The sequence below is a fragment of the Lissotriton vulgaris genome, chromosome 1_2, assembly GCF_964263255.1.
Source record: "Lissotriton vulgaris chromosome 1_2, aLisVul1.2, whole genome shotgun sequence".
Taxonomy (NCBI): domain Eukaryota; kingdom Metazoa; phylum Chordata; class Amphibia; order Caudata; family Salamandridae; genus Lissotriton; species Lissotriton vulgaris.
In genome coordinates this window covers 346,466,508-346,585,609 of record NC_141686.1, presented here as the reverse complement: position 1 = coordinate 346,585,609, position 119,102 = coordinate 346,466,508, and the positions used below count along the sequence as shown (strand labels likewise).

Sequence of the window (119,102 nt, the reverse complement as noted above, 5' to 3'; positions counted from 1 at the left end):
CATTCACTGCACAGACAGGCCAACTTCTAGAAGTGGCACATCCACACTAGACACAATAACGCCGCACACATCATCGCGCAGCATTTAATCACATGAGTCAGCACATACCAAACTCGCACTTGCACTCCCCACGCATCAGGAACTAACATGTACACATACATTCCCCATGCATTCCTATGGGAGGGCAGGCCAACCTCACTACATCCACGCACTTTACCCTGGGACACAGTGGGAAAGTGCGCCACAGCCAGAAATCACTAACGCCAAGTCACATTCATAAGCAAAAAGTTTAGGGGTGAACCTGCCAGAAGGGCCAAGTCCAAAAACCTGTCTCCTCTCATCCTGCCACTTCTATTTGAAGTCGGTGACAAACCGGACATCCTCCCCCAATGCACTGACGGCATTAGCCAACGGCTGCCATAGCACTGCCTTCTGTCTTCTCCTTACGCTCAACATACCGGCACTTGACGAGGGTACGAAGAAGCAAGGCAGCCAGGTCAAGAATGTGTTTGAAGAAGCAGAGCCTTGGGTGTGTGCCGCTTTTATGTGGCTTGCAGTGCGTGGGTTGCGGGTGGCATTGATTATCTGCAGGGTATGTAATGACACTTTCTCACCCTCAAGGGCAGACCTTCCGTCCGAGTGCGGAGGTGCTACCCGAGTGTGAAACCCCTACAGGCGTAAAGATTCTACTCGTAAGTACCTTTGTAAATGACGGAAAGTAGGAAAGTTGGACTTTTGGTCTAAGTAGGACTTTTGGTCTAAGTTGGACTTTTGGTCTAAGTTGGACTTTTGGTCTAAGTTGGACTTTTGGTCTCAATTGGACTTTTGGTCTAAGTTGGACTTTTGGTCTAAGCTGGACTTTTGGTCTAAGCTGGACTTTTGGTCTAAGTTAGACTTTTGGTCTAAGTTGAACTTTTAGTCTAAGTTGGACTTTTGGTCTAAGTTAGACTTTTGGTCTAAGTTGGACTTTTGATCTAAGTTGGACTTTTGATCTAAGTTAGACTTTTGGTCTAAGTTGAACTTTTAGTCTAAGTTGGACTTTTGGTCTAAGTTAGACTTTTGGTCTAAATTGGACTTTTGGTCTAAGTTGAACTTTTAGTCTAAGTTGGACTTTTGATGTAAGTTGGACTTTTGATCTAAGTTAGACTTTTGGTCTAAGTTGGACTTTTGGTATAAGTTAGACTTTTGGTCTAAGTTGGACTTTTGGTCTAAGTTAGACTTTTGGTCTAAGTGGGACTTTTGGTCTAAGTTGGACTTTTGGTCTAAGTTAGACTTTTGGTCTAAGTTAGACTTTTGGTCTAAGTTGGACTTTTGGTCTAAATTAGACTTTTGGTCTAAGTTGGACTTTTGGTCTAAGTTGGAATTTTGGTCTAAGTTGGACTTTTGGTCTAAGTTAGACTTTTGGTCTAAGTTGGACTTTTGGTCTAAGCTGGACTTTTGGTCTAAGTTGGACTTTTGGTCTAAGTTAGACTTTTGGTCTAAGTTGGACTTTTGGTCTAAGTTGGACTTTTGGTCTAACTTTACCTTTGTAGATCGGACCCCGAGAGTGACCACCCCGAAGGAGTCCACAGAGGAGACACGCTGGCTTTCAAAAACACACAGGAAGAGAAATGCGACACTAATCAAAAAATCCTCCAGACGGGAACCAGAATAGTTACTTCCGGGTCGCTCCAACAGAAAGTCGCAGACCTCGCACGCGAAAGCCTCTGCAGGATTGCGGCCACCAGGATATTACCTCAAGAGCGCTGGTTTCTGGGGTTGGATGCCGCAGACAAAAACGCCTCCGCATGCCGGTTCTGTACACTTACTGGGAAGACACTTCTCCGCGGGTGCAGCAACCAATGTCCTACCTCTCGGAGGCGGTATTCTTTCTTAAACCTTTATTTTTCAGTTTTATATCATACAAACCTACAGCAGTTATTAGTCTATAAAACGTGTCACATGGCAGGAATATTTCGGGGGGAAGTACATCAAGAGCCAATCATCCAGTCCACGGTTTCTGAGAGCCCAATCAGAAGACAGTCGCCCGCACAGCGGCACTCCATACGAGCCACGCCCCTAACTGGAGCCCCTCCCCCGGCCGCCTATGGACCATCATTGCCATCTTCCGCCATGCTCTCACTATCAGAAGAGGCCACAGCGGCCTCGGGGTCCAGGAGTGTATCACAGAGGCCCCTCCAGACTGCGAGGTCCCAAACCACCTGTCGTCTCGCCTGCTAAGCTTCATGTAAAATTCTCTTCTCCCTCGTTCTCCTTTTCCATCCATCCATCCATCCATCCATCAACCACCATCCATCCACCATCCATCAACCACCCATCCATTCACCCACCATCCATCGATCCATGTATCCATCCATCCACCATCCATCCATGTATCCATCCCTCATCCATCCATACATTCATCCATCCATTCATCCATCCATCTATCCACCCATCCATCCATCCACATATCCATCCATCCATCCATCTACCCATCCATTCATCCATCCATCCATCCACCCATCCATCCATCCATTTCTCCATCCATTTCTCCATCCATCCATCCATCCATCCATCCATCCATCCATCCATCCATCCATCCATCCACCTATCCATCCACCCATCCATCACTCTCTCATTCTCTCTCCTCTCTTGTATCGCTTTCTCTCTCCCTCTCTCCTCCCGCACTGCCTCTGCCTCTCCCTCTCCCTCCTCGATCTTTTGCTCTTTTTATCCATCCGTTCTCATTCACTCGCCTTCACTCCTCCCTCTCTACTTCTCCATCTTTCCTCTATCTCTCCTCTTTCTTTCCGTCGATCCATTCATCCACCCATCCACCCATCGATCCATCCATCCATCCATCCACCCATCCATCCATCCATCCATCCATATATCCACTCATCCATCCACCCATCCATCCGTACTTCCGTCCACCCATCAATCCATCCATCCACCCATCCATCCATCCGTCCGTCCATCCATCCATCCATCTGTCTGTCCATCCATCCGTCTGTCTGTCCGTCCATCCATCCATCCACACACCCATCCATCCACCCATCCATCCATCCATCCGCCATCCATCCGACCATCCGTCTGTCTGTCTGTCTGTCCGTTCATCCATCCACCCACCCATCCATTCATCCACCCGTCGACCCACCCATCCATTCATTCATCCATCCATCTATCCTCTCTCTCACCTACTCTATCAAAGGAGAAGGAGTAGCAGAGGGGCCCCTCCCTCCTACCGAAGCAGAGGGGCCCCTCCCTCATACAGAAGCAGGGGCCCCTCCCTAAAGGAGAAGCAGAGGTGCCCCTCCCTCACACATACGCAGAGGGCCCCTCCCTAAAGGAGAAGCAGAGGGCCCCTCCCTCATACAGAAGCAGAGGGGCCCCTCCCTCACACATACGCAGAGGGCCCCTCCCTAAAGGAGAAGCAGAGGGCCCCTCCCTAAAGGAGAAGCAGAGGGCCCCCTTCCTCATACAGAAGCAGAGGGGCCCCTGAGGTTCCGTGACGGTTCCGTGACGACTTGAACCCGTGTTTTCAAGTTTGTCGGAAATACATAAAATTAGTATCAGCGAACCGCAAATGATCTATTTAGTATATCCTAATGTTTTCGCTACGCTACGAGCAAGAGCACTCCTTCCACTGACACATTTCTGATATACACACGGCATCCATCTTAGATCGTGGCCGCCATATTGTGGTTCCTTGCCCTCACATATGCAATAGCCTCTGATCATTTCATTTACTCCACTTTGATTAAGGACACGTAGCCTTAGCCGGAGATTCACCTCTTACATGACACGTGCACCTTAAACCAGATCACGCTGAAGTTGCATGACTCGACAAAGGCTGCCTCCTCTGCCCGAGGCCAGCCCACCTGAACTGGTTTTCCTGTCCATTGTACCTGATCATGATTAGGCGGCCGAAGCCGGTAGCCTTGCCCATTTACAACCTACAAACATCTCTTATCCCGCTTTTCTATCTTCTGCACCTGGCTCTGCTCCTTTCCTTCTGGGCCTTTATTAGGGGGAGGTAACGAACTTTACGATGAGGCGGTCCGGGTCCTGAATGCAATATTGACAGGGGATTGTGATGAACTAGTGGGAACCCCTCTTCGTGATGTTTGGTATCAGATATTATCGACAATTCTTGTGTAACGCCAAATATTTATTGTTTAGAGACACAAAGGTTTGGGAATGTACCGACATGTGAAATATTTGCCTAGAGCACAATTTTTAGTATATAAGGAGCAACCCACTTTGTACAAATCGAACAGGCTCCTAGTTTCTGCCCGTGTGTAGATTCTGTGACTTCTGTGTCCCTGCAGTAATAAACCTTTGGTCTTTGACGCCACCATCGAGAAGCCCGTGTTTCTGTTCATTTGTGCACCAAGGCAGGTGGAACTCCGGGGTCTTTGGGTGTTGTACCCTGACACCTCTGGACGGAACCAAAAAGTCCAGAACTCCAATTGGCGCCCAACGTGGGGCGACGTCATTCGGTACCGGTCCAAAAGCCTGAAGAGTTCGAGAAGCTTCGTGTGAAGATTCCTGAGGGAGGCGCCCCACTTCATCGATCCCGGCATATCGCAAAAGTGGCCCTGAAGTTCTCTTCCACGAGGGTTCCCGTTCAGGACGGCTGCAGTGGGCCGTTGCCTTGACCGTCGCCCTGTCTTGGACCCGAAGTGGTGCAGTCCTTAGTACAGCGAAACGTGACGGGTTTCTCCTTGGTGACGTCTTCAGTGCCTCAGTTAAGTATTTAGTGATAGCTAGCTGGTTACTTTTGTGAGGATTGTTAAAAATCCTTGATCGGTTCTTGGTTTAGTTTGGTTTTGTTAGATTATCATTGGTTGTTCTAGTTACGATAATCTATTTGGTTCAGTTTTGGGTATCGATACATCAGTTCGTTTTGGTAGGCCTAAGTTCTTGGTTCGAGTGCACATATTTGTTCCGTGTTTTGTTTGTTTTGTGTTCCAGACTGAAAATGGTAAGTCGGAAAATGTTGTCTTGTTTTAGTTGCAACAGTGACTCGCGATTGGAGGACTCTTGTCTGGTTCCTCCGATTGGGACTCCCCTATATGATTTATATTGTAAGTATGGTGTGGGTCCTATAACTTATAATGAAATATGGGTCCGTTATTGTAAGAAGGATGGTGTCCTTAGTTGGCCACTACATGGTAGTTTTGAACCCGAGATTCTCGACAATTTAGAAGCGAAATTGTTTAGGAAGAAAGCCCGGCCGGCAATGTTTGACTCTTTTCGTTATTGGCGGAAAGAATCTAAACAGAGAGAAATGAAAAGGTTGAAGAAAGAACAGAAAGAACTAGAAGAGTTAACTCTAGAGCAAGCGACTAAACAGTTGCAGGCTAACGAGTGTGAAAAGGCCATAGATGTAGCCATTAGAGAGCATAACTTAGCGATTGACAAGTGCTATCCTGCCTTGCCATCGAAAATGGCTAAGATACTGGAGGATTCCGAAAACGATCCTCTGCTGTCTTATCTATTACGTTCACCTCCACCGTACGCACAAGGTGCTGCGGCCCAACTTATACCGGATGTTCAATTGCCGGTTGCTGGACAACCTGGTGTTCTTGTCCCTCAGAATCAAGTTCCTATACTTCCTGTGGTGAATGTAAATGTTCCTACAGCTCCTCCTCTTCCTACACTGCCCGCTCTTATACCTACCTCTGTACCTACTGCTCCAGAAGCTATTTTCCTCGATACTCCTACTGTTTCGTCATCTATTCCTACCTCTACTGCATTCTCTATGTCTGCGAGTGTACTAACTCCACTTTCTGTTCGTCGAAGAATTACTGATTCTGTTACTAATATGCTGTCTCCTATATATAAAACCTTAATTAAGACTCCTACTCCTGACTCTGTACAGAGACGGAGTCAGCTTCCTAGTACTGAGGAACGGGGAGTTTTAGACTCCACGGCTCTCAGATGGATTTCGAAGGGTAGAAGATATAGTACGAGAGATGTGTTAGACACATTTATGCAATGGGGAGAGCCAACACAGCGATACGTCTTTGACGAGATGTGCTCGTTGTTGCGTGAGGAAATAGAAGAAGACGATGTCGAATCAGATTTGGAAGATTTAATTAGGGTTCAAAAGGAGTTTGCTGCTGGAATGATAGTGGGCGATAATATAAAGGAAGCGATGGAACTCATTTTGAGTTTTAGGAATGATCCATCTCTTCGTTCTCCGAGAGATTTAGAGAAAGGTAAAATGAAGCCAAGTCGCCAATATCCTATGAGGGAAGTTCCTCCAATCTGGCGCGAAGCAGTGCCACGTGATGATAATGCTGGTATTGCAGGTGCTCCAGCACAGTTCCAAAGAGTATGGATACATTCCATGGAAGCGAGCAGAAGTGTTAGCAGTGAAACAGGCCTTGCCAGATCCACGTAAGAATCCAGCCGGATATTACAAGGAATTGACACAGACAGTTGAGGCTTGTATAATGAACTTAGCCGACATTGATATGTTGTTTGGTAATGTAGTTCCACAACCAGTGTGGGCTAAAATTCGTAGAGAGGATCATCAGGCTGCTTTAGGTGGTGATTGGGCAGCTATCAATGCAGCAGATGCTCAACAAATAGGTGGTGCGAAACCCGAACCCCTAATTGCTAATCTTCCTGGTAGAATAATAGATTTAATGAAGACTTTGATGCCTGCATTACGTGTTAATTGGGATAAATTATCCGCATGCAAGCAGAAGAAAGACGAAAGTGTCTCCGACTTCTTCACGAGGTTCGAAGAGACTTTTGTAGACCATAGTGGTCAGGATATGAGCACTGAAGGAGGACAGAGATTGTTTGTCGATAAATTTGTGCATAATTTGTTACCTGAATTATGCAATAAATTAAAAGATTCAGAGAGTGCGTGGGCTGTTTCCACAACTGCGCAAATACTTGCGACTGCACAGTACTATGAAAATAGGGATAAAGAGGAAAAGGAAAAATCAGAGAAGAAAACGAAAGATTTAAAAACTAAAGTTCTTTTACAGCAGGCGTATCCGCCTCGCACGAATCAGACTAATATGCAACAGAATTCGTATCAAAAGACAGATTATAATTCGACCAGGCCTCAATACCAGTGGAATCAGTGTGCGTACTGTAAGAAAGAGGGTCACTATAAAAATGATTGTCAGATTTTAGCGCAAAATAATGCGGCAGCAGCTCAGAGAGGTCGTGGTGGTTTTGTACAGAATTCTAGAGGACGAGGACGAGGTGCTATGCCTCCACAAACTAATGATCGTCCTTCTAATCACTTTGATCAGCGAAATGTACAGTCAGCTCAACAGAATAGATCTCAGCAATATCTTGTTGAGGATTATTGTGAAGTTGAAGAGGGATTTCAACAAAATGGGTACTAGGACAGCCATGGACAGAGAGAGGGAGTAGTATCAGTTCCAGTGGATCAGAGTGGGCCTTATGTCGCAGTAGCAACATCAGGTGTAGTCGAACCGTTTCTGTTGGATACTGGTGCCGCAAAAAGTTCTATCATGCATGCGAAACTCCCTGGCGCACCTTTGTCTGGCTCAACAAATGTTTCCGTAGGTTTTTCAGGCGCCCCTGTGTACAACCCGATATCTGGTCCTTTGTCTATTTCTGTTGGACCGTGTCATTTGAAAGCACCCTTAATTTTGACGACAGGTTGTAATGAAAATCTGCTTGGTTTAGATTTGTTAAAGCGACTATATGCGACATTGTACTGTTCTCCGGAAGGAGTACAGCTTACTTTGGGTAAAAGACTCACCTCTCCGATGTACTTGTCAATGGACGCACTCCCGCCGGAGCTACGTTCACTCCCTGATTCTCTTTGGGCGACTGGTCCCAATGATGTAGGTCTCCTAGAAATTCCACCGTATGTAGTGACTTTGAAAGCGAATGTGAAATTTCCAAGAATTCCCCAGTATAAAATATCGAGTGAAGGTGAGCGTGCACTTTTATTGATTGTGCAAGATTTGATTAAGAAAGGTGTGGTTGAAGAAACGCGAGGAAATGTTTGTAATAGTCCTGTATTGCCGATTTTGAAACGAACAGATCCTACAAAGCCTCCAGTCTATAGGTTTGTCATAGACCTTAGAGAAGTTAATAAGATTGTAATTCCGCAGTTTCCTGTAGTGCCAGACATTACTGCTTTGTTAACATTGATTCCTGCTACAGCTACATGGTTCTCAGTCATCGACTTGAAGAATGCCTTTTTCAGCATTCCGATAGCCGAGGAAAGCAGAGATATTTTTGGCTTCTGTTTAGGAGGTCGAAGCTTCAGATTTAAACGCGCTCCACAAGGCTACTGTGAAAGTCCATCCATTTACAGTCAAGCTTTAAAAAGTCAGTTGGATTCTTTTGTCCTTCCTCCAGGTTCTGCCCTAGTACAGTACGTAGACGATCTTTTGGTGGCTGCCGATGACAAGGAAACTTGCAAAGCGGCTACGATTTCACTATTGCATCATTTGTCTAATTTGAATCATAAGGTGTCACCTTCCAAAATGCAATATTGCTGCCAAGAAGTAACCTACCTAGGTCACCTCTTGTCAAAGGAGGGAAGGAAGTTGACCCCAGAAAGAGTAAAAGCAATTACGCAGATGAGTGTTCCACGCACACAGAAGGAAGTACGTGCCTTTCTAGGTATTACCTCTTACTGTAGGCAATGGATCCCAAATTTTTCACTTTTAGCGAAGCCATTGGTAGCTTTGACTGGGAAAAATGTTCCGAGTCCGGTGCCATGGTCTGATGAATGTCAAGAGAGTTTTACTGAATTACGAAAAGCATTGTGTTCAGCTCCTGTATTGGGTACACCTGATTACAGCAAGCCATTCACGCTCTACGTTCACGAAAGAGAAGGTTGCGCGTTGAGTGTCTTGACACAGAAGTTTGGTGATAAACAACGCCCTTGTGCGTATTTCTCATCAACATTAGATCCGGTAGCTAGAGCATTGCCTAGTTGTTTGAGGGCTACAGCGGCAGCTGCAGCTTCCATTCGACAATCTGCTGGTTTGGTGATGAACAATATGCTAGTGGTCATGGTTCCTCATGCAGTGGACACACTCATGAACCGAACAAAGACACAACACCTTACTAGTGCGAGATTATCTGGTTACGAGCTGACATTATTAGCAAGTCATATTCAGATCAAAAGATGCAATGTATTGAACCCAGCAACATTGTTGCCGACTGATCAAGAGTCGAGTGATTCGGAGCCACATGACTGTTATTTCAAAACGGAGGAAGAGACAAAAGGTCGTATCGACTTGAGGGATACTCCCCTATCCGATCCGGATGGTACGCTGTATGTGGACGGGTCATGTTTTAAATTGGAGAATGGTGATGTGACTGCTGCCTATGCGGTAACGACTTTGACGACGATTGTGGAGACTGCAAGAGTGAGTCAGAATTCTGCCCAAGCTGCAGAGTTAATAGCTCTTACGAGAGCGTGTGTTTTAGCTGAGGGAAAGAGAGTGAATGTGTTTACAGATAGTCAGTACGCATTTGGCGTGGCCCATAGTTTTGGCCGGTTGTGGAGAGAAAGGGGTTTCATTACGTCCCATGGGACTAAGATTCAACATGGTCAGCTAGTTAACGACTTGTTGGAATCTCTAACCTTGCCGACTGAAGTTGCGATTGTGAAGTGCAGTGCTCATAAAGCAATCACGGATGATGTTGGTCGGGGAAATGCCTTTGCTGATGAAACCGCTAAACAGACAGCTAGAGACATGATGAGTAGAATGTATGTTGCTACGTCTGCAAGATGGATTGCTGAGTCTGGGATGTGTGAAGACACAATGGAAAGTGTGAAAGAGATTCAGAAAGAAGCGACTGAGGAAGAGAAACGCGTATGGAGAGAAAGTACGGGCAAGTTGGACTCGAATGGATGTTGGATCGATTTGACAGAACAGCAGCGTTGGATGTTGCCTGATGCATATGTGCTTGCAGTAGTGACGATGGCGCATGGAGTGGCGCACATAAGTTCTAAAGGAATCTGTAAGATGTTGGCTCCGGTCTGGAAGAATGAGGGAATCAGTAAGTGTGCAGAGAGAGTGGTGAAAAATTGTATGGTGTGCTTGATGCATAATCCTGGCAAGGGAACTCCAACTCCAGCTGGTCATTTTGCTCCTCCTTCCTGCCCCTTTGAAGTAATACAGTTAGACTTCATTCACATGGAACGCTGCAACAATTTAAAGTACGTCCTGGTGGTAGTTTGTGCTTTTTCCAGGTGGATAGAAGCATACCCACTAAAGGACAACACTGCCCTATCAACTGCCAAAATTCTTCTCAAAGAATATTTCCCTAGGTTTGGAATGCCACGGATTGTATGGTCAGATAACGGAAGTGAGTTTATAGGGAAAGTTATGCAGAGTGTGTGTGCTGGTCTAGGATTGAAACAAAAATTTCATAGTGCGAACCATCCCCAGTCAGCTGGTCTAGTGGAGGGTTATAATGGCACCCTCAAGCTTAAGATAGCCAAGATACAAGCATCCACAGGTTTGGCTTGGCCAGACGCACTTCCTTTGGCCTTGTTATCAACGAGAGCAACAGTGCATTCTAGAATAGGGCTTTCTCCATATGAGATTGTATTTGGCCGCCCGGCAAATGTCTGGGGTGTGCCAAGGCCTAAACAATTCTGCTCCATTGAATATCCTATGTTGATAGACTACCTTTATGACTTGACTGCTAAATTAAGTCTTATTCATCAACAGGTCTTTGATGCTTTGCCAAAACCTCCGGAGAGTCCAGGGCATCAGCTGAAACCCGGCGACCACGTGGTGGTCCGGAACTTCGCGAGGACAAAGAATCTTCAGCCTCGCTACATCGGCCCCTTCCAAATCCTGCTGGCGACGAGGACAGCTGTACGTGTTGCTGGTCGCAAGCACTGGATCCACGCTTCTCACGTAAAGCGTGTTCCACTGCCGCTGCCCTACGACGACTGGGTGAAGAAGGGAATTGGTGCCTCCGAATCTGAATTAACTCCAAAATTTGTCCCTTTCAGCGATGCCAATTTGATTTCTGACACTTTGAAACTTGACTCTCCTCCTGAAAAGACTGTTTTGAACATTGAACATTTGTCTCCAGCATCAGAAGAAACTTTGCCATCTGCGAGCGTAAACTCTGCAACAGCTGCTAATGATACACTATTTTCCGATCAGACGATACCTGCGAAACAGAAATACAATTTGAGAAAACGCAAAAAGGACTAATAAAGCAGGCAACTGCATACTGTGATTTTGATATATTTATATATATTTTGAACTTTTGCCTTCAGCCAGGAAGTTTGCTATTGTTTATTGTTTTTAAAATTGCCTTGCCGTCTGGGTAGCCGTAGGGTCGTGGCTGTGTGCCTAGTTTGAATTTGCAGGGGTCTGACACAAGGTCGATCTTTCTGTTAGTACTGGGAACTCCCAGGGCTGACAGAGGCATTTTCATCTACGTACACATCATCAGTGGTCGCGAGCGGATTGTAGAAGATGGAACTTCCTGCGCGGCAACGAAAGAATGTGATTTATGTTCGCAGAAACAAACTTAATAGAATTTTTCACAGCAAATGTTTCTTGATGCAGTGTGCCATTACATTTTTGATTGTTTTAGCAACATTGGTGGGTGGAATTGTCTTTAGCATAAATTTGATTTTTGTGCCAGTATCTACAGTACCTCCCCTTGATCCAGCTATTTCTACTGTTTCTTCTATACACTCTTTTCACTCGTTTCCTGAACATGAGCAAGCTCGACGCTCAGAATTCATTAATAACACTTTTGTACAGCTCTTGCACCAACACCAACTGGTAGTTAACACTACAGACTGCTGGGTGTGTGGCTTGATACCTCACACTATGGATAAAGGTATTCCATATTTGGTTTTGCCTTTCAGCTATAATGGATCATTTCAGGCCTTCCAAACCATCTTTGCTTATGCCCTTGAGACCTATCCTCCACGTCCACCACGCTCCACTAAATATAACTCTGCCAACAAAGCTTTAGTCCAGGGAATTATTGACATGATCAAGGACGTCAATAATACTCCATCATACCCTAGAGACGAATTACGAGTATATTTAAGTTGGAATACTTCAGAGTATCGCCTTAGTTTAGGAGAAAGCAAGCGTAAAAGCTCAACTCCAATATCCAATCGAGCTGCTGTGTCTTTATTTCTAATAATGCTCCAACAGTTTACGAGGCGATCTCTAAGTTGCACAAGATTTCGGACTCCATTCATGTAGACAAGGGAAACTGGTCCTTCATGGAGTGGTTTTGGACTCTGATCTCAGCGTGGGGATGGAAGGTTCTAATGGTCATTGGTGTCATCTTAGTATTCCTATTCTCATGTTGTCTGATTATCCAGTGTGGTCCTGCTCGGTGTAGTCTTTGTGCTACGACTTGTCTCAGAAAACCACCTGCGTTTGGAGAAAAGACACGAGAAAGGATGATGATACAACAGCATGTCACTGACCTGATGAGCATAGAACTAGATTCAGACATAGATTGAGTAATTGCCTATGTAAGGGCAAAAGGAGGGTCTGAGGTTCCGTGACGGTTCCGTGACGACTTGAACCCGTGTTTTCAAGTTTGTCGGAAATACATAAAATTAGTATCAGCGAACCGCAAATGATCTATTTAGTATATCCTAATGTTTTCGCTACGCTACGAGCAAGAGCACTCCTTCCACTGACACATTTCTGATATACACACGGCATCCATCTTAGATCGTGGCCGCCATATTGTGGTTCCTTGCCCTCACATATGCAATAGCCTCTGATCATTTCATTTACTCCACTTTGATTAAGGACACGTAGCCTTAGCCGGAGATTCACCTCTTACATGACACGTGCACCTTAAACCAGATCACGCTGAAGTTGCATGACTCGACAAAGGCTGCCTCCTCTGCCCGAGGCCAGCCCACCTGAACTGGTTTTCCTGTCCATTGTACCTGATCATGATTAGGCGGCCGAAGCCGGTAGCCTTGCCCATTTACAACCTACAAACATCTCTTATCCCGCTTTTCTATCTTCTGCACCTGGCTCTGCTCCTTTCCTTCTGGGCCTTTATTAGGGGGAGGTAACGAACTTTACGATGAGGCGGTCCGGGTCCTGAATGCAATATTGACAGGGGATTGTGATGAACTAGTGGGAACCCCTCTTCGTGATGTTTGGTATCAGATATTATCGACAATTCTTGTGTAACGCCAAATATTTATTGTTTAGAGACACAAAGGTTTGGGAATGTACCGACATGTGAAATATTTGCCTAGAGCACAATTTTTAGTATATAAGGAGCAACCCACTTTGTACAAATCGAACAGGCTCCTAGTTTCTGCCCGTGTGTAGATTCTGTGACTTCTGTGTCCCTGCAGTAATAAACCTTTGGTCTTTGACGCCACCATCGAGAAGCCCGTGTTTCTGTTCATTTGTGCACCAAGGCAGGTGGAACTCCGGGGTCTTTGGGTGTTGTACCCTGACACCTCTGGACGGAACCAAAAAGTCCAGAACTCCACCCCTCCCTCATACAGAAGCAGAGGGGCCCCTCCCACATAGAGACGCAGAGGGGCCCCTCCCTTATACAGAAGCAAAGGGGCCCCTTCTCATACAGAAGCAGGGGCCCCTCCCACATAGAGATGCAGAGGGGCCCCTCTCTCATACAGAAGCAGAGGGCCCCTCCCTAAAGGAGAAGCAGAGGGCCCCCTTCCTCATACAGAAGCAGAGGGGCCCCTCCCTCATACAGAAGCAGAGGGGCCCCTCCCACATACAGAAGCAGAGGGGCCCCTCCCTCATACAGAAGCAGAGGGGCCCCTCCTAACCTTCTACAGGGCCCCCCAAGGAGAGGCAGCAGCTGTCCCCCCTGGGGGTGTTTTATTCTGTATTTATTTGAGGAGGTTTATAAAGCGTGAACGAGGTCGGGGGAGTCGAGGCGCCTCGGATTAAACATTTATTATCACAAGTTATTCACAAGAAGAGATACACACAGTTTGACACCCCTCCCCCCCAGAGGGGCAGACATTAGTGGGGTGCAGTGGGTGCAGTGTCACCCGCACATGACACAGCAGAGATCTGCCCCCTCCTGGAGAGGGCACTCCCGGGTCAGAGGTCACTTTTTTGGAGATGGATCATTAATTGAAGCGGATCAGGGCCCTGGGCTGAATCACGACATTTGTCATTCCATCACTTTGAGTGACAGCTGTCAAGTGTGTACCGCCTCGTATCTGGAGTGAGCTTTAAATTTAGGGTTTGAACAATGCTGAGGAGACCCTGGGATTGGGATTAAAGCGCCTCGAGCCGCAGCTGCATCCGGGGCTCTGGGCAGGTCCAGGGGAGCAGTGTCTCTCTTCGGGGCCTGTGCATAGCGCCCCGAGGCTCAGGGCGGAGTCAGAGGCGCTGGGTGGGGAGGAATGAACTCTGGGCTCCTCTGTCCTTAAAGAGAATCCTTCACCGAGAGGCCTGTCCAGAGGAGGTGAGGAGGAGAGACCTGTCCAGGGGTCAGAGGAGGTGAGGCCTGTCCAGGGGGTGCAAAGGAGGTGAGGCCTGTCCAGGGGTGCAGAGGAGGTGAGGCCTGTCCAGGGGAGGTGAGGAGGAGCGGCCTGTCCAGAGGAGGAGAGGAGGAGAGGCCTGTCCAGAGGAGGAGAGGCCTCTCCAGGGGTGCAGAGGAGGTGAGGCCTGTCCAGGGGTGCAGAGGAGGTGAGGCCTGTCCAGGGGTGCAGAGGAGGTGAGGCCTGTCAAGGGTGCAGAGGAAGTGAGGCCGTCCAGAGGAGGAGAGGCCTGTCCAGAGGAGGTGAGGAGGAGAGGCCTGTCCAGGGGTGCAGAGGAGGTGAGGCCTGTCCAGGGGGCAGAGGAGGAGAGGCCTGTCCAGAGGAGGGGCAGAGGCGGTGAGGCCTGTCCAGGGGGGCAGAGGAGGAGAGGCCTGTCCAGGGTTGCAGAGGAGGTGAGGCCTGTCCAGGGGAGGAGCAGAGGAGGTGAGGCCTGTCCAGGGGGCAGAGGAGGAGAGGCCTGTCCAGGGGTGCAAAGGACGTGAGGCTTGTCCAGGGGTGGAGAGGAGGTGAGGCCTGTCCAGGGGTGCAGAGGAGGTCAGGCCTGTCCAGGGGTCAGAGGAGGTGAGGCCAGTCCAGGGGGGCAGAGGAGGAGAGGCCTATCCAGGGGAGTGCAAAGGAGGTGAGGCCTGTCCACAGGTGCAGAGGAGGTGAGGCCTGTCCACAGGTGCAGAGGAGGAGAGGCCTGTCCATGCGTTCAGGGGAGGAGAGGCCTATCCAGGGGTGCAGAGGAGGTGAGGCCTTTTCTGGGGTGCAGAGAAGGAGAGGCCTGTCCAGGAATGCAAAGGAGGAGAGGCCTGTCCAGGGGAGCAGTATCTCTCTTCGGTGCCTGTGCATAGTGCCCCGAGGTTCAGGGCTGAGTTAGAGGCGCTGGATGGGGTGGAATGAACTCTGGGCTCCACTGTCCTTAATGAGAATCCTTCACCGACAGCTCTTGTGAGAAGCATTGCAAGGCCTGTCCAGGGGTGCAGAGGAGGTGAGGCCTGTCCAGGGGTGCAGAGGAGGAAAGGCCTGTGCAGGGGGCAGAGGAGGTGAGGATTGTCCAGGGGTGCATAGGAGGTGAGGCCTTTCCAGGGGTACAGAGGATGAGAGGCCTGTCCAGGGGTGCAGAAGCCTGTCCAGGGGTGCTGAGGAGGTGAGGCCTGTCCAGGAGTGTAGAGAAGGTGAGGCCTGTCCAGGAGTGTAGAGAAGGTGAGGCCTGTCCAGGGGTGCAGAGAAGGTGAGGCCTGTCCAGGGATGCAGAGCCGACGAGGCCTGTCCAAAGGAGGAGAGGCCTGTCCAGGGGTCAGAGGAGGTGAGGCCTGTTAAGGGGTCAGACAAGGTGAGGCCTGTCCAGGGGTGCAGAGGAGGTGAGGCCTGTCCAGGGGTGCAGAGGAGGTGAGGCCTGTCCAGGGGTCAGAGGAGGTGAGGCCTGTCCAGGGGTGCAGAGGAGGTGAGGCCTGTCCAGGGGTGCAGAGGAGGGGAGGCCTCTCCAGGGGTGCAGAGAAAGTGAGGCCTGTCCAGGGGTGCAGAGGAGGTGAGGCCTGTCCAGGGGTCAGAGGAGGTGAGGCCTGTCCAGGGGTGCAGAGGAGGTGAGGCCTGTCCAGGGGTGCATAGGTGGTGAGGCCTGTCCTGTAGAGGTAATCATCTGAAAAGAAGAGTACAGTGCTGGATGCATGTAGATAATCTTTGTAGATTATTTCTCTGGCGGGGAGCGCGCGTGTCATGTCGTGAGTAGCTTTGAACCTGGTAAGGATGAGTGATGTGTGGTGGGCTTGGAGTCTGCAGAGACCTCTTTCTTGATGTCGTGAGTAGCTTTGAACCTGGTAAGGATGAGTGATGTGTGGTGGGCTTGGAGTCTGCAGAGACCTCTTTCTTGATGTCGTGAGTAGCTTTGAACCTGGTAAGGATGAGTGATGTGTGGTGGGCTTGGAGTCTGCAGAGACCTCTTTCTTGATGTCGTGAGTAGCTTTGAACCTGGTAAGGATGAGTGATGTGTGGTGGGCTTGGAGTCTGCAGAGACCTCTTTCTTGATGTCGTGAGTAGCTTTGAACCTGGTAAGGATGAGTGATGTGTGGTCGGCTTGGAGTCTGCAGAGACCTCTTTCTTGATGTCGTGAGTAGCTTTGAACCTGGTAAGGATGAGTGATGTGTGGTGGGCTTGGAGTCTGCAGAGACCTCTTTCTTGATGTCGTGAGTAGCTTTGAACCTGGTAAGGATGAGTGATGTGTGGTCGGCTTGGAGTCTGCAGAGACCTCTTTCTTGATGTCGTGAGTAGCTTTGAACCTGGTAAGGATGAGTGATGTGTGGTGGGCTTGGAGTCTGCAGAGACCTCTTTCTTGATGTCGTGAGTAGCTTTGAACCTGGTAAGGATGAGTGATGTGTGGTGGGCTTGGAGTCTGCAGAGACCTCTTTCTTGATGTCGCGAGTAGCTTTGAACCTGGTAAGGATGAGTGATGTGTGGGCGGCTTGGAGTCTGCAGAGACCTCTTTCTTGATGTCGCGAGTAGCTTTGAACCTGGTAAGGGTGAGTGCTGTGTGGTCGGCTTGGAGTCTGCAGAGACCTCTTTCTTGATGTCGCGAGTAGCTTTGAGCCTGGTAAGGATGAGTGATGTGTGGTGGGCTCGGAGTCTGCAGAGACCTCTTTCTTGATGTCGTGAGTAGCTTTGAGCCTGGTAAGGATGAGTGATGTGTGGTGGGCTCGGAGTCTGCAGAGACCTCTTTCTTAATGTCGTGAGTAGCTTTGAACCTGGTAAGGATGAGTGATGTGTGGTCCGCTTGGAGTCTGCAGAGACCTCTTTCTTGATGTCGTGAGTAGCTTTGAACCTGGTAAGGGTGAGTGATGTGTGGTCGGCTTGGAGTCTGCAGAGACCTCTTTCTTGATGTCGCGAGTAGCTTTGAACCTGGTAAGGATGAGTGATGTGTGGTGGGCTCGGAGTCTGCAGAGACCTCTTTCTTGATGTCGTGAGTAGCTTTGAACCTGGTAAGGATGAGTGATGTGTGGTGGGCTCCTAGTCTGCAGAGACCTCTTTCTTGATGTCGTGAGTAGCTTTGAACCTGGTAAGGATGAGTGATGTGTGGGCGGCTTGGAGTCTGCCGAGACCTCTTTCTTGATGTCGCGAGTAGCTTTGAACCTGGTAAGGGTGAGTGCTGTGTGGTCGGCTTGGAGTCTGCAGAGACCTCTTTCTTGATGTCGCGAGTAGCTTTGAGCCTGGTAAGGATGAGTGATGTGTGGTGGGCTCGGAGTCTGCAGAGACCTCTTTCTTGATGTCGTGAGTAGCTTTGAGCCTGGTAAGGATGAGTGATGTGTGGTGGGCTCGGAGTCTGCAGAGACCTCTTTCTTGATGTCGTGAGTAGCTTTGAACCTGGTAAGGATGAGTGATGTGTGGTCGGCTTGGAGTCTGCAGAGACCTCTTTCTTGATGTCGTGAGTAGCTTTGAACCTGGTAAGGGTGAGTGATGTGTGGTCGGCTTGGAGTCTGCAGAGACCTCTTTCTTGATGTCGTGAGTAGCTTTGAACCTGGTAAGGATGAGTGATGTGTGGTCGGCTTGGAGTCTGCAGAGACCTCTTTCTTGATGTCGTGAGTAGCTTTGAACCTGGTAAGGGTGAGTGATGTGTGGGCGGCTTGGAGTCTGCAGAGACCTCTTTCTTGATGTCGTGAGTAGCTTTGAACCTGGTAAGGGTGAGTGATGTGTGGTGGGCTCGGAGTCTGCAGAGACCTCTTTCTTGATGTCGTGAGTAGCTTTGAACCTGGTAAGGGTGAGTGATGTGTGGTGGGCTCGGAGTCTGCAGAGACCTCTTTCTTGATGTCGCGAGTAGCTTTGAACCTTGTAAGGGTGAGTGATGTGTGGTGGGGGGCTTGGAGTCTGCAGAGACCTCTTTCTTGATGTCGCGAGTAGCTTTGAACCTGGTAAGAATGAGTGATGTGTGGGCGGCTTGGAGTCTACAGAGACCTCTTTCTTGATGTCGCGAGTAGCTTTGAACCTGGTACGGGTGAGTGATGTGTGGTGGGCTCGGAGTCTGCAGAGACCTCTTTCTTAATGTCGTGAGTAGCTTTGAACCTGGTAAGGATGAGTGATGTGTGGTCGGCTTGGAGTCTGCAGAGACCTCTTTCTTGATGTCGTGAGTAGCTTTGAACCTGGTAAGGGTGAGTGATGTGTGGTCGGCTTGGAGTCTGCAGAGACCTCTTTCTTGATGTCGTGAGTAGCTTTGAACCTGGTAAGGATGAGTGATGTGTGGTCGGCTTGGAGTCTGCAGAGACCTCTTTCTTGATGTCGTGAGTAGCTTTGAACCTGGTAAGGGTGAGTGATGTGTGGTCGGCTTGGAGTCTGCAGAGACCTCTTTCTTGATGTCGTGAGTAGCTTTGAACCTGGTAAGGGTGAGTGATGTGTGGTGGGCTCGGAGTCTGCAGAGACCTCTTTCTTAATGTCGTGAGTAGCTTTGAGCCTGGTAAGGATGAGTGATGTGTGGTGGGCTCGGAGTCTGCAGAGACCTCTTTCTTGATGTCGCGAGTAGCTTTGAGCCTGGTAAGGATGAGTGATGTGTGGTGGGCTCGGAGTCTGCAGAGACCACTTTCTTAATGTCGTGAGTAGCTTTGAACCTGGTAAGGATGAGTGATGTGTGGTGGGCTCGGAGTCTGCAGAGACCTCTTTCTTGATGTCGCGAGTAGCTTTGAACCTGGTAAGGATGAGTGATGTGTGGTGGGCTTGGAGTCTGCAGAGACCTCTTTCTTGATGTCGTGAGTAGCTTTGAACCTGGTAAGGATGAGTGATGTGTGGTGGGCTCGGAGTCTGCAGAGACCTCTTTCTTGATGTCGCGAGTAGCTTTGAACCTGGTAAGGATGAGTGATGTGTGGTGGGCTTGGAGTCTGCAGAGACCTCTTTCTTGATGTCGCGAGTAGCTTTGAACCTGGTAAGGATGAGTGATGTGTGGTGGGCTTGGAGTCTGCAGAGACCTCTTTCTTGATGTCGCGAGTAGCTTTGAACCTGGTAAGGATGAGTGATGTGTGGGCGGCTTGGAGTCTGCAGAGACCTCTTTCTTGATGTCGTGAGTAGCTTTGAACCTGGTAAGGGTGAGTGATGTGTGGTCGGCTTGGAGTCTGCAGAGACCTCTTTCTTGATGTCGTGAGTAGCTTTGAACCTGGTAAGGATGAGTGATGTGTGGTCGGCTTGGAGTCTGCAGAGACCTCTTTCTTGATGTCGTGAGTAGCTTTGAACCTGGTAAGGGTGAGTGATGTGTGGGCGGCTTGGAGTCTGCAGAGACCTCTTTCTTGATGTCGTGAGTAGCTTTGAACCTGGTAAGGGTGAGTGATGTGTGGTGGGCTCGGAGTCTGCAGAGACCTCTTTCTTGATGTCGTGAGTAGCTTTGAACCTGGTAAGGGTGAGTGATGTGTGGTGGGCTCGGAGTCTGCAGAGACCTCTTTCTTAATGTCGCGAGTAGCTTTGAACCTGGTAAGGATGAGTGATGTGTGGTCGGCTTGGAGTCTGCAGAGACCTCTTTCTTGATGTCGCGAGTAGCTTTGAACCTGGTAAGGGTGAGTGATGTGTGGTCGGCTTGGAGTCTGCAGAGACCTCTTTCTTGATGTCGTGAGTAGCTTTGAACCTGGTAAGGATGAGTGATGTGTGGTCGGCTTGGAGTCTGCAGAGACCTCTTTCTTGATGTCGTGAGTAGCTTTGAACCTGGTAAGGGTGAGTGATGTGTGGTCGGCTTGGAGTCTGCAGAGACCTCTTTCTTGATGTCGTGAGTAGCTTTGAACCTGGTAAGGGTGAGTGATGTGTGGTGGGCTCGGAGTCTGCAGAGACCTCTTTCTTAATGTCGTGAGTAGCTTTGAGCCTGGTAAGGATGAGTGATGTGTGGTGGGCTCGGAGTCTGCAGAGACCTCTTTCTTGATGTCGCGAGTAGCTTTGAGCCTGGTAAGGATGAGTGATGTGTGGTGGGCTCGGAGTCTGCAGAGACCTCTTTCTTAATGTCGTGAGTAGCTTTGAACCTGGTAAGGATGAGTGATGTGTGGTGGGCTCGGAGTCTGCAGAGACCTCTTTCTTGATGTCGCGAGTAGCTTTGAACCTGGTAAGGATGAGTGATGTGTGGTGGGCTTGGAGTCTGCAGAGACCTCTTTCTTGATGTCGTGAGTAGCTTTGAACCTGGTAAGGATGAGTGATGTGTGGTGGGCTCGGAGTCTGCAGAGACCTCTTTCTTGATGTCGCGAGTAGCTTTGAACCTGGTAAGGATGAGTGATGTGTGGTGGGCTTGGAGTCTGCAGAGACCTCTTTCTTGATGTCGCGAGTAGCTTTGAACCTGGTAAGGATGAGTGATGTGTGGTGGGCTTGGAGTCTGCAGAGACCTCTTTCTTGATGTCGCGAGTAGCTTTGAACCTGGTAAGGATGAGTGATGTGTGGGCGGCTTGGAGTCTGCAGAGACCTCTTTCTTGATGTCGCGAGTAGCTTTGAACCTGGTAAGGGTGAGTGCTGTGTGGTCGGCTTGGAGTCTGCAGAGACCTCTTTCTTGATGTCGCGAGTAGCTTTGAGCCTGGTAAGGATGAGTGATGTGTGGTGGGCTCGGAGTCTGCAGAGACCTCTTTCTTGATGTCGTGAGTAGCTTTGAGCCTGGTAAGGATGAGTGATGTGTGGTGGGCTCGGAGTCTGCAGAGACCTCTTTCTTAATGTCGTGAGTAGCTTTGAACCTGGTAAGGATGAGTGATGTGTGGTCCGCTTGGAGTCTGCAGAGACCTCTTTCTTAATGTCGTGAGTAGCTTTGAACCTGGTAAGGGTGAGTGATGTGTGGTCGGCTTGGAGTCTGCAGAGACCTCTTTCTTGATGTCGTGAGTAGCTTTGAACCTGGTAAGGATGAGTGATGTGTGGTGGGCTTGGAGTCTGCAGAGACCTCTTTCTTGATGTCGTGAGTAGCTTTGAACCTGGTAAGGATGAGTGATGTGTGGTGGGCTTGGAGTCTGCAGAGACCTCTTTCTTGATGTCGCGAGTAGCTTTGAACCTGGTAAGGATGAGTGATGTGTGGGCGGCTTGGAGTCTGCAGAGACCTCTTTCTTGATGTCGCGAGTAGCTTTGAACCTGGTAAGGGTGAGTGCTGTGTGGTCGGCTTGGAGTCTGCAGAGACCTCTTTCTTGATGTCGCGAGTAGCTTTGAGCCTGGTAAGGATGAGTGATGTGTGGTGGGCTCGGAGTCTGCAGAGACCTCTTTCTTGATGTCGTGAGTAGCTTTGAGCCTGGTAAGGATGAGTGATGTGTGGTGGGCTCGGAGTCTGCAGAGACCTCTTTCTTAATGTCGTGAGTAGCTTTGAACCTGGTAAGGATGAGTGATGTGTGGTCCGTTTGGAGTCTGCAGAGACCTCTTTCTTGATGTCGTGAGTAGCTTTGGACCTGGTAAGGGTGAGTGATGTGTGGTCGGCTTGGAGTCTGCAGAGACCTCTTTCTTGATGTCGTGAGTAGCTTTGAACCTGGTAAGGGTGAGTGCTGTGTGGTCGGCTTGGAGTCTGCAGAGACCTCTTTCTTGATGTCGCGAGTAGCTTTGAGCCTGGTAAGGATGAGTGATGTGTGGTGGGCTCGGAGTCTGCAGAGACCTCTTTCTTGATGTCGTGAGTAGCTTTGAGCCTGGTAAGGATGAGTGATGTGTGGTGGGCTCGGAGTCTGCAGAGACCTCTTTCTTAATGTCGTGAGTAGCTTTGAACCTGGTAAGGATGAGTGATGTGTGGTCCGCTTGGAGTCTGCAGAGACCTCTTTCTTGATGTCGTGAGTAGCTTTGAACCTGGTAAGGGTGAGTGATGTGTGGTCGGCTTGGAGTCTGCAGAGACCTCTTTCTTGATGTCGTGAGTAGCTTTGAACCTGGTAAGGATGAGTGATGTGTGGTCGGCTTGGAGTCTGCAGAGACCTCTTTCTTGATGTCGTGAGTAGCTTTGAACCTGGTAAGGGTGAGTGATGTGTGGGCGGCTTGGAGTCTGCAGAGACCTCTTTCTTGATGTCGTGAGTAGCTTTGAACCTGGTAAGGGTGAGTGATGTGTGGTGGGCTCGGAGTCTGCAGAGACCTCTTTCTTGATGTCGTGAGTAGCTTTGAACCTGGTAAGGGTGAGTGATGTGTGGTGGGCTCGGAGTCTGCAGAGACCTCTTTCTTGATGTCGCGTGTAGCTTTGAACCTTGTAAGGGTGAGTGATGTGTGGTGGGCTTGGAGTCTGCAGAGACCTCTTTCTTGATGTCGCGAGTAGCTTTGAACCTGGTAAGGATGAGTGATGTGTGGGCGGCTTGGAGTCTACAGAGACCTCTTTCTTGATGTCGCGAGTAGCTTTGAACCTGGTACGGGTGAGTGATGTGTGGTGGGCTCGGAGTCTGCAGAGACCTCTTTCTTAATGTCGTGAGTAGCTTTGAACCTGGTAAGGATGAGTGATGTGTGGTCGGCTTGGAGTCTGCAGAGACCTCTTTCTTGATGTCGTGAGTAGCTTTGAACCTGGTAAGGGTGAGTGATGTGTGGTCGGCTTGGAGTCTGCAGAGACCTCTTTCTTGATGTCGTGAGTAGCTTTGAACCTGGTAAGGATGAGTGATGTGTGGTCGGCTTGGAGTCTGCAGAGACCTCTTTCTTGATGTCGTGAGTAGCTTTGAACCTGGTAAGGGTGAGTGATGTGTGGTGGGCTCGGAGTCTGCAGAGACCTCTTTCTTAATGTCGTGAGTAGCTTTGAGCCTGGTAAGGATGAGTGATGTGTGGTGGGCTCGGAGTCTGCAGAGACCTCTTTCTTGATGTCGCGAGTAGCTTTGAGCCTGGTAAGGATGAGTGATGTGTGGTGGGCTCGGAGTCTGCAGAGACCTCTTTCTTGATGTCGTGAGTAGCTTTGAACCTGGTAAGGATGAGTGATGTGTGGTGGGCTCGGAGTCTGCAGAGACCTCTTTCTTGATGTCGTGAGTAGCTTTGAACCTGGTAAGGATGAGTGATGTGTGGTGGGCTCGGAGTCTGCAGAGACCTCTTTCTTGATGTCGCGAGTAGCTTTGAACCTGGTAAGGATGAGTGATGTGTGGTGGGCTTGGAGTCTGCAGAGACCTCTTTCTTGATGTTGCGAGTAGCTTTGAACCTGGTAAGGATGAGTGATGTGTGGTGGGCTTGGAGTCTGCAGAGACCTCTTTCTTGATGTCGCGAGTAGCTTTGAACCTGGTAAGGATGAGTGATGTGTGGTCGGCTTGGAGTCTGCAGAGACCTCTTTCTTGATGTCGCGAGTAGCTTTGAACCTGGTAAGGGTGAGTGCTGTGTGGACGGCTTGGACTCTGCAGAGACCTCTTTCTTGATGTCGCGAGTAGCTTTGAACCTGGTAAGGGTGAGTGATGTGTGGTGGGCTCGGAGTCTGCAGAGACCTCTTTCTTGATGTCGTGAGTAGCTTTGAGCCTGGTAATGATGAGTGATGTGTGGTGGGCTCGGAGTCTGCAGAGACCTCTTTCTTGATGTCGCGAGTAGCTTTGAACCTGGTAAGGGTGAGTGATGTGTGGGCGGCTTGGAGTCTGCAGAGATCTCTTTCTTGATGTCGCGAGTAGCTTTGAACCTGGTAAGGATGAGTGATGTGTGGTGGGCTTGGAGTCTGCAGAGACCTCTTTCTTGATATCGCGAGTAGCTTTGAACCTGGTAAGGGTGAGTGATGTGTGGTGGGCTCGGAGTCTGCAGAGACCTCTTTCTTGATGTCGCGAGTAGCTTTGAACCTGGTAAGGGTGAGTGATGTGTGGGCGGCTTGGAGTCTGCAGAGACCTCTTTCTTGATGTTGTGAGTAGCTTTGAGCCTGGTAATGATGAGTGATGTGTGGTGGGCTCGGAGTCTGCAGAGACCTCTTTCTTGATGTCGCGAGTAGCTTTGAACCTGGTAAGGATGAGTGATGTGTGGGCGGCTTGGAGTCTGCAGAGACCTCTTTCTTGATGTCGTGAGTAGCTTTGAGCCTGGTAAGGGTGAGTGATGTGTGGTCGGCTCGGAGTCTGCAGAGACCTCTTTCTTGATGTCGTGAGTAGCCTTGAACCTGGTAAGGATGAGTGATGTGTGGTGGGCTCGGAGTCTGCAGAGACCTCTTTCTTGATGTCGTGAGTAGCTTTGAACCTGGTAAGGATGAGTGATGTGTGGTGGGCTCGGAGTCTGCAGAGACCTCTTTCTTGATGTCGTGAGTAGCTTTGAACCTGGTAAGGATGAGTGATGTGTGGTGGGCTCGGAGTCTGCAGAGACCTCTTTCTTGATGTCGCGAGTAGCTTTGAACCTTGTAAGGGTGAGTGATGTGTGGTCGGGTTGGAGTCTGCAGAGACCTCTTTCTTGATGTCGCGAGTAGCTTTGAACCTGGTAAGGGTGAGTGCTGTGTGGTGGGCTCGGAGTCTTCAGAGACCTCTTTCTTGATGTCGCGAGTAGCTTTGAACCTTGTAAGGGTGAGTGATGTGTGGTCGGGTTGGAGTCTGCAGAGACCTCTTTCTTGATGTCGCGAGTAGCTTTGAGCCTGGTAAGGTGAGTGATGTGTGGTCGGCTTGGAGTCTGCAGAGACCTCTTTCTTGATGTCGTGAGTAGCTTTGAACCTGGTAAGGGTGAGTGATGTGTGGTCGGCTTGGAGTCTGCAGAGACCTCTTTCTTGATGTCGTGAGTAGCTTTGAACCTGGTAAGGGTGAGTGATGTGTGGTCGGCTTGGAGTCTGCAGAGACCTCTTTCTTGATGTCGTGAGTAGCTTTGAACCTGGTAAGGGTGAGTGATGTGTGGTGGGCTCGGAGTCTGCAGAGACTTCTTTCTTAATGTCGTGAGTAGCTTTGAGCCTGGTAAGGATGAGTGATGTGTGGTGGGCTCGGAGTCTGCAGAGACCTCTTTCTTGATGTCGCGAGTAGCTTTGAGCCTGGTAAGGATGAGTGATGTGTGGTGGGCTCGGAGTCTGCAGAGACCTCTTTCTTAATGTCGTGAGTAGCTTTGAACCTGGTAAGGATGAGTGATGTGTGGTGGGCTCGGAGTCTGCAGAGACCTCTTTCTTGATGTCGTGAGTAGCTTTGAACCTGGTAAGGATGAGTGATGTGTGGTGGGCTCGGAGTCTGCAGAGACCTCTTCCTTGATGTCGCGAGTAGCTTTGAACCTGGTAAGGATGAGTGATGTGTGGTGGGCTTGGAGTCTGCAGAGACCTCTTTCTTGATGTTGCGAGTAGCTTTGAACCTGGTAAGGATGAGTGATGTGTGGTGGGCTTGGAGTCTGCAGAGACCTCTTTCTTGATGTCGCGAGTAGCTTTGAACCTGGTAAGGATGAGTGATGTGTGGTCGGCTTGGAGTCTGCAGAGACCTCTTTCTTGATGTCGCGAGTAGCTTTGAACCTGGTAAGGGTGAGTGCTGTGTGGGCGGCTTGGACTCTGCAGAGACCTCTTTCTTGATGTCGCGAGTAGCTTTGAACCTGGTAAGGGTGAGTTATGTGTGGTGGGCTCGGAGTCTGCAGAGACCTCTTTCTTGATGTCGTGAGTAGCTTTGAGCCTGGTAATGATGAGTGATGTGTGGTGGGCTCGGAGTCTGCAGAGACCTCTTTCTTGATGTCGCGAGTAGCTTTGAACCTGGTAAGGATGAGTGATGTGTGGGCGGCTTGGAGTCTGCAGAGACCTCTTTCTTGATGTCGTGAGTAGCTTTGAACCTGGTAAGGATGAGTGATGTGTGGTCGGCTTGGAGTCTGCAGAGACCTCTTTCTTGATGTCGCGAGTAGCTTTGAACCTGGTAAGGATGAGTGATGTGTGGTGGGCTTGGAGTCTGCAGAGACCTCTTTCTTGATATCGCGAGTAGCTTTGAACCTGGTAAGGGTGAGTGATGTGTGGTGGGCTCGGAGTCTGCAGAGACCTCTTTCTTGATGTCGCGAGTAGCTTTGAACCTGGTAAGGGTGAGTGATGTGTGGGCGGCTTGGAGTCTGCAGAGACCTCTTTCTTGATGTCGTGAGTAGCTTTGAGCCTGGTAATGATGAGTGATGTGTGGTGGGCTCGGAGTCTGCAGAGACCTCTTTCTTGATGTCGCGAGTAGCTTTGAACCTGGTAAGTATGAGTGATGTGTGGGCGGCTTGGAGTCTGCAGAGACCTCTTTCTTGATGTCGTGAGTAGCTTTGAGCCTGGTAAGGGTGAGTGATGTGTGGTCGGCTCGGAGTCTGCAGAGACCTCTTTCTTGATGTTGTGAGTAGCTTTGAACCTGGTAAGGATGAGTGATGTGTGGTGGGCTCGGAGTCTGCAGAGACCTCTTTCTTGATGTCGTGAGTAGCTTTGAACCTGGTAAGGATGAGTGATGTGTGGTGGGCTCGGAGTCTGCAGAGACCTCTTTCTTGATGTCGTGAGTAGCTTTGAACCTGGTAAGGGTGAGTGCTGTGTGGTCGGCTTAGAGTCTGCAGAGACCTCTTTCTTGATGTCGTGAGTAGCTTTGAACCTGGTAAGGGTGAGTGATGTGTGGTCGGCTTGGAGTCTGCAGAGACCTCTTTCTTAATGTCGTGAGTAGCTTTGAACCTGGTAAGGATGAGTGATGTGTGGTCGGCTTGGAGTCTGCAGAGACCTCTTTCTTGATGTCGTGAGTAGCTTTGAACCTGGTAAGGGTGAGTGATGTGTGGTCGGCTTGGAGTCTGCAGAGACCTCTTTCTTGATGTCGTGAGTAGCTTTGAACCTGGTAAGGATGAGTGATGTGTGGTGGGCTTGGAGTCTGCAGAGACCTCTTTCTTGATGTCGTGAGTAGCTTTGAACCTGGTAAGGGTGAGTGCTGTGTGGGCGGCTTGGACTCTGCAGAGACCTCTTTCTTGATGTCGCGAGTAGCTTTGAACCTGGTAAGGATGAGTGATGTGTGGTGGGCTTGGATTCTGCAGAGACCTCTTTCTTGATGTCGTGAGTAGCTTTGAACCTGGTAAGGATGAGTGATGTGTGGGCGGCTTGGAGTCTGCAGAGACCTCTTTCTTAATGTCGTGAGTAGCTTTGAACCTGGTCAGGGTGAGTGATGTGTGGTGGGCTCGGAGTCTGCAGAGACCTCTTTCTTGATGTCGCGAGTAGCTTTGAACCTGGTAAGGATGAGTGATGTGTGGGCGGCTTGGAGTCTGCAGAGACCTCTTTCTTGATGTCGCGAGTAGCTTTGAACCTGGTAAGGGTGAGTGCTGTGTGGTCGGCTTGGAGTCTGCAGAGACCTCTTTCTTGATGTCGCGAGTAGCTTTGAGCCTGGTAAGGATGAGTGATGTGTGGTGGGCTCGGAGTCTGCAGAGACCTCTTTCTTGATGTCGTGAGTTGTCATGAGTAGCTTTGAACCTGGTAAGGATGAGTGATGTGTGGTCCGCTTGGAGTCTGCAGAGACCTCTTTCTTGATGTCGTGAGTAGCTTTGAACCTGGTAAGGGTGAGTGATGTGTGGTCGGCTTGGAGTCTGCAGAGACCTCTTTCTTGATGTCGTGAGTAGCTTTGAACCTGGTAAGGATGAGTGATGTGTGGTCGGCTTGGAGTCTGCAGAGACCTCTTTCTTGATGTCGTGAGTAGCTTTGAACCTGGTAAGGGTGAGTGATGTGTGGGCGGCTTGGAGTCTGCAGAGACCTCTTTCTTGATGTCGTGAGTAGCTTTGAACCTGGTAAGGGTGAGTGATGTGTGGTGGGCTCGGAGTCTGCAGAGACCTCTTTCTTGATGTCGTGAGTAGCTTTGAACCTGGTAAGGGTGAGTGATGTGTGGTGGGCTCGGAGTCTGCAGAGACCTATTTCTTGATGTCGCGAGTAGCTTTGAACCTTGTAAGGGTGAGTGATGTGTGGTGGGCTTGGAGTCTGCAGAGACCTCTTTCGTGATGTCGCGAGTAGCTTTGAACCTGGTAAGGATGAGTGATGTGTGGGCGGCTTGGAGTCTACAGAGACCTCTTTCTTGATGTCGTGAGTAGCTTTGAACCTGGTAAGGGTGAGTGATGTGTGGTCGGCTTGGAGTCTGCAGAGACCTCTTTCTTGATGTCGTGAGTAGCTTTGAACCTAGTAAGGATGAGTGATGTGTGGTCGGCTTGGAGTCTGCAGAGACCTCTTTCTTGATGTCGTGAGTAGCTTTGAACCTGGTAAGGGTGAGTGATGTGTGGTCGGCTTGGAGTCTGCAGAGACCTCTTTCTTGATGTCGTGAGTAGCTTTGAACCTGGTAAGGGTGAGTGATGTGTGGTCGGCTTGGAGTCTGCAGAGACCTCTTTCTTGATGTCGTGAGTAGCTTTGAACCTGGTAAGGGTGAGTGATGTGTGGTGGGCTCGGAGTCTGCAGAGACCTCTTTCTTAATGTCGTGAGTAGCTTTGAGCCTGGTAAGGATGAGTGATGTGTGGTGGGCTCGGAGTCTGCAGAGACCTCTTTCTTGATGTCGCGAGTAGCTTTGAGCCTGGTAAGGATGAGTGATGTGTGGTGGGCTCGGAGTCTGCAGAGACCTCTTTCTTAATGTCGTGAGTAGCTTTGAACCTGGTAAGGATGAGTGATGTGTGGTGGGCTCGGAGTCTGCAGAGACCTCTTTCTTGATGTCGTGAGTAGCTTTGAACCTGGTAAGGATGAGTGATGTGTGGTGGGCTCGGAGTCTGCAGAGACCTCTTTCTTGATGTCGCGAGTAGCTTTGAACCTGGTAAGGATGAGTGATGTGTGGTGGGCTTGGAGTCTGCAGAGACCTCTTTCTTGATGTCGCGAGTAGCTTTGAACCTGGTAAGGATGAGTGATGTGTGGTCGGCTTGGAGTCTGCAGAGACCTCTTTCTTGATGTCGCGAGTAGCTTTGAACCTGGTAAGGGTGAGTGCTGTGTGGGCGGCTTGGACTCTGCAGAGACCTCTTTCTTGATGTCGCGAGTAGCTTTGAACCTGGTAAGGGTGAGTGATGTGTGGTGGGCTTGGAGTCTGCAGAGACCTCTTTCTTGATGTCGTGAGTAGCTTTGAGCCTGGTAATGATGAGTGATGTGTGGTGGGCTCGGAGTCTGCAGAGACCTCTTTCTTGATGTCGCGAGTAGCTTTGAACCTGGTAAGGATGAGTGATGTGTGGGCGGCTTGGAGTCTGCAGAGACCTCTTTCTTGATGTCGTGAGTAGCTTTGAACCTGGTAAGGATGAGTGATGTGTGGTCGGCTTGGAGTCTGCAGAGACCTCTTTCTTGATGTCGCGAGTAGCTTTGAACCTGGTAAGGATGAGTGATGTGTGGTGGGCTTGGAGTCTGCAGAGACCTCTTTCTTGATATCGCGAGTAGCTTTGAACCTTTTAAGGGTGAGTGATGTGTGGTGGGCTCGGAGTCTGCAGAGACCTCTTTCTTGATGTCGCGAGTAGCTTTGAACCTGGTAAGGGTGAGTGATGTGTGGGCGGCTTGGAGTCTGCAGAGACCTCTTTCTTGATGTCGTGAGTAGCTTTGAGCCTGGTAATGATGAGTGATGTGTGGTGGGCTCGGAGTCTGCAGAGACCTCTTTCTTGATGTCGCGAGTAGCTTTGAACCTGGTAAGGATGAGTGATGTGTGGGCGGCTTGGAGTCTGCAGAGACCTCTTTCTTGATGTCGTGAGTAGCTTTGAGCCTGGTAAGGGTGAGTGATGTGTGGTCGGCTCGGAGTCTGCAGAGACCTCTTTCTTGATGTCGTGAGTAGCCTTGAACCTGGTAAGGATGAGTGATGTGTGGTGGGCTCGGAGTCTGCAGAGACCTCTTTCTTGATGTCGTGAGTAGCTTTGAACCTGGTAAGGATGAGTGATGTGTGGTGGGCTCGGAGTCTGCAGAGACCTCTTTCTTGATGTCGTGAGTAGCTTTGAACCTGGTAAGGGTGAGTGCTGTGTGGTGGGCTCGGAGTCTGCAGAGACCTCTTTCTTGATGTCGCGAGTAGCTTTGAACCTGGTAAGGATGAGTGATGTGTGGTGGGCTCGGAGTCTGCAGAGACCTCTTTCTTGATGTCGAGAGTAGCTTTGAACCTGGTAAGGGTGAGTGATGTGTGGGCGGCATGGAGTCTGCAGAGACCTCTTTCTTGATGTCGTGAGTAGCTTTGAACCTGGTAAGGATGAGTGATGTGTGGTGGGCTCGGAGTCTGCAGAGACCTCTTTCTTAATGTCGTGAGTAGCTTTGAACCTGGTAAGGATGAGTGATGTGTGGTGGGCTTGGAGTCTGCAGAGACCTCTTTCTTGATGTCGCGAGTAGCTTTGAACCTGGTAAGGGTGAGTGATGTGTGGTGGGCTTGGAGTCTGCAGAGACCTCTTTCTTGATGTCGCGAGTAGCTTTGAACCTGGTAAGGATGAGTGATGTGTGGTGGGCTCGGAGTCTGCAGAGACCTCTTTCTTGATGTCGTGAGTAGCTTTGAACCTGGTAAGGATGAGTGATGTGTGGTGGGCTCGGAGTCTGCAGAGACCTCTTTCTTGATGTCGCGAGTAGCTTTGAACCTTGTAAGGGTGAGTGATGTGTGGTCGGGTTGGAGTCTGCAGAGACCTCTTTCTTGATGTCGCGAGTAGCTTTGAACCTGGTAAGGGTGAGTGCTGTGTGGTGGGCTCGGAGTCTGCAGAGACCTCTTTCTTGATGTCGCGAGTAGCTTTGAACCTTGTAAGGGTGAGTGATGTGTGGTCGGGTTGGAGTCTGCAGAGACCTCTTTCTTGATGTCGCGAGTAGCTTTGAACCTTGTAAGGGTGATTGATGTGTGGTCGGGTTGGAGTCTGCAGAGACCTCTTTCTTGATGTCGTGAGTAGCTTTGAACCTGGTAAGGGTGAGTGATGTGTGGGCGGCTTGGAGTCTGCATAGACCTCTTTCTTGATGTCGCGAGTAGCTTTGAACCTGGTAAGGGTGAGTGATGTGTGGTGGGCTTGGAGTCTGCAGAGACCTCTTTCTTGATGTCGCGAGTAGCTTTGAACCTGGTAAGGATGAGTGATGTGTGGTGGGCTTGGAGTCTGCAGAGACCTCTTTCTTGATGTCGCGAGTAGCTTTGAACCTGGTAAGGATGAGTGATGTGTGGTGGGCTCGGAGTCTGCAGAGACCTCTTTCTTGATGTCGTGAGTAGCTTTGAACCTGGTAAGGATGAGTGATGTGTGGTGGGCTCGGAGTCTGCAGAGACCTCTTTCTTGATGTCGCGAGTAGCTTTGAACCTTGTAAGGGTGAGTGATGTGTGGTCGGGTTGGAGTCTGCAGAGACCTCTTTCTTGATGTCGCGAGTAGCTTTGAACCTGGTAAGGGTGAGTGCTGTGTGGTGGGCTCGGAGTCTGCAGAGACCTCTTTCTTGATGTCGCGAGTAGCTTTGAACCTTGTAAGGGTGAGTGATGTGTGGTCGGGTTGGAGTCTGCAGAGACCTCTTTCTTGATGTCGCGAGTAGCTTTGAACCTTGTAAGGGTGAGTGATGTGTGGTCGGGTTGGAGTCTGCAGAGACCTCTTTCTTGATGTCGTGAGTAGCTTTGAACCTGGTAAGGGTGAGTGATGTGTGGGCGGCTTGGAGTCTGCATAGACCTCTTTCTTGATGTCGCGAGTAGCTTTGAACCTGGTAAGGGTGAGTGATGTGTGGTGGGCTTGGAGTCTGCAGAGACCTCTTTCTTGATGTCGCGAGTAGCTTTGAACCTGGTAAGGATGAGTGATGTGTGGTGGGCTTTGAGTCTGCAGAGACCTCTTTCTTGATGTCGCGAGTAGCTTTGAGCCTGGTAAGGATGAGTGATGTGTGGTGGGCTTGGAGTCTGCAGAGACCTCTTTCTTGATGTCACGAGTAGCTTTGAACCTGGTAAGGATGAGTGATGTGTGGTGGGCTTGGAGTCTGCAGAGACCTCTTTCTTGATGTCGTGAGTAGCTTTGAACCTGGTAAGGGTGAGTGATGTGTGGTGGGCTCGGAGTCTGCAGAGACCTCTTTCTTGATGTCGCGAGTAGCTTTGAACCTGGTAAGGATGAGTGAGGTGTGGTCGGCTTGGAGTCTGCAGAGACCTCTTTCTTGATGTCGCGAGTAGCTTTGAGCCTGGTAAGGATGAGTGATGTGTGGTGCGCTTGGAGTCTGCAGAGACCTCTTTCTTGATGTCGTGAGTAGCTTTGAACCTGGTAAGGGTGAGTGATGTGTGGTGGGCTCGGAGTCTGCAGAGACCTCTTTCTTGATGTCGTGAGTAGCTTTGAACCTGGTAAGGATGAGTGATGTGTGGTGGGCTCGGAGTCTGCAGAGACCTCTTTCTTGATGTCGCGAGTAGCTTTGAACCTTGTAAGGGTGAGTGATGTGTGGTCGGGTTGGAGTCTGCAGAGACCTCTTTCTTGATGTCGCGAGTAGCTTTGAACCTGGTAAGGATGAGTGATGTGTGGTGGGCTTGGAGTCTGCAGAGACCTCTTTCTTGATGTCGCGAGTAGCTTTGAACCTGGTAAGGATGAGTGATGTGTGGTGGGCTTGGAGTCTGCAGAGACCTCTTTCTTGATATCGCGAGTAGCTTTGAACCTGGTAAGGGTGAGTGATGTGTGGTGGGCTCGGAGTCTGCAGAGACCTCTTTCTTAATGTCGTGAGTAGCTTTGAACCTGGTAAGGATGAGTGATGTGTGGTGGGCTCGGAGTCTGCAGAGACCTCTTTCTTGATGTCGTGAGTAGCTTTGAACCTGGTAAGGGTGAGTGCTGTGTGGTCGGCTTGGAGTCTGCAGAGACCTCTTTCTTGATGTCGTGAGTAGCTTTGAACCTGGTAAGGATGAGTGATGTGTGGTGGGCTCGGAGTCTGCAGAGACCTCTTTCTTAATGTCGTGAGTAGCTTTGAACCTGGTAAGGATGAGTGATGTGTGGTCCGTTTGGAGTCTGCAGAGACCTCTTTCTTGATGTCGTGAGTAGCTTTGGACCTGGTAAGGGTGAGTGCTGTGTGGTGGGCTCGGAGTCTTCAGAGACCTCATTCTTGATGTCGCGAGTAGCTTTGAACCTTGTAAGGGTGAGTGATGTGTGGTCGGGTTGGAGTCTGCAGAGACCTCTTTCTTGATGTCGCGAGTAGCTTTGAACCTTGTAAGGGTGAGTGATGTGTGGTCGGGTTGGAGTCTGCAGAGACCTCTTTCTTGATGTCGTGAGTAGCTTTGAACCTGGTAAGGTTGAGTAATGTGTGGGCGGCTTGGAGTCTGCAGAGACCTCTTTCTTGATGTCGCGAGTAGCTTTGAACCTGGTAAGGGTGAGTGATGTGTGGTGGGCTTGGAGTCTGCAGAGACCTCTTTCTTGATGTCGCGAGTAGCTTTGAACCTGGTAAGGATGAGTGATGTGTGGTGGGCTTGGAGTCTGCAGAGACCTCTTTCTTGATGTCGCGAGTAGCTTTGAGCCTGGTAAGGATGAGTGATGTGTGGTGGGCTTGGAGTCTGCAGAGACCTCTTTCTTGATGTCGCGAGTAGCTTTGAACCTGGTAAGGATGAGTGATGTGTGGTGGGCTTGGAGTCTGCAGAGACCTCTTTCTTGATGTCGTGAGTAGCTTTGAACCTGGTAAGGGTGAGTGATGTGTGGTGGGCTCGGAGTCTGCAGAGACCTCTTTCTTGATGTCGCGAGTAGCTTTGAACCTGGTAAGGATGAGTGATGTGTGGTCGGCTCGGAGTCTGCAGAGACCTCTTTCTTGATGTCGCGAGTAGCTTTGAGCCTGGTAAGGATGAGTGATGTGTGGTGGGCTTGGAGTCTGCAGAGACCTCTTTCTTGATGTCGCGAGTAGCTTTGAACCTGGTAAGGATGAGTGATGGGTGGTGGGCTTGGAGTCTGCAGAGACCTCTTTCTTGATGTCGTGAGTAGCTTTGAACCTGGTAAGGGTGAGTGATGTGTGGTGGGCTTGGAGTCTGCAGAGACCTCTTTCTTGATGTCGCGAGTAGCTTTGAACCTGGTAAGGATGAGTGATGTGTGGTGGGCTTGGAGTCTGCAGAGACCTCTTTCTTGATGTCGCGAGTAGCTTTGAGCCTGGTAAGGATGAGTGATGTGTGGTGGGCTTGGAGTCTGCAGAGACCTCTTTCTTGATGTCGCGAGTAGCTTTGAACCTGGTAAGGGTGAGTGATGTGTGGTGGGCTTGGAGTCTGCAGAGACCTCTTTCTTGATGTCGTGAGTAGCTTTGAACCTGGTAAGGGTGAGTGATGTGTGGTGGGCTCGGAGTCTGCAGAGACCTCTTTCTTGATGTCGCGAGTAGCTTTGAACCTGGTAAGGATGAGTGATGTGTGGTCGGCTCGGAGTCTGCAGAGACCTCTTTCTTGATGTCGCGAGTAGCTTTGAGCCTGGTAAGGATGAGTGATGTGTGGTGGGCTTGGAGTCTGCAGAGACCTCTTTCTTGATGTCGCGAGTAGCTTTGAACCTGGTAAGGATGAGTGATGTGTGGTGGGCTTGGAGTCTGCAGAGACCTCTTTCTTGATGTCGTGAGTAGCTTTGAACCTGGTAAGGGTGAGTGATGTGTGGTGGGCTCGGAGTCTGCAGAGACCTCTTTCTTGATGTCGCGAGTAGCTTTGAACCTGGTAAGGATGAGTGATGTGTGGTGGGCTTGGAGTCTGCAGAGACCTCTTTCTTGATGTCGTGAGTAGCTTTGAACCTGGTAAGGGTGAGTGATGTGTGGTGGGCTCGGAGTCTGCAGAGACCTCTTTCTTGATGTCGCGAGTAGCTTTGAACCTGGTAAGGGTGAGTGATGTGTGGTGGGCTCGGAGTCTGCAGAGACCTCTTTCTTGATGTCGCGAGTAGCTTTGAGCCTGGTAAGGATGAGTGATGTGTGGTGGGCTCGGAGTCTGCAGAGACCTCTTTCTTAATGTCGCGAGTAGCTTTGAACCTGGTAAGGATGAGTGATGTGTGGTGGGCTTGGAGTCTGCAGAGACCTCTTTCTTGATGTCGCGAGTAGCTTTGAACCTGGTAAGGATGAGTGATGTGTGGTGGGCTCGGAGTCTGCAGAGACCTCTTTCTTAATGTCGCGAGTAGCTTTGAACCTGGTAAGGATGAGTGATGTGTGGTGGGCTCGGAGTCTGCAGAGACCTCTTTCTTGATGTCGCGAATAGCTTTGAACCTGGTAAGGGTGAGTGATGTGTGGGCGGCTTGGAGTCTGCAGAGACCTCTTTCTTGTCGCGAGTAGCTTTGAACCTGGTAAGGATGAGTGATGTGTGGTGGGCTTGGAGTCTGCAGAGACCTCTTTCTTGATGTCGTGAGTAGCTTTGAGCCTGGTAAGGGTGAGTGATTTGTGGTGGGCTTGGAGTCTGCAGAGACCTCTTTCTTGATGTCGCGAGTAGCTTTGAACCTGGTAAGGATGAGTGCTGTGTGGGCGGCTTGAAATCTGCAGAGACCTCTTTCTTGATGTCGCGAGTAGCTTTGAACCTTGTAAGGATGAGTGATGTGTGGTCGGCTTGGAGTCTGCAGAGACCTCTTTCTTGATGTCGCGAGTAGCTTTGAACCTGGTAAGGGTGAGTGCTGTGTGGTGGGCTTGGAGTCTGCAGAGACCTCTTTCTTGATGTCGCGAGTAGCTTTGAACCTTGTAAGGGTGAGTGATGTGTGGTCGGGTTGGACTCTGCAGAGACCTCTTTCTTGATGTCTGTGGGACGCGATGCACGAGTAACGACCATCATTCTCACACTGAGAAGAGGTGTGGCGCAGCGGCCAGGGAGACTGACTCAGGACCACGGGGTTCACAGTTCGATCCCCGGTGGCAGGTTAGTTCAGCACCATGTGACTCTGGGCAATAGCTCGCCTAATCTTCCCGACAGCTCCCAGCGCCGGGACACCTCTCCGGAGGTAGCTGTGCGATTTACCAATGCTGGTTTTTGTTTTCACTGGTGCTCCGCGCTCACGCTGCTTCAACCCATGACACTGACCTCAGGGTAGCGCACTGGCCGAGCGCCTCCCAGTTTAGGTTTAGTTAAGGACACCCTGACAGTTGAATTGAAATGAGGAAGTTTTAGAGAAAGAAAATAATAAAATGACAAATTGTGCTTAGGATTTATTGTGGTGGTCATTGTTCACTGGACCCCTTCCCCCCCCCAGTGCACTTTGATTTATTTCAGTAATTCGAGTTTGATATCTTCTAAATAACATGCCCCCAAAATATTCTAAAAATGAACTTTTTCTGAGAAAGAGCAATTTTTCACCTTAATCTAATTTCCCTTTAGGGAGAGTTGAATGTGTGAACTTGATGGTGTCTCCACCAGAGGGGTTTGGGTTTATGGAGAGCCCTTCTGGCAGAAGAGCTCCTGCTAGACTGACGAATGCAAAGAGTGCGCTCTGTTGTAAAACAAGCAAAGTGCAATGCCATTCTCTTGTTTTTAGGGATAGAGTCACAAGTAATTCATTATTTTATGGGTGTGTTTTGTAAAGCGACATTTTGTCGAGCTGTGTTTTTATGAACAGTTATTGGCTGTTGTAGTTGTTGCCTCAACATGAATCTTGTCGGTAATGTGTGCTCGCTGCTGGGATTGGAGCAGCGGACTCCAATATTCCTTTCAGTTGTAACTTTGCTTTCCTTTCTCTTTCCTGGTAAGGCAGACAAAGCTGTATTTGTGTTGGTCATTGATGATACGTCTCGCCTTTTGTGTTTGTTTATTTTGTCTTGATTCTCATTGTGAATCGGTGCGCATGTAAACAATCTCTAAATACTACTTGTGACGGAGAGACTTTGCCTCCGGCTGGTACACCAGCCCACACAATGTTACTGAATCCGGGGTTACATACGTTACATACGTTTGTGGCTCGAAAATGGAATAAGATCATTACTGACTATAAGTAGATGCACTTTCCTGGCATGGTACGTTTACTGTAGGAAAGATTGCAGGGATTCTGCTGAGTCGAGGAACTATGCTTGGGACCATAGAACCTTAGTAGACAGGGACTGAGTCATCCTAGCACCTTAGCACCCATGAGCGTTGGACCGACTCGCTAACATGCTTCACTTGCCCTCCTGCTCACAGAGGACCATGTGATTAGACACTCCAGAACACAACACTCCCGACTCTCAGCAATCGTGGTGACAGGACACACCCTTTCGCTCTCACACATGTACTTGTCCACAGTAAATTCTGACAGAGACACAAGACAAGTTTAAAATGTTTTTTTTTTAATTAAAAACTGAATTTTTTAGTTTACTCAACATATACAAGAGCACCCTCTTGGCATCACTACAGCGTGTGTAAACAGATCAACGATCTCATTATCGGCACTTAGGACTGTAGGCAGCATCCAGGGAGGAATGGACTAATGGGGAAGAAACACATTAGCAGCCAAATAATACATCGAGAGGAAGCAGCCAAGCCCGGCACATCTATAGGTGGTGAATATCTCTAGTGGTCACCCCCTCTCTCACCATCAGATCCCGACCCAACTGGTGTATTCATCCCGCCACCCGCACTGTCAGACTCGCCGTGGGAGGAAAGCTCCCCTCGGCTAGCCCTAAGGCACACATGACTCGCCAGGCGAGTAAGTTGTCCTGCAGTTTCTCGTTCTCCGAGTGAGTTGCATGTGAGTTTCCTCAGCCAGGGACCACTCTCAGACATCCCTTAGCCAAATAGGCACCTCCGGAGCCCTCTGCCCCATCCAAGCGATCGCCACCCTGCGCATGGCGAGCACCAACATTAATTGTAAGCCAAACCTGTTCGGGCAGTTCCTCGCCCAGTGGCCGAGTAAGATAGCATCAAGGCACAACATGCCATAAACCATTCACTACATACAAACCATGTTATCCACACACATACACCTGTCCATGTTTCTTGTTTATGGCCGGTTTTATGATGAGGAGCTGCCCGATTTTATTGGGGTTTCATCGATATCTGATGGTAGTTCCGGGCCGGGCTGGGTCATCTATCAAAAACTGGGCATCTAAAATGTGGGTTTGCCATCATGTTTTTGCTTTTTCATTATTGTGGAAATATGTATATGACCGTATTGTAAACTGAAGAATTCTTGCCTGCAGCTGTTATTTTTGTATAAAAGGAGAAGGCTGGCTCTGTAAAAACGAACAGTCTCCTGAGAATCTACATCCCGTGCTGTTGTACTTCTAGGACGCTTGTTACTTGGTTGCAGCCAATAAAACTCAATCTTTGACTTCACCTAGAAGACTCTTTGTTTCTGTGGTCCGGAACAGGGAGAACTCAAGAGGTCTTTGGGTGTTTTCCCCTGGCACCACCGGGTTCCTAAAAACCCGGCACCTCACTATTAGTAGGCATGGTGAGGACCATCTGCAAAGAAAGCAGAGCCGGCGGCTCATTCGGGAAAGAGGGGTAGTGTGCTCTACTAGCGTGTCGCAGCCTATGAATCGCAAATCTAAATAATAGCCACTGATTTGTGATGTGCCTCAGATCTTCTTGTTCTACAAAAGCACTGTGTGAGTAGATATCTCTCATGGGTGTGATGCCTGCCTCCCTAAGCACCCTCAGAGACGGTGCCTCGTGCGTAACGGACAGGCACTCGTGGTGCTCCAGCCTCATGTCCGGTGCGTACAACGGCAGCTTCTGTGCCAGTCTCCCTATTCTCTGCCACGCCAAAACCGTGGTATCAACAGTGTTTATTTCTGATCTGGGGGTGCCCCGCGAGACATGAGTGATCACACTGTGGAGGGGGACAGGAGCCGCGTCGCCCTCCTCCACCCCAACACGCGGAGTGAAAGCATGCGGTCTGTACCAGAAATAGAGATACTGCGCCTGCGCACAGAGATAATAGACATAGAAGTCCAGCGCCGCAAATCCACCCCTCTCATATTCCATGGTGAGAGTTGCCCACCGCACGTGCGCTGTCTTTCCCACCCAGACCAGTCTAATTAAGTGGCCCCGAAGCGTTTTAAAAAATTTCATATTGAGCACAATTGGAACATTTGCAAACAAATACAGAAATCTAGGTAGCACCACCATCTTGATCAGTGCGATACGGTCTGCAAGTGACAACGGTAATAAAATCCAAGACTCAACCATGGTTTCCAGTTTCGTGCATGCCCCTCCATAATTCTCTCGGATCACCACTGCAGGGCCGCGTTGCACCCAGACACCCAGATACTTAACTGGGTCCGTCGACCACTGCAGTGGGTACTCCAGATCAGGCTGAGTCGTGCCCACCGTGAGCGGTATCACGAAGGACTTCTCCCAGTTAATGTGTAGGCCTGAGATAAGCCCGAAACGGACATACTCCCTCAGTAACTGCGCAAGGTATCTGGACGGCTCTCGTACAAACAGAACCATATCGTCTGCATACAGAGAGATTGACACCGGTCGGTGCTTGAAGCCCAGTGCCGTCACCCTGTGACACTGTCGAATAACACAAGCCAGCGGCTCGAGGAGAATCGCAAACAATAAAGGCGAAAGAGGGCACCCCTGCCGAGTCCCTCTTTCGATACGTAGAGCATCAGACGCCAGGCTGCCCACCCGCACTCTTGCCGCCGGTGCCGTGTACAGCACCTTTACCCACTGGAGAAACATTGTAGGGAATCCCATGCGCCGTAGCACCCGTTGCATATAATGCCATTCCACTGAATCGAACGCTTTGGAGGCGTCCAGCAACACCTCCGCTGCCTCTAAATCAGGGTCCAAGACATGGAACATCGAGAACAGCGTGCGGAGGTTATGAGAGGTGGACCTCTCAGGCACGAAACCCGACTGGTCAGGCAGCACCAACCCCTGAAGCAGCGGCTGCAACTTGGTGGCAAGGATCTTCGCCAGGATCTTGGCGTTGATATGAATTCATGACAGCGGGCGATAGGACTCACAATGGTCTGCCGGCTTGTCTTTCTTCAGTAAAGTGACAATTAGCGCTTCCCGTAGGGACGGAGGGAGCTGTCCCGAGTCATACGCTTCCGCATAAACCTCCAAGAGGTGCGGTGCAATCAGGTCAGCATACCGTTTGTAGAACTCGACTGTCAGCCCGTCGGGGCCCGGCGCCTTACCATTGGGAAGTGCAGCTATTGCCATTTTTATGTCCTGCTCGTCTATGGGGAGACATAGATACTGACGCTGTGCGTCTGACAGCCAGGCGCATGCTATTCCGTCCAGAAAGGCATCAAAGTCCTACGCACGGAAACACTCAGTAATAGCCTCTGGGGTGTAGTGCTCCCCGCCTTCGTCATCAACTATCCTATCTACCCTCTGCTGTGCAGACCGCGTCTGTATCTTGAATGCAAGCGTGCGACTCGGCCTGCCTGCCTCTCCATATCGCCTGGCCGTGTGCCTACGGCCGAGATATTTAACCTCAGTCTCCGCGAAGGAGTCGTATTCCCCCAACAGCTCACGTATCCGGGCCTGCGCGGTCGCCTCGGGCTGCCTCTCATTATCACACTCTAGGCGTCTCAGTTCATTCTCAATGCGATGTAGCTGTGTCCGTATATCGCGCAGTATTCCAGCAGCCGTCCCTATGCACACCACTCTGATGGTGACCTTGAAGGCCTCCCATAGTGTCCCTGCCTGTTCCACTGTACCTTTATTTAGTGCGAAGTACTGGACTATCGCCTTGTGTATGGCTTTCTCATATACAGGGTCCAGAAGCGCCTCCGACCTAAACCGCCACGTGAAAGGACGGCACACACCCCTCGGGTCCCTCAAAGTCAATTTCACCGGGTTGTGATCAGATAGCGTACGCGCCAGAACCTCCACACCTTCAGCCCAGTCCATCAACTTGAGATTAATCAGCCAGTAATCAAGCCTCGACCAACTGCCATGCATGGGTGTTGCATGTGTGCCTTCCCTTTTTTGTGGGTTCCGCTGTCGCCATACATCTCTCATTCCGAACTCTTCCATAGCCCTCAACACTCGCCCAGCAACTCTCGGAGTACGATTCGTCTCAGGATTCGACTTGTCAAACTCAACATTCAGATATGTGTTCAGGTCTCCACCCCAGATGACCGGGCAGCCGGCCATTCCCTCAGTCACTCACAAATACGATCAACACACAACGGGTCATCAACTACAGGTCCATACATGGTTACAATCGTGACCAGCTGGCCCGCAGTTTCCCACACACCATCGCGCATCTACCGTCCTCATCTGTGTAAGTGTGAAGGGCTTGAAAATCCACGCCTTTCTTGACCAGGATCAGCACACCTCTTGCATAAGAAGAAAACAACGCTGCCAGACTAAAACAGGCCCATCTGCCCAGAGCCCCGCATGGCATGCGCGGCGCCAAGTGCGTCTCCTGCAGCAATGCAAGGTGGGCGCAATGTCTATCGAGGTACGCCAACGTTTGTCTCACTTTTTTGGGGGAATTGAGGCCACGTACATTCCATGTCAGCATTACACAGCTATCTGCCATCGCACCTTAGAGTACCCTCTACCAGCAGCCTATGGCCCAGAACCCAGGGGGACAGTATACACATAGCAAGAGCATGGCACTGGCCCAGCACCAGCGACACCGCCTGACACGCAAACCTGACTGCACAAAAAAGCAAATACACAATAAAACATACAAAAACCACAAAAACCCCGTCCAGACCCCACCCACCTCCCACTCCAACCTCCCAAACAGGCCGAGAACAAGACCCACCCCCCCACACATAATGCTCCAAATATCAGGGTGATACCCTCCTGGGGAAGAGGTACAGCCGCGCATACACGCACCGAAGTGCGGCCGCCAGAACTTTATCAGCTTTTCCCCCGCCAGGCATCAAACATGAACCAAGTGACCAATATTTCTCAGCTCCCCCCGCCACCCCCATAAGGACAACCCACGCAAGCAGAAGCCCCACCACAACACCCCCACATGTATACCCAGCACAGCTCAGTCTCAACAACACCAATGCTGACAGTCTAGGGGCGGCATGAGCACGAGTAGGCACCCAACCAGTGATCCGCCGCATGCAAGAGCCAGTCCGCATCGTCCAGTCCCGATGCCACTTGTTCATCATCAACTCGCCTCCGATTCTGCTTTACCTTGCAAATGTGTTTTGTAAACTTCAGAGCCGACTTCGAGTCCGTAAAGAAATGGGACTGTTCCTCTTGCGTGATCTTCAGCTTCGCCGGATATAACATCGCGTAGGGCACCGCCGCCTCCCTCAGCAGCTTTTTTACCGGCACGAACTCCCTCCGAGCCGCTGCCGGCGTGTAGTCCGGAAAGAAGGACAGAGTATCTCCCTTGTACACCACTGGCTCCTTCGCCCTCGCCTCTCTGAGGATAGCGTCTCTGTCTGCATAATTCAATAAGCGAGCGATGATCGGGCGCGGCGGCGCTCCAGGCTTGGGCCTAGGGCCCAAGGATCTGTGCGCCCTCTCCACTATCATGACACTGGAGAGAGCAGGCCCAAAGAGCTCACGAAGCATGCCATCAATAAAGGGCTCCATTTTCGAGATTGGTGTTGTCTCCGATAGGCCAAGTATGCGGACATTGTTTCGCCGAGACCTGGAATCCAAGTCCTCATTCTTTGCACTTATGACTTCGAGTATCTTCTCCATTTGTAGGATTTGCGTGCGCGCCTCCGCGTTTGAGTCGTGTCCATCCGACACCCTGTTCTCTAGAACATCCAGACGGTGTTCGTGTTTGTCTACTTTCTTTTTAACAATATCCAAGTCCGTTGCCAAGGCTTCAATTTTGCTGTCAAGGGATTTCATCCTGGCGCGCATTTCCAAGAGTATTGTCCTGTTGTCATCCTCTGCATCATCCTGGTGGCTCGAGGATCCATGCGCGTCACTCTGATCAGCCGTACCGTCGGCATTGCGCGTCGACCTCTTATTCTCGAAGGTCTGCTTCGCTTGCTTGGGCTCCGACTTCCCCATCACAGCACGCCAGTCAGGCCCAGTCTTTATAGTGCACCTATTGACCAGTCAGTGTAGCCCAGTCGGGGTTCCGCCACAACTCAGCAGACCAGCAGACACTCCTGCCAGCAGGGCACCGCAGCAGGCCTAGCGACAAGCAGCACAGCGCAACAGCGCACTGGACATCCAAGAGCCGGCCACGCTCCTCTCAGTTCCACCTCAGCCCACCGGCAGCAGCGTCGTCGATCGCCTTCAGCAGCGCAGCGCCGGTCCTCCTCACCCGGCCCCCAGAGCTAGTACTCGCCAGCAACCACTAGTCAAAGGCCACCCCCAGGCACTTCAGGGTCCCCCCGCGTGCCTCCGCAGTCCCCCGGCCGATCCGACCGGAGGTTAGACAAAATGGCCGACAGGGAGCACCCCTCTGGCCCAAGAGCTGCCTCCCATACAGGCTGCCGCAGCGCGAGGCACCACTCCAGCCCGAGACTCCGAGGACCCGCCGCGCAAGGCCCGCAGGGAACCGCCGCATCCGAGGGGTGCACCGCCCCGCCAGCCCCACACCACACACCCCCGGAGACCAGGCCTTCCGCAGCACCCCACTCACCTCGCCAGTCCACGTGCAGGCTCGACCTCGTGTCCCAGTACAGCCACTTCTGGGTCCGGGGGGCCAGGCAGCACCCCCCCTGTGTGCTATGGACATCAGGCGAGCCCAAATCAGCATTTCCAAAGCCGTGGCTCTCGGTAGACACGGTGCGCCGCCCACCGGGGCACTTTCCAGACGTTCCGCCTGCGTCCTCCGCCTGGCCGCAGCTTTTCTTTACCTCGGCAGCTGCCGCACCGCGTCCGCCAGACAGGGCGCTACAATCGCCGGGCCGCCCCTCACAGGTCACGCTCAGACCAGGGTCGCGCCGCTAGCCCAGGAGTCCGCCGCCTTTTTCTGACCGCCAGCACGGGCCACTGCCTCGTTGAGATCGGGGGTGATGTGCAGGGTCTTAGCGCCCAGCAATTCGCCAAAACACGCCAGGGTCCTCCCAGGGGGCACAGAAGGAGATTTCACTTGTGCCCGGCGTCGTTAAAGGATGTTATTTTTCCAGTGTAGGATTCCGGCGTGCGGAGCTCCCTTACATGGCAGCCATTCCGCTCCGCGCCGTAGCCACGCCCCTGAGTGGAGGAAAAACATGTATACACCTTCTGAGTCTGGTTTCTCAGGCCCCAAACATCAAGACGTCCTATATTCCCCATGACCTCCCTGAGTTTCGCTGTCATTCATAGTTTTGTGCCAGCTCGAGGCGGGAACCTCTCATGGTTGGGATCCAGAACACAGTTAAAGTCATCAAGCCAAAGCACCGGTGCTTTCAGGTCTTGGATCAAAACCTCTTGGAGGGTCTGAAAAAAGACTGGGTCATCCATGTTTGGTGCATACAAATTCAGTGTAGTGATATCCCTGCCATCCAGCTTCACTCTGAGGAGCAGGTATCTCCGGTGGATGTCCGCTTTCAAGTATTGGACAGCAAACGGGACTCCAGCTGTCACCCATATTAGGACCCCCTAGCATATGTAGAAAACGAAGAGTGGTACACCTGACCCCGCCACTGTTTCCCCAATTTTTGGGCCCCATCGTCAGTGAGGTGAGTTTCCTGGAGGCACGCAATTGATACCTTGTGCCTGCGAAGGGAGGACAATACCCTATACCTCTTGGTGCATGTACCCAGCCCCCTCACGTTTCAGCTCAGAAACGTATACCCCATGTCAGGTGACATGTCCGAACATGCCATATACCTCTACCCACATAGCCACCCCGATCCCGTGCCCGAAGTGTAATACATACGATGCCTGCAACAAACACCCCCAACAACCCCTCCCAAAACATCAACCTCCCCCCCTCCCACGAACAATTTACTGGCAACAACAAAACATGCAGAAATGCCCTTCCCATGCTTGTGCCAGGACGTGCACAGCCACCCCATACGCCCAACCCGGCTAAACCACCCAACAAGTGGAGAAGAGAACTTCCCTCTCCCAAACCAGCTGCAGACACAATCCAGCTGCCTCAACGCAGTATGTAGGGGCTCGAACCATCAGAGGATGTACATGTGCAACTCTCAGAACCCCCATACCCCTAGTATCAGCGCCCATCCTAGTCCAATCACCCCCAACATACTCTCACTATCTTGAATGGCTCCAGGCAGGCCAACCGAAGCCCTCGGGGCATTGCAATCTAGGACACAGCAGTAAACGCCCTTCATGGCAGAACTGAAGTGGTAGCAACTGAGCTACTGACAGTTTCAGGGACCGTATCAGTGGTGGGCTGAAGAGTGGCAGCGGTGGGCTGAAGAGTTTCCTGGACCAGTTCTTCATCCAGAGGAGGTGCCACAGATAGCGCGGGAAGGCCGTCGGCCCCCGACGACTCCAGGCGGAGGGCCCCATCGTCTCCCACCATGATTCGCTGTCTCTACTCCTGGATAGCGTCCGCTGCTGAATTTCTGCGCTTGTTACCGCGCCTCCTAGATGGCCGTGTCCCCATGCACTTCGGGCTCCCCCCGTTTGCCTGGCGGGAGGGCATCCCCCCTAATCTCTAGCCACTCCCACACCTCCTCTGGGGCGTCAAAGAAGTGTGCTTTTCCCTGGGATATGACTTTAAGCTTTGCAGGGTAGTTACATGTTGTTGGACTTAGCCCTTCTGGCAGGTGCACCCCAGAAGTTTCTGCTTGTTATATGTAACATGGGGATGGTGATTCCCACTCTGTGTATGTGTGGTGAGAGAGACCTGCCCTTCCATAGGAATGCATGGGGAATGTATGTGTCCCTGGTAGTTCCCGATGCGTAGGGTGTGCAGGGTCAAGTCTGGTATGTGTGAACTCGTGAGATTGAATGCTGCGCAACGGTATATGCGGTATGATTGTGTCTAGTGTAGAAGCGCCACTTTTAGAAGTTGGCATATTTGTGTAATCTGTGTCTGGCGTGTGATTGGCTGAGGCTGGCTGGTGAGCCTGGTTCAAAGAGTCTGTCTGGGAGGGTCTGCCCCGGTGGTGAATGGAGTGTTTAGCATGCTGATGTGAGGGGAGGAGTGAGCCTGGGCCTGCTTGTGGATTGACTGTCTGGTTTGAGGGTCCTGAATGAGGCTGGGTTTTCCCCACACAATGCTGGCTCCACCCCCTGGGGTGCGTCTGATGTCCCTAGCCTGGCCAGTGAAAAGAATCCCCCATAACCGGTTCTAGCTGGTTCTCCCCCTGCCTGCCCCTTTAGACAAAGGAGGTTGTGTATAAAAAGGGTGCTGTGACACTCTGAAAATGTTCTTGTTCCCAACTTGAATCTACCAGGGGCGTGCTGCTGCTTGGGCTCAGGGGAAGGCTTGCCTCCCTGGGCCCTCCCCTGCTCCTGGACCTCTGATGGACTTTCCTTCCTAGGAGCGGCTGTGCTCCACCTCCTATCCTGGACTCTACCAAGACTCTGCTGTTTGTTTTGATATCCTAGCGCCTGGAAGCGCTTTATCTTCTACCTAGCGCTTGGGAAGCGCTTTATTTCCCCCCTCGCCGCTGTTTGCCGATCGTACCATCCCCGGCATGTGCCTACTCTGCCCAGGGACTCTGCTCTGTTCTCTCCCCCCCCATCGAGTGCCCACCTCGACTTATGGACCCCTTCTTTTACCGAACCGGTGCGACCCGGCATTGCTGAGATTATCCCCCGTCACCGCCGCCAGCCCGAGCTTCCCCGATCCCCGAGAAGCCTGTCCACCACATCACGAGCCGCGCCGCGCTGGGATTGGTCCCTGCGCCAGCGCCCGCTCGGATTGGCTGGGACCCGCGAGAGAGGAGAGGAAGCAGCTCGAGTGCCCGGCCGGAGGTCCCCGAGTGAGGGGGTGCCCCGGGGAGGAAAGGAAAGGCCGCCTGCAAGCATGGAGGGTCCCGAGGAGCAGGAGCTCCCCTCCGACGGCCGCCACCAGAGCCGGTGAGTGACTAAGGGCGGGGGCCTCCCGATAGAGAGCCGAGCGGCCGCGATTACCAGCGGGCCGCTCCACCAGCAGGGGCCTTGATTCGGCAGAGCCCACGTGGAGGCTCCGGGGCCATTTCAGTTAGAGGGGGTGTCGGGGCACATTGCCAGTGCCCGCCCCCCTCCTGCCATACATCGTTCTTCCTCGAGCCCTGAGATGCTCCGCCTGTACCTCACTGCCTCGAGCCCTGAGAGGCTCCGCCTGTCCCTCACTTCCTTGAGCCCTGAGAGGCTCCGCCTGTCCCTCACTTCCTCGAGCCCAGAGAGGCTCCATCATTGTACATTTGTCCGAGCCTGCAAGGCTCCAACGCGTTGGTCCCATCCTTGCCCCTCAGCTGTCCAGCACTTTGTGGGCAGCTGCCACGTGTAGGTGTGTTCTGGGCTACCTGCAGCCTGTCCTGAGATTAAGACTTTGGGGGCGTCCTAGTCCCATGGAGGCCAGATGGCCTGTTGAAGGTGTGTGCTAATGTTAACTTGATTTCCTGAGAGTTCTTATGTGTTGCGCCTCTGAAGGTGCCTCTGATGTGTTATGTACCTTGTCATTTCTTCCCTCCTGAATATCCGATGTCCCATGTATGTTGCTTCTGGTTAGAGTGAGTTCTACTGCTAGTTCTATGAAGCTCCGGGTTGTTATGTGTTCTAATGCTAGCTCCTGGTGGTTATGTGCTCTAGTACTAGTTCTATGAAGCTCCCAGTTGTTATATGTTCCAATGCCAATTCCACCAAGTGCATAATCCTGGCAGTGGCCCCCCTGGCCCTGTCCTGTACATAGTCCCTTGTAAGTTCTGCCCGTGCCTCTGGCACTTTGTCAAATGTGTGTTCCTACCTAATGTGTTCTTTTAATACAAAGACTATTTTCATATATACCTTATGTGGAGTTCCTCTTGTGGGGTGCCCTGGAGGTTGTTGCTGGTGGGTGCGTGCGCAAATACTTTACACATAGCCTCCGAGATAGGCCTTGCTGCTCGCGCCACGTTACCTAGAGGGTGAGCAGGGGTTGTCTTGGCGTGCGACCCCCTTGCCCTGACGTGGGAGTGGTGGTCTCTGACTGACTGTGGCGCAAGCCCTGGCCAGCTGGGGATCCCATTTCCAACACATGTACTGCAAATGTAACTCCCGGAGTTTCTACTTAACTGCTAGGAAGGATTTCCACTGTTCCTGTACCTGGTGGGTATAGCCCTGGTAGATAGAAACTCTGGCATTTTCAAAGATGAGGTTCGCCGTTTCCCTAGCCGCTCTCAGGATGCAGTCTCTGTCCCGATAATTCAGGATCTTAGCAATCAGGGCTCTCGGTGGAGCGCCCGGTCTCGGCGGCGGGGCCAGCACCCTGTGGGCCCGCTCTATCACAAAGACCTCATACAGGTCTGCGGGGCAGAGTGTTGTGCGGATCCAGGGCTACAGGAAGCGCTCTGCATTGCCCATCTCCGAGCGTTCCGGAATGCCAAGGACTCTGATGTTACTACGGCGTGCCCTCCCTTCCACATCTTCTGCCTTACGTTTCAGTGCTCCCGTCGTGGCGGTAAGCTGCGAAACTGTCTTCTTCAGGGAGGCCACCTCCCCTTGCAGTTGGACGATATCCCCCTTCGCAGTAGAGACCTTATCCGCTACTTTCCGCAGGTCCGCCCGTAACAAGTTCACGTCAATGGAGACTGTCTCTATTTGCTTCTCCAGGGCAGAGCGGGACCCCTGTATCGCCTGCAGGAGCTCTACCTGAGAGGGCTCGTCGGCTTCATCACTCTCCCCATCCAGTCCTGTCTGACGCGTGATCCGCTGCAAAGGGAGGCGCTGAGTGGTGTATTGCGTTATAGTGTTAGGCTGAGAGGCGCGGGGCAACCTGTCCTTACCCAGCACAGCAGCGTGAGGGGACCTCACCGGGGTCCGCGAACGTCAGAGGTGTTTTAAGGCAGCTTCACCCAATGCACGCTCCTCGTGGGAAGGCCCAGGGAAATGAAACAAGAGTCCCACCGGAGGAGAGCCCGGGGCCGTCCCTCTGGTCTTGTGCAGCGGTACCCCCGTGTCTCTGCGGGCCGCCGGTGCCACGAGCCGGAGCGCCACCACCCCTCACTCACCACTGCGTCCTCAGAAGAATCCCCGGGGCATGGAAAAGAGGATCCTCCACTCCGGGCCGCAGGGTGCGTGTTGTCGGGCCCCAGATGCTCTGTGGGGGTCAGAGAGCCCCAAAGGATAGCGGCCACCCCACCAGGACAGTAGATGGTCTGGATTCAGCGTCCAGGCGTGAGGTGCCCCCACGCACGCTCTGAATCTCGTTGGCAGACACCCAGGAGCAAGCGGGGTACGAGACGTCCGCCCCAGTCGGGGGAACCGGTACCGGGATCCGGGCCTCCGGCAGCTTCCCGTCCCCACCGCCGCTCACTTGCAGGTGCCAGGTGTAATATGATGGCGCATGCCCTCGTGGAAGGTCAACGATGACAGTGGGCGCCTCCACTGTCGCCGCTACGCGCGCAACGCAGCTCGCAGTAGGCATCAACTCCAGGCTTCTCTCACGGCAAGGAAGGCCACATCCCAGGCCTCGCGTAGGGCCGCCCACAAGCCGCGGGGGCCCAACGTTGCTGCAGTCGTCCTCGAACATCTGGTCCGGCTCAACGCCGCTTAGGGCATTCCCCCGCCCAAGGACCAGGGCTCCCCTAGGGTCCGGTCCGGGTACCACTGTAGGGTGGCCAAGTGTCGATGGTGACCCCCTGGGTCCTCGGCGCTCTCCGTATCGACTACACTGCAGGAGCGCGCTTCTCCACAGGGGGTCCCCCAATGGCAACGGGTGCCCTCCTCGCTGCGACACTCCACCCAGGGCAGGCCACGGCAGGCACCAGGACCGCGCTCCACAAACGCCAGCACAGGCCGCAGCCCCGATCATGCGTAGGGCCGGCCCACCAGCCACAGGAGTCCAGCACTTCAGCAGTTGGCTGTAAGCCTCTGGTCCGGCTCACTGCCGCCTAGGACATTCCCTTTGCCCCCAGGTACCAGGGCACACTTCCGGGGTCCGGTCCGGACACCACCCCAGACGGGCTCAGCTCCGATGGAGACCCCTAAGGATCTCGCCGCTTTCCGTGTTTTCAGCCACGTACCTGCAGAGGCTGGACGCGCTGTAGGAGCGTGGTTCTTCACGGGAGGCCCCCGGTGGCCTCCCTCACCACAACACTTCACCCAGGGCAGGCCGCGGCAGGCACCAGGACTGCGCTCCGCCCACGCCTACGCCGACACAGGCCACAGCCCCGGCCTCGCGTTGATCCGGCCCACCAGTCCCGCGGCCCAGAGCCGCGACAGTCGTTTGCAGATCAATGGGCAGGAGAACCGCTAAGTAGGATGATCCCCTCAGTTGCAGGGACTCATATACCCCCGCGAACCCGGTCCGAGCACCCTACAAAAGGATAATTAACAGGATTTCAGCGCTGGCCTGTCGGGAGCCGAAGGAGCTCACTTCCTGTCGACCATGCTAATTGACCACGCCCCCCTAAATTGTTTATTTTAACTATCATGCTCTAGTATGCAGTACATGTGCCAAAATAAGCAAGGAAAAGCCTAACACAAATACGGTCAGTATAGCAAGTAATTCATAAATCATAAAAAGAGCTGTCATGATATACGCAGGGTAAAATAACCCCCACCCTCCCACTGAAGCAAAATGATTGCGCATCAGAAGATCTCTGGGTGTTTGCAGGAGACCCCGTACCTTATCATGCACAGATGAAATTTCTACATCACAGTTGTAGTTGTTAGTACGTGTTCCCAAAAGACGGCTGCATCTGTATGTCTTGTTGTGGTGCTAGTGCTTGACCAGAAAACAATAACAAGGGGCATTATTGTTTGACCCTGTTCAATGTGTTCAGATGAGATCCCAGGAAAGGACAGAGCACAAAAACAACGGCAGATTCAGTGGGAAAGTACAGGGTGGCACAAAGCAAAGTGCGTTTGTATAGTAACGTGTGCAACGCAGAGTGCAGCCTGCTTAGGTTACCATTGGGAAAACAACAATGGGCCTGCATGGGACATATGACACCCTCACCTTGGTCAGGATAGAAGCACCCAAGATCATGACAGAACTCAGCAGGTAAGCAAAAGTAAAGTGTTTGAATACATGTGATTAACAAATTTCTCATTTAGTTGTCATATCAGCCAGGCAAATAAATAGTTTAAAGAAAGTGCCCAGTTATAGCGTGTCATTGGGGCCCAGGAACTATAGGGGGCAAAGGGGATGGGACAGAGAAGAGACAACCTCGGATATTCACTGGTTCTTCCTTCAACGTCTAGACCCTTCTTCTTTTCCTTCAGTTGTTAGTCTTATCTGAAGTGTACTGCAAAAGAATTGGTCATAAACAACTTATCTGACTCTAAACATTTATCTTAAATAAAATATTCTTGGTGTACATACTCAGTTCTCCTGTGACCCATGCCTCTCTTCTATCGTTTTTTTGTCTTCTTCCTTGTTACTGGATTGCTGTAACTGAACATTAAACAATTGTTTATTGTCACTGCTTTTTTTAATTTATTTTTCTTTCTTATTATTCCTAGGTTTATCTCCCCTAATGTTCTGAAGACTCAGCTTTTACTTCAACTCCTACTCTGGTAAGTGTTAACCTTTAACACCTATGTACATGTATGCTCATATGTGTACTTCTACTGAACTCCCGAAATACTAAGGAACACACTAGCCGAACCTCCTGGTATCTCTGCTCTGAATTTTCTCAGGAAATATTTACATCTGCTACTGTTGTCTTGAATACCATTCACTATAGCAATGTGCAATGACTGAAAACTGGCAGGCTCACCTGTCACCTTCAAATATCGCCCCAAACGATACTGCAAAATTTACGGACTGCTGGAATGAACTTTGGTGCTCAACTCCGGCACTAATCACGCAACGAAACGTATCGAAAAAACAATTGCGCAACAAAAGTATCTTCCTCTTTAACTTTCGCGGTGCAACCCTGAAGCACGTCCTATCTTCATCGAATCTCAGGTGAAGTGCGCGCTAATTCGGGCGCTTCATCTGGACATTCCAAACGGCAATTAGCTAGCTGAGCACTAGTAAGCTGACTCAAGGATCGTTTCCAGCCAGCCATCTTGGGATTGCTTTTCCTTCTGTACTGAATAAGCTCTCCTCGCCTTCAACGATGCCTTGAGGCTAATTATTCTTACTGAAAAGCCTTTTCTCCTGGGGAGCTGACTGATCCTGACAGTCAGGACACCCTTGGGTATCAGTTTGCGCTTTACAAGTGATTTCAACATTAACATTAACATTAAGTTGATTCTGACCATGATCCAATTTTGTACAATATCAATTACAGATGATACAATATAAGGGAAAGTATAAATACGAAGTGACAATGTATTATCCACCACAGCAATATCTAAATTATCCTTGTCAATTTGACGTAAACGTACTGCATGCGCCAGTTGAAACAATTTCCAGAGTTCATTGTAAGCAGCATAAACAAATGATTTAGAACTTGGTGATTTTGGACCCAAAAGGAAATCAGATAGATCCAATTCTTCGTACTTGAGAAAAATATGTTGTTTCACTGCAGATAAAGTGTAATGTTTTAATCGCCGTTGATACAATTTACCCACAGAATATGCTGTTACAGTGTTAGAGTGTATGGCTTGTGAATATTGGTGACCAGGTCTATTTAATTTGAATTCAGATGTTGTGTTTAAAAAACAAGAGCCACAAACATCTGTGTCTATTGGCGATAATAACCACTCACCCAGAGCATGATTGTGTAATACCATTTAATTGGTTCTGCAGTATAATTTGAGTAAGAATGCCAATCAGGAAGGGGGCTAGTGATGGAATATTGGGATTAATTTTTGCCAATCCCAGAAAAGTTGTTTGCTGGACAGTGTCGTTCAGAAAAATAATTTGTCTGGGAATCAGACATGGATGAAAATGAGATTCTGTACCTTGGACTCGCCAGGACTTAGTGCCCCAAATAGATTTCAAGTCAATATTATCCTTCCAATTATCGTAGACTTTCAGGGCTAGGTTGCCAAGGCAGTATATGTTAACTTAGTTTAAGAAAGCATATATTTTTTTAAGTAGCGAGAACCAATTTAAAATAGGATGATCTTGGGTCCGAAGCGTCATAACTCGTGAAATATGTTTATTTTATCTTGTGTGTTTCGGAGCTATCCTGAGGCAGAATTGGACAATGCTCCCTAGAGTATAGTTATAATGGGGACGCTGTCCATTAGCTGTATGAAGAAAATGATGTCCATAATGTTGATAACAGAACAACTCAGCATAGTTAACAGAATTAAAAATGAAATCTTCAGATTCAAAAACAGTGTAATATTGTAATTCTGAAAACATCAAATTTATAGTACCAACATCCCAATCATCCGATTGCAACCGAGGCATTATAACATCACCCATGGAAACCCTGAATACATTGGGTATCTGAAGGGTGTCCGTTGGCCAAAACATACCAAATGGTACTTTATCCAAAACAATTCCATCAGTGACTGGGACCTCTGAAATGTTGGCAAGGGTATAGTCTCTTTTCATTCTATGCGAGGATGAATGTGGAGCCAACCAGTTCCACAACAGATTAATCTGGGGGTAATGGCCATTAATCGTAAGCCGTCACAAATCCAATCAGTATGAACAGAAATACCATGGAGAACACTATCCAGATATATGTCCACTGTGGAACCAGATATGTGCGTTTCAACCAGGAGATGAAAACGCAAATCGACACTGGTGGGGATGCAAAACCGAGGACAATGAAAAACTGTGGGAAGTACATTTATATTAATCAATATAGTAGCCTGAAAAACTCAGGTGGGATAGAGGACGCTGTGATTCCTGATAAGAACTAGGAGCTCGCACATCCGAAGGGGTCTTGAGAGGTGGATCAGAATAAACTATTTCAATCGTGGAATGTGAAGCAGATGTAACAGGTACCAGGTCAACTGAAGACTCGACGTTTCCCTCCGGTGGCCGGGGAGAAGCAGGGATGATGGTGTTTAACTGCTGCAAAACAACATTCTGTAGTGGGACACTTCTAGGCATATTATTTAGAATCGGCCATATGGCTTAACTTGATATTTTCAATGGAAACAAAACTATTGTCTTTGAATCCTGAAAGAGGAGGTAGAATCACAGTTCGGGTACCCCGAAGACCAAGCACTGGAACAAGAGCACAGTGAGATGGACCAAATCTTTCTTGATTGACACCTTTTCATGAACGATATCACTAACTTTAGGGAGCCAGCCAGAGCCAGGAATCAGAACAGCAGCATCCGATGAGAGAGTCGAAGGCAAATGTGCATTCGCCAGAGAGTCACAACATTTTTGTAAATTCTGCAAGACAGTACAGTGAATATCTTTGTCAAAGGTTATGGCTGCCGCCATAATGTTTAGACCATCAAGGTCTGGAACATACATCTTGATGCCAAAGAGCATTTCATATGGGCTCCGCCCACCCAGAAACCTTTAGGGAGGTTGTTAAGTGCACGTTGACCCCCATAAAGATGAGTCAACCAGCCACGTCCCGTACCTCATACCTTTGCCATTAAAGACTGCTTAAGTCACAGTTCATTGGCCTCAGGCCTATATGGAGATGAAAGATGCACCTGCATCCCCATTGATGTCATCGAGTAACATGCATTATCAGAAACAAGGGGACCGCAATGGTCAAGATAAACACAGCCAAATGATTTGAAATATAGAGCTGTGTCTCAGGTGGACGAGACACAGAAGAAGACTTAATCTGTTGACAAATGTCACAACATAGGACATAACGGTGAGTTTGCTGATACAAACCACGCCAGCAATAACGTTGCTGTAAAAGTGAAATAGTGGCATGCAAGGAGGGTCCCAAATTGCCAGGGGTCCACATGCAGTTTCCAGAAAGCTAGATCTTGGTCCAGAAAGAGTGATTTTTAGGTCTCAGCTAGACAAAGCTTGTGCTACCTCTTCGAGACATGATGCATATTCTTTTTAGGCTTCAGCCCGCCATAGGCTTCCCATTTTCTGGCTCCATCATGGCTCTCCTTCTCGTCTTTCTCCCCATTTGTCCATGGCACGCTTGCGTCATGCCTTTTCCTGTGTTTAGTCCTCCCCGAGAGCATGGGGCAATCACTATATCAATCCACTGGTTTCATTTTAGCCTCGTTTTTAGGAACGACGTTTTCACTTTGTTGAACTGCAGTTCACACAATATCGGTCCTGTTTTCACTCACTCCATTCAATCTCTGTAAACAGGCCTGTAAATCTTGTTCTTATCTCTTCACATTTGCTGTGCATTCAAACACTAAGATCAAATGCCAGATGCTGTATTCAGAGGACACGCGTTACGTGACCTCACCCCTCGCTCACGCCATGTGGCTGGTGCTTGCAGATGGGCAGAACTCTGCAAGTGCATGTGAAAATATTTTTTCACCCGTGGAAGTGAAAACTAGCCTCTCTTCCTGTCATGTTATTCCTGCATTGGAAATTTTAGTTTTCCTTATGTTAGCCTAACTGTGCACATTATAGGCCTCATTTTTCTTTGCACACATTACCTCTTTTTTCGTTCAGTTTTTTCCTGAAATGTAGTCTGCATGCAACCGACATAGCCAAACAATAATGCTCCATGTTACTCTTTCTGGCCAGGCACTAGCACCTAGATATAACACAAGAATGCAGCTGTTGTTTATGTGCACACATTCCCTATCATATAGATGAGTACATCAGCTAAAAACAGACACATGGAAGGAGAGTGCTGAAATGTAAAACGTCCATCTGTGCATGCTTAGGTACGGGGTCTGCCGGCAATCACTGAGATCATTCATATGTTCATTAAGCCTTAGAAGCAGGGGAGAGTGAGTAATATTACTCTGTCCTATAAAATGACAGCGCTTTTGATAGTATATCGATCATTATTCATGCCAAAAATATTTTTATTATGCGTCTTTTTTCTAATTTTAGCACGTATAATTCATTTCAGAGCACAATAGTTTGAATAATTGTTCTTACCCGTCTTTGTGTCTTCTGGTCATCTTATTGTTGACAAGTACATGTGAGCGAGCGAAAGTGTGTTTCCTGTTACCGCGATCCCTGAGTTGGTCTAGCGTGTTGTGTTCTGGGGGTTCAAATTCACTTGTTTCTCTGGTAAGGTTAGGAGGAAATGTGAGGCACTCTAGTTAGTTGGACTCCGCTTAAGATACTGAGGTGGTTTGGTGACTTAGTCTCTACAAGCTGATGTTCTATGGTCCCAAGGATAGTTCCGTTCCCGAGCAGATTCCCTGCAACAATTCTTTATTATTTTAACACGATTGTCAATAAAAATTATCACGCTTCATGTTCTTTTCTGAGTATGCTAAATAAACTATTTGCACGAAATAGATTAATTGTCCTTGTCACTTGTGCTTTTCTTCCACCATTGTTGTTTCCTTAGTTGGGAATCGGTGACATCTCTCAAATTGGAAGCTCTGGAGGCGTTTCTACTTGAATATTTATCTTCTATTGCTGCCACCAGTAGATCCTGTATGAACCCCAATATAGGCCTACGTAGTTGCACAACCTTTTACCTACATTTGTCTTACCATTGTTCTACATAACGGGCTGGTGCTGACCCTTTACCTAGTTAGGCGCTACATAAATGTTGTGTGGTTTTCTCAGAAAACTAGCCTCATTTGTTGTGCATGAGGATTCCCAGTGCCACAGCAGGATTACCATCTTCTGCATAACAACTCTATACAAGGGGGACCACTATTATCATCCTTGGCCGACATGCCACATCTAGGTAGAACCTCTGAGGGTACCTTTTGGGTATATAAGCATCATACCTTTGCTAGGCAGCCATAGGAGAAGAAACTTCCATGCTGATAGGAGAAGCTGAAGTCCCTGCCCACAGATACTCCAGCACAGAGTGATCTGATATCCCTCAAGAGGTGTCCAATTCCAGACCAAGACGAGGTCCTTCACTCTCTCACATCAGGTAATGAGGTTGGCTTTTTCCTAGGGGGATTCTTGGCTATACACCTACATACATGCTAGGTACACTTAGGTACATCTAGGTAGGGTTGCATCGTAGGAGTACGCGTTAGTATTGTCATGTATCTATATGCCTGCATATATTCATTGTTTTAGCACTACGGTAGAATTTGACCTTCTTTTTACTTTATTGGTGTTTATAATCGTATACATCTGTTACTGTCTAATGGTTGTTGCAGCACACGCATTTTATACTTACATGACGCTGGTTCAATAAAGGCTTATTGAAAATGTCCCCATATTTTATTATGTATATCTCTCAGAGAACAAGTGATCACGAGTGAGCGAAAAGCACTGTACTATTGCCACGATCCCTGAGGGATCAGGGTCGTCATGTTCAATAGTTGCCAGGAACTGTTCATTCCTTGGTAAGAGGGGCTCATAGTGGCACTGCTGGTCTGCAGACTAACATATCCTCGGGGGAGGGGGGTCTGGAATCTGTCTGGACACCAATACCTTAGTTTATGTTGTCTAAACGCGCAGATCCTTTAGAGACTGTAGTGGTTATTTTGGCTGAAACGAGTCTACGCTTCACATTAGCTGATCGTGACAAAATTAAACCAGCAGGTTCCCACCCATCCCCCAGCCTATGAACCTAGATGAAAGTATGCAGCGTCTGAGCTAGTGGAAATGCATACTAAATGTCACTCGCACAAAGAGATAAGATCCCTTGACAAACATTGTACATTCTGAGAGGCAGGCGAGTCAGAAAATTAAGGGTAGCGTCATGTTTGTGTGGGTTTCTGATGGATGTTACAACAGTTTACCTCATTTCATTTACTCGTTCAGTGGTTGGGTTATTTTATGCGTCTGTTTTCTCGAGTGACAAGCGAGGTTTAATTTTGATTCCCGCTGCCTGAAAAAAGTGTTTCCCATTGTATTATTTGGATCAGACCATCACGCAGGACGCTTGTAGGGGACTTATTGCTTTAAGTGTAAGCCAAATACGAGCCCATTGGTGTACATATATATTTTGTTTATAAAATGTTGAGCAAGTCTATAAATATCATGGTTTTAATAATTTTTAATGCAGCTTTGTGTAAAACAACGTGCGTTTCCAACAATTACACCCCATTATTAGACCTTGGGCCTGTGTAACAGCGCTATTTTTTTGCACTATGTGCGCCTTTCTCTTGCGTTAATTGTGATTTACTCTTGGATTTTATAGCAAGAAACCAGAGGGAAAAAGTAATCAACCTAGTCAGTGCTCATCTGCTGCTCCCTGCATGATTGAGGTAATATTTTATTCCTTTTAACTTTTAGTGCGATGCATACAGAAGGCATTTGACTGGGAAAAAAATGTGCCCAGCAGAATGAACAAAATTGCAAACATTTATTTTCGATAGTTAGCTTTCTTTTATTTTGGCAATCTTTTCTCACTTTGCAATCAGATTTTCTTTTCTTTTTCTCGTGAACGCTGTCACAGTCACATAAACACTAAGACACAAACATTAACACTGTCACAGTAACATCAATTTGGGGGCCAAATATGGCTCGAAGACATTCAAATTCACAACGCCAATAGCTCGAAGCATGGGCATTGCTGAGACCTATTGGATTTGCCAATGCTTGTTTTGATGTAGTATAAATATGTTCTGTAGTTTTGGAGCTTTTAAAGAAACAAGATTTATGTATATCTAGAGACATAGATCCAATCTGAGTGAAAAGCTGCAGCTGCCATTTCGTGAATCGGGGCATGGTTCCGGGGGCGGGGGGCGGAAATAAAGTAGAAATAGTGTATAAGGGTTCAGAGTAGAGGTATTCTGACCCCAAGGGACTGATGGAAGGGTCTGTCATGGGCAAGAAATTGTCCAAAAAGATTTTAATTTTAACTCACCTGCATCCTCGGATCCACCCCAGCGCTCTTCGTGGCCCCTGTGTGAATCCACAGATCCAGACCCTGTGTAAGAAAACATACACCAACTCACAGACCCACTCAACATTCTCTATCTCATACACCCACCCACACATCCATATATCCACTCCCGAATACATGCACTCACTCACCCATCCATACACCCACACACACAGAATGATACAGTCAGTCACACATCCTTTCACACACCTATACAGTCACTGATACATCTACTCACAGAACCAGAGAATCATTCTGAGATCAACACAGCCACATATCCACCCACCCATCACACACTCACATGTCCACTTAACACTCACACAACCACTTACTCACCTGTACAACCACTCTCACACCCTCTCCGAGACCCAGAAAACTACTCACACTCATACAGGTACTCATAGACTCAGTCACATATCCATACAGCCACTAGCACACCCTCTCACATACTCATACAGTCACAGATGCATCTGCTCTGAGTCAGAGAACCACTCATACTGTTATATTCCCTAGCTAGGCCCATGCAGTGAAGCGTCTCATTGCTTACATTGGTCTGCCTTTTTCATAATAACTTTTTCAGCTATGACCTTTTGCACTGTTAGGTGCCTGATAATGTTGCTTCAAATCTCATTATGCATAAGGCTTCTGACAACATTATCATAATCCCCTGTACATGACGTACAAGTTCTAGCCACACCATGTACAAATGTCATTGTTGTCTTCATCCAAGGGTGATAGGGCTGTCCACATTCCATAACATCACTAATCGATAAACACATTCTACTTTGAAAGATCAGCAGCTCTGATAGATTCGCAGAGGAGGCACTTTCGCTGACATAGAGGCTCCCTGAATGCCAAGACTTCACCATAGAGCAGTCTGACATTCCGTGAGTGGTGTCCAACTTGTGACCAAGACTGGGTCCTTCATTCTCTTCCATCAGATAATGGGGTCGGATCGTCCCTGAGAGGTTTCTTGGATACACACCTACACACACTCTAATAGCACTTAGAGTAGCGTTCGCATCGTAGGAGTACACCTGATTGCTGTCTTTTAATATGCCTGCACATATTTAATATTTTAACACCATGGTAGAAATGTATCTACCGTTCACTCTTTTGGAGCTCGTAATCACTTTCATTTGCTTCTGTCTCCTGATTATCGCAGCACATGCATTTTATACAACAATAACATTGGCTCAATAAATATATTGAACCACCCAACTGTGTATTCTGTATACCTCTCTGAGAATAAGTAAGCTTGAGTGACTGAGCGAAAAGTACTGTACTGTCTCCATGATCCGTGAGGGGTAAGGTTTTTTTTAATATATTTTTTTTATTTTACAGAGTTTTTTATAGCGCAAACTTGACCCAAATCGGGTATCAGAGCACTTTACATAGCACCAGTTGCATTACATGAGGACACATTCATTTTTTTGTTAGGCACCGGGAGATTAAGTGATTTGCCCAGAATCACAGAATGTTTAGCATCACTGCCGAGACTCGAACCCGGTTCCCCAGATTCAAGGTCGACCGCCCTAGCCATTAGGCCAACTCCTCTCCCCTCATCAAGGGCACTCAACATCCTGTGATTCTGGGCAAATCACCTAATCCTTCTGTGTCTAACAAAACGAATGTGTCCATCTGTATTGCAACTGGGGCTCATGTAAAGTGCTCTGATACCTTCAGGTCCAGTTCACGCAATAGAAAACTCCCTCCCAAAAATAGCAATAAAAATGTAGAAATTCACAGTTTACAGGGACATTAAAGTTAGGAAATTGCCAAATATCTATAACTAGTGCTAAGGTAACCATAACTCCGACCAAGTTTTCTAATCAATAATGTTACAACAAATGGGGCACCAATATTATCAGTAATGCCATAGATGATGTCATGAGTGACGTAATACGTGGGGTAATTAGCAGTGCATGGTGAGTATTCACCTCAAATACTAATAATGTGCGGAGGAAGAAACACTCTTTGCCATATTTGCAGTAACTGGGAGTGTAGATTTCACAATGATTCGCAGAACATGAATCAGACGGCACAGAGTGGGGTGTCTTAGACAATGGTCCCAGCCCAACTGGCCTCTGTGTCGAACACACAGAATCAAAGGCAGTTAAATTGAAACATGCCTTCAGTTCCGAGACCCCACAGCCAAATGCAATGAAGAATGTTGAATTCTCAACAATTTTAAGATTTAAAAAAATTCCTTCAGTTTTTAATGATTTTGAACAATTTACACCTACACTGGGAGCTCCTATGGGACAGAATCAGACACAATGACGGTGCCTGACACGAGCAAAGGATTGCATGCTTGGTGCAGTCCTAGAGGTGAAACCAGAGTGACTCTTTTGTGGAAGGAGAAGTAAATGGCAATCCAGCATTACTTGTAATCTGTGAAGGTGCTCCCCCATTCCACAGTCTGACAAACGGAAGCTCCAAACCTACTCCTATTGGGAGAAGAAGTACAAGTTGTAGGCACCTTGATGACAAACTAACTAATAAGCTGTCAGCAAATGTTCCTGTACAAATTGGGTCGATAATGAATGGACACAAATGTATACTTCGTGAGACAAGTCAGGTGTTTTTATTAAGGCTATACCTTCTTTGTAAAACGAATTGTGTAATTTGCTGTACACTGGATGCTGCTGTAATTCAGACACAAAATGAAGAATCTATTTTACATCCACAAGAGTCAAGAGTTCATTTGTAACCAATTTTTACAAGAGAGAATTCACCTCAAGATTTAAATTACACAGTAAAGTAAGAGGCCTGGAATTTTACAGGAAAATAAACTTGATTGATTGTCAGTGTAGAGCCAGTTCAACCATGGTGAAACCAAATGCATCCACACACACCTCAGTGCAACCACGGTAAAACCGACTGCATGGATACACACAGTCTTCAGTGCAACCAAGTGAAACCGACTGCAGTGTATCCACACACTCCTCAGTGCAACCATGGTGAAACTGACTGCAGTGTATCCACACACTCCTCAGTGCAACCACAGTGAAACCGACCGCAGTGTATCCACACAATCCTCAGTGCAAACACGGTGAAACTGACTGCAGTGTATCCTCACACTCCTCAGTGCAACCACGGTGAAACCGACTGCAGTGTATCCACACACGCCTCAGTGAAACCAACTGCAGTCTATCCACAAACTCCTCAATGCAACCACGGTGAAACCGATAGCAGTTTATCCACACACTCATCAGTGCAACCACAGTGAAACCAACCGCAATATATCTACACACTCCTCAGTGCAACCACGTTGAAACCAACTGCAGTGTATCAATACACTCTTCAGTGCAACCACAGTGAAACCGACTGCAGTGTATCCACACACACTTCAGTGCAACCACGGTGAAACCGACTGCAGTGTATCTTCACACACCTCAGTGCAACCACTGGGAAACTGACTGCAGTGTATCCACACTCGCCTCAGTGCAACCACAGTAAAACCGACCACAGTGTATCCATACACTCTTCAGTGCAACCATGGTGAAAATGACTGCTGTGCATCCACACACTCCTCAGTGCAAGCACAATGAAACCGAATGCAGAGTATCCACACACACCTCAGTGCAACCACGGTAAAACCGACTGCAGTGTATCTACACACTCCTCAGTGCAACCACTTGGAAACCGACTGCAGTGTATCCACACACTCCTCAGTGAGACCACAGTAAAACCGACCATAGTGTATCCACACACTCTTCAGTGCAACCACAGTAAAACCGACCGCAGTGTATCCTCACACTCATCAGTGCAACCACGGTGAAAACGACTGCAGTGGTGTATCCACACACTCATCAGTGCAACAACGGTGAAACTGACTGCAGTGTATCCGCACACTTGTTAGTGCAACCACGGTGAAACCGACTGCAGAGTATCCGCACACTCCTCAGTGCAACCACGGTGAAACTGACTGCAGTGCATCCACACACTCCTCCGTGCAACCACAGTGAAACAGACCACAGTGTATCCACACATTCCTCAGTGCAACCACAGGGAAACCAACCGCAGTGTATCCATACACTCTTCAGTGCAAAACACAGTGAAAATGACTGCAGTGCATCCACACACTCCTCAGTGCAAGCAAAATAAAACCGAATGCAGTGTATCCACACACACCCCAGTGCAACCACGGTGAAACCGACTGCAGTGTATACACACACTCCTCAAGGCAACCACAGGGAAACCGATTACAATTTATCAACACACTACTCAGTGCAACCCGGGTGAAACTGACCGCAGTGTATCCACACACTCCTCAGTGCAACCACGGTGAAACAGACTGCAGTGTATCCACACACTCCTCAGTGTAACCACGGTGAAACCAACTGCAGTGTATACACACACTCCTCAATGCAACCACGGTGAAACCGATTTCCGATTATCAACACACTCCTCAGTGCAACCCGGGTGAAACCGACCGCAGTGTATCCACACACTCCTCAGTGCAACCACGGTGAAACCGACTGCAGTGTATCCACACAATCCTTTGTGCAACCACGATGAAACCGACTGCAGTGTATCCACACACTCCTCAGTGCTACCACGGTGAAACTGACTGCAGTGTATCCACACACTCCTCAGTGCAACCACGTTGAAACCGACTGCAGTGTATCCACACACTCCTCAGTGCAACCACGTTGAAACCGACTGCAGTGTATCCACACACTCCTCAGTGCAACCACAGTGAAACTGAATGCAGTGTATCCACAAACTCCTCAGTGCAACCACAGTGAAACCAAATGCAGTGTCTCCACACATTCCTCAGTGCAACCACGGTGAAACCAAATGCTGTGTCTCTACACACTCCTCAGTGCAACCACAGTGAAACTGACTGCAGTGTATCCACACATGCCTCAGTGAAACCACAATAATAAAATAATAAATCCACATTTGTAAAGCGCACAATCACCCGCAAGGGTCTCTAGGCGCTGAGGGCCGTCGGGAAGATTAAGCAAGCTATTGCCCAGAGTCACATGGTGCTGGGCTAACCTGCCGCCGGAGCTGGGGATCGAACCGTGATCCCCAGATTCCAGTGTCAGTCGCCCTGGCCACGGCGCCACACCTCTTCCATGAAACCAAATGCAGTGTATTCACAAACTCCTCAGTGCAACCCGGGTGAAACCGACCGCAGTGTATCCACACACTCCTCAGTGCAACCACGGTGAAACCGACTGCAGTGTATCCACACAATCCTCTGTGCAACCACGATGAAACCGACTGCAGTGTATCCACACACTCCTCATTGCAACCACGGTGAAACTGACTGCAGTGTATCCACACACTCCTCAGTGCAACCACGTTGAAATCGACTGCAGTGTATCCACACACTCCTCAGTGCAACCACAATGAAACCGACTGCAGTGTATCCGCACACTCCTCAGTGCAACTACGTTGAAACCGACTGCAGTGTATCCACACACTCCTCAGTGCAACCACAGTGAAACTGAATGTAGTGTATCCACACACTCCTCAATGCAACCACAGTGAAACCAAATGCTGTGTCTACACACTCCTCAGTGCAACCACAGTGAAACTGACTGCAGTGTATCCACACATGCCTCAGTGAAACCACAGTGAAACCAAATGCAGTGTATTCACAAACTCCTCAGTGCAACCACGGTGAAACCGACCGCAGTTTATCCACACACTCATCAGTGCAACCACGGTGAAACCGACTGCAGTATATCTACACACTCCTCAGGGCTACCACGTTGAAACCACCTGCAGTGTATCCATACATTCCTCAGTGCCACCACGGAGAAACTGACTGCAGTGTATCCGCACACTCCTCAGTGCAACCACTGGGAAATTGACTGCAGTGCATCCACACACTCCTCCGTGCAACCACAGTGAAACGGACCACAGTGTATCCACACATTCCTCAGTGCAACCACAGGGAAACCAACGCAGTGTATCCATACACTCTTCAGTGCAAAACACAGTGAAAATGACTGCAGTGCATCCACACACTCCTCAGTGCAAGCACAATAAAACCGAATGCAGTGTATCCACACACACCCCAGTGCAACCACGGTGAAACCGACTGCAGTGTATACACACACTCCTCAAGGCAACCACAGTGAAACCGATTACAATTTATCAACACACTACTCAGTGCAACCCGGGTGAAACTGACCGCAGTGTATCCACACACTCCTCAGTGCAACCACGGTAAAACAGACTGCAGTGTATCCACACACTCCTCAGTGTAACCACGGTGAAACCAACTGCAGTGTATACACACACTCCTCAATGCAACCACTGAGAAACCGATTACCGATTATCAACACACTCCTCAGTGCAACCCGGGTGAAACCGACCGCAGTGTATCCACACACTCCTCAGTGCAACCAAGGTGAAACCGACTGCAGTGTATCCACACAATCCTTTGTGCAACCACGATAAAGCAGACTGCAGTGTATCCACACACTCCTCAGTGCTACCACGGTGAAACTGACTGCAGTGTATCCACACACTCCTCAGTGCAACCACGTTGAAACCGACTGCAGTGTATCCACACACTCCTCAGTGCAACCACAATGAAACCGACTGCAGTGTATCCGCACACTCCTCAGTGCAACCATGTTGAAACCGACTGCAGTGTATCCACACACTCCTCAGTGCAACCACAGTGAAACTGAATGCAGTCTATCCACAAACTCCTCAGTGCAATCACAGTGAAACCAAATGCAGTGTATCCACACACTCCTCAGTGCAACCACAGTGAAACCAAATGCTGTGTCTCTACACACTCCTCAGTGCAACCACAGTGAAACTGACTGCAGTGTATCCACACATGCCTCAGTGAAACCACAATAATAAAATAATAAATCCACATTTGTAAAGCGCACAATCACCCGCAAGGGTCTCTAGGCGCTGGGGGCCGTCGGGAAGATTAAGCAAGCTATTGCCCAGAGTCACATGGTGCTGGGCTAACCTGCCACCGGAGCTGGGGATCGAACCGTGATCTCCAGATTCCAGCGTCAGTCGCCCTGGCCACTGCGCCACACCTCTTCCATGAAACCAAATGCAGTGTATTCACAAACTCCTCAGTGCAACCCGGGTGAAACCGACCGCAGTGTATCCACACACTCCTCAGTGCAACCACGGTGAAACCGACTGCAGTGTATCCACACAATCCTCTGTGCAACCACGATGAAACCGACTGCAGTGTATCCACACACTCCTCAGTGCAACCACGGTGAAACTAACTGCAGTGTATCCACACACTCCTCAGTGCAACCACGTTGAAATCGACTGCAGTGTATCCACACACTCCTCAGTGCAACCACAATGAAACCGACTGCAGTGTATCCGCACACTCCTCAGTGCAACTACGTTGAAACCGACTGCAGTGTATCCACACACTCCTCAGTGCAACCACAGTGAAACTGAATGTAGTGTATCCACACACTCCTCAATGCAACCACAGTGAAACCAAATGCTGTGTCTACACACTCCTCAGTGCAACCACAGTGAAACTGACTGCAGTGTATCCACACATGCCTCAGTGAAACCACAGTGAAACCAAATGCAGTGTATTCACAAACTCCTCAGTGCAACCACGGTGAAACCGACCGCAGTTTATCCACACACTCATCAGTGCAACTACGGTGAAACCGACTGCAGTATATCTACACACTCCTCAGGGCTACCACGTTGAAACCAACTGCAGTGTATCCATACACTCCTCAGTGCCACCACGGTGAAACTGACTGCAGTGTATCTGCACACTCCTCAGTGAAACCACGGTGAAACTGACTGCAGTGTATCTACATACTCCTCAGTGCAAGCACAATGAAACTGAATGCAGGGTATCCACACACACCTCAGTGCAACCACAGTGAAACCGACTGCAGTGTATCTACACACTCCTCAGTGCAACCACTGGGAAATTGACTGCAGTGCATCCACACACTCCTCCGTGCAACCACAGTGAAACGGACCACAGTGTATCCACACATTCCTCAGTGCAACCACAGGGAAACCAACCGCAGTGTATCCATACACTCTTCAGTGCAAAACACAGTGAAAATGACTGCAGTGCATCCACACACTCCTCAGTGCAAGCACAATAAAACCGAATGCAGTGTATCCACACACACCCCAGTGCAACCACGGTGAAACCGACTGCAGTGTATACACACACTCCTCAAGGCAACCACAGTGAAACCGATTACAATTTATTGACACAATACTCAGTGCAACCCGGGTGAAACTGACCGCAGTGTATCCACACACTCCTCAGTGCAACCACGGTGAAACAGACTGCAGTGTATCCACACACTCCTCAGTGTAACCACAGTGAAACCAACTGCAGTGTATACACACACTCCTCAATGCAACCACAGTGAAACCGATTACCGATTATCAACACACTCCTCAGTGCAACCCGGGTGAAACCGACCGCAGTGTATCCACACACTCCTCAGTGCAACCACGGTGAAACCGACTGCAGTGTATCCACACAATCCTTGGTGCAACCACGATGAAGCCGACTGCAGTGTATCCACACACTCCTCAGTGCTACCACGGTGAAACTGACTGCAGTGTATCCACACACTCCTCAGTGCAACCACGTTGAAACCGACTGCAGTGTATCCACACACTCTTCAGTGCAACCACAATGAAACCGACTGCAGTGGATCCGCACACTCCTCAGTGCAACCATTTTGAAACCGACTGCAGTGTATCCACACACTCCTCAGTGCAACCACAGTGAAACTGAATGCAGTCTATCCACAAACTCCTCAGTGCAATCACAGTGAAACCAAATGCAGTGTATCCACACACTCCTCAGTGCAACCACGGTGAAACCAAATGCTGTGTCTCTACACACTCCTCAGTGCAACCACAGTGAAACTGACTGCAGTGTATCCACACATGCCTCAGTGAAACCACAATAATAAAATAATAAATCCACATTTGTAAAGCGCACAATCACCCGCAAGGGTCTCTAGGCGCTGGGGGCCGTCAGGAAGATTAAGCAAGCTATTGCCCAGAGTCACATGGTGCTGGGCTAACCTGCCGCCGGAGCTGGGGATCAAACCGTGATCCCCAGATTCCAGCGTCAGTCGCCCTGGCCACTGCGCCACACCTCTTCCATGAAACCAAATGCAGTGTATTCACAAACTCCTCAGTGCAACCCGGGTGAAACCGACCGCAGTGTATCCACACACTCCTCAGTGCAACCACAGTGAAACCGACTGCAGTGTATCCACACAATCCTCTGTGCAACCACGATGAAACCGACTGCAGTGTATCCACACACTCCTCAGTGCAACCACGGTGAAACTGACTGCAGTGTATCCACACACTCCTCAGTGCAACCACGTTGAAATCGACTGCAGTGTATCCACACACTCCTCAGTGCAACCACAATGAAACCGACTGCAGTGTATCCGCACACTCCTCAGTGCAACTACGTTGAAACCGACTGCAGTGTATCCACACACTCCTCAGTGCAACCACAGTGAAACTGAATGTAGTGTATCCACACACTCCTCAATGCAACCACAGTGAAACCAAATGCTGTGTCTACACACTCCTCAGTGCAACCACAGTGAAACTGACTGCAGTGTATCCACACATGCCTCAGTGAAACCAAATGCAGTGTATTCACAAACTCCTCAGTGCAACCACGGTGAAACCGACCGCAGTTTATCCACACACTCATCAGTGCAACCACGGTGAAACCGACTGCAGTATATCTACACACTCCTCAGTGCTACCACGTTGAAACCAACTGCAGTGTATCCATACACTCTTCAGTGCAACCACAGTGAATCCGACTGCAGTGGTTCATCCACACACTCATCAGTGCAACCACGGTGAAAACGACTGCAGTGGTGTATCCACACACTCATCAGTGCAACCACGGTGAAACCAACTGCAGTGCATCCCCACACTTGTCAGTGCAACCACGGTGAAACCGACTGCAGTATATCCGCACACTCCTCAGTGCATCCACGGTGAAACTGACTGCAGTGTATCCGCACACTCCTTAGTGCAACCACAGTGAAACTGACTGCAGTGTGTCTACACACTCCTCAGTGCAAGCACAATGAAACTGAATGCAGTGTACCCACACACACCTCAGTGCAACCACAGTGAAACTGACTGCAGTGTATCTACACACCCCTCAGTGCAACCACTGGGAAATTGACTGAAGTGCATCCACACACTCCTCAGTGCAACCACATTGAAACCAACTGCAGTGTATCCGCACACTTATTAGTGCAACCACGGTGAAACCGACTGCAGTATATCCGCACACTCCTCAGTGCATCCACGGTGAAACTGACTGCAGTGTATCCGCACGCTCCTTAGTGCAACCACCGTGAAACTGACTGCAGTGTGTCTACACACTCCTCCGTGCAAGCACAATGAAACTGAATGCAGTGTACCCACACACACCTCAGTGCAACCACAGTGAAACTGACTGCAGTGTATCTACACACTCCTCAGTGCAACCACTGGGAAATTGACTGCAGTGCAATCACACACTCCCCAGTGCAACCACAGTGAAACCAACCGCAGTGTATCCATACACTCCTCAGTGCAACCCGGGTGAAACTGACCGCCGTGTATCCACACACTCCTCAGTGCAACCACGGTGAAACAGACTGCAGTGTATCCATACACTCTTCAGTGCAACCATGGTGAAACCGTTTACCGATTATCAACACACTCCTCAGTGCAACCCGGGTGAAACCGACCGCAGTGTATCCACACACTCCCCAGTGCAACCATGATGAAACTGACTGCAGTGTATCCACACACTCCTCAGTGCAACCACGTTGAAACCAACTGCAGTATATCCACACACTCCTCAGTGCAACCACGGTGAAACTGACTGAAGTGTCCGCACACTCCTCAGTGCAACCACGTTGAATTCGACTGCAGTGTATCCTCATACTCCTCAGTGCAACCACGGTGAAACCAACTGCAGAGTATCCACACACTGCTCAGTGCAACCACGGTGAAAATGACTGCAGTGTATCCACACACTCCTCAGTGCAACCACGGTGAAACCGACTGCAGTGTATCCACACACTCCTCAGTGCAACCACGTTGAAACCGACTGCAGTGTGTCCATACACTCCTCACTGCAACCACGTTGAAACTGACTGCTGTGTATCCACACACTACTCAGTGCAATCTTACACGTGGATTAGAGGAGGGAATTCAACCTCTCCTTGATAAAATGATTGAGCACGGCATTCTAAAAGGAGTTTTAGGGAACCCATGCAATCATGGGAATTTAAAAAACGATTAGAAAATGGAGGATAATACAGCACCTCAGAAAAAGTAATATTGCGGTCCCATGTTGATGTATTGTATTGTAGAACATATAATATCCATTGTCATCCCCTCTCTTTTAGTCACTATTAATTATTCAGTTTATAGGTGTGTTTTTTAAACTGGAATTGTTTCATTATGTTTTCATGAACTTCAATTGGTTGTTGTTATTATTGCCTCATCATGAAGCATGTCAATAATGTGAACACTTATAAAATGTACTGTTTTGGGATATTCGCTGGAATTGTTGTACCCTTTTCCAAGAGGTAGACTTCATGCCAGTCCTCTTATAGATTTTTGATGGTGGCGGCAAAACTCGCTGAGTTTTTCTCCATTGAATTCTGGTGAGATTTACAAAAACTCTGCGAGATTCAGCAGAGTTCCACTCAACCACCCTGGCCATGACACAGTGCCACCCAAGAAACAAAGAGTTCTTGCCCCCTACCCCGACTCCTGGGCTTCAGGCTTCATACAAAGGGCCAACGTGTAAGTGCAGTCCACTTGCCATGGTCTGTTAGCTTTGATTTTCTGCATGTCTGCATGCTGCCAGACACGCCAGAAGGTGCAAGGACACCACACTGCAGACCAGCAAATAAACACAATAAAGATATGGCTGAAATAAAATACTGCCTGGATCAGGGGAAAAACTTGACTTTCCCTGTATAATAAGTCCTGTTTTCAGAAGTTTAGATTTTGGGTGGGACGCAGAGAGCTGCTAGGGAACAGCATGACAAAAATAAGGCCTTGCTAGTTTTGGCATGTGGTCCTGCGAGTTGTGACACTGAGGACACCTCATACTAATGCCTGTGAGCTCCGCCTTTTTGAACACCTCAACTCCCACTTAGGCAGTGAGGCTTCGGCGTTAGGGAACACCCCATGTCCTACCTGACAACCACATGACAGAAGAAAGGAACCAAAAGTTGGACCCCTGATGTCAGAGCAAGTGGTGCAATCCTAGAGCTTCACACCCATTCTCCCAAGAAGTGTTGAGAACAAGGGTACATTAGAGGCCTATTCTCATCTGTATGAGTACACTCGTTGGTAAATCCGACTCTGCGCCCAAAGACGTACGAAGTATGCACATTTACCCTACACACAGTAGGCTCCTCACTGTTCTGGGTAGAAAGCGCTGCGGCCCCATGTGCTAAGCAATCGATCAATCAAAGCATTTGTATAGCGCGCTACTCACCCGGAGGGTCTCAAGGCGCTTGGGGGAGGGGTGTCCGCTACTGTTCGAACAGCCAGGTCTTGAGTTGCTTCCTGAAGGAGAGGTGGTCTTGGGAGAGGCGGAGGTGGATGGGGAGAGAGTTCCACGTCTTGGCAGCCAGGTAAGAGAAGTATCTTCCTCCCGTTGTGGCTCTACGGATGCGGGGAACGGAGGCGAGGGCGTGGTTGGTCGATCGTAGCTGGCGGGTGGGAGTGTAGAAGGTCAGGCGGACGTTGAGGTATCTTGGGCCTTGGTTGTGGAGAGCTTTGTGTGTGTGGGTGAGGAGTCGGAACATGATTCTCTTGCTGACAGGGAGCCAGTGCAGGTCTCTTAGGTGTCCGGCGATGTGGCTGTGTCGGGGGATGTCCAGGATGAGTTGTGTTGAGGTGTTCTGGATGCGCTGGAGTCTTTTCTGAAGTTTGGCTGTGGTACCGGCGTAGAGGGAGTTGCCGTAGTCCAGTCAGCTGGTGACGAGGGCCTGGGTGACCATCTTCCTGGTTTCGGTGGGGATCCACCGGAAGATTTTGCGCAGCATGCGTAGGATGTTGAAGCATGACGAGGAGACGGCGTTGACTTGTCTGGTCATCAAGAGGGAGGAGTCCAGGATGAAGCCCAGGTTGCGTGCGTGGTCCGTTGGTTTGGGTGCGTTGCCCAGGGCAGGGGGCCACCAGGAGCTGTCCCAGGCGGAGGGTGATGATCCCAGGATGAGGACTTCCGTCTTATCTGAGTCCGCTGATGGTTTCTTCAGTAGGGCGCAGAGTTCGGCGTGCTTCCAGCTCTCTGGGAAGATGGCGGTGTCGAAGGAGGTTTTGATGATGTCCCGGAGGTGGGGTGCGATGACGGAGTCGGCCTTGTTGAAGACGTGATGAGGGCAGGGGTTGGTTGGTGATCCGGAGTGGATGGAGTTCATCGTGCGGATGGTGTCTTCGGTGTTGACCTGGGTCCAGGCTCGGAGGGTGGTGGTGGGGGGGCATTGATACGGTCGGAGGGTGCGTCGGCTGTGTGCTGAAACTGATGTGTATGTCTGCGATCTTGCTGTGGAAGAACGAGGCGAGCGAGTTGCAGAGGTCTTGCGAGGGAGTGATGTCGTTGTTTCCAGTGCTGGGGTTCGAGAGCTCTTTGGCGATGTTGAAGAGTTCCTTGCTGTTGTGGGCGTTGTTGTCCAGTCGATCCTTGAATGCGGTTTTCTTGGTGGTGTGGATCAGCTGGTGGTGTTTCCGGGTGGCGTGCTAGAGGGTGGTCATGTTATCTGTAGTCGGGTCTCTGCGCCAGGTTTTCTCGAGGGCCCGGCAGTTCTTCTTGGAGCTCTTGAGTTCGTCGGTGAACCAGGATGCTTTCTTGTTGCCGGGTCTGACAGGGGGGGTCTTCAGTGGGGCGAGGTCGTCTGCGCAGTTGGTGATCCATCTTGTGAGGTTATTGGCAGCTTGGTTGGGGTTCGTTGAGCTGGCGGGAGGGTTCTGGCTCAGGGATGTGGTGAGTTGGTCGGTGGTGATCTTGTTCCAGCTTCTGCGGGGAACCTGTTGCGGGTGGTGGTGAGTGGTGGTCACATCTTTAGATCTTTTAATCATTCAATCCTGCACCCAACCCCTTCCATTAAAGGGGCTAAGGCACCGCAAGACATTGTCAACATAGGGAGTGTAGCCGGTCTTATTGCACGAAGGATCACTATGGAACCCTTTAACTTTTTTAAAAATAACCTTCAGAAACTTCTGAAAACTCACATTTTGACTCCAACGTATTCTGATGGCTCCAAAGGGCAAGAAAGTTTAGTCCCTCTTCAAAGAACACATGCTGGTGCCAATGTGGGGGCTCCAGGATTCTGAAAACGTTCTGTATCAATGGGGCGGAGCTCAAATACCAGTCTACATAGAATTAAACAGAAGCATGCATACCATCGACTCAACCTCACAATTTATACTACTAACAACCTTCACCTTTGCACAGACTGACTCTTAGGAACTGGTAGCAAAACCTCAAAGAGTAACATGCGGAGTAACAAACGGCACTTTAGGGGCATTGGCAACAACAACCCCATATGAGTCAAACAAAATAAACCTCAACAAATGCTCACCCCTAGATAAGAATTCAAACCACATGGTCACCAACCACTGTAAGCTTTACCCACTCAAGAAGAAAGTGTCATCCCGTGAAAGATAGTGTTTCGGACAGAATGGAGAAATCACTATATGTGACATGGAAACAAACTCCAGCTCTAAGCTCAAAACTACCACAGCACTCCAGGGCCAGCACCCCATCACTTCTCTGTGGCTGTGCTGGATGTGTCTCTCCATACCTCCATCTCCGAGGAAGCCGAGCTCTCCAGAGATTGATGGGGGATGAATAGGGCTCCCCCCTCCTCGCAGCAGGGAGATGACCCAAGCACAGCACAGATCTGACAGCAAAAATCACAGCGAGAAGCAGCAGTCTTAGTCGCAGCTTTCTGTCTGCACAGCGCCAGCTAGACACTGAGTGAGGTAAAGAAGGGACCTGCCCAATACCCTGGAGCTGCGCAGACCACTCAAGTGCCAGCTGCCCCTTCTCTGGCTTTGTAGGGATATTGCAAGGTGAAGGTGTAGACTTAAGGGAAGAGGGAGGGGTGAAACCTTCTTTGTCTGGGAACTCTCAGGCATGTGATCCCAAATGCACTTTCTGGTTGGCTGGGATGGGCAGGAAGAGGTACGGGCTCCCGCACACTGGCCATCCCCTCTCAGTTGCAGAAGTAGCCCTTTCGCTTGTGGCCGAGGAGTTTACATTACTGTGCCCATGTGTCACTGAAAACTCCACCCTAATAACGACGTGGAGTGGTATTGTGCGGAACATTTGAGGCACATGCACCTGAGCTGGGGACGAGCTGGGGACGAGGGGTTGTATACTGCAATAAATGCAAAAAAGTCCTATTGACAAAAATAGATATGGCACAAGGATCAGCGACTTGTGCTGCCTTGCTTTGGACACATCAGCGGGCCTCCTTGTCTTGAAATCACCTGAAAAGTAGGGATGGGTGCCAGTAAACTCTGCCACGTGGAGAAGCTAAACTCCGCGGAATCTGCCGGCAGAGTGGGGTTTCCACTCCACCTCTAATTTTATACATAAGAACTTTCCTTTGATTTTGAGTCCAAATTCCAGCTCTTGAGTCGCCGTCCTTTGGTCCTCACAAGACACTGACCCTCCACATTTTCCCTTTAGATAATTTTAAAATATAAAGCGCCAACTGTAGGTAGCTGGCTCAGCTTACACTATACCAAAGTAAGGTTTACTGTGCGCGGAGTCCCCAGAGTTATAGCAGAGGCTAAATTAGGTAAGTACTAACAGCCTTCTTTGTGATAGTGTGGGCGAGCAGTTAGGCTTATCCAGAGGGTGTGTTAAGCATCTATTGTATTCACTCAGTCAAGACTGGCACACATTCAGAGACTGAATCCACACCAATTAGGCAAGTATAAAAAAGGTATACTAATGTTTTATTTTAGAACCAAGCAGGACCTGTGCAATGTTTTATAAGATAATTAAGTTGTAGATGAATTTGCAATCCTTACAAGTTGGTATTGGTTCAAAAAGCAGTTAGAGTTACACTGTAATTACTTTTGGATTGCTTTCAGATTACATCGACCACTTGGGGTGGTATGCCTACATACCATAACTGGGATCTCACAGTGCAAGGTAAGCAAGACTTTTTAAGGTTTGCAGTTTAGTTACTTTCTTCCCATACAAAACATCACCTACACAAAACATTTCAGGAACAAAAATACACAACATTAGTTCCAGTTTATTTATGCCTCTCCAACTTAAACATTTGCCTCGCTCTGTACACTATTTTTGCTGCTATCAGACTTCTGATAACCAGATGGAGCTACATTCCTCCTGGAACATGTTATGTGCCTAGTGCAGCTCATGTTCCTTATCAGGTCAGGATGTACTGGGCCACAAGCACTTGCCTCCTGTTTTGCCCAGCAGTTCCTTTACTATTGGTGCAGTTTTCTCCTCCTCTACTCCATGTGACACTGTTCCCCCCTCTGTCTGTTCTTTCTGTGTCTTTTCTCTCCAGATCTGACTTCCACCTCTTTACGTCCCCCCTCCTGCCCTTTTCTGTCTTCTTTGCCCCTTTGGGGGTCGTTTTGGGTACTTGTAGTGAGAGTGGAAGATGGTCTTTTTTTCTCTTCACTCTGTTTGTTTGTTTTGTGTTTGTCTTTTTGGTCCTTTTTTGGTTTCCTTTACTGTTGTGATGTTTTTCCTTTGTCAGGAGTTGCAGAACTCGGGTCCTGACAGAGGAGTGTGATGAGTCCTGGGACACCAGGTAAGTTCTTATCAACCCCCAATTTGAAATGGTGAATTCCACTGAGCTAACTGGACACAGCCTCAGGCTACGGTCACATTTGAAGCAGTGATTACAACAAGGCCAATTCCTTTGTGTAATAAAATGTCCTTTCCTAGATCACTGGAAAAAGGAAATGATGAACACTGCAAGTGTGCAGTGGAGTAAAGAACATCTGATAATTCATTAAAACTATTACAAATATGATGCCAGCCGTTGCCACAGAAAGTGTAAATTGATGGTGTTGGCTGCATCTCAGAATCTGTGTCAGAATATATGTCTAACTTGTGTTTCTTCCTAATATATTCACTTCTTTTGCCGTCACATCCTTGAGTTCCAGTGGTTCCAAGCTCCCTTTCTACCCAGTGTCCAAGAGCGTTTTCACCACTGTCAGAAATGCAACTCAAACGGATCACCCATCTTGCTTTTGTAAATACTTTCTTTCTGCAAAGTATAAAATCATAAATATTTTTTATTTGTGTTCCTTACAATCTCTATCTCCATTTCTACAGGTGACTGAAGCATGAACAGAAAAATGAAGGTTTAATTTAGTGAAAAACAACAAAAAAGATTATTTTAAGAAAAGTTAAAACATTCTTGAACTCTAGAGGAGAAACATATTCTAAGTGTCAGTAATGGTGATGAATTTAGAGCGGAAGAAATGGCTGAATGTGAATTTGTTGTCAAATATTTCAAGAAAAATGACGATAAATGTTTACCAAGAGTCAGTTGCTAAGATTGAGGAACCTCTGAAATATAAATAGTACTTAAGTGTAAATTGAAAGTCTGCATCTACTAATTGTAAAAATATTTTCGCTTAAAAGACACATTTCAAAATTGGTTGAACAAAGAACATTGGCAACAATGGATACCCACGCAGTGCATTTGAGAATATTCAGTGTTGTAAATTCTGTCTGATGGTTTATGAGAAATGTCTTGGAGACACAAACCCCTCCCAAAACAACAGCATCCATACATGTGATGTGACAGAATTGTCAGAAAAGACTAATAACAACAGTTTAAAGGAGCAAGCTTTTGTTTACGTCTTTGTAGAGAGAAGACATTATTTTAAAAAAACGAATTGTAAATACTCTTTATCAAGTGTCATTACATTTCTAATATAGAAAGATTGTCCCCGCCAACTCGATCTCTTGGGCTGATCCGAGTAGTTTCAAAGTGTCCCGGACTGCCAAAGTTGATCATGTACCTGCCTCAGCCATAGAGCGACAAAGCATGTCCTGACAGAAAGTTTAAAAGGGGGCGGTGCTATGTATTGCTAATTCATAAAGCCACCCTTGCCTGCCCTAATCACCTGTCATTACTTGTATGAACAAATACACTTTAACGGCAAACACTAAACCCCAAATACCTTATCAGGGCTTTTAAAGCTCATAAATCAAATCTGATAAACTGGACTCAGAAACTGAGTTTAATTCAACTTGAGGGAACTCACCAAGGAGGAACTTGGAGAAAATGAATCCATCTTAATAAATACAAGGGGCTCCTCAGTGAAAGTTTATAATACAGGTTAGACAGGCTGCCTTTAAAAGTAAGACAATAATCTCCAGATAAAAAAGCTATAATTAGTTAAATTCAAATGTTAAGGAGAGCGTCTGCAGTTTATTTGAGAAGTTAATGCTGAGTATAACATAAACGAGTATACTCTGGAATCAGATTCAGTCTTATCATGGCCGGTGTCCAGGAGCAAACCCAACATGGAGACTCACATAACTCGAATAAAAGTAATGGATGTGAGAACAGCTTTAGTTATAAATCACACACGACTAAACATGAGAGAACTCACACCAGACAAAAACCTTATCTGTGTCCTGAATGCCAAAAATGCTTCACTCACAAATCCTCTCTCCTTCAACATGTGAAAATCCACACTGGGCACAAACCTCATCAGTGCTCAGAATGCCAGAAAGACTTTCTGTACCAAACTTCTCTCATTTTACATGTGAGACGCCACACTGGGGAAAGACCGTATCAATGCAATACATGCCAGAAAACCTTCAGTCAGAGAGCATGTTTAATTCAACATGAGAGAATCCATACTGGATACAAACGGTTTCAGTGTTCTGAATGCCAGAAAAGCTTCAGTCAGAAAGGTACTCTCACTCAACATGAGAGAACTCACACTGGACAAAAACCGTATAAGTGCACTGAATGCCAGAAAAGCTTTAGTAAGAAAGACAATCTCATTGGACATGAGAGAACACACACTGGGTTAAAACCTTATCATTGCTCAGAGTGCCAGAAAAGCTTCAGTCGGAAAGGTAATCTCACTCAACATGAGAGAACACACACTGGGCTAAAACCTTATCAGTGCTCAGAGTGCCAAAACAGCTTCAGTTGTAAGGCCAATCTCATTAGACATGAGAGAATCCACACTGGGCTAAATTTTTATCAGTGCTCAGAGTGCCAGAAAAGCTTCAATCAGAAATCATGTCTCATTCGACATGAGAGAACTCACACTGGACTAAAACCGTATCAGTGCTCTGAATGCCAGAAAAGCTTTAGTCAGAAAGCCTGTCTCGTTCAACATGAGAGAAAACACACTGGGCTAAAACCTTATCAGTGCACTGAATGCCAGAAAAGCTTTAGCAAGAGAACCCATCTCATTCAACATGAGAGAACACACACTGGTCTAAAACCTTATCAGTGCTCTGAATGCCAGAAAAACTTTAGTCAGAAAGCCTGTCTCATTCAACATGAGAGAAAACACACTGGGCTAAAACCTTATCAGTGCACTGAATGCCAGAAAAGCTTTAGTAGGAATAGTAGTCTCACCCTACATAAAATGACACACACTGGGTACAAATCTTATCAGTGCTCAGAATGCCAACAACGTTTCAGTTATAAGACCAGTCTGATTCAACATGAGAGAATCCATACTGGGCTAAAACCGTATCAGTGCACTGAATGCCAGAAAAGCTTTAGACTGAAATTCTGTCTCATTCAACATGAGAGAACACACACTGGGTTAAAACCTTATCAGTGTACTGAATGCCATAAAAGCTTCAGTCAGAAAGGTAATCTTGCTGCGCATGAGATAACACACACTGGACACAAACATTATCAGTGCTCAGAATGCCAAAAGTGTTTCAGGTACAAGACCAGTCTCATTCAACATGAGAGAATCCATACTGGGCAAAAGTCTTATCAGTGCCCACAAAGTGTCAAAAACTTCAGTTATAAATGCAACCCATGTACATGAGAGAGTCAGTGGGGAAGAGTAAAATGTGCTCAGTGTCAACCCTGGGGCGGAGGTTTCAGTATCGCAGAACATTCCCATGAGGCAGCCACAAAGACATCAATACATTGATTGTCCAACAAACCGTCTACTGAGAAAAGCAAATAGCGGGGGAAGGAAACGTTTGAATTAACCTTATTCGTAGTAACTATTTGTGGCCTCATTCCATTCAGTGTGTTATGCTCTCTGTGTGTTAATAAGTCATGGCACCAACCCACACGGACGAGTTGATCCTGAACTTTGAGACTCCATCCCTATGATTGGGAATGCAAGAACCTTGAACTGTTTGCAGCCTTAATAAGCCTCGCCAGGGAGCTGCAGCAGGAGTCCCTTTGTCGTGCATCTCCATGGGACCCACATCGGTTCATGCATGTGCCACGTAGGGCTGATCATTGAGAAAAACTAAAGGTATAGTGAGGACTGGCAGTTAATCTCTGCAACATCCCACCATATCTTTCTCTAGTCTTTGTACAACTACAAACAGTGCCAACCATATGCAAACCATTCTTGGCCCCACCATAAATAGTTCTAAACACCTCTATTCTAGGGGGAAACAGTCTAGTATTATAAAGATCCACTTGATTGACCTCTTATCATTTCCTTTTTTCTACAAATTGAACCTGCTTCTGTTATATCCTGCTATGTTAATGCAATGCTATTCTACCACGAGTGGAATGTTAATGTGATGATGCTGTCAGAATGTTGGCGATCTGTCAGAGAAGTCATAGCTGACTGAGCTGAGCTGCCTGCTGGCTGCTCCTTGTGGGGTCTTAATCTGGTTTTACTCTGATCTTAAACTGATCTATTTATGGTCTCCCTGTGATCTTGTACCATCTTCAATAAAACCTCCTTGAATCACCTGAACTGTATGGACTTGATCACTATAGACTTTTGGCGACGATCTTCAAAAGAACCTGCATCTTTCACCTCATCAAACCTCAAGCAACTCCATCAACAGATTCTACAGTCTCTCAAGTTTAGCATCTACCTTCTACTGGCATCCTTGACCCCACCAGTGACCTCCCATCGGTCACCCACAGCAATCTGCCAGTTGAGTCTGGGGAAGTGCTACTACAGGAGCCGTCCATTCACACTTGGGCGTCTACTCCCCACTATCTCTACGCATCCTGTGCTGTGCCTTAAGTGCAGTTAGGGTAAGCCTGCTTACTAACGTCTACACTTTGTGCTGTGCCTTCAGTGAGGGTAAGCTTGACATTCACCTACGTCTGTGTTCTGTGCTGTGCCTTCAGTGAGGGTAAGCCTGACACTCTATAGGCCTGCCAATGCCTGTGCCTACCAACTCCTGCATATTGTGCTGTGTCTGCGTCCTATGCTGTGCCTTCATTGTGGTGAGGGTAGGCCTGCCATTCATTTTTATTTTTATTTTAATTTTAAAGGTTTTATATAGCGCTGGCTAGACCCGGAGGTATCAGAGCGCTTTACATGAGCATCAGATCATAGTTACAGGTTACATCGTTACAAAGGTTACACAGTTATTAGAGCATGGCAAAATAGTTACTTGTAAGGTCAAGATAAACAATAAGCACAAATACATAAGGGGAAAAACAGGCAAGGGGAAAGATTCAGGGGAGGGCGAAGGATCTGGGGAAGTAGACAGGTAATGAAGGCGGGAAAGAGGAGGGGAGGGTGAAGGACACCGCATGGAAAGAGGAGGGGAAGGGTGACGGGGACACAGACTGGTAGACGAGTCAAAGCAACGTCCGAAGTCCAGTAAGCTGTGATCCCAGGGGAAGTGTTATCACTTCCCTATCTCTGCTGCAGGAGGCTCCCTTTACGCAGTGGACTCTCTCAGAGGGGTCTCAGAGACTTCAAGGCCTACATACTGGATCCTTCCCCAAAAAGGGGAGAGGGAGTGCATTGGCAAGGGGTGCCATACCATACCTCATCTGTGAGTGGCTCCCTTGGCGCAGTGGACTCTCTCAGCGGGTACGCTGAGACTCCACAGTATAAATATTGGATCTTTCCCCAACGAGGGGAGAAGGAGTGCTTAGTCATAGGGCACAAAGGACGGTGCTAGGCAGACTAGCAGGCAAGGTGAGAGATCCAGTGGAGAGGTGATAGGAGCGAGGAGCTAGAGAGGAAGACAAAGAGAGAAAGAGTATTAAAAGGGAACAAAATTAATTATTGAGTAATTATATAGCGCTGGCTAGATCAGATGGAATCAGAGTGCTTTACATGGGGGACAATAATGTTGCAATTTACATCAGTTAAAAGTTAGATAAGTATCAAGAAAAGCATTTAAAGAACATAGGGGACAAGGTAAATGGAGCAAGGATGGGTAACGGGATAATGTAAAGGGGTAGGAGGAAGATAGGACGTAGAGACTAGGGGAAAATCTGCCCAAGGTCCGGCTGGGTCTTTAAGGATCTTAAAACTCTTCTCCTCCAAAGGCACTTCTTGGAATAAGGTGACGCATGGAGGGGGAGTCCACAACCCATCTCCTCTTTAGCTATATGGTAGCTCCACCGGGCATCAGCCAAATCCTTGGTCTCTACAGTCTGGGGTAAGTTCCGCAGGTTCTAAGTGCTGATGTGTAAGCAGGTTAGGGGATAGGTTCTAGGTCTGATCAATGTCCAATTGTTGTCCCAGGGAAGTAAAACAATGTGTAGGGGACCACTATGGAAGCCATCTTGGGTTCAGGCAGGGGACTGTACGGTACACTGGTGGCAATCCTAAGGTCAGGCATCAGGCAGTTAAAGTTAATATCCAGGACAGCGGCCGCCAGAAAATAACAAATCCAGCGTGCACACACCATCACACGCACAGACATGTACAAGCACACACCAATGTGAGCACCCACTCTCATATGCACACTGATGTACAAAGACACGCACATAGCCAGAAACATCCAAGAACACAAGCACACATAAAATCTTAAGCACTAATACAAAAACACCCAAATACATGCACACGCAAACACCATCACATGCACAGGCATGCACATGAGTATAAGTATAAGTATAAATCGTTTTATAACGCGCTCTGTTACTTGGGAGTATCCTGGGGCGATGGGAAAGAGCAGAGGAGAAACAAACAAGAGTCAGCTTATGTCACACTCCTAAAAAGATGGGTTTTCAGATTTCTCTTGAACTGGGCTACACACTGTGAGGAGCGCAAGTGAAGGGGAAGGGCATTCCAGGCTCGGGCTGCCACTTCTGCAATGGACTGGCCTCCTAGTCTGGTTCGTTTAAAGCGAGGAAGGGTCATTTTAAACAAAGAGGCCGATCTAAGAGCTCTTGTGGGAGCATAGAGAGTAAATCTCTTCTTCAGATAGGCAGGTCCTTGATCATGGATGGCTCTAAATGAAAGCACTAAGGATTTGAAAAGGATACGCTGTGGCACTGGCAGCCAGTGAAGGCCAGACATATGAGAGCGAACGCTCTTCCATCTCGGAACATTAAATAGGAGACGGACGGCGGCATTCTGAATAACCAACAGACGCTTAACCAGGTAAGCGGGAATGCCGCTAAACAGGGCGTTCGCGTAATCCAGCCTTGCTAGAATGAGTGCTCGAGCGACAGTCTCCCTAGCTTCTCTAGGAAGCAATGGAAAGAATCTTCGAAGCATTGTTAGAGTAGCAAAGCATGTCCCGGATAATTTCTTTATGTGATCCTCTAATCTTAAGTCCTCCCCAAACCATATACCAAGATTTTTGGCAGGGCCACCCATCACCTTGGGACTGGGAATATTCTGGGGCCACAGCGAATTTTTGAAGTTAGGGAGGAAGGAGCCATAAAAGAGGACCTCCGATTTATCCTCATTACATTTTAGCTGAGCCAAAGTTAACCAGCGGAAAACTGAAGACAAGCATAACTGGACCGTTGTAGTGTCCAGATGATCATCCGGCCAGGTGAAGAGCAGCTGCGTGTCATCAGCATACCCTATAATCTTAGCCCCGTACTGTTCCGCTAGATAAACCAGGGGGGTGATGTAGATATTGAACAGTAGGGGACTAAGGGTAGATCCCTGTGGGGCCCCGGTAAGAAGTGGTTTAGGCTCAGAGGCATAGGGCGGCACCAGACCTGTTGTATCCTGTCTGAAAGAAATGAGGACAGCCAGGCCAGGACATTGCCGCCGATGCCTATTGTGGATAGCCTGGCAAGGAGGAGCTCGTAGGGGACGATATCGAACGCGGTAGAGAGGTCCAACAAAATCAGGGCCGCTCTGCCGCCCCCGCCCAGACACTCCCGAATCGACTCCGCCATCTCTACCAGAGCCGTCTCCGTGCTGTAGGCCGCCCTAAAGCCTGACTGTGCTGGATGTAGAGCATTGGAGGTTCTACAAAGCTCTCCAATTGGCGAAATCCACTTTCTCGCATATTTCGGCCAATGCTGGCAAAAGGGAAATGGGACGATAGTTTCCGGGAACAGTAGCATCTAGCCCTGGTTTCTTCAGAAGCGGCAGAAGCTTAGCCTGCTTCCACTTTACGGGGACCTCTGCTGAGGATAGGGAAAGATTCACTATCTGGGTGACATCACTGCAGACAATACTGGCCACTTCCGAAAGTACCCGGGCAGGGCAGGGGTCGGAGGGGGAGCCCGATTTAAGGGACTGAAGAAGAGGCAGGACATCTTCCTCCGTAACCAGCGAAAATTTTGTGAGCTGCTGAGTTTCACAATGGCATGGCAAGATAGGGAGGCCATCCCCTGAGCAATCCGCCGGTAGCGCGGAAAGCAAATCCTGCTGAATTTTTACTATTTTATTTATGAAGAAGTTGGACAAATCCTCGCACCATTGCGCGGAAGACGGGAGTATGGTAGTTTCAGCAACCGGGGAAACAAAACTTTTGACAATAGAGAAGATTTCTCTACTGTTATTTTCCGCTTTAGCAATTCTCCCTGCATAGTAGATCCCTTTAGCTATTTTAATTGCGGCATAGTAGTTTTTTTGAACTGAGTGCAAGGCGGCCTTTGCGTCTGAGCTGTACCCACGCCTCCAAGTTCGCTCCACCTTTTTACAGCCCAGTTACAACTCCCTCAGCTCAGGAGAGAACCAGGGTTGAGAAGGGATGTGCCGGGACCGAGATACAGTGGCATGTCTAGTAGACGAATTAGCTGCCTGCAACACCCACCCGTTAAATACGTTAACCGCCTTGTCCATCTTAGGGATAAGCTTCGGGCGAGTTTTAGATAGCTCCTGGCCGAACGCAACCAAGTTGATCTTCTGGGGGTGGCTAACGGGCGGTGCAAGAGCAGATCTACCTACGTTTTCCACCTCCCAAGAGAATCTAACAAGATCGTGATCCGACCATGTTACCTTTTCTAAGCTTAACGCCTTGATGGGAAAGTTAGTGCACACTAGATCTAAGAGATGACCTTCTACGTGAGTTGGAGAAATCACCCATTGTTTGAGCTGTGCCAGATCAAAAACTTCTCCCAGTCGGCGCGCATCAGAAGAGTCAGTAGCATCTACATGAATGTTGAAGTCACCGACCAAAAGAAATTTAGGAAAGCTCAGGGCCCGAGGCACTATGCACTCCTCCAAAGTATCAATAAAGTGGCTGGCGTAGCCCGGAGGTCTGTAGATCAGTGACCCCCCCAAAGTGAAGTGGGGACTAATAGTAAGGGAAAAATGGAGAGCTTCACCATCCACCCCTGCAACAGATTGCTCAGAGGCGAAGTGCCACCCTTCCTTAAAGATTACAGCTAATCCCCCCCCTCTACCTAAGGGTCTAGCGATCTTAAAACCTCTGGGGACAGCAAGTTCAACAATCAGGGCACACGAGTCAGTGAGCCACGTCTCCGTGATGAAAAGGAGCTCAAGCTGGCCGTCCGCCAGTGTATCAAAGATATCAGCTACATCTTTCACCACGGATCTGGCATTGATTAACCCGGCCCTGATTGTTGTGTGGCCTGTATTACCAGCAGGGCGTGGGGGTAAGGAGGGCTGAGGGAGGAAACCACAACTTGGACACTCCACCATAACGCAATCCCGTCCCGCCCGCAAGCAGCTGCCTCCTCCAGCGGGCAAAGTCAACCCCAAAAGATCATCACGAGAGTAAATGATCCTGTCGGGCCAAGATCGACCATGGGCAAGGCGGGCAGTATGGCTGGCCCTGGGCCCATGCACACACAAATGCTCTCACTGTCATACACGCAGACATGCACAAACACACAAGCACACATACAGAAACTATCAAAAACACAAGCACACATACAATCACATGCTCCAGTACAAAAATACCCAAGTACGTACACACAAATACATGCACACACACACACACACACACCATCACACGCACAGATTAGCACAAGCACACAACAAATGTGCACACACACTCTCATACGCGAACAGAGGGAGCACATACTGAAACATCCACACTCACACATACAATCCCATACTCTAATACAAAAACACTCAAATACATACATACACCATCACACGCACAGACATAAGCACACATACGACATTAACGTCTGCACTGTCTGGAAGAAGTGTGTTTCTGGCTCTAATCTGCGTAACCTGCCATTTATCAACGTCTGCACTCTGGGGAGAAAGAGTGCTGCTTGCTCACTGCTACCTCTACTTGCACTGTGCTTTCAGGAAGGGTAAGCCTTCTTACTTTGACATTCAAAGTCTTGTGTGCCAGTTCCTCCTGTGTCTGCCGTGGGCACCATCTTCATTGAGAGTGTGTTTTCCCTGTCACCTTCGGCTGAAAGAGTGAAAAATCAATGACTCCTGGCTGCTTTTCCCCGTGTCCCCCTGTCGGCACCCTTTTAAATCAATGCCTATCGCGTTTGGGGTCATAATCTGGAGTACTTAAAACGTGCTCCTTGCGCATATTTTGATTTGCTCCCTTGAGTCCTCTATGACGCTCTCCACAGCATGCAGTTTTTCCACTATTGTTGTCCTACGATGCATCCTTGCCGTTCTACTACGTTGGATTCCTGCTCCTTTACTCTACCTGCACGGATGAGCCGTGAGCTACCCAGCTCAGCGTGCCCAATGTGCCCAATGTGCCGCCATCTTGTGGTTGTCTGGAGCTGGTAATCTTCAGTATGCTTAACATGTTGCTTGCCAACCATCGTTTTTACTTCTCTTTTTCAAAAGTAGTCATTTTCCAGCAAGCGGCACCATGTGCATTGCACTTCGCTGCGCCCTGCCAACCATATTCTTCGAAGACTGGCAGTTTTACGTTGCACATCTTGAGAAACTTTGAGGCATTTTCTTATGACTGGTTACCTGTGAATCTTCTTGATGAACTTTACTAGGCAACTACACTTTTCATGGAGTACGGATGTTTCATGTTTTTAACCCACCAGTTTCCAAGTTGTTTCCAGACCACGGTGACCACTTCTTTTATTTTATTTAATTATTTTATTGAGACAATGATGTTACTCAGGTGAGAAATCGCTCACCGTTGGCTGCACATATTTTTTTTATTGCATATGTATGTTCATATTCTGCTTCAACACCTCATTGCTTGGATGTGCTTGGTCCTATGCCTGTGACAGGCACACCTGTGACTGTTACATTATATACTTCTTACGGTGCAGTTTGTTGACATTCAAATGTTTACTTGTACATGTTTATTGGTACCATTTTCTTGCACACAGTCACATCTACGTTGGCAACAATGTTATCTCTGTATACACCTGACTTACGCAAGCTAGGAGTATTTTCAAAATGTTTCAATGTCTGTTTATTTTAAATTTTTTGCATACTGCTATGTCGCTTTTGATGCATTATCTTAGTACTCTTGCCCTTTGTTCTATGTTTAATTGGGTTGTTTCAGGGCAATTATGCATAAGTTCCAGTCGTATTGCATCTTTTATGCATCTCTTTCCTAAGAGATAAGTCTTGGGTTTCTACCCATTTATTTTGGGTTCCTACCTGAAAAGCTAACGTTCACGTTGTTTTAGTGCACAGTGTGTAAGCTCCACACTAGTTATCCATACACGGACACCTCTCGTTTTATCTATTTACCCTACATATGGTGTGTATTTCGTTTGTGCACAACTCTGTTCTACCTCTCTCCTGGGAGCTATGCAAGGGTGTAGCCCCTTTGCATCAAGGTATATGGGTTACCACCCATACACTGTCATTTCACACTTCTTTTGCATTAGCACGGGTCCTTACCCAAATATTTCATTTATTGTTTGAAATATGTCTTGAGTACCTACTCATATGTGCTGTTTAATACAATTGCATTACTACAGTGCAGGGTGTGGTTTTTCCACACAAATGTTATCCTTACACTTAGATGTGTATGGGCAGTGTTCCCAGTTTTGTGCACAATGCATCTTTATCCCAAGAGATTAGTCATGGGTTCTCACTGTTTACAGCCTTAATAAGCCTCACCAGGGAGCTGCAGCAGTAGTCCATTTGTCGTACGTCTCCATGGGACCCACATCTGTTCATGCCTGTGCCACATAGGGCTGATCGTTGAGAAAAACTAAAGATATTGTATGGACTGGCAGTTAATCTCTGCAACATCCCGCCACATCTTTCTCTAGTCTTTGTGTAACTACAAACAGTGCCAACCCTATGCAAACCATTCTTGGCCCCACCATAAATAGTTCTAAACACCTCTGTTCTGAGGGGGAGACAGTCTAGTATTATAAAGATCCACACGAGTGACCTCTTATCATTTCCTTTTTTCTACAAATGGAACCTGCTTCTGTAATATCCTGCTATGTCAATGCAATGCTATTCTACCACGAGTGGAATGTTAATGTGATGACGCTGTCAGAATGGTGGTGATCTGTCATAGAAGTCATAGTTGACTGAGCTGAGCTGCCTGATTGCTGCTCCTGGTGGGGTCTTAATCTGGTTTTAGTCTGGTCTTAATCTGATCTATTTATGGTCTCCCTGTGATCTTGTTCCATCTTCAATAAAACCTCCTTGAATCACCTGAACTGAGTGGACTTGATCACGACAGAATCCCATCTGCTGGGAACAGTCTCACGAGCTTTAAATTCACATCAGATACATCCAAGAGAGTCTCCCAAATATTCAGGTCTATTCATGAACTACAGTTTCAAAAAACAGGAAAGACAGTGGAGACTTCCTTATTTTAGCACCTAACTCAGATCACACCCAAATATTAAATCGCCCCTGGTCATATGTATGGGCGAGGTGTGTGCACACTGGTTAACACCCACTGTCACAATGATAGTTCATCCAAGAACTTATGAAATCAATACAGAAATGCAAAGGTGCACCACACAATTGTAGGAGCTACAATGTTAATAAACAACAGACGTAGATTTTCTTAGTCGTGATTTTTCTTTTATTCCAAAACAGTGTACAGGCAAAAACACGGGTGTTCACAGCCGACGCGTTTCATCCTCAAGGGACTTCTTCAGGGCAAGTTGTTGGTGATCGTCGTTCTGGATAGGGAGCTCTTTGTAGAAAAATATTACAAACGGTCTCTTAGTTATTGGTGTAATGAAGCCCTGGGTTTATCCGTGCACTCGAATAGGTAATCAGAATGTCAAAGGTCCTCAAAGTTTTTATTGAGATGTATCTTTCTTTTTGCTATATGGGTGATAATTGAAGGAGGATGACCATGGGAAAATGATAATTCCCTCTGGGATGACTCTTTTTAAAGTCCTAAGTCCCCTGTATCCTCCCTCTTCATGTCGCACCTCATCCAAACGCGGCTTCCTTCTCGAGATAGGGCGTGACTACAATAGGACGACTAAAGCACTACAAAATGCGATTCCGCCTATCCCATCTTCTTCTGTGTTGAGCCTGCCTCAAATGCCCAGTTTCCACATGTTAGCAGACCTTTTAGTAGTAAATGTGGGAGGGACAGAGGGGAGTGGCTGTAAAATGGAAAATACTCATGAATAAAGGTGAGAGGCTAAGAGAGGAGTTTAGGGAAGGACAAGAACTCGCCCACAAAGGAGTGAGCCCATTTCTATTTACAAGACACACTTCTAAAGTTACTACAGCCATAATGTACCTAAAACAGTCTTAAATGTACTCCAAATCACACATAGCCATCCGCTGGAACTGCGAAACCCTCCCTAAATAATAATGGAGGTATGGCACATAAAATCCCATAAGAAATAATGTTAAATTTAATACTGTAAACTAGTTATGAATCTGAATAAATGGAATTTAATGGCACAAAATATCTAAAAAGAAAACATTTTCTTATGTTAAGATGTTTTTAATTTAAGCACTAATATAATATTCAATTTTAGTAAAGTATAATTGATCTTTTTTGTCCTCATTCCACTGTCAGTCGCTGTCCAACTCTAGTTATCCTTGTAGATGATCTGAGATACTCCTTACCGTAGATATGACTGCGCCTCTTGCTGAATGGTATTATACACGATTTGGTCCGGCCTCAACTCAGCAAAGTTATGTTGGAATCATTGGACTAACAGGGTTCACAGGGTCCACTTGCCAGGTTACAAAAGGAGACCTATGCTTTCCAACTTCTTTATTGTTACGCGCTAGGTCTAGTTTACTCACATGTCATGAACTTATGCTTGTTGTCTGTTCCCGTCACACTGCACCTCCTGCAACCTGTGACCACTCGGGAGAACTTAGCCAATCTCTGGGGTGTCCAGTGGACTCTGGGGAGAGTGAAGAGATGGTTTTGCTTCATCGGTGCAGACTCTACTATTTTATCTAGAATATTTCTAGATACTTCTAAAGGTCTTCCACAGCCAGCTACAACCGATCTTTCTCCCATATGTGTGTTGGTCTACATTCTTCTAGCCCTCGGCCACCACCATGCCCCAGTGCTGCAAAGATAATTCCTTTTGAATCCATTTATTCTCATTTAAGAGGGTTTTGTGTTCCCAGTGCTCTATTTTTGGTACTCCCTGAACTGACCACCATGAACTCCGAACTGGAATGTAAAGGGGGTGTAGGATGGGTTGAACCACCACCAGATATCCACGACCCCTAAAGAGTTCGCGAACTAAGGCCAACGGGGAAAAACCGAGCACCCAATTAGTTGTCCTTTGCTTCCGAGACCATTTGAAGGAGATATGCGTAAACAAAGACAAGACTAAAAAGAACAAACCATAATAAACCCCCACCCTGCCCACATTCCCAACGTGTGCTCCCCCAAACCGCTACCCTGCCTCCCTGTTTGGCGGTAACACAACCTCCCGCTCCCCAAACTAGCAGAGTGCCTATCGCCCACCCTTCCAAGAAATTGCAGGACTGTCTGGCCAAACCAAGCACATATCCCCAAAGAGTCAATATTTGTCCCAATAATGAACTAGAACAACCAAACATGTTTGATTCAAAAACAATGTCGAGGGTCAATCATATGTCCCATATCCCCACATCTGGCCTGCGGGGGAACTGGTAGGAGTCCTGGTCCTCAAAAAAAGGTAGGACAGTCTATCTTCAGCTGACGAACATCTGTTGCAATATGAGCAGTTAAATCACACCCTGATGCTCACCATCCACCCAGAGTCAGTGCACCCCCTAGAGGAAAAGCATACAGACCGGTTATTCAGCACCACCCGCAGCCTCTACCCGGTCCGCTCGCGGTGAGCCCCCACCGGATGCTTGTGAATCTTCGTCCATCCTCTTACCTCAGGCAGGATGGTTACGGCGGCCCGCCGTTCGCCACCCCTCCAGCCAGTCCCTGGTCTCCTCCGGAGTGGTGAAGAACCAGGATCTTCCCTCCGACTCCACCCTCAACTTGGCCGGGAACATCATTGTTTTGTTCACATCCTTCTTGACCTCTAGGAAGGTCCGTCTTTTCCGTTGTACCTTGAGGGTGAAGTCCGGAAAAAAGGTTATGCAACTGTTCTGGAACTCCACAGGGGGGGCGGAGCGGGCACATTAAAGGATAACGTCCCGGTCGCGAAAGTTAAAGATTTGTGCGGGAAGCGGCCGTTGGGGGGCTCCAGGCCTCGGTCGGCCACCAGGCACCTAGTGCGCCCTCTCCACTGAGAAGAAGTTGGACAGTCCACGTGGTTTGAGGTAGTTAGTGATCAAGTTTTCCATGAAGACGTCCGGGGACAGCCCCGCCGCGCGCTCCGGCACACTAATTATACGGACGTTGTTGTGCCTGGAGCGCCCTTCGTAGTCGTCCAGCTGCGCCTCCAGCTTTGTGGCATGTGTTTGTTGGTCATCCAGCTTCCTCTGCAGCTCAGACGTATCTTCAACCAGGGAGGTCGCTTTTGCCTAGACATCCTTGAGTAGGGAGTACATGGCGCGCATATACTCCCTGATGAGAGACACCTCGGTGGAGACCGTGTCGATCCGAGACTCCAAGGTCGTGCGAACGGTAGTAATGGCATCAAGGATGTCTTGCAGTGTTGGGTCCGGCTTCTTCCCTCTGGACTCAGGTTTGTCGGAATCAGTGTACCCCCTTTAGTGCTCGAGCCGGAACCCCTGTCCCAGGCGAATTTCGTTAGTTTGGCCTGAAGGGCCAATCTTGAGCCGCTACCCCCACCATGGTGGAAATGGGACTACTCTCCCGAACTCCCTTGTGTTGGATACAAAGACCAGGAGGTGGCAGCCAGGAAGGAAGTCACCGGTATCTGCACTTTGCACCGGAGGGTACATGGGGGACCAGGACGCTACCGCCAATGGCGCGCCACAGCGGCTTTCCAGCACCAGAACGTGTTTCAGGCCAGGGTCAGGCCGCCCGGGGAGCGCACCACGGCCGAGGACCAGCAGCAGCAATGGGGGAGAAGAAGGGCCCAGTGCAACAGAGAGCCAGACAGTGACAGTAGATAGGCACTGGTGTGGTGGCAAGGCGGGCAGCTGCATAAGACTGAAGCACAAGTCCACAGGCGGATGTATGACGTTACAACGCATACATTTACATCGCAGTACATTACATTGCAGTTTTTACAACGCAAATCGTTACAACGACTTCCGTTGGAGGGCGCTGGATTTAGGAGTAGTATAATTTACTATTCCAACTCCAGTCTACGTACAGTAGGGAAGGTGTTGGCTAGTAAATTATACTATTCCTTGTCCTAGAGCCCCATCTAGCATAAGTCGTTGTAAAGACTTGCGTTGTGAAAACCGGTATGTAATAGCATTGCGATGTAATCCCCGCTTTGTAAACGATGTTTCCCCCACAGGCAGTCACAGGTGTCTCCATTGCCCCTATAATAATGCCCCAGTCACTTTATGCATTCCAGGCCAGTGAAAGTCTGTCAAAGCCAGTCGCAGCCCTCACTGCACAGGCCGGGAGAACAGACACGGATGTGAGTCACCAATCACTGCCACCGCGGCATCATGGTTCTGTCTCAGCAGAATCTCGGGCACATCTGGCCATGTGGGGTCCCCCCAAGAGCACAATCCGCAGCCGCGGCGCACATCAACCAGCGCGGGGCAGTCACCCACCTCTCCCACTCGATCTCTGGCCACAGCCCGTCGCAGTAAAGGCGTCACGGACACCAGCAATTGCGGTCCCCAGTCTGCCGAAGTGCCAGGTCCTCCACGGCGCCCACGTTGCCCTGCGAGGATCACGGCGATCAGCCGCATAAAGGCCAGGTCATCCCACCTGCAGCCACGGGGTACCTCACGTTGTTTCTAGGCCATCGCGTTGCTCAGAAGGTCTCCAAGCCCGGTCCTACTGCCGGGAGGCAGGTCGCGCAGCAGTTTCCACGGCTCAGTCCAGCCCAATGTCGAAGGACGCGTAGCTGGTACTCCGCTGCTGATGTCTCAACGGGCAGCAATGAGTTGTCTTGCCCTTCCGGAGGTAGCTTTCTGCAGTTTTACTGTGATTTGGGGACAGATAGACGGATATTTAAGGCGGGTTTAGAGCTCGGTTGGCAGAGCCGAGCGATCAGGCAGCCATCTTCGTGCTCGGCTTGGCCACGTCCCCGAAAACGAATATCTTGAAGTCATTTTCCTGGACGTGCTACATTTCTCGCCTCCTGAGGACCTCTTGTAGCAGCTATTTGTCATTGATGTAGTAGGATCAGGTACTTTCTCCATATTGTTAACCATGTTATCATGATTTGCTTTTATATTTTTCCTTCTCCTCTTCCCTTCACCTGATTTTGTCGTGTTAACAACCACATTGGCACTGAAATGTACTTTGCTGTTGAAAGGTTCTGATGTCTTATTCTTCATGTACATTTTTATACGATGAACAGTTGTTTTCCCTCGCTGTACGGCTACAGTGTAGGCATCGAACACCAACATTCTCAGATTCCTGCACCTTGATCAGTCTTTATTGGTATTCCACCTTTCCACTTGGATAACTGAGATGTGGGTCGAATCATTGATTGACATTTGAAACTGCTGTCTTATACCTTGGTGCTTACAAGTTTTATGTTTGTACCATCAGCGTGAGCTCCTGTTTGTTGCTTGTTCTCCCACCATGGTCTGTGCGTTGGTTCAGATCATCAACATCGAACCATCTCCATAACCTGGAAACCCCAAAGACTGTGCAGCTGTTTTAATTCCCTGACGTTTGACATATTTTGGTGGCCATAGATTCAGGTTTGACCTGATGACTCAACTCTTCTTTGTGCCTATTTTGCTCCTCGTGCCAGTTCTGTGCATCTTGTCACCTGTGACTGGTTCTGCCCAAAACCTTGCATCAAAATCCAGTGTTAATCATCACCGGAGACTAGACTTAGCAGTGTCCCTTAAGCATGGCTAGCAAGGTCAAGTTCCATTTTGTATATGGCTTCAACATTGTTTCAGTGGATCATTTTTGGTTTTTTAAAACTAAATTACCTTTTTTGTAGTTTTGAATACATGACTATCAGCTTCTTTAATTATTTTAGAGCAGTTGTTTTTGCTAATTATTAAGCCTTAAATCAGGGACCTGCTTTTGATTAGACCTGGGTGTGAAGTGACAACAAAACTTTGCGGACTTCCGCAAGAGGCGGAAGGCAGCACGAACTGCGGTTTGCGCTGATCTTCCTGCTGCTCGAGTAGAAATTCTACCCGAGCGGCAGCTCGTGCTTGCCAACAAAAAACTCTGCTGCACTATACAGAGTGGAGATTTCTGCACTCCACGACCTATGCGACCTCCGCGGAGCGCGGATTGCAGAAAACGGCAAATTCCGCGAGCGGAGCAGAGTTCACCACCCAGGCCTACTTTTGATTTTGCTCCTTATAATTATTAAATATTCTTGTTCATCTACACTTGGTTTGAATCTGGAAGCTCCTTGTCTCTTTGTAAGGCACTGTACTAAAATGTGTGAATTCCACGGTTTTGCTTTACCTTTGAGCGTGGCCTTACTGCTCAAGACACTTTACTATAGGAAAGTCAAGAACACTTTAGTGGAAGACACATTTTCCTTTGCTGACCGAAGTATGGGAGCAAAGCAAGCTGATTCCAGAAAGCAAACTCCCAGCTGAAAAGGTTACCGTTGTGCTTCGTGTTTGGGCTTGCACCCCAAGTTTGTATGTAAATGAGCCCCTGTCATCAACATCCCAGGCTTTCATCTCCTCTGATGAAGATGATGATTTAAGAACTGTAACAGAATCATAAACAAAGACTATATTGAGAAATAATATGCGTCCAAGTCACACAACTGTGGTTATGTAGTTCGTTATTCGTTGTTTAAATTTAAGTTGATTTGCAGCAATTCTGCAGGTTACTTATTACTAAGTATATCACTTTATATCGCGCTTTGCTCTCCATCAATTGAACATCTGATGTTTGACGCAGGATATGTTGTTTGTTTTCATAGATAATCACTTTTGTCTCGATTTGTCAGCATGTGTTTTGTCCCCACATTGGTCCCGCGTGGGCGTTTTCAAGGCTGAAGGCGCTGTAATGGGAATAATAATAAAGACATATATAAACTTGTCAGAGCTGCAAATTGTGATAGAAAAGAGATGAAAATGCTCTTCTTTAAAGAATATCACATCTTGACGCTTTAACATTCCTCTTTCACTTGTTAATATTGTGAAAGTCGATGTGAATATGAATTACGAGACATTCATGTATAAAAAACGGAATCTCATCTTTATTGACAAATTCGCCTGTTGTGAAAGCCACGTCAAACCCGACTCAGAAACACGTAGTCAGGCAGCCTCTGAGACCCTTGCCGAAGGTCACTGATTGACAGGTCACAGATGGGGTGCCATGTAACTGGCGGGCAAACGCGAGGATAGGGAACCCCAGATCAATCCACAGATATGCGCAGCGACACCACAATGGTCCAGGGAGATTGGCCCCAATAAAACACACATGGCCGGAGGGCTACGCGTGTTCCCAAAACACCATAAAGTGAGATGCCACATGAAGTTAGATCACATAGCCAATCAGGACAAAGTATAGGCAGTGATCACGCACTCCACATGCCGGCCATCTGGACATGTTTCTCACTGGCCACATTGTGTCCACACAAGGTCGAGGCCCACCTTTATTCCTTATCAAATACATTCATTTATTGCTCCAAAGACAGAGGTTCACATTCCTTACCAAAAAAGGATCGCTGGAACTATTTTATGGCACTCAATGAATTGCATAGAAACCCATGTCAGATAGATTGTAAGTTGAGACAGTCCTCACACCCTATGCCTGTAACTGTTCTCCTGGTTTAGTTAAACTCTTGTCTCTTGTTTTTTTTAAGGTATTCGATGTCCAAACAACATTTTGGCGAGGCAGATAGGAGCTGATTGGTATCTTGAACCTGACTGCGGCCAAAGTAAGGGGACTCTGCCCGGCCGGATTCACATTTTAGCACCAAGGAAGGTGAGGAGACACCACAATTGAATGAAAGTTCTGCTGAATCCGCGGGGAGCCATCACAGAAGGTTAGAGACTACGTTGAACCTTAGTGAAGCATGTGCTGTATGGCAAACAACAGAGAAGCGCAAAAAGATAACCTGAGTGCCCTGCCACTGACAGAAATCTGGCATATTACCTATTTTGTATGTCTTAGCTGAGTAGTCATAAGGTGGCCTAGGATGAGATCCTACGTAAGTCACAGTTTTTGGCAATCAGCACGCTAGAAAAGGTGATTATTAATGTGGATATTTATTGTATCGTCATTTATGGATTCCAGGACACTACCTTTGTGGTAAAGCTATCCTGATTGGGTGGAGTTGGCACCTGAATCTTATTTTTTGCTGCAAAAGGATTTGTCAGTGCCACCGGTTTCTAGACACCGTTGATATTGAAAGGAGTGAGATGTGTTTGTCGCTTGGACCGCTGGGCGTAACACAGATGGTACGCTATTCCGCTGGGCATGACAAAGACTGTACGCTTGGATCGCTGGGTGTGATACAGGTTATGATTCGGATATTTTGGGGAAACAATTTGGACCTGGGAGATTAGGCGTAACTTGTGTTTGGCCATGAGAGGCCTGTAGGTCTTGAGTTATTTCTTTTTTTCCACCGACAATTTTGATCTTTGTCCTGGAGCTAATATTGTACCACGCAGAGCTTCCCCTAATCACAGGATAGCATGCGCTGAGTGGGAGAAGGGACATTTGACAAAGTCATTGTAGGAAAGTAGGATTTGCTTTCATGGTTACCCCCACTTTTTGCTGCTATCATTCTTTTTCTGACTAGTTTGACTGGGATCCTGCTAATCAGGACCCCAGCCACTATGCTCTCTCCCTTAATTGGACTATGGTAAGTACTTTGGTACCTTCCTAATTGACTACTGGGGTATCTTTCTAAGTCCCTAGTATATGGTACAGAGGTACCCAAGGCATAGGTACACCAGGGGTCTCCCATGGGTTGCAGCATGTATTATGCCACCCATGAGAGACCACTCAAACTGTGACTACCGGCCTGCCGGTGTAGACTGTGTGAGCTGGTGCTAGTAGCACACACAACAGATATATGTTTCCGTGTATCTAAGGTCATTGCACTTAAAACCTATACGTCACCCCTAAGGTAGGCCGTTCAATCCTGAAGGCAGGGTGCTTGGTTATAAGTGTGAGGGTAACCTGCATGAGCAGGATACACCTACAAAGCTAGGAGTGGAAAACATGTTTCCTGTCACAGGGAGATGTAACCACCTCCCAGACAGGACTTGGTGTATTGGGCTGGGGTGAGGGTGCTTGACAGCACCACCAGACTGTTTTGAAGGGCACATTTGGGGCCCTCCTTGCATACTCCAGTTTGAGCCAGTTCAAGGAGCCCTGGCACCCACTCTGGTGTAAAACTGGAGTATGCTCCCCTCTGTCCAGCCCCTCATTTGGGAGTGACCCCAGAGTTGTTCGAACCCTTTTTCGGGGGTACTTAAGGGCTCCTCAGATTCGTTGTGGGACAAGATTCAGATCCGAAACTACTTCATCTTCAACCGTCTTGGCACGTTGGACTTCGCTTTGGGAACCAAGACTGCATCTGGAAGACTCCTGCTGCTCCTGGTCTCGTTGTCCTGCCAGTCTTCTGCGTCATCTGTGCCTGTGCTCTATACAGGTTCTTATCCAGGCCTGTAGGCATAAAAGACATCTGAAGGAATATCCCTTGGAGTGAAGGAGTCACTCCCCTGCATCTGCAGGCACAGCAACTAAGCTGACTAGTCTGCTGCTCCTGACGTCCTACAGACAAGGGTTAGCAACACAGGTGGTGGTTCTGCAACCCCCTCAAGGCCTGCACTGTCTTCTCAGCAAGATTGTCCAGCATCCTTCGTCGGAGCCACTGGTGCACTGGAGCAGTACCCCTGCGTACTGCGTCGGATTGACGTTGCCAAGACTTGTTGACACTCTTCTCCAGAGATCTTCGGGCTCCAAGAAGATCCAGCATATCCTGCTCCCAAGATCTGTGTCCTCACTGCATCCTCTGCACCGTGGGGTTGCATTCTTGGTGAGCTGCTCGAGTTCCTCTTACGACTCCTATGCCTCCGGCCTGCGGTTCCTCTTGAGGATCTGCTTAGGCTCCAGTGGGCCCCTTGCTTGCTTAGGGCCTGCTCTTACTCTCCTGTGCTTGGTGAGCCCCTTGGACCTTGCTGGTCCCGACACTGCACCTTCTTCATTTTCCTCGTCTCTTGCTGCTACCGCCACGGCTTGTTGGTGCTCCCACCGAATTCCGACCCCCTGGCTCTCGACTTCTGACATGGGACAGCTTGTGATCGGCTCCTGGGCTTCCACCGTGTGGCCTGGTCCTCACAGCTGCAGCGACCAGGTCGCCATCAAATCTCCAGCATCTTCGTACATCAGTGGTCATGGCTCTTCTGTGCCTTCTGGTCACCTCCGAGTGGCAAAGGCTCTGTCCCCTCTGCTTGAATGTTCTTCTCTTCAAGAATTCATCCTTGGACTCTTTCACCTTCTTTGCTAGCAGCATCTTTCCTGAAGTCCTCCATTGTGGTCTACAGCGGTTTCCGATGTCACTTCGCACCTATGCACCTGCCTTCCCTGCTGTTGGTACCCTGGTTCCTGGGGTATCCACGGGTGGGGTGAGTGTCCAACCTTCCATTTTCTATGGGGTTTCTTCAGGGTCCTCTGGGAGGGTCCTTCTTCTTGAAAACTGCAACCGCCACTTCACCATTGACTTGCATTGAGTATGAAGTCATGTTTCCGTTTTGCACACAGCCTCTGTGGGGTTCCTGGGTTCTTACCTTGGGTGGTTCTCTGTGTTCCCAGCTCTTCTAAGTCTTCTGGGTCGAGTCCCGACTTCGGTTGCAGTTCGCATTCCACTTTATTAGCATCTGGTTTGGTCTCCCCCTGGAGACCACTGTGTATTTGTGCTACTCACCTGTTCTACTATTGAAGTATTGTGTGTATTGTGACTATATCGCTGGGTAGAGTGTTTATAGTAAATACATATTTTTATTTGTATATTGTATTTTGTATGGGGTATTTCTAAAGTGCGAACTGTCACTCCGGAAGGAGCATCTTGGCGCTGAAAGGCTCATGAGCATAACGGGTGAGGGGCTCTAAATGGCCGCCATTACAAAACCATCAGGCAAACTGTAGATCCAGGTTTTTAACTGTCTCCTGAAGTCATTTTCCTGTACAAGTAGTCTGAGATTCAAGGGCATGGTATTCCAGGCCCTAGAGGCAAATACTGTAAACGTCTTTCCTCCTTTGGTTTTAAGCTCGAATCTAGGGATGTTGATTAGTATTTTGTATGCGGTATTTCTAAAGTGCGAACTGTCACTCCGGAAGGAGCATCTTGGCGCTGAAAGGCTCATGAGCATAACGGGTGAGGGGCTCTAAATGGCCGCCATTACAAAACCATCAGGCAAACTGTAGATCCAGGTTTTTAACTGTCTCCTGAAGTCATTTTCCTGTACAAGTAGTCTGAGATTCAAGGGTATGGTATTCCAGGCCCTAGAGGCCAATACTGTAAACGTCTTTCCTGCTTTGGTTTTAAGCTCGAATCTAGGGATGTTGATTAGATTACCTCCCGATGACCTCAAGCATCTCAGTGGGTCATAACGAGTAAAACGTCGCATCAGATATTTCGGGCCTGTCTTGTTGAGGGATCTGAAGGCGGTTAGCAGAATTTTAAAAAGGATCCTTTTGTGTAGAGGCAGCCAGTGAAGGGTTTTAAGCGCAGTAGAAGCAGAGGATCTTCTAGATAATTTCAATACTAGTCTAGCTGCCGTGTGTTGAACGCTCTGTAGCTTTTTTAGTGTGGTTTTTTTAACACCTGCCATTAGTCCGTTGCAGTAATCTAATCGGGATAATATTAGGGCCACTGCAACCGATTTTCGAGAATCTATAGGCAAGAAGTCAATACATTTCTTAAGGGATTTAATAAGGCTGAAACAGCATCCTGCTGTGTTCCTTACGTGCTGATCGAATGAAAGAGAGGAGTCAAATAGGACCCCTAAGTTTCTTGCAGTTTCAACGGAAGGAGGCGGTGCGGGAGAATCTTCCGGCCCCCAGTCCTTAGAGCAAAAGGAGGCCTCTGTTCCCAAAGGTAGAATCTCTGTTTTGTTGGCATTACATTTTAGATGGTTGTTATCCATCCAGCGGAATACATCTGTCATGCAGGTCTTAAGATTTTGTTCTGCTTTAGTAGAATTTTTATCCAGAGAGACCACGAGTTGGGTGTCATCGGCATAAGATGTTACAAGTATGCCGTATGACTCTATTAATGCAATAAGTGGGATCATATAAATATTGAATAATAGAGGGCTTAGGATCGAGCCCTGAGGGACCCCTGTTAAGACCTTTTTGTTCTTGGAAAGAAAAGGAACCAAAGAGACCGATTGAGATCTATCGGTCAAGAAGGATACTATCCAAGACAGGGCAGCATCTGTTATCCCTATACCTCTCAGTCTATCAATCAAGATTTCGTGAGAGATGGTATCAAACGCTGCCGTGAGGTCCAACAGAATCAGGACAACCTTACTACCTTCATCCTGCAGGAATTTGATGGAATCAGTGAGCTCAATGAGCGCAGTTTTGGTCGAATGTCTCGGACGAAACCCTGACTGTTGCGAGTGTAGAATGTCATGAGTATCAACAAAATCCTTTAATTCTTGGTACACTATCTGCTCTGTTATTTTTCCTAGAACTGGAAGGAGTGATATTGGGCGGAGATTTGACAAGTCGGTGGTGGATTTGTTAAGTTTTTTCATTAACGGCTTGACAATCGCTTTTTTCCAGTCACGGGGTACGGTTCCTGAGCTCAGTGACGCATTAACAATGGCGTTAATAGTGGGGTTAACTATGTCAATTAACTGATGGAGTATCTGGGGAGGACAGGAATTAGAGGGTGCTCCTGACTTACAGGCCATAATGACTTTTCTAGCTTGAAGAAGGGAGGTGGGTCGGAAAGTACTCAGAACGTAAGGGACATTGTTCCCCCTCTCCAGTTGACTAGCAGGAGCACCCGGGGAAGGGCTTGGAAAGTCCTTTTTGATGAGCGCAATCTTCTCCTCAGAAAAGTCGGCAATTTGGTTGCAGAAAGCTTCTGAAGCTGGGATTGTCGGCTGGAGAACTTTAGGATGCGTAAAAGATTTGACTATAGAAAAGACCGTCTTTTGCTTTTGTTGGGCGTCACTAATGGCCTTAATGTAGTATTCTCTTTTGGCCAGCTTGATATTAGCCAAATAGAGTTCGCGTTGTTGGACATAGGCCATTTTGGCAGATTGATCATAAGATTTCCTCCATTTGCGTTCCATTTTCCTACATAGTAGGTGACTTTCTGCCAGCACCTGCGAGAACCAGGGGGCATTTGGTTTTTGCTTTGTGTCCTTACATTGGTGGGCTTTAGGCGGGGCACTCTCTGTGATGACTTGGTGCATCCAGTAGTGGACATTTCTGGAATCATGAGAGGCATCTCCCAACAAACTAGGAGGTTGCAACTGGCGTGGGGAGTTAGTTTTTAAAGTCTCGGCGACCTTCCTCCAATTTGTGTTAGAAGTTAGCTGTTGATGAGCACTAGGTGTTTTAGTCTGACCTGAAAAACAGATATTAAATGGAATAAGACTGTGGTCTGTCCAGATTTGTGGAACTGGGTTAAGAATAAAAAGTGCCGGAAGATTAGAACAGACTCCGTCCAATGAGTGCCCCGCAGAGTGAATGGGTAACTCCACCAATGGGTGCAGCCCGAAAATGTCCAGAGTCTGGTAAAAGTTGGTAGCTTGAGCATCATTTCTAGACTCCAACTGGAGATTAAAATACTCCATGAGCGTAAAATGAGGGTAACGCACCAGAAGTTGTCCTAGACATTCTCCTATTGAGTCAAGAAATGAAATGGCATTACCTGGAGGGCGATAGACCAGACCTCCTGAAAATGACGCAGAAGCAGTCAGCATGATGGAAAAGCCTATTTCCTCTGCCCCTTTCAGCGGGCCTAAGTTGAATGTATGGCATTTAAGGGTGCTTCTAATGATTAAAGCCACCCCACCCCCTCTACCAAGTTGCCTATCCTGCCTAAAGATAGTAAAGCCGGCAGGGATAGCATTTGCTAGATCTGGGTTACTAGTGTCGTTAAGCCAGGTCTCGGTCTCAAAAAGGAAGTCCAAATCAAGATCAAGGATCAAATCCTTGATATCCTGACTAAGGCAACAAATGGACCGGGCATTAATCAAACCGCCCTTGAAATTACTAGTGCAAGGCCTCGTAGGGGCTACACTTGGCAAAGACTCCGGAAGCCATGTGGTAGTCCATTTACAAGTTATGCATGAGAAGGGACCCCAAATCGACTCCATAGAGGGACAGTTTGAGCATTTATTGGTGTCCTTATACATCAGGAGATCTCTCCCCCTGTACACCAGAGTTGGTGGACTAAGAGGGCTAGGAGATAAGATAAAATGACTAGTAATGGAGTGGGTTTGGTCAGAGCATCCTGCGCCTGACGCGGTCTGGGGCGCAGACGGGCACAGACGGGCTTTCCTTTGGCGTGCCCGCTGCGCCTGCCCGCTGTGCCGTTGTGTAGTGGAGGTCATTTATGGCTGAGAGGAGAGGGAAGAGCGGGAGACAGCCAGCAGCTAGAGCGCTGCCTCTCCGTACCTCCAAGATGGTGTCCACCCCTCTCTCGCACCAGCCCTAAATCGGCTGTGCAGGGAGTAGGGGTCGGGAGTAGCGTGAATGAGGTAGGGAATATCTATTGTGCCGTTTTTAAGTAATCTAAAAATGCACAAACACTTTATACACAGAAAAGTTTTAAAAAAGATCGGTTAAAAGATAACGTGAAATTAACAAATTAAAATTAGCTCAATGCGATAGAATATCCTTTCAAGTTTTGACAGCCCCCGACTTCCGCCAAAGGGGTAAAACATATATAACTACACTGTGTGGTTCTTTTTCTCTTAACCTACTCTATATGATTAGTACTGGTACATCAAGCTGCATTACACTCCTTCTGGACTAAGCCTGAAGGCTGCTCACAACAGCTACCACTCAGAGAGCTTTCTAAGGTTGTCTAAGACCACTAAAATCACATAAGGATTGTCTGGATTAGTGCAGGGTGTTTCACTTAAATAAATGTGCAACATATACTAAGTCAGCCTCCTACAGTCATATTCTTTTCCCCGTCAGTTTTAGTTGTTGAGATTGATGCAAGGTATATGTGATGTTGTGGTGCTGTTAATTACTTCAACCTGTGTTTTGTCCCAAAGTATTGTCTTTTTGTCAATGACCCAATGTTTCATATGAGCGCGCCGCTATTTTTCACAAACTGTATTTGATGGCAAGAGTCAATATCGTTCAGATACTGTTTTTAGGTCACGCAGACCTAGCGCTGGAGCGCGCATGCGCTCCTCGCTCTGCGAGGCTTCAAGTGACTGAGGAAATTTCAGAAGTGGGGTTTAAGCCCCGCCCCTTCCTTTAATTGGTTTGCGTCATTGTGCATGCTAAACGTTGTCTTTCTATTGTAAAGGAGGCTTCTTAGTCCCTCCTTGTTACCTCCCTGTCGCCTTTTGGACACCCGGACCGGATCTTTTACTTGCTGCTTGACACGGTATCCTTCATTAGTTATGTCGGCACTATGCTTTGCCACTCGCCTTTGGCAAGGGTAGATGCGTGTTTATTTTTGTATCGCGCTTTCACTTTATTTGCGATTGTTACAGTGAAAGCTCGATGCAAAAATAAACACGTTGTGGACAGCTTGTTTTGTTTAGTTTTACATAGTGCAAACTCGACCCGAAGGTATTGGAGCGCTTTACTTAAGCAGCAGTTACATTACACAAGGACATATTCATTTAGTTTTTGGTCGGCCTGGGGAGTCTAGTCGCTTTTCAAAACGGCTTCTTCTTTTTAAAAAAAGATTAACTCGGCTGTCAGCTGACAATTGTTTACATGCTAAGGATTTGAATATCGGTCATACACAGCGCCACAGGAATAATGCGATTCTGCGCTCGCTACATTTTCTGTATAATTATCGCTTTGCCACATTCACCACATAATCCATAATGTGCTACGTAATCTGCAGATTTTACTCCATTTTTTAGTGTTTAAACCAATCAGAAGGCACAAAAAAGCACAAAATGACTAACCCTTTGCAATTTTTGTTACTAATATATTCATTGTATTTCTCTGCTTCTAGCAAGGACTCCACTTCTCCTTTCAGATGATCTAGTCTCGCTTGAGGGACCCTTTGATGTTGTTGTTTGTTTGACAGGAGATCTAGTGCCCTATGTTCATAGTCTCTCGTATCAAAGACTACCACTCCTCCCCCTTGTCCGCTGGCTTTATTGTGATTGCATTGTCCCTGGAGAGGGAGTCCATAGCCTCTTTCTGTGCTTTGGATGTGTTATGTGTCTGAAAGTGTTTTTCTGTTAGGAGATTACTGACCTCCATCTTGACCATGGTTTCAAATGTATCAATATTTTTACCCACCATCTCCAAGTTGGGAGTGAACGTAGATTTTCCCCGAAAGTCAGAGTCCCCCAAAATACCGGCAATCTGTGGACTTTCCAAAGTTTATAAAAACCTTCAAAACCCGCCCCAAGACCCATAGTAGCATCTATTGACTCATTATTGGAACCGCTGAGCAAATATGCGGGTACAATAGTACAAAAACAGAAGTCATATATTAAGGACACCACAGACATGATTACTAAGATTGAAGGCATTGATTTTAATAGAAATAGTGAATATATGGTGACCCTCGATATAAGGCACTATACACGAATATACTCCAGAGTGACACAATATCGGTCATTAGGAGTATATTGGAGACAACTGATATCATAGGACCCAATAAAGACTTAATTTTAAAGTGTGTGTTCATGGTTCTCTTGAGCAACATTTTCCTCTTCAGAGAAGATCTATACATCCGCCAGAAAGGGACCAGCATGGGCGCGACCTGTGCGCCCAGTCTAGCGTGTATATATGTGAGCTCCTTTGAGGAGAGACACATCCATAATGAAATGAGTCCCTTTTTTGAGAATATACGTGACTGGGTCCATTTTATAGATGATATTTGTTTTATTTGGACGGGCCCTGAGGAACAGTTAACAGAGTTCCTGGAATGGATCAATTTAGGGGATAATAATTTAAAGTTCACGGCCCAATACAGTAACAGCAGGGTCAACTTTGTAGTTATTAGCATCAAGCATGATGAGAGGCATTTGGCGGTGGAATTATTTTCTAAAGAAACAGATCGTAACACACTACTTCATTACAGACGTCACCACCCTAAATGCCAAAAAGATAATATCCCCTTTGGGGAATTTCTTAGATTACGAAGGAACTACACCTCAATACAAGATTATTATAGACACTCAGAGGAGTTAAAAAGAAATGCAAAGCGAGAGGTTTTCCCAAGAAACTCATTAATCAGTCTTTTAAAAGCGCAAGATTTTACAATAGAGACAGTCTCTTGGATGGAAATAGGAAGGATAAGAATTTGGACAAAATAGTAATGACTCGCCAGTTTTCAAATATAAGTAACAAGATGAAGAATATAATCAATCACAATTGGAAGGTCCTGAATGGCGGTGAAAGCAATAGACTGCCCAAACCGATGTTTGCGTATAGAAAAAACAACAATCTGCGCATTTAGAGAGGATGTGGTGGAAACCCAACAAGCTGTCATGGGTGGTAAGGCTATGGGTAACCACAAGTGTGGAAACTGTAGCGTTTGTGATCTTTGTATCTCAACGAAGAGTATAACTTTAAACACAGTGAAACATGACATAAAGACATTGATGAACTGCAGGAGTAGAAATATCACATATCTCATCCTTTGCCCATGGGGGAAGGGGTATATAGGCGAAACGGGGAGAGAACTAAGACAGAGAATAAGTGAACATAGGTCCACAATCAATAGAAATAAGGAAAATGCACCCCTATTGGGCCATTGGAGAGAAAAGGGACACAATGTAAATGAAATTAGATGGGTTATATTAGAAAAGATAAAAGAATTAAGGAGAACTGTCAACTGTACGCAACGTAGGAAACATCAGGAACAGTGGTATATGATCATGAAACGGTCTGAAGAGTAGGGAGGATTGGGAGACTATTATTTCTATGTGAATAAGGGAAGGATTTCCTATTGACATAGAAATGACCAGTAGAAAAAGGAATCTCCTTAAAAAAGAATAGTGAGTCGAGCCAAGGATTTTTAAAGGTTATGAGTTCCCAGGTTTCCATCAATAAGGCATGATATGGTAAATATGGACACATTGCAATATGGCCAAAAGATAAGTAGATTGAATAGAGAAGGGACTCAGGAGACGTGAGATAAGGGGGTGGTCGAATGAAGGAGTTCCCATATGGCTGCTGGACATGCGCAGTAGATGGAGATGTCTCTCCGAAGACGCGAGAGTTTTCGCGCCGTTTTTATCAATGGAAGCGCTTAAAAATTGAGCATTCCATAGCTATGTTTAGAATCGAGGCAGACAGAGCGGTAACGCTGTGATATAAAGGTAAGAACTGAGCGCGGGAATGGGGATAGTTTTTCTCCCTTGGGGAACCTGTTTAATGTAAGGAAGGGGACCTGAGGATACGTAGAGGGCTGTACAGGTAGTCTTAGATCTGCCTCATATGCAGCGACACATACGTGGAAAAGAGGCCTTCTTTATAATGGGAGTTCAGGCTCAGTCCCTAATGGGATGGCAATTTTGCATTATATCTAGTATCATCTAGTGGGATATATTCCCGAGACAAAATGAATGAAAAAAATGATTTAATAAATAGGAAGAACATATCATGTTCATGTTTACATGTGCAGAGCAGAGATAAAGTTTGCATATATTTTAAATGTTCACAGACATTGTGGGCTCACCAGTACTGTCGGAAGCCTATTTACCCAGTGTGGCGCTTCAGAAGGAGGGACACTGACTCGGGAGCGTGGTAAAGAAGGTTTTATTTTTATCAAGGTCTTTTTTCGTCTCTGAGTGAGTCTTTCGCGGGCTAGGGCTGCCGGATCCAAGGTGTCAGCTAGGGTGTTGGTTCTTCCGGGGCTTGCACGCCGGCGCTCTTGTTCTCTGGCGGCTCGGTCGTCGTCCCTTGCGGTGTTCCAGCGCCACATGCGGGGAGGATAGAAAAGAACACTCTCAGTAAGCTGTTCGGGGAAGTAGTGATAACCCAGTAGGGAACCGGGGAAGTGAGGACACCGGTGCTCTAATCTACAGTCTGTGCTTGGTGCTGGGCAGATACGAGGTACGGTCAGGAAGGGGAGTAAGGATTGGGGGAATAGATGAAGGTAGGGGTGGGACAGACAGGCAGGCAGGAAGAATGGGGACTTTGTACAAATTTACACGGAGGCTCCCCGCCTCCCCAGCCACCCAGTAACCCGGTCACGCACCTGGGAGAGCCACACTCCTCCGTGAGCGTGGCTGGGCGCTGAGCGGAAACGTTGGCCTCCTGGCTCTGCTCCTCTGTTCGTCTCGCTTCTCTCGAACTCCTCCACGCCGACTCGTTCTCCGCTCTTCTCCACGTTGGCTCGCTCTCCACTCTTCTCTGCCTCGGTGTCGATGCACCCCGCTCTTCCTCCTTCCAGGCTTTTTAGCGGCTCCATTGGTTGTACGTCATCCAGGGGCCTGTACAGTTCTTCTCTGCTGATTGGCTGGCATAACAGTGACGCTGCAGGGGGGCGTGTCACTGCCTCGAAGCCGGCCCCGTAAAAGGTACATTCCTCTCCTTGCGGGTCGGGCTTCTCCCACCAGCTGGCTGAGTCCGTCTCCCACGAGTCCTGGGTCGATGAAAGAGAGGTAGGACGTGAGTTAGGGTTCCACCAGTCCCAAACCGGAGCAATGTTTAATTCCCGCCCGGCCTCCCTGCTACACCCAGACAAACACATCAAAAGTCTATGGGGAAGATTTAAATAAGTGGGTAGAATAACGGATTCCCACAGGACACCCTGCAGATCAAGTAATTTTTAAACTTGAGGTAAGCTGTTTATGTCACCCCACAGAGGGTACTTTTATCATTTGTATTTCAAATAGAGATACGACTAGTTCTTTCTTGTTTCTACCATTTTTCTTGAAGGTTCAGCAATTATATTATAATGCACACTGCATTGCGTTTACCTGAGAGGAAGGAAAGGCGGGGCATGTAGTGGTGACACACAATAAGATTTGGTGCATCCCTCAGATATGAAGCCCTAAATCAGGAGGTAAGAAGGAGTAGTTAAAATGAAATTACTTTCCTCTATAAATAAAATCAATAATATTAGAAGACTCTTTCATTTCTTTCTCCTCTTTCTCTCTTTCTCCCGCTGTAGATTTGATTGGGTGCGGGTGCCAATCCAACGGGATGACATATGAATAAGAGATAATATACTTACAGACCCCATGACATAATTCTTCAGTTGTCATGGTCCAAAACTACTAAGATGGTCCATCTCCCTAAAGGGAATGGACTTTGAAGTGGAACACCGACCGGGGACTTCCCATGCCAATGCAGATGGACTTTTCAGGTTCAACCACGGTGAAACCGACTGCAGTGTATCCACACACTCCACAGTGCAACCACAGTGATACTTAGACAATGAAGACTCCCTAGGGCAAGGTTAGTCTCATCACCTTTCCTTTGGGGGGGGGGGGGGTTGTGTGAGAAAGTGCCATCTTTCTTGCATTCGTATGCCCCCACTTTGTGTTGAACTGCTAATGTACTTTGACTGAGTGTGCCCTGGGCTCCTGCCATCAGGTGCCCTGGGCCTGTGTTGCTTCCCTAAAGACTGTATTGAAGCTGAAACCCAACTGGCATCTCTGGCCTCCTGTCAGCCCTTGGTAAATGGTACCCTAGATACCCAGGGCCTTGTGACCAGAGAAGACCCATAAGGGCTGCAGCACTTAGTGTGCCACCCTTAGGGGCCATGCACCCTGACACCCACACCCTGCCTTGGCAGACTGAGTGTCCTGGTGCAGAACTAAACAAAGAGTCGACATGGCACACATCCCTGTGTGCCATGCCCACAAACCCACTGCCCTGGCATCCATCAGTCACCCCTCTAGCTGGGTGCCCTATGCCAGTGCTGTGGGCACAGGTGCATGAGCCCTGTGCCCCTACAGTACCCAGGGCCATTCCTGGGCACTGTATTTGCAGTGATGCCATTAACAGTATATGGTGCTGGGGGGTTGTCATTACGAACTCCACAGCACCATAATGGCTACACTGAAGACTGACAAGTTTAATATCAAACTACTCAGCACATTAAACCCACACTAATGCCGGTGTGGGATTTAATGTAAAATGCACTACATAGGGCATCTTAGAGATGCCCCCTGCAACCTAACCTACAATCCACGTCTGGTCTGAGAGGCTGCCTAGGCTGCCACACAGCAGACATGTTGCTGGACCTTTGGTGGAGAGCCCCCGCTCTTCTGGGCCTGCAACAATGCACATCTTGGGCGAGGTGCTAGGCCTCCTCCCCCAGGATAGGTAGGGGGAAGCAGCCGCATACCACCTTTGTGAGCTTCTCCAGACCACTTGCTGTACTCAGCAACTGGCCCCCACCCGTTCTGACCCCCTCTCTGGCGGGAAGACTGGCGGGAAAACCTACGCTAGGAATGGGGGGTGCCAGCCTGTGCCAACTCCACCCCTCAGGTGGGAGAGGCGAGGTGAAGCACAACTCCGGGCTCCGGCCATCTTGAAGATGGGGAGCCTTGCTGAATTAGAGATAGGCTCCTGCCCCCCTCGCCCCCCACAGGAGAGGAGCAGGCTAGGGGGTGTACCCCAGGATAGGGACCCATTCGTACCTGACCTTGCCCACCCTGAACCTTCATTCCTCAGATCCAGAATTCGAAAATAAGAAAGAAGACCAAGAAGAAGAGGACCCGCCGTGCAGCTGCTAACAAGAGGATGACACCAACTGACTTGGCCCTAGCCCTACAGGCCTGTGGATCCTTGAACCTGCTCCTGCTAAATCCCGGCGTCTCCTGCGGACAGCAACCTCGAGAACTCCCGGAGGACCTGCCTGCCTTGAACCTAAGACTGAGACTCCCACAGCAGTGGCTCTGCTCAAACAGCAAACCCTGGTGTCAGCCAGGAACCGCAAATCCAGCTCACTCTGCACCCGCCAAGCCCGGTGTAGGAAGGGGGAGTCTCTAGTTGGCGCAGTGCAGCAATAGCGACAAGCAGGGACTCTCTCTTCCTCGTCAGGGCTGAGGGTTACCTTCAAGAACAACCTCTGCTTACCCTCTAGGTAGTGTGGCACAAGCAGTCTAGGCTAATCTCTGGGGCACATAGGGTTAAACATTTGCAATATTACACCATCACCACCAACCCACCACACAATGACACCAAACTGTATTTGTAAAAATATATATTCTTTATATACTCTCAAAGCAGGCTTGTAAATACAGTCTTTAAACTTTAAATAGCGGTTCCAGTTTACTTGGGTTTAAGTTGCCACAGTACTTTCAAATGCAATGTCTTGTAATAAAAAATGATAGTCTTTACCCCTCAAAAAGGGGTGCCACAGCTCCTGAACGCGGTCTTTGGGATCTTTTACCCCGTTCCAGGACAAAACAGCGCTCCCTAGAACTTCTGGGTGCTTTATCCGGCTTTTGATGCAAGTCCCTATCAACCCTCATGCCTTCCGCGTGAGCAGGGGTGCGCGGCGTTCAATCCGATGGCCGAGAGGAGGCGTACCGGCCTCCCAGTCACCGTTACAAGCGCACAATTCTCAGCGCACCGGGTTTGGCAGCCAAAGAGCGGACAATCGAGTGCGGCAATCTCAGGGAAGGGGCCCTTCAAGGATGGGGCAAGGTTAGCAGAGTACCGACTCCCCTTAGGGGCGTTAGGGCACCTCGTAGGCTGAGAGGCGTTCCGCTGGCAGTGCGTCTCGAACTGGGCTACGGGATGGCTTCCCGGAGTCTCGCAGTTCAGAGCGCACAGAGCGGGAGCCAGCAGGGGACGAGGGGTGCGCGCCTCACGGACTCCGTGTCCAGAGCGCGGCGCACTTCAGCAAACAACAGTACCTTTAGCCCTTGAAGGCGGGGGTCCGGGGCGGACGATGCCGGGGTTGATCGCAGGTCCCACGTCGCGGTGTCTTCCTCTGTCGATCCGAGCGGCGGCTCGGCTCAGGAGGGCGGCGTTGCGGTGGGGGTCAGATCTTCCGGCGAGGTGCTCCCGGCCTGGCAAGAGGGGGGCAGGGCCCCGGGCAGCAGTGTGAGGCGCGAACACAGCCTCTGAGCACACAGCGGGTCGTCCTTCTCTCCCCACGCTGCTGCAGTTGGCAAATGGCGGCGGCTGGGGCTTCAGGGCAACTTCTCCTGTGAAGCAGGCAGGCACAAGGCAGGGTCCGTTCTTGCGGTGCCGACCGCTGTTAGGCAGGCGACAGGCACGGTGCTGGGGCCAGCGAGGCTGGTCCTGGCGATGTCAGCTGGGGCCTGCCAGATAGCAGCTGCGGTGCTCGGCTGGACGGGGGTGCCAAGGGCCTTTCAGAGGGCACAGCGATTCTCTCACGGCACACTCCGCTTCTCCTCAGTAGTGGTGCAGGACAGATGCACGACTCACAGCAGCTTTCTCTTCCAGGGTAGCGCCCACTGTTCCTGGGGCGCTGGTCAGGGGGCAAGTTCACAGGCAAGCCCTTGGAGATCTTTCAGCAGAGTTTGGCACAAAGTTCAAAAAGCAAAAGTCTCTTGTAGTCTCTTCTTTTCCTCTCCTTCTGCAGCAAGGCACCAGACACAGGCCAGAGACAGCACTCCTCCTTGTCCTTCCAGGTCCTTCTCTTCGGGCAGAGTTTCTTCTGTAGCGCAAACAGGATCTAATTTACAAGGAGCAGGGCTCCTTCTTTTATACCCAGTTTCTTTTGTTCTTACAGGCCAGGGGGGCCTTTGCATAGCCACTTTCAGTCTCTGAGTACTTTGTTGGGTGCAATCTGGCTTCTGCTTTCAGTGTGAGGGGCAGGCACATCAGACGCTCCACAGGAGGTGGAGCCAGCATTGTGTGGACAGGGGCAGCCAGAAGTACCTTGTTGATGGGGCTTCGCCCTTCCTGGGCCAGGTGCCGGCTGAGTCATCAGTCACTCCCCAGGAGGGTGGAGCCAGCATTGTGGTGGCAGAGCACAGCTAGATTCAGAGTCAAGGGCCACTCCTACCTCCCACTAAGGTGTAATCTTTGCATTCACCACCTGTAATCCCCCAGCCCTGTCACTCACACATCCCAGACAGTCAGATACACATACCAGCAGAGGCGGGCTGAAATGGTTAGGCAAGCAAATGCTAACTTTCTAAAAGTAGCATTTGCAAACCCAGGATATTAAAATAAACTTTACTAAAAGAAATATTTTATTATTCTGAGTTCAGGCATACTAAACATGACTCTCTACCATGCTCCCTGAGCCTGCTGGGATTATAGAGTGTAATAATTCCAGCAGCCCATTCTGGCCTAAGGGGAGCAGGTAGCCTTACAATAGTGAAAAACGAATTTGGTTGTAATTCACTACTAGGACATGCCACACACATCAGGGCTTGTCCTACCTTACACTTACAATGCACCCTGCCCTAGGGCCTACCATAGGGGTGACTAATATGAAGTTAAGGGAAGGTTTAGAGGTGGGCAAGTGTGTGCACTTGCCCAGCCAGCATGACAGTACCAGACTGCACGCAGGTTCTGCAATGGCAGACCCTAGACACATTTTAAGGCTGCTTCTGTGGGTGGCGCAACCAGCGCTGCAGGCCCACTAGCAGTATTGGCATTTACAAGCCCTGGCACTCCTGGTGCACTTTACTAGGGACTAACAGTAAATCCAATGAACCAATCATGGACATCAATCACATGTACAATTTTCAGTAGGGAGCACTTGCACTGCGGCACGGGTTGGCCGTGGCGCAGTGCCCTGAGTAGCGGACACCAGCAAAACATCTGAGGCACAACAGCAAAAAGTGGAAGGGAAACTCACGCCAAGGTGCCAAGTCTAACACGTGTCCCCTCCAGCTGAAATGTGGGGGGAACTACCCTTCCCCAGGGAGTTCCACATCACTAAGGCGGAAAAATCTGGACAGACCATCAGCATTGGCGTGATCTGTGCCAGGGCGGTGTTCCACCGTGAAGTCCATACCCTGTAGGGAGGTGGCCCACCTCAACAGTTTTGGGTTCTCACCCCTCATTTGCATCAACCATCTGAGGGGACTGTGGTCCGTCTGAACCCGGAAGTGAGACCCAAACAAGTAGGGTCTTAGCTTCTTCAGCGCCCAGACCACAGCAAATGCTTCTCGCTCTATTGCACTCCACCTACTTTCCCGTGGAAGTAACCTCCTACTGATGAAGGCTACAGGTTGGTCCCAGCCCTCCTCAGTCATCTGTGAGAGAACAGCCCCTACACCATGCTCTGAAGCGTCTGTCTGCACTATGAATTCCTTGGAGAAATCAGGAGCCAGGAGCACGGGCGCCGTGCACATGGCAGTCTTCAGGGTGTCAAAAGCCTTCTGACAGGTGTCAGTCCAAATCACATTCCTGGGCTGCTTCTTAGAAGTCAGCTCTGTCAAGGGGGTCACAATAGTGCCATAGCCCTTGATAAACCTCCTGTAGTACCCAGTGAGCCCCAGGAAGGCTCTCACTGCAGTCTGGGTCTTGGGGGGTTCCCAAGCCAGGATGGTCTCAATTTTGGGTTGCAAGGGTGCCACCTTGCCACTCCCCACTTGGTGTCCCAAGTACACCACTGAACCCTGCCCAATCTGGCACTTGCTTGCCTTGATTGTGAGGCCTGCCTTGCGCAGGGCCGTCAACACTTCCCAGAGGTGTCATAGGTGTTCTGGCCAGGTGCCACTGAACACTGCGATGTCATCCAGGTAGGCGGCACTGAACTCATCCAGCCCAGCCAACACCTGATTGACCAACCTCTGAAAGGTGGCAGGGGCATTCTTCATTCCAAATGGCATAACCCGGAACTGGAAATGCCCATCTGGTGTAGAGAATGATGACCTCTCCTTTGCCCCATCGGTCAAGGCGATCTGCCAGTACCCAGACGTTAAATCAAACGTGCTGAGGAACCGGGCAGCCCCTAGCCGATCAATGAGCTCATCAGCTCTGGGGATAGGGTGCGCGTCAGTCTTGGTGACTGAATTGAGTCCTCTGTAGTCCACACAGAACCGGAGTTCAGGTGTGGCTCCCGGCGCAGCAGCCTTTGGGACCAAGACCACGGGGCTGGACCAAGGACTGCTGGAGGACTCAACCACCCTAAGAGCAAGCATCTTGGAGACCTCCTCCTTGATGCAGGCCCTGACCCTGTCAGTCACTCTGTAAGCCTTATGCTTCACAGGTAAGCTGTCTCCTGTGTCCATATCATGGACGCACCAATCTGTGACACCAGGAACCAGGGAGAACAGATCTGGAAACTGCCCCAGCAATTGGCGGCAGTCTTCCTGTTGCTCAGGGGTCAGGGTGGGTGAGAGGTTAACTCCATCCACTGACCCATCTTTCTCACAGGCCACTAAGAGGTCAGGAAGAGGCTCAGACTCCTCTTCCATTCCATCATCAGTGGCCAACAACATGCCCACTTCGGACCTTTTCAAGTGGGGCTTGAGGAGGTTGACATGTAGGACCCTTAAAGGGTTCCTGGGCGTCTTCATGTCCACCAAGTATGTCACTGGGCTCTTGCGCTCCACAACCTCAAATGGTCCTGTCCACTTATCCTGAAGTGCACAGGGTTCCACTGGGGCCAAGACATACACCTCTTGTCCAGGCTGAAGCTCTACCAGAGTGGCATTCTGGTCGTACCACCGCTTCATCTCCTCCTGGCTGGCTTCCAGATTTGCCTCAGCAAGTTGTCTGAAGCGCCTGGTTTGGTTTCTGAAGGCCAGCATGTAACTGTATACATTCTGGGGAGTTTCCTGGGAGATTGCTCCCAGCCTTCCTTTACCAAACTCAGTGGTCCTCTTACGGGGTGCCCATACAGCAGTTCAAAGGGGCTGAACCCTAGGGACTTCTGTGGCACCTCGCGGTATGCAAAGAGCAGGCATGGCAAGAGGACGTCCCACTTACACCTCATTGGACCTTCCAGGCCCATGATCATGCCCTTCAGGGTTCGGTTGAATCTCTCAACCAACCCGTTTCCTTGGGGATGGTAAGGTGTGGTGAACTTGTAGGATACACCACACTCTTGCCAAAGGGATTTCATATACTTGGATATGAAGTTGGTCCCCCTGTCGCTCACCACCTCTAGAGGGAATCCTACTCGTGAGAAAATTCCCATCAGTGCACGCCCCACCACGGGGGCCGTCACTGTCCTCAGAGGGATGGCTTTAGGGTACCGGGTGGCATGATCCACCAAGACCAGGATGAACCTGTTGCCCATGGCTGTCTTGGGGTCCAGAGGCCCAACAATGTCAATACCCACTCGTTGGAATGGAGTACTGACCACAGGGAAGGGTTGGAGGGGAGCCTTGTTCTTCCCTCCGCTCTTCCCACTTGCCTGGCAAGTTGGACAGGTCCTACAATGAGCATCTGAGCTCTTGTGCATTTGGGGCAAGTAAAAGTGGGTGACAAGCCTGTCATAGGTCTTGTCCATCCCCAACTGCCCTGCTAACGGCACATCATGAGCCAGTCCCAGTAGGAAGGCTCTGAACTTCTGGGGTACCACCAGCACACGGGCTGACCCAGGTTCAGCAGCCTTAGGCTCTGAATACAGGAGGTCATTCTCCCAGTACACATAATGTGTTTTGGCCTGAACACCATTGGCCTGGTCTGCAGCCTGCTGCCGCATACCCACGAGAGAAGGGCATTCCTTCTGCTCCCTGCAGAATTCCTCCCTGGAGGGGCCTCCTTCTTGCTGCCAATGGGTCAGCTCAGGCAGGTCCCCCAGTTCGGCGATCTGTTCCCCAGTAGGCTCCAGGGCATCCCCCTCAAGGTCTGCTTCCTCCTGGACCGTGGGAACTTCAGGGGCCGGTTTCCCCCGCCCCCTGCGCCTTCTCCCTAAGGCCGGTTCCTGGGCCTCTCCTTCAGGCCCCAGGACCTCTTGATCACCCCTACTGGCTGCCATTGACCGGGTGGTCACGCACGCCCAGTCAGGTAGACCCACCATCTTCAGGTGAGTCGTCTTCTCCACCTTTTCCCAAGGGGAGTCCTCCAAGTCATTCCCTAGCAAACAGTCAACAGGCATGGCTTTCCTCACACAGACCTGCAGAGTACCAGAGACCCCCCCACACTCGAAGGGAACTTGAGCCATTGGACATTGACTCTCTGAGTTGTCAGCATTGACAACCCTACAATAGGCATGGGGTACAACCTGCTCTTGAGACACCAGGTGCTGCCTCACTGCAGTCACACTGGCTCCTGTGTCTCTAAGAGCCTCAGCTTTCTTACCATTGATGGTAACCACCTGCCCATATTTTTTAGTGTTAGAGGGCAGGTAGTTTGTAGGGACCATCTCACTGTCTCCTAGTGAGACTAGGGTCATCTGAACAGGATCTCCACCCCCCGGGACCATCACTTCTTCTCCTAAGTGAACACTGGTCACTTGTCGGGGCGGAGCACCAGTGGGTGCTGGTTTTCCAAACAGGCGACACTTGGGGTCACTGGCTATGTGCCCCGGGTCACCACATTTGAAACAATTGAAGGGCCCCTTTGGAACAGGTCTACCTGTCGGGCCCCATTCTGCTTTGGGGGTGGGGGAGGCTGAGAACCTTTCTGCTGGTCCCCTTGGGGATTACTTTGGGGGCCTTTTTGGAGCCCTTTCTGTTTTCCCTTGTCCCCCCCACTCTTCTGCTGGGGACCCTGCCCACCCTTGGCGGAGTCTCCCACTGGACCCTTGTGGACCCTGGTGCTGAGCCAGCGGTCCGCCTCCTCAGCAAGCTTCCTCGGGTTGGACAGCTTGCTATCAATCAGGTGCTGGCGTAACTCAGGAAAACAGTGATCAGACAAGTGCTCCCATGCAATTAAATCAAAGAGACCTTGAAAATCATTCACTTTGTTACCCTTCACCCAACCATCCAGTGCTCTGCAAAAAAAAGTCACATACTCCACATATGTATTCCCAGGACGCTTAGTACACCCCCGGAACTTCTGCCTATACATTTCAGGGGTAAGCCCATACCTGGTCATTAAAGCTTCTTTCATATGGGGATAGGATCTCTGGTTTTCAGTGGGCAAATCTAGCAGGGTGTCCCGCCCTTCGCTAAGGAACCTTCCCCACAACCCCGCTCCCCAATCCTTGTCAGGGACCCGTTGGGAGGACATGGCTACCTCATATGCCCTAAACCACTGTCCTATGTCATCCCCCTTAAAGAACTCCTTTACTACATCTTTGGGGATGTGCACTCTAGACTCTACCTGCACCGGCGTTGCGCTGCCACCAGAGGGAGGATGATCCAAGGTTTTCTCTTTTAGATTTATCTCCCTCATTTTCACTTCATGCTCCATTTGGAGTTTTCGCTCTTCCAGAGCCATTCTTTTGCTCTCAAGCTCCAGTTGGCCCTTCAAGTTTAATTCTGCCAGCTTCATTTCATGATCCCTGGTTGCCTTCATGTCTGCCAGCTCCTCTGGCGACAGGCCTCTGCCAAAGCTATGCACGCTGTCTGGTTTTTCAAGATCCACCAGGTCCACAGGTACATTCTGATCCTCAGGTGCCTTCCTGGATTCCATCCAGGCTTTCAGGGCCTTGTAGAACTCTGGTTTGTTCTTGCACCCTGTGTGGGGAACCTTGAGTTTCCTGCAGAAAAAACTCAGTTGCTTCTTTGTGTAGTCATCCAGTTTTGATGCAATCCATTCTACCTCCAACGCACCAGAGGCTATGGATTCTCCTCCATCAATGCTGTTTGTGCCAGGCATGATTTCAACACTAGGGATCTTCTTCTTTAGCAAAATTAAAAACCAAAAAGTCTGTGGCTAAGTTACTGGACTGTAATCACTATGCAATGGTCAGTAGTTAAGGTAAAACACTGCAAATGTAAATTCGTGATCCTCACCGCTGCGTCCAATGTAGGAAGGGGGAGTCTCTAGTTGGCGCAGTGCAGCACTAGCGACAAGCAGGGACTCTCTCTTCCTCGTCAGGGTTGAGGGTTACCTTCAAGAACAACCTCTGCTTACCCTCTAGGTAGTGTGGCACAAGCAGTCTTAGGCTAATCTCTGGGGCACATAGGGTTAAACATTTGCAATATTACACCATCACCACCAACCCACCACACAATGACACCAAACTGTATTTGTAAAAATATATATTCTTTATATACTCTCAAAGCAGGCTTGTAAATACAGTCTTTAAACTTTAAATAGCGGTTCCAGTTTACTTGGGTTTAAGTTGCCACAGTTCTTTCAAATGCAATGTCTTGTAATAAAAAATGATAGTCTTTACCCCTCAAAAAGGGGTGCCACAGCTCCTGAACGCGGTCTTTGGGATCTTTTACCCCGTTCCAGGACAGTACAGCGCTCCCTAGAACTTCTGGGCGCTTTATCCGGCTTTTGATGCAAGTCCCTATCAACCCTCACGCCTTCCGCGTGAGCAGGGGTGCGCGGCGTTCACTCCGATGGCCAAGAGGAGGCGTACCGGCCTCCCAGTCACCGTTACAAGCGCACAATTCTCAGCGCACCGGGTTTGGCAGCCAAAGAGCGGACAATCGAGTGCGGCAATCTCAGGGAAGGGGCCCTTCAAGGATGGGGCAAGGTTAGCAGAGTACCGACTCCCCTTAGGGGCGTTAGGGCACCTCGTAGGCTGAGAGGCGTTCCGCTGGCAGTGCGTCTCGAACTGGGCTGCGGGACGGCTTCCCGGAGTCTCGCAGTTCAGAGCGCACAGAGCGGGGGCCAGCAGGGGACGAGTGGTGCGCGCCTCACGGACTCCGTGTCCAGAGCGCGGCGCACTTCAGCAAACAACAGTACCTTTAGCCCTTGAACGAGGGGGTCCGGGGCGGACGATGCCGGGGTTGATCGCAGGTCCCACGTCGCGGTGTCTTCCTCTGTCGATCCGGGCGGCGGCTCGGCTCAGGAGGGCGGCGTTGCGGTGGGGGTCAGATCTTCCGGCGAGGTGCTCCCGGCCTGGCAAGAGGGGGGCAGGGCCCCGGGCAGCAGTGTGAGGCGCGAACACAGCCTCTGAGCGCACAGCGGGTCGTCCTTCTCTCCCCACGCCGCTGCAGCTGGCAAACGGCGGCGGCTGGGGCTTCAGGGCAACTTCTTCTCCTGTGAAGCAGGCAGGCACAAGGCAGGGTCCGTTCTTGCGGTGCAGACCGCAGTTAGGCAGGCGACAGGCACGGTGCTGGGGCCAGCGAGGCTGGTCCTGGCGATGTCAGCTGGGGCCTGCCAGATAGCAGCTGCGGTGCTCGGCTGGACGGGGGTGCCAAGGGCCTTTCAGAGGGCACAGCGATTCTCTCACGGCACACTCCGCTTCTCCTCAGTAGTGGTGCAGGACAGATGCACGACTCACAGCAGCTTTCTCTTCCAGGGTAGCGCCCACTGTTCCTGCGGCGCTGGTCAGGGGGCAAGTTCACAGGCAAGCCCTTGGAGATCTTTCAGCAGAGTTTGGCACAAAGTTCAAAAAGCAAAAGTCTCTTGTAGTCTCTTCTTTTCCTCTCCTTCTGCAGCAAGGCACCAGA

General features: G+C 49.0%; 1 protein-coding gene across 1 annotated transcript; it reads left to right on the top strand.

Annotated features, from left to right (window-relative positions):
* Positions 1-14,350: 14,350 nt before the first annotated feature.
* Positions 14,351-79,760, top strand: LOC147736745 (uncharacterized). Its single transcript, XM_086953461.1, has 6 exons — positions 14,351-14,459; positions 51,484-51,537; positions 58,122-58,188; positions 74,934-74,994; positions 75,575-75,628; positions 76,159-79,760. Exon 6 carries the CDS (start codon positions 77,334-77,336, stop codon positions 78,864-78,866), a length of 1,533 nt encoding a protein of 510 aa, XP_086809587.1. The 5' UTR covers positions 14,351-14,459; positions 51,484-51,537; positions 58,122-58,188; positions 74,934-74,994; positions 75,575-75,628; positions 76,159-77,333; the 3' UTR covers positions 78,867-79,760.
* Positions 79,761-119,102: the final 39,342 nt, after the last annotated feature.

Excerpts from the sequence above, each read along its gene's own strand:
- LOC147736745 (XM_086953461.1), top strand. The coding sequence starts at position 77,334 with ATGGCCGGTGTCCAGGAGCAAACCCAACATGGAGACTCACATAACTCG.